Source organism: Mercenaria mercenaria, chromosome 17 (assembly GCF_021730395.1).
Source record: "Mercenaria mercenaria strain notata chromosome 17, MADL_Memer_1, whole genome shotgun sequence".
Taxonomy (NCBI): Eukaryota; Metazoa; Mollusca; class Bivalvia; order Venerida; family Veneridae; genus Mercenaria; species Mercenaria mercenaria.
In genome coordinates this window covers 9742221-9886399 of record NC_069377.1, presented here as the reverse complement: position 1 = coordinate 9886399, position 144179 = coordinate 9742221, and the positions used below count along the sequence as shown (strand labels likewise).

Below are 144179 nucleotides of genomic sequence, written 5' to 3'. Positions count from 1 at the left end.
CTTATCAAATAAAAACTATATTGAATGATATCGGAATGTCCAATTTGTGGTTAAACCAAGATATTTCTAACCTTAATTTCCGGTTAATCAAATTAAGAATATTAGATATTTACAAACAAACATGGTATTCAAATATCAACAATTCAAACAGGTTATCTTCATATAGTATATATAAGCATGATTTTGAGTTAGAGGAATATATGAAACATGTAAATATAAATAAATATAGGATAATTCTAACAAAATTCAGACTTTATCGCACAATCTAGCTGTTGAAAAGGGTAGATATGAAAACATTCCCAGAGAAGATAGAAAATGTATACAGTGTAATATGAATGTAATAGAAAATGAATTCCATTTTTTGCTTGTATGTCCAAAGTATTACAACATACGTAAACAATTCCTCAAACCCTATTTTTGTAGATGGCCAACATTAACAAAATTTGAATTATTGATGTCTTCCAAAAATCAAAGAATTTTAAATAGTGTTGCAAAATATCTATATTTTGCGTTTAAAGAGCGTCATGTTTGAATGTCGTAATACATTGAGATATGACTACAGTGGGTTACATCATATTAATATTGTGTAATAATGTGAAATTCTCTATTGATTTTGATATACTTATATTAACATCATATACGATATACTACCTTTTACTGAGTATTCCTATTATGTTTGTTGTTCATAAAGTCTCGATGACATAATAGTCTGTGTATTAATATGAATTTCTCTGTAAAACGGTTATAGAAATTGTGAAACTTGATTATGTATTTACACATTACATGTATGAATATGAATATTGTGGCTATAAATGTGCAATTGCAGTTTTATGCCAATAAAATATATGTTATGTTATGTTATGTTATGCTATACACATGACTAACCTGATCAATTAAAAACTGCAAGTTAATGCTGATATACTAAAATAAATTTCAAGAAAATTTGAAAAGTACTGCAATGCCATTGGACAAAAAAGAAATAATTTCAAACACTAAATTCCAAAAACAGTGAATGCATCTTTATAAAAAAAAACATTTAACACTTTATGTAAGTATTGAAAAAACTACATATGAGCCATGCCATGAGAAAACCAACATAGTGGGTTTGCGACCAGCATGGATCCAGACCAGCCTGCGCATCCGCGCAGTCTGGTCAGGCTCCATGCTGTTCGCTTTTAAAGCCTATTGCAATTAGAGAAACTGTTAGCGAACAGCATGGATCCTGACCAGACTGCGCGGATGCGCAGGCTGGTCTGGATCCATGCTGGTCGCACACCCACTATGTTGGTTTTCCCATGGCACGGCTCATATATAAAATAATAAATGTAAGATCACTTTTTCTGGATTGTCATGCACCGTTTACATAATTACGATTTATTATTTCTTTTTAATAGTTCACTTAAACAATGAAGTATTGCTTAAACATATTTTGGATATTAAGTGGTACGCTGACAAAACTGCATACGATTACTTTAAAATCGCACCATTATGGTGACTAATAATTTGGCAACTTCGTAATGTTGTTTTTGGCGTCCACGAAAGGAGCAAAAAGATAGCCAGTCGTTATAGCATGGGCGGAAAGGTTCCGAGCGAAAAGACACCAAAAGAGCAAAAAGATACCAAGAGAGCAAAAAGACGCCAAGAGAGCAAAAGATACCAAGACAGCGAAAAGACGCCAAGAGAGCTAAAAGATACCAAGATAGCGAAAAGACGTCAAGAGAGCAAAAAGATACCAAGACAGCTAAAAGACGCCAAGAGAGCAAAAAGATACCACGAGAGCGAAAAGACGCCAAGAAAATTTTTTTTTCTCGCAAGACAGAACGACAAAAATTAAAAGATTTCAAGAAACCTCTCTGTCGCGTTTCTGTCTTTCGCGGGCGCCATATAAACAGAATGAATTTGCAGATATTAGCCATTATATATCATGCATATTATAAGTATGCATGAAAATAGTCAGATATTCAACTAAGTTACGTGAAGCCTGACAGTTAAGCTCATTCTATCATTCACAAGTCGTATATAAAGATGGTTAATAATCTCATATGAGAGTAGGTTTTATGGTCAAGTTGACGGCCGCTCAATCCGAATATCAAAGGTTTGAACCACTGTTTCTAATATATCACTAATTCGTTCTAGATTTTCTATGAAGAGTACTCGAAAGTGAATAAAATAAACGTATAGCATGAATCACAATCGAGATAAAATAATTTGACTGCTTTTTTTAAGCACTTAGTGTTACTTTTTGTGCGTTTAAACGGGTATAAATCACATTTGGACTTCTGGCAAACCCATTAATCTCGCTAGTACAAGAATTAATATTCAGTACTTTTATTTACATTTTACCAAACAAATATAAGCTGATATAAGGTTTCTTTCATAATAGATAAATCATCGACTTTAAATCTTTACAATAAAAAATAGAACAGTCAAAGAGACGAAGCCACGTTAAATTATTAAAAATACAGTATACAGTTACTTATCTTAATAAAAATATTCTTAAATCCAAGGAAAAGTTACAAAGTTGGGTCGATTCAAGTTTTATCTTTAACATGAGAAACTGGGTTTTTGCTGTCATTAAATGTTCTTTTTTGAGTGCCTGTTTTTCGAGATTTTTCTTGAACAACGCCTTTCTTTTACTGCTTTTTTCATGAATGACGTCAATTTCGCGGAAAGTGTCGTCCTTGATTTTATTGCACCAATGTAGTAATGTTACTTATACGAAAACAAACGTTATTTTTCTTTTTATACAAAATACATGAAGAGTGAATATATATATATATATATATATATATATATATTCTTCAAGTATTTTGTATAGAAAGAAAAAGAATATATAGATATACAGGTATTGATTTATTTACAAATTAGGGATTCAGGCGTGCAAAATTGGGACATTTATTCTTAGATATCTATGTGTATTGATGATTTGGGAATACCACATGTATAGAATATGTTGGATAAAAATGTAGATTTTACTTCTAATGATTTTTCTTTATTTCATATGTTGTATCTGTATATGTGTTGAATTTTGCTATAAACTTCTTTTTATGTACGTTACAATACATCATTGAAAATTTTGTTTTAATGCCAATAAAGTAGACGATAGTGATATACAGAAACACATTTATGTTATTATACAGTATGAGATTTACGACATACATGTATGTACAAGTATCGAGTCTAATTTCTCACATAACGCTTGATATATTTAAATATACAGAAGTATGTTTGTTTTTATGCCCCCGAAGGGAGGCATATAGTTTTTGAACCGTCTGTCAGTCTGTCGGTCTGTCAGTCTGTCCGCAATTTTCGTTTCCGGTCCATATCTTTGTCATCCATAAATGGATTTTCAAATAACTTGGCATGAATGTGTACCACAGTAAGACGACGTGTCGCGCGCAAGACCCAGGTCCGTAGCTCAAAGGTCAAGATCACACTTAGACGTTAAAAGTCATTTTTCATGATAGCGCATTCGTGTCCGGTCCATATCTTTGTCATCCATGGATGGATTTTCAAATAACTTGGCATGAATGTGTACCACAGTAAGACGACGTGTCGCGCGCAAGACCTAGGTCCGTAGCTCAAAGGTCAAGGTCACACTTAGACGTTAAATGTCATTTTTCATGATAGTGCATTCGTGTCCGGTCCATATCTTTGTCATCCATGGATGGATTTTCAAATAACTTGGCATGAATGTGTACCACAGTAAGACGACGTGTCGCGCGCAAGACCCAGGTCCGTAGCTCAAAAGTCAAGGTCACACTTAGACGTTAAAGGTCATATTTCATGATAGTGCAATGATGGGCCTGTCCGGTCCATATCTTTATCATTCAGGCATGGATTTTAAAATAACTACGCATGAATGTGTGGCACAGTAAGACGACGTGTCGCGCGCAAGACCCAGGTCCGTAGGTCAAAGGTCCTAAACTCTAACATCGGCCATAACTATTCATTCAAAGTGCCATCGGGGGCATGTGTCATCCTATGGAGACAGCTCTTGTTTAATTTTTCCTACATTTAGGATCTTACCTTATTACAACGTTAGCAATATGTCAATTTTAAATAAAAGCTACATTTTTTATCAAATGCATTTATTTAGTTTATGACCTGCTGTGAAATTTTGTTGTTATTGAAAATTCAGTAACTTCTCTTTCATTTGTGACTTCTATAAAAATATATGGAGGAAGTAAAATGAATACGATTATATCGTTTTGTAATTAGATTATGATGTAAATTATATCATTTTGTAATTAGATTATGATGTAAATTATATCCTTTTGTAATTAGATTATGATGTAAATTATATCCTTTTGTAATTAGATTATGATGAAAATTATATCCTTTTGTAATTAGAGTATGATGTAAATTATATCATTTTGTAATTAGAGTATGATGTAAATTATATCATTTTGTAATTAGATTATGATGTAAATTATATCCTTTTGTAATTAGATTATGATGTAAATTATATCCTTTTGTAATTAGATTATGATGAAAATTATATCGTTTTGTAATTAGATTATGATGTAAATTATATCATTTTGTAATTAGAGTATGATGTAAATTATATCATTTTGTAATTAGAGTATGATGTAAATTATATCATTTTGTAATTAGAGTATGATGGAAGTTATATCGTTTTGTAATTAGAGTATGATGGAAGTTATATCGTATGATGTGAAAGACCGAGCATGCACAAAGCAATCAAATTATTAACATCTGAAAACATAAAAGTCATAAGCAATCTAGCTACCTTCATATATAGCGCCTTTGAAAACAGAAAGTCTCATGTGTAATTATTTAATCTACAGTAACTATGAGTACATAGACAGTATTGATTTTTTATATATTTTTCTTTCTGATGTACTTCTCCTTTTCTGGAACTAAAATAGTCTCCTGTAACAACTTTGCAATTGTTAGGAACACTTTATGAGTACATACACATTATTAATTCCCGTTTACTTACAATGTAATTTTATACGTCAGTTTTTTTCTAATTGACGTTCAAATTTCATATTGGTGTGTGACGTCATTTGTGACGACACTTTCATGTATGTCGACGCGTTCAAAAATTCCCTAATGACGATATTTTCAGTTTCACTTAGCTTAATATCAGAACTGTATCATCTATTTACTAGTTTTAAGCGTAGATGAGTATGTAATAAAAAATTGTTGGATTTGCATTGAGAAATATGCACTTGTTCTTTCGCGGAGTAGTATTGCGCTTCTATAAGATCACGCAGTATGTCCGCTGCATAACTTGTGCATGTTTCTCGTTACAAATCTAATAACCTATGCTTATTTGTCACGAGGTGTATTTTTATGCATGTAGTTAAACACTTTAAGCATATTTCCGCAATTGACAATCCTTTTCAGAATTCGTATTAATTGTCAACTTTTGATTTGATCATGGGTCATGTTTACCTACATTAAATATATCATGTAATGTGTATTATTATGATGATTGATATGAATAAACTTCTTCTACTAGGTACAAGCCACTTTTTGATAAAATGCAAAAGCGGTGAAAATTATCTTTTGTAAACTTCGCAATACAGATATATCGTTTTGTAATTTGAGTATGATGTTAATTATATCGTTTTGTAATTAAATTATAATGTAAATTATATGGATTCTAAAGGTTTGCTTTTTATATATTTATACACGAGCATTTTTGTGTTTTACATGCCATGCCTTTTTGTTTCCATTACGTGTGTTAGAGATTCCCCTGGAGAGGATTACTTTTATTTACACTGTCCCGTGTCTTTGGAACATGGTGGTGGGGGGGGGGGGGGGGGGGTAAGAGTGAGGTTGGGTGCGCACCATAAACCGGTTTAAGCTCCCCAGTGGTGTTTTTGCCACTGGCCGTTCCAAGGCGGTGCCCCACTGTGTTCCTTTGTTTGTTCGTTTTGTCCTAATGTGTTGGCTTTAGTGTGTGCGCGCGCGCGTGTGTGTGTTTGTGATGTGCGCGTCTGCGTGCTGTGGGTTTCGTTTTGGGGAGGCTGCGTTTTTGGTACGTGGCATTCCCGGTTTGATATTTGTCTTTGTTTTTTTTTGTAATTAGAGTATGATGTAAATTATATCGTTTTGTAATTAGTTTCTGACGCAATTATATCATATTATGACGCAATAATTGTAATTAGATTATGATGTAAATTATATCGTTACATGATTAGATTAAGATTATGATGTAAATAATATCGTTACATGATTAGATTATGATGTAAATTATATCGTTACATGATTAGATTATGATGTCAATGAAAGTTATCTACAAAGTATAAATTTAAAGAAAAGTCTGCAAATGTTGAATATTGGCAAAATCATCAAAATGGACTCTATGATATATCAGGAAAAACTGGACGCTGATTATACTCTATATACATAAAATCGTAACATTTGTTTGCACTAATTCCACAAAAAGGCAAGAAAGAAGGGATGTAGCACGCATATATTTGTCATTATGTAAACAGAATTGTTTCCCGTACACTATGTATGATATATTTTCTCAGTTGAAACTGACAAACGTATTAGTATGTGTTTGCTATTTATGAACATATATTGTACTAAATTCGGCTTATATGTAGGACAATTCCTCAATTAGCCATAATTTCATTTAATACGATCTAGCTTATTTTGTATAGGAGACACACTTTAGGGAGGAATATTCCCCTAGTAGTCATGATTTTACTTTATACGATCTAGCTTAGTTTGCATAGGGAACACACTTGACCCAGTAGCCATGATTTAACTTAAAATGATCTAACCTTTTTTCTATAGGGGCCACTCTTAGGTAGGAAAATTTCCCCAGTAACAATAATCTAACTGAACATGAACTAGCTTATGTTATGTATGGGGCACATAAAATTTCCCCATTAGCCATGCTTTCATTTAATACGATCAAACTTATTTTGTGTAGGGGGCACGCTTGATGTAAGAATATTCACCTAGTAGCAATGATTTAAGTTTATACGATCTAGCTTATTTTGTACTTGGGACACGCTTGAGGTAGGAATATCCCTCAGTAGCCATGCTATGATTTTACTTTACATAATCTAGTCTAGTATTTCTAACCTTGAATCACTGGCCAGTTATTACATGTTTTTAGTGAATTAATGAAATAAAAGGTGGATCTGGTAATTTAACAGTGGAAAATCATATGTCACTATTATATAACTGTATACTGGGTAACATTTACTAATATGCATATAGTCTGAATGTTTAATTACTGTCTGAATTTGTATTTATATGTGTAATTTTCATATGTATGGAGGATAATGGGTAAATAATGATAAAGTTTTTAAATAGATATGAAATAAGAACAGTTTGTTTTAAATGTAAGATTAAAATATTTTTCAAACTCGTGAAAAATGGATCGTGCATGCATGTGGTGTTCACTCGGTGAAAGATATATATAATAATTATATCTTATAATGAAACAAGTATTTTCTTTGTATATTAGCAAAGTCATCACAATGGACTCGGATGACATGTCAGAAAAAAAGAATGCTTGAAGACATGTTACGTTGTACTCTATATACGTGAAAACGTTACATTGTTTTGCACTAAACCTGCCATAACATTGAGATAATATAGTTTGAAGTGGGATTTTATTTCCTTGTTAAAGGCAGAAATAATTAGTTACTGTGTGAATCTGACGCGATCTTTCAGCATCTACTTTAGGTCAAGGGTAAAATGCGTTGATTTTCACTTGTACACAAAAATGAAGTATGCTTGGCTTATAAAGTAAATAAGTGGTATTATTATATAATTTCAATTTTGTTCATCATGTTTTCATGTAGCCTACATTAAATTTTGTAATCATGCTAAATAATAGATCTACATGCACGAAAGTTGTCATGTCATAATTTAGTTTGTATTTTTGTGTGAATAGAAGTATGTTACGTAAGAAATATTCTAATATGCCTGTCGCTGTTAAAACACTCTTACGCTAGACTGACGTCACGTTAACGTGCGGTGACGTCAAAGTTTTTGTTGCGACCAAGAAAGAGCGCTTCTATATTTTATCTACTGTTTTAGTTAAGGGCGTATTAGAATCGAAATAATTTATAGCAAAAGAGTGCTTTATCACTATTTATACACTCGGGCGGTAATACGTCGTACAAATAATTTCACTCGGGCTGCGCCCTTGTGCAATTATTACGACCGCCGTATAACCGCCCATCGTGCATTAATAGTGATAAAGCACTCTTTTGCTATAAATTATTTCTTAAATATATCTCATTTAGTGATTTGTCGCTGAATAAATCATTGTTTGGAGTTCAGATACGAAGGAATTATATCACGAGGGCGTAGATAATACGCATCTGAACGACATTCATTAAATATTTGCCCGTTTTTAATTGGTTTCTTTTCCAGCGCGCCGCTATGCCGTTTGACGCTATGACGTAATAATTGTGACGTCAGAAAAATGAATTGTTGTATAATAATTCACTGTTTTCAGCCTTCTTTGTTTAATAGGAAAATGAATCGGAGCGTGTTAGAATTAAGAAATAATATATCTCATTTAGTAATTTGTCGGTGAATAAATCATTCTTTGGAGTTCAAATGCGAATGAATTATATGCGCCCGAGTGATATAAAAATACGCATCTGAACGACAAACAATGATTTTATTCAAGAGCAAATCACTAAATGAGAGATATTTTTTCGATTCTAACACGTTACCAAGAACTTTAAAGTACATCCTTGACGGCATTCATTAAATATTTGCCCGTTTTCAATTGGTTTCTTTTCCAGCGCGCCGCTATGCCGTTTGACGCTATGACATAATAATTGTGACGTCAGAACAGTGAATTGTATAATAATTCACTGTTTTCAGCCTTCTTTGTTTAATAGGAAAATGAATCGGATCGTGTTAGAATTGCAACTGAACTGGCTTTGCAATGCGGTTATACTGTTATTTAACGTTCCAATATGATGTGTCAAGGAAATAAATTTGTTTTGTGCTGATTCTTTTTTCCCCTTTTTGATTCAGGCTGCACGTAATTCAGCTTTTAAACTTGAGATAGGTTTAGGGTAAGTATTAAACTTCGACCTCATTCAACGTGATATTGTATTATACGAATTTTCGAATTTGTCAGAATGTCGTGTGGTCAGTTTGTCATACTCGTCGAAATGTCGTATAGTATGTACGGAATGGTTTTCCAAGAAATGTGTTATCAGTAAAAGAGCAACAGAGCTTGTTTTTCTCCAGTGGAACGGTTATAGACAAGGCAGAATTCTTAAAGTAGGACATTCACAACATTTTTTATAACCCCCGGAAAACATTTACACTAGGTCGATGTCACGGTCATTACGTAACAGGCTTGTCTGTAGGTAATGAGGTTTGTCGGGGCAATGCTATAGCTAATTATCATTAGCTTTGAAGTACATGTCTAGGTGTCGGTGTGACTCTAAATACAGATGTATTTGTTTATTTTGCATATATAACGTGCCGTAAAAAATACACATGAAAGGCAACATTACGCAATAAAGCTGTCCAAAGGCCAAAGTAATTACGATGAAATTATTATAACATTCACATACATATGTGATTACTTTGGACTAAAACTCTGTTAATTGAGATGACACTGTCTTATATAGGCAGATCATTACCAAATTAAACGTCAGCCTACGCTGGATAAAAGTAGTCCAAATATAAATAGTCCTAATCTGTCTTTCCATCCTCAGACCCTTTCTCACTAGCGTCGTGTTTTTTTTACTCTACCGCCTTTCAGTATGTATGTGGCATTCTGTCGAAATCGGCATATTCCTATCACATGCTAGGTATGAATGGCGGCGTAAGCATTTTGTGTCTCGAAAAGAGACACTGAAAGAAGCGAAAAGGAGTAAATTCGGCGGATTGTATTTAATGAACACTAAAAGTTAACATACCTCTTTGTAGCGATATAGTTCTTTATGGGAATTTGTCTGAAAATCTGATATACTAGAAAATGTCGAAAATGGTTATCAAATGAGTGGATTTATATGACATTAAGAACAATCGGATGTAGTGGTGTTCAGCCTTCAGATATCAATTCAAGACTTTAGAGCTTGATGACCAGTCTAAGTAAAACATTGCCCATTGGTTAATTTCAAATCTCAGGCATCGTAAAGCGAGTCAAATGCTGAACGTCTGAGACTGGTTTACAAATCTGCGAAAAGAAGTTTTCCACAAACAATATCTGCAAAAACAAAATATACTTCTTGTCCTAAAAGATGTACGACAGAAAATCCCGAAGAATGAAACAAAGTAAAAGTGTATCGTTTGTTTAATTACTCCTCGATTTCGTTGTTCTTAAATTTTATGTTTAATTTCTGACATATTTGACATAAATCTGTTAATTATTCTACGATATTAAGATTCAAATAAGAAAACCTTGTTTTAATACTTTGCAAACTAAGTACGTATTAGGCATCCTTTTGTTCTTCAATTTATTTAAATCACTAGCTTAAAGCAGGCTTTTTTTCAAATGCTTGACGTACTCGATCATAACATCCGTTTCTTCTGTCAAAAGAAGAAGAAAAAAACCCACATTATTTAATTTATTTCAGAGTTTGCGTGTTGTTATCGCACGTTAATTTGTGAATTTACAAAGTGTCCTATCTCTTCTACAAATTAGACGTTGTTACGATAGTTTTGTATAACCTCAATGACTTTCTTTTTGTCTAATTTCCATTTGCTTATTTTTGCATGTACCGTCAAAGTACTCTAAATTGCCCATAAACTTGTGTCATCCGAGTGACAATAAACCTGAATTACGACTTTAGCCTGTCATTTCCCCGCCGTATTGGAATGTTTAAAGCCCACTGGACCGAGAATCCTTCCCCAAAACACTTCCTATTATCTCCCCTTTTTGTTTCTTGTAGTGTAACTTAAATATGTCAGAGTTACAAATATACTGACTTTAAAAGTAGTAAAGACCTATATTAAATGAAACAGACCATGGTAAAAATATACAAAGAAACAGAATGAAAAATGAAAAAAATAGTTTCTTCAGACATACATGGGTGGTCATCCGCGAGTGTCAAATTTGCATTTGGTTTTAAGAATGACTGTTATTTCAGCTATAAATATATTGATGCAGAAACGGCCGAAAAATAGTTTGAAAACTTGTCGAAACAGTCTGCATGTAATTAATACCTATTATCATTATTATTATTATCATTATTATTATTATTATTATACCAGATTTATATAGCGCCCTTTTCATGATAAACACGTTCAAAGGCGCTTTACATAGCACAAACGCAGCCACACAGGGCGCGGAATTCATCCTCTACCAGTACAGACACAGAGCGATCTGACCAGAGGGACAGAGTGAGACATAGCCCCCGGAACAGAGAGAGATAAATCTTTTTATGTCCTCTTTTTTCCAGCGCAAGACATGAGTTTAAGTCCTAATAAGATATATTTATGTTCCATTTTCATACATCTTTTAAAACATTTTTAAGTTATTCTTTATGTTTGTATGTATTTTGCATATGAATATTTCTCAGAATTGATAAACATATTGTTGTGTTTATCCCATATGCGGATATAAGTTTCTCTTGTGAATGTTGTGCTTCGTGATGAAATAAGAAAAGGTTCGTCATATCTTCCTTGGGAAAACAACCAAACATTTTGTGAAAAAAACTTTAATGTGTAAATCTCGAATTGTCAGTACAGTCAGAATTAAGCTTTTGATTTTCCGTTGCAAAAAGGCGCATACCTAACATGCGGCTTTGTACCAAACGTAAAATTTGAGAAAGCCGTCATCTCGTCTGTTTTACTGCTATACTATAACCTTTCTTTGAACAACTACTAAGTTAAACGTAAAGTTTTTGGAACTTATTTTTTTTTAAATATTTTATCTTGTTTTTTCTAATTCTCGTTGCTAAGCAAATCATGAGGCTAGACGCGCAATTTGGTTGCGTTTGCCTGATAAATACAATGCATTTTCTAGGCCCAAATATGGTCTTATTAGGCGAAGCTACTGAGAATGTTAAGTCATAGAAAAGTTATGTAGGGATAGAATATCGAATGTAAAATATAGAATGGAACATGAATTTTCTAGGTCAAAATATGGTCTTATTAGGCGAAGCTACTGAGAATGTTAGGTCATAGAAAAGTTATGTAGGGATAGAATATCGAACGTAAAATATAGAATGGTGTTGTACAATTAATGTACTAAATATTACGAGGTGTCGAATAAGTTTCAGTGCGTGTCACATGGTACAAGTCACATGCCGTGTAAAATTCGACATCGACGATATAGTAAGCCCACTAAATCAGAAATGATTTAAGAGAAAACAGAATAACTGAAAAAGACACAAAACAAAGGAACTTTCTAATACATTTTCTCAAATTTATTCTTTTTTATTTATCCAACATATCTATTAAAGAAAAAATAAATACAACTTTGATTAATACGAAATAAACCATATTAACCTGACAAATATTTTATAACACTCTCACAAGATGGTATGATGAATATTCATTTCTATGACACAAAAATCACATGCATCTTAAATTTACACCTATTTTACATTAACCGGGCTTGTATAATCCAAGGGAGTTTACTCTATTAATTACTTCCCTTAGTCATTTAAACTCCATGTGCATAATTTGTGAAATTCGACTTTGTATGCGAAGAGAATAATTTCTGGATGCTGTAAGAAGGCATTTAAATTTTCATGCCGCAAATGATATTATTTACTGATGCGGAAACATCCATAAACCAACCATTCCGACACTTTTCATCATAGTCAACCGAAATTGTTTTTGGAAATGCGGAATTTGATTTCAGCGGGTCGCCGTTTAAAACTAACTGAATTAGAAAGTAACGCTTTGGTTAGTCTTCGTAGAATTTACGTTCTGGCTTGTGATTGTATATAACATTATTTTAGAGCAGATTAACCCTTAGCCTGCTGGCGGCAAATAATTTTGCCTTTGCGACCAGTGCAGACCAAGATCAGCCTGCACATCCGTGCAGGCTGATCATGGTCTGCACTGTTCGCTATTCAGTCAGTAAATTTTCAGTGAACGCCCCTTTGAATAATAAATGGTGCTGCCCACATTAAATGATGGACCAGTCCATTTTAGAAATTTAGCAGGGTAAGGGTTAAAATACTACTATGTCATAAATACAAGAAAAAAATGATTCCGTACAATTATGAATTGCAACAAGCATGACATTTGTAAACAACAAACATGACTAAAATCTTTCAGAGCAGATGAATATGAAAATGGTAGGTGAAAAAGAGTGTATATATATTTTTTAACAGCAATAAACAAGTAAAAGAGATGTAAGTTTTCTTAGATAAAAAGCAACATGAATAAAAAACAACATGTACACGTTCTCATACATGAGTATCTATTAACAAACATGAAAAAATCAAGCAAATCAGCAGGATATATAGAAAGTAACACATAATGCGTAACATGTATACTAATAACCGAAAACTGAGCAACGTTATTTTTGAAAAACAAACCGGTAAACATTGTTATAAAGTGGACGCTAGAGATATCTTCTATCAACTTCTATCAAAATGCTAGATGCCAGTTTTGATAATTATCTAATTATATAATAAAATGAATTGATTGAAACGTTTAACATTCTCTTTTATTTAGAGAACATTTTCAAACAATTATGTTACCTTTAGATTTTATTTCATAGATCTGTCACTGTTCTGACATATAACAATGGTTTAAAAAAATAGATGAACTTAAAATCTCCAAAACAAAGCTTATTGTGTTTTTTATGATCTGTCAGAATTTCTTTTAGTATTGAAATCTAAAGTGTACGCTAATTTTCAATAATAATGTGATATTTCAATGTTTTCATCAGTTAACAAAAATATTTCTTAAAGCTTACACATTCAAAATACTACACAGAAAACATTCTTTCATATTCTCATATATATTTATATGCTATATGATATTCAATCACATTTTGTTTGATATTCAATCACAATGATATATGCTATTCATATTCTCAGTCCACACAGCACAGGTACATACATTAAAGTCATATCACAGTTCTTATGTAGAATATCAATCACTGAGTATATAAATACCGTTTTTTTCAAAACTGTGTCAAATTCAGCACACAGCTTGATTTTTGATAGAAGTAGAATATAATGCATAGAGCTGACGCAACTACTTTCATAAGCAAATGGCTTTAAACATGGTAGAACCTTCTTGCATTTAAAATCAGAACTTGTTTAAGATGTAAAATTAATCTAATAAAGTAACAAATGTCCAAAACTTAACGATTTCCAAAAAAAAAAATAGAAACGCTTAAAATACTAAACCTAACATAGTCAGTTATAACAAAGAGCACATAACTTGTGAATATCCAACAAAACAAAGGTATGTTGCTTAGCTCAGTGTATATACCTGATAACTGCATATATACCATTTATAGTCCCTGGTAAAATATATGTTTCCTATGTCTTCAACACAATCCGGTGCCGGTGCAACACACTGCAAGAAGCTCTTTCAACAGTGACTTTGTTATGACACATATTACCCACTGGGTATTTTAGTTTACAAACATGTACTTAATGCCAACAAAGAACACACTGTATGCAAAAAAAACAACCACCAGTGAAATTCCGATTTGCTACGATGTGAACTGTTTCTCATATTAATATGCACTGAATAAATATTATTGCTGACAGTGTTTCACAAAGCATAGCTTTACATCGAAAACATTTTCCCCACAACACAACCGGCAAAGCTCAACTCTCGTTGAAGAAAGCAAAAAGACGAGATTTGGAAAACCGGGAATCTATTTATACACATGTTCAAAGTTTCGTGTCAACACCCTGAAATTAAGTAAAAAATCAATATTTTAGTTGCCAGTGACTATGTTATTGCTAGTGGTTTGAAAAGCACAGTATTAATACAGGCAAAATATCCCATGGGACAACGAAACAGAACAAAAACAAACTGACAGAGAACAAACACAAGTAAACAAATCAATACACAAACACAAACGAAATACAAACAGACAAAACAAACACAAATAGCAAAGGCAAGCACAACTAGAGAGACAAATACAGCTGTAGATGTTGTAAGCGGAGTGCAAGATATGCCCAGTAACAGTAAATATAAAAGCAAGATGAAGAAAGACAACACAAAACAGAATACGAAACACATCACACTGAAAATGACAAACAAACAATAGGTTGAAAATAAGAGTATAGTCTGCTCAGAAGGGAGGTAACTACATTTAGTTCTTGATACAAGAGCATGGTTATCCAACCTTTTAACCTAGCAGACGAGTGAGTATATACAAGAAGAAAAACACTTAAGACACAAATTAAGCTGAAAAGTAAATATCACGCATTTGCATGCATTAAAAACATCTTAGCTAATTTTTGACATCAATGAACATACATGTAATTAACATATCTAACTAAGAATACAGAGTTCAATATCTCTTCTAAAGAAATGTACACCAATATTTGCTTGGTTAAATATATTACATGTTTTTAAAAAGACGTTCTACAAAAAGCCATATCATTTTATTTCGTATTTACCTCAGTGTCGCCATTTGGGTTTTGACTAATTACATCTTCGAATACAGGATTTTCTTCGCCCGTGCTGTAGTTTGAATTTACGCTCTGTTTCGGACTTAGCGGAAGTGTTGATGCGGTGCTGTTCGATACTGTTCGTCCAAGATTGAAGTCGTCTAAACTGACGCTGCTCATCCGGCTGAACGATGGAACATAAACGGAGTCAAGGTCATCGTCTGAATCTGCTGGAGTCGGAGGTTCAGGTTCGTATGTAGCCTTTGTCAAGTCTGTCTGACTGTTTACTGATAACCCAAGTGAAGCCAGACGGTTTAGCACTGGTAACAAGCTGCTACGTCGTCTACGACCAGCTGTAAAAATAACGTGGTATATCTTTTTTTTATATTTCTTATAATTCACATTTCATTTAAACGTGCTGAGATAAATGCAAACAAAGTTATACCAACATTCCCACCACTCACAACACTTACTATAAAAAGTGATATATTTATTAGGGACTATTTCTTAGAAACATATTTTAGACTAAATAAACAACCCGCCACCATTCGCGGCTCCTACTATAAAAATTGATACATTTAGCAGGGACTTTTTCCCCGGAAGCATTATTTTTGACAGTATTTACCTACCGCATTTCACGGCACGTACGATTAAAAGTGATATATTCTTTAGGCGCCTTTTTTTCGCGGAAGAGTATTTTTGAAGAATAAACAACCTACCACCGGCTGCGGCACAACTTTGAATCTCCTTTTCATTGGCTCCTTTTCTTTTGCACAACGACTGTAAGTTCTTTACTTCAACCTGAAAATATATAGGATGTGACGTGCACTTAAGTCCTACATGTAGCACTCACGAAAGTAATTGGCAGGACAGACATCAGACTGACAATCACTCTAGCAGATAGAATAAGTTATTTACAGGTTTTCAGTGAATTATCGAAATTTATTTTATGTTTTTCTGTGGTTTATCGAAATATAACGGTGAATTATATCCTGATAAACTCACTGGCCACTCAGTGAAAATTATCAAATCTGATACCCGGATTAACGTCAAAAAGTTTACCGAGCGTACTGAAAGCCGGAAACAATATGACGATGACGTCGTTAAAATGACGTCATCTTTGCGATGCTTCCTGATAAAATTTCCCGCAAATTTCGACATTTTATTGAAATAAACACAACAAAAGTAGAGTTTTAGACATAAAATAAACAGAAAAATTGTTGGTATCGATGTAATATCACGGTAATTTCACTCGTGAACACCAAAAGTTGTTATTTTCACTCGTGGCTGCGCCACTCGTGAAAATATCACTTTTGGTGCCCACTCGGTGAAATTATAACGTGATATTACACCGAAACCAACAATTATCCTCTATATAAGGGAGATATGTATCTGGTATTTTCAAAGTAAAAAAGAACAAATATATTTTTCACTGGTAAGAAACTATAAAATTGGTAATTTAGTCAAAATATGAAATAAAAAGAAAACTTGTTTGTTTTACACGTAAGAGTAAAATATCTTTCTCTCATGAACACCTATGCCACTCATGTAAATATTGCATCTGGTGTTCACTCGTAAAGTATAATTTAATCCTACACTGTAACAAACAACTATCCTCTATGTATTATTTCAATATATCACTGACTAAATATAATATATTTTCATTAAAAAGCATTAGATTAGAACTACAAAATTATGATGATAAATGATTCTGTTATCATATATAGTATTAATGTTTCTGAAGAGTTTGAAACATCTAGCTCTGAACTCGTTGTATGTCCAAAGTTGTTCGTGTATTATCAGGATAAATAATTTCGGGCGTATAGCCCGTTATTATCAAAATTTCTTTTTCACCTTATAGCACGTAACGTAAACGGGCGGACAGTGAAAGGGGAAAATACGGTCAAAGCCAGGATAAAACATTATGAATTGTATGTATGTGTCGTTTATTTTGTATGTTTTGACACGTGATATCTGCTCTGGCGATCCTTTATAAACTGTTCAGAAGAAAGTCAATTAAAATAGGATATACAGTTTTGCCCATAAGTTGAAAAGGTCTTGATGCACATTCATAACTATATGCTTTGCTTATTAGTACATGTACATATGAAAATCTATAAAGTGTGGCCTTCATTATCACACATGTGAGTATATGATAAAAGGAAATTGGTAATACGAGTTGATATGAGCCGCGCCATGAGAAAACCAACATAGTGGTTTTGCGACCAGCATGGATCCAGACCAGACTGCGCATCCGCGCAGTCTGGTCAGGATCCATACTGTTCGCTAACAGTTTCTCTAATTGCAATAGGCTTTGAAAGCGAACAGCATGGATCCTGACCAGACTGCGCGGATGCGCAGGCTGGTCTGGATCCATGCTGGTCGCAAAGCCACTGTGTTGGTTTTCTCATGGCGCGGCTCATATAATATAGTTGGTACCATCACCATCCCTATAGTGGTTTTGCGACCAGCATGGATCCAGACCAGCCTGCGCATCCGCGCAGTCTGGTCAGGATCCATACTGTTCGCTAACAGTTTCTCTAATTGCAATAGGCTTTGAAAGCGAACAGCATGGATCCTGACCAGACTGCGCGGATGCGCAGGCTGGTCTGGATCCATGCTGGTCGCAAAGCCACTGTGTTGGTTTTCTCATGGCGCGGCTCATATAATATAGTTGGTACCATCACCATCCCTATTTTCATGTATTATTCGAGGGAGCAGAGCCAGTAAATATAAAAAAGAAGAAGGCACATATTACTTTATGGCATTAACCCCTTGAATTATGCTACGTAAGTAAAGTTATCTAATACAGAAAACGCCACGGGGGAAATATGACATGAGATAATAAAACATACACCTATGAGATGACCAGTTATTGATGTATTACAATAAAATAGCCATTAAATAACAAACGGTCATAAAATGATAGTGATCAATCTTTATAAATCTACGAACGTGATAATTGTCAAAGATTTTAGGATTTGGGCAACTCTTCCGAAAATACTTTCATTAACTTCAGATGATAAAGGAAAGCAAACGCATAAATTGGTCGAGCATTACTTCACTGCATCTGTAGCAAAAGTGACATACTAAAGAAAGCAGTACATTTTCATGTCAAATAAAAACAAAAGTGACGACTTCAGTTGCATATGCATAGATTAAAAAAACCCAGAAAACTTTGCATTAGCTTTTTTCAGTCTAAATGATGTACATGTATATGAAATTAAAGTAATTTTCGACACTGCTATATTCTTACTCTTGAAACAATATATTTTCTTGTGTTATTTTTCATTCACGTGTGTACATGTACTTTGATACAGCTGACCATATGAAACTGATATTTCATCCTTTAGGTATCTAGTAGCCTTAAGGATCGAGGCCAAGCAAAAACGTGATTGATAACAATGGCGTCACTATGAGTAATATCGTTAAGAAACGGGGCTAGTACATTCTTGGCTTTTTTATCTTTCTGTCGATGCATATTTTATGGCTTAGTGATACAAATAAATATCAATGACCGATTGTACCTTGCGGATGTAAAATACCGGATATGCGCGCGCATTTCCGTAGATATAGTCTCAATTTTCCAGTTTTGAAGAGGCGAGGTTTCTCCTTTCAGATAAACTAGGAAAATAAAAACAAATTTTGCTAAACGGAAACTTACTGACCTAATGTGAACGGATATTTTAATAATATGGTTTACATTAGGCCGGTACAAATTCCGTACTTATTCACATGAATTTACATGTTAACGTTTCAGATACATTTTATTTTGAGAAATCAAAGTGGTGAACAAAAATATGTACGATAATTATTAAAAGTTCATCCCTAACAAGTATTTTCGCTTTATACAAGAGAACGTAAAATATCGTCTCTATCAGGTAAATTCGCTGGAAAACACCCTTGTCTACCACACATAATGCATTATAGAACCTAATGCAGCCAATCTCTGCCACATATATTTGCATTTTTAGAACCTAACGCAGCCCATCTCTGCCGCATATATTTGCATATACGTAAAAGGTCCTATCCCTACCAGATATAGTCGCATCTTTTTGTGAAGGGAGATAACTTACTCTGTATAATTCAACTTTCATCTTCAGGTCATTGGCTCTTTTCACTGACCCTCTGTATTGTTGCTTCACAATCTTCAGCTGCAGTAAATCTCTTCCCTGTATCACCAACACAAAACCTGAAGAGAACGTACATTGTATATAAAAATACCGACAAGTCGTAAAAAAACCAGCAGTCTTAGAAATATTGACCAAAGGCCCGTTTCAAAGAAGTCCATAAGTTGTTGTAAGCTATAAATAATTTAACCATCTGAAAGAGTAAATAAGTATTTCATAAACACAAAAAAGTATATATCATATTTGAAGATGAGATTAATCTTCTCTGTTCTGCTATTTAATATTGATTTCAACATATATTTTATTTTGACGCAATTCCGTATAATAATATGTCGGCATCATAGACGCTTGTTATGGAAGATAAAAGATAGTTTACACGATTTCTTTTCTGGCATGGTTTCTGCATCGTATAATTAAAATATCAAAAACCTTGCTTTACAACTGTACAAAAGTTGAATGATGTGTAGGCATACATCTTGCCTTATATGCCATTGTTACGATTTGTTTTTTATTAATAAAGTTCAGAAGGGTTACGGTCCACGACAAAAAATATAGCCTAAAGTCCATTTGGACTTCGTGGCTTGTTTCTAAATATGTATATGTAATAAATTACAACTGTTAGGTTATTTTCAATGTTTTTATGTTGTTGTTTTTTTTGTGTTTTATATAGAATGTTATATGTAGTTATGTACGGTAAAAATAAAACCTTTTTATAACTTTTGGTCATTTAACAGACCTGATTTATAACAACTGTCACCATGTTTCTTTCTTAATGAGTACAATATAATGTGGTTACTCTTTATTTTTAGAAACAGTAATGCGATCTGGCAGCTAACAACATTTCCTGTGGTGAACAGAAAAAAAGTTTGCTAATGAAAATGCACACCTTTTTAGATGTGTACTGTCACATATCTTATTCAGGCGATTATGCAGCCTACATAGGTAATTACACAGTCTATGAGACGTATAAAACATCAAAACCGTTGAAGATTATCTTAGGAATGTATAAACTAGACTGAAACAATGTGAACGATTTCTACTGCAGGTTAGGATAAAACAAGTTTTTTTTTTCCAATGCAGACTTGTGATGTTTAAAATACCGACACGAGCTAAATACACATTCGAAACGTCATTTATGCACTTATGCTGGTCACAGTACCCACACGAGCAAAATGCATATTCGAAATGTAATCTAATTTTAGTATTATAGAACCATACTTGCCAAAATCGAATGAGCTAATAAACTTATTTTAGATATGTTTACATATTTTTCTGCGAGCTGTAGGGATTAATACATTGTTCGCTTCGTGCTCGTCTCCGTCCTATAAAAATGTCGGGCAAAAGTCATTGTCCGCCACATGTTCGGTTTTATATTAAGCCATAAATCTATTTTTGTCACGTATCGGATTCTGTTAACAACAAATATACGCTACGTATTTAATTCTATAAATAAACTGGCAACGATTGGGCAAGCATATTTCATGTTTTTTTAAAAATATAATTCTGCTTTGATTTATTTCTTTCTAGTACATTAACTGGTAGGAATGATGTGGTCTCATAACTGTGCGGTTCTCACGCCATCTAATTACTCATTGCAGTAAATATTTACATTTGACAGACTAATTACAGTAACTACCCGCATCATAAAACACGTCAAAAGGTTGAACTATAACACACATCGTGTTTTAAGCTACATCCCACTGTCATTTCCGGATACCTGTGTAATTAATTGTGAGAATACACTGTCAGACAGCGGCGCGATACGGGCCCTAATTACTTTGATACTTGCTATACCAGCATGCGAATCCTTTTAACTGTTTATATTTTATCCGTAGATAAAGGATTTTTAGAAAATGATGCTAAAACTTCATTAACTAATTAGAAACTTTGTCAAGTGGGAAAGGAAATAGCTGCATTTAGAAAGAGGTATTCGCTCCTCAGAGGAGGGCTCTTTGGCCGAGTGGTTTAGGTCGCTGACGCCGAGATACTGGTCTAACCACTGTGGATTCGAAACCTCGCTTATAGTGTAGGTTCATGTCAGGAAGCCATCCAGTTGGTTTAGGGGAGGATCGGTTGTTCTACCAAGGAGCCTAACCTGGGCTTCTCAAGAAAAGCTGAAAAGCCGCCATATGACCAACAATAGGTGTGGCGTAAATGCAACAAAAACAAAAAAAAATCGTTCCTTAGTTTTGGTTTTTAACAGAGGTTAAACTGCATAAGGATATAGTTGAGAAAAAATGGCCACAAAGAGGCCCTGCAGAAAGTTTGATTTTATGTACATACTATTCACTATCCTTATAACTCTCCAGGGCAAAATGAAGATCATAATATTGGCAGCCTCGTCTTCAGGGTGAGCCCACAAACCTTCCCAAAACACCAGATCAAGAGCCCATGAAACGGTGATGACAAATGCATCGAAAACCTGTAAAAACAATACGCATTTATAAACAACATACCAGTTAAACACTAATTTATTTACTCATTTACATTTCTGTAACAGAATTTAACTTTCAACGAAATCTTTCCTTCAGGATATTTGTCATTTTGACAGTTAAGGTAGATTGTTGTGTATTTAAATATCATTTATGTATTTACATGAAGCTGCACACTATTATCATCGTGTATTTAACGCCAGCTTTAAATATCATGCTCATATTCAAAAAAGATAAACTGTAAAAGGTAGTATATATCATTTCGGTACTCACCTCTATTTTGTGATGAAGGAACTTCTTTCCCATTATGAATATTTTGAAATATGTGACCAATACCAGGAATGTAAGTATAACCATGGAGCCTAAATGGAACGCGTGTGTCAGCTCATGCAACATATAATGTCTATACTTGGCTGAGTCTGTTTGGAACATGTCGTGCTTATGGTTGGCTCCTGCCCCGCGTTTCTTCCTAGAATGCACATGGAAATCACTATGATCATGTGCATGATCATGTAAGTGGTGATTGTGACCTAACAATGATTCAAGGTCAAGGCCACTTCCAGTGTCATTGGACATATCTGGCCATGGGATTTTTCCCAGTTTGGCAAGTCTGTCGATTGCACTGTGCTCTATTCCGTCATGGTGGGTGTGGCCGAAGTCCTTCTGTATCTCCATCAACATGTTCGGCAGAGACCAGTTCCCATGGATTGTTTGATTAAGAGTATTTGGGAACGTCTTAAAAATGATTTCTTTAGACTTAGCCTCTAGGATTTCTTTTTCATGTAATTCATCTGCAAGGAAAATGAAAATAAACTTGAGAAAGAATTTTCACAAAAACAAGAAACGTAGAACAGAATGACTTGCCGGTCAATAGCCAGTGAGTCATTGTAATACATTCACTTGATATTGCCTGAATACTTCGCATAAATTAAATTTAATACTATATAAAAAACCTACATTTTACCGTAAAACCCAATTTGTAATTAATAATATGTGATCTATTACATATACTTTTATTAAGGCCCTAAAAGTCAGTATCTTTTATTCTAAACTTGCTAGCTGTGATTGAAATATGTAGTTAAAGATAGAAGACCCCTTAAAACCCGTAAAGACAATCGCCATTTTCCGTGTGATTACGTGTTTCAAAACATCCGAAGAATACCGAAAACACTCAAGTAGAATACAGTGGAACGGAAAATGCCGAGTGCTATTACGGGTCCATTACCTTAAATAACACGATCGTACACCTTAAGTCGTGAAAATACTTGAAATGCATTAGAAAACTTACAAATTAACAAAAGGTAAGTTAGGCTATAATTGCTGATCTGTGTATAGTAAGTTATCCTGTTTGACGATGATGACAACGATGTCAGCGTTAAATCAGCCGTTAATAACACGTATACTGGGTAAATGATACTTTCTGATTGTATAACATTTAGTATCATTTTATCCTGTGCATTTCATTGGGTATTTCAACATATCATTTCACATGTTATTATCAGAAATGTTCATTGTATTATTGTTTTATGTGATTATTGTTTTATGTGACTGATGCCTCTAAGAGGCCCAGCTTATTCAATAAACTTGAAACTTGAACTTGGAAAACTATCTTCTCTCGAATACATAAGGGCGAGATTTTTGCAATGTGTCACAGTATAGACAATTAAAAAAGGAACTTGACTGTTGTATTTGGCAAAAAGCGCAGGCCATTTAATATGTTTTGAGATCAGATGCGTAAGAAAACATGAAGTTGGACAGGTGTAATATTTAACTTGACATATGTAACACAGTTTTTTTCTGCTGAATTTCACTGCACCAATGTTATATAAAACAAGTGATGCAAGGCGGATATGTTGTGTAGACTGAAACTTAATATAAATCTTTCCTCTGAATCATATTTATGGCCATTTCTGAATCATATTTATGGCCGTTGTTGTTATGAATAAAGAGTCCGGTAGATATGTTTTAGATATTTAAGTCATGTTTATATCTAAGTTGACGTATTTTGTTTTTGCCTGTTACGTCATTTCAACATTTTTGACACGCCATTTTTGAATTTAGCAACGTAAAAAAGTCCAATAAGTAGTTCACCAATAGTTTGCCTTTCCAGTATGTTTAATATTACTAAATCATGCTAAATCTATTAACTGCAAACAAAATGATAAAACAGTCATTTTACAGCATAATTTAAATACATGTGTGCTACTAAAGCAAAATAGGAGAGGCATTTCTTTAAAAGTACATTCTATATAAAGTATATAAAACTACATTTTAAGTTCATTTCTCGCATTAGGTCAGTCTGGCATTCACATTTGTGTACATGTATATTAATCAAAACAAAATGAGAACGTTTTAATGTCACTGCAGTTTGTTCAGCTGTCACACACGTTACCTGACCTTTGACTTCTGACCTCTATTTTAAAAAAACACATTAGCCTGTATTCACAGGCGATTTATGTTGTGTCTGACCGCGAACCACAGGACAAAATATTGGTCAACTTCTAGCTTGGACTTACTCATATCCCGAAACAAACAACAAAAAACGAGGGTGCATTTTCATGTATTCGTTAGCCTAAAGTACAAGAATACGCAAATCAAACCAAACCATTGCTTTATATTGCACTTTCAGCGTTTATTATTCTGTTCAAAGTTGTAAACATGACACAATGAAAAAATGATTTTCATTTTCTTGATTGAACTAGTTACAAGAAATACGTTAAACAGGTCCTTAGTAAACAACCATTAGCTTGAGCCAAAACAGTATCAGAAGTTTGTGTACTAGTATTTAACATGTTGCCCGTGTTTTAATATAAAAACTCAGTACAGATTGAAAAATATCAGCTGAGCTATGTGACACAGGGAATGTCTCGCGGCATTTGCCGCTTCGAACAGCTGACTTACCTTTCATAATTAAAATATCAGATATAATTTGACCAATAACACAACATGCATCAAGTGTTGCACAAGCAGTTAGGATGATAAGCGCCACATGCGTGTGTAATAATGTTGACATACGTTTCTTCATCCTGAAAGTAGAAAAAATCAATATTTCACGATAATTTCGTGCCTAATTGCATAACAGTGTACCGGAATATAATGCTATATATCTGCAGCGTGCGACAGGTGGCTAGCCTATTTGTTGACATGTATACATGTAAAAATGTCAGCTGAAAATTTATTTCCTTTGGAAGGACTTCTAATAAAACAGAACAGAACATAACACAGAAATTTTCGTAAAATTCTCATGATGTCGTAGTTTTAGCGAGTGCGGCAACACAATTATACACGTTGCGTAGTACTAATTCAACACACCTATATCAGAATTTTAGGAAAATCGTAAACATCTTATGATCACCCAAGCTGTTGGCAGCAAAAAATGGATCAGATGCGGGCTGCTATTTTTTATTTAGATAAAATTTAAACTGTTGTTTGCGTTATTCTACACGTCGCATGTTTTACATGTAGCATATTTATTTTTATATTTTTATTTCCACGGTATGCATTACATATAAATAGATCTAGGGCTCTACGATATAGCGCACATTCACCTTTGCACGTCAACGTCAAAAATGGTAGCATGTTTCAAACTCTATCTTTACAAATGAATACCTCTTACACTATTACAGTACACATACTGGAGGCAAGATTGCTTATGTTTATACGTTTTAACAACATTTCAGGGGTCGTGACCTATAATTACGTTCATGCATTTACAATGTAGCCCGTCAAAATGCTTTTTATACATTAATTGTCCATATGTATGCACATTTCATATACAGTTATAATTAATTTACTGTCAGTTTTGCTGTAGACATCATATGTCCATAGGCTTCAACCTAATTTTTGCCTGTCCTAATGGTAGATTATAAGGTGTAACAAGAGTGCACATTTATGTCATTATGTCTTTTTTTTTTAACTTAAGACTTTATAGCATTGTTTATATCAGTCAAATACTTATTCAAGCTTTCTTAAGTTTTCCTAAAATTTTGAAATTCACGAAATACGCATTTCTAAATAATGCTCAACGAGCAGGTGATAATAATACAGACTGTAGGGTAACGTTCAACATTTCAATATCCCTTGATCAAGTCCCTTTAGGAACCAAAGAGTGTCCGACTCCATAAACAAAGAAAATATTATTATTTGTACTATATACAATCACCGTTCAAAAATCAAAAACTTTTCTGTCTCGTGCATTTTGCAAGGACGGATCACACTCGGTGCGCCTCGTGAGATCCGATCTGGCAAATCCACTCGGGCCGAATACAGAATCCCAGATTGAGCTACTGAAATAATAACCCTATTATGTCATACAGAAGCCCTTTTTCTCATACTTTTCCTGTTGCTTTTTGATTGTTAAAAATAAGCGTTTTATGATACAGCTGAGTGCTCTAAGGCTATCAAATTTCAATTAATGTTTTTCACTAATTAGCTCAAGCAAAGTGCAGCGGAAACGATATCACTTTTTGCTATAAAAATTACAACCTCCTTTGTGCTTTAAAATTCACAGGTGCCTTTTTGCATATAACCTGACAACCATTTAAGTCTTCATAATGAAGAATTGCGTTAAGGTTAAGTAATTCATAATCAACGATTTAATTAAAGAAGGTGCAAGTGTTTTTGGCTGACAGATATTTTTTTTCATATTTTGCCATTCATTACTGTAAACCATCTGTGTCAGACAAAATTCTTTCGAAAAAAAAAATGTATTGCACACCACATGATATACATCATATTATGTCTGTAAGTTTGACAAACAACAATTTGTTTTGAAAATATATACATATGAAACAAAAAGAAAAGAGCAAATAATTACTATTGATGCAACAGAAAGCAGTATGGTATTATCAAAATACAATCCACCAACAAAAAAAGAATAAATTATCATACTATTTATGTTATTATTTCTCCTCATAAAGAATTATGTTGACAAATGAGAAAAGAAGCGGTAACTTTTTACAGAGAACTGGTTCACGGACGCAGTCATAAGTGAAATTTTTACAAGGTCATACATGTAGATTTTTGAATTACAATTTTTTTTATATATTATATGCCAAAATACAACACGGCCCTTATAAATGACGAGAGTTTTCAGAATACATATGCAAGTATATTACAGCAAGTGTTTGATCACATTTCTGATCAACAAAAGTTTATTTTGTGAAAACCACGAATGACAAAATGTCATAGAATCGAAGAAAAAAAAAACACAACATAATTGTAATAGGTAGAATTAAACGGAAAACGTTTATTACACTATCAGCGTACTCATTTTTAAGGAAGCGGATCGTCAGTTATCGTGTGATTACGTATTTTTGCCGGGTAATGCCGAAATCCAACACGGCGCATGCGTAGTCTAATGGAATTATGGGTTTCATAATTATATACATGCCAAATTAGACAATTACTAACAAGCAACAAGTTGTTTTCATGTAAAAGTATTGTAGAATTCTATAATTGTATCATTATAATTCTACGTTAGCAGTTGTTGTTCAAAAGAAAAAATTACATTACATTACGACTCGTATTATTCCGGTGAAAACTACTGTGCACAATGAAAATAATACGTGTTGTATTTTTTTTTGGCAAGTATTAACTAACATTACCAGTTTGCGGATGCTTTGATGCAGACGTAAAGCAAGATTTACCGCTTGCCCAATGGGACGGGTGAAGGTGAGTCATCAAGAAAAGATGAGTAATTTCGCGGTGGTATCTATTTCCGGAATAAGACCAATAAAATTCTTCGTTTTAAAAGAAAAAAAATATTGAAAAAAAAAAAAAAAGAAAAATGACCACACTCCTTTTAAAGTTATGACATAAGAAACGTACTTGTGTCATACAGCAAACATGCAATCTAATGAAAAGCGTTTACAAAAAATATATAACAGTTCGTCAGCAAAATTTAAGTTTAAACAACCATTGCAAACACGACATTCATGACCGAAATAAAGACTGTAACACTGTAGTCTAGGTTCCGTTCAGTATAAATCTTTATCATATAAACACAAATTGTCTCAAAAGTTTTGAGAATATTTTCACTTTTCAAATTTTGTGCACATGAAATAGGATTAAAAAATCGCACAGTAACACAGAAACAATGAGCAAATGAGCAAAAATAAATCTGTTAATCTTATATTTACCAACCTGTTTCGTTTGTGTCTAGGATGAACTATACTAGAATTAAAAGAAGGTTGCTGGCTATGGCTATCATTATTGTTACTTTCCACTGAATCTTTTCGCTCTTTCATGTTACACATCTAATTGTTCTGTTTCTCCTTAATCGTACACAATCTCTCGCCACAGTGAAAACGAAATTCAATTGAGCAGTTAGCAATTATACTTTCTTTCCGGATATTTTTAAATGTCCAACACAAGTAAAAAAAAAACGAAATCCTTTAACATTCAAATATATCACTATTGTCTAGATTAATTTAAATGTTTTGACTTTAAAGTCGTAATGGAATACAACACTATTGCACTTTGTGTTTAATTTTTCCCTTCACAAAAGAAATGTTTGGCTTTTTGTTTTTTGTCCTCTAAATATTGTAAAATCTTAGACACCATTCTTACAACATTCTTTTATATCATAACTATTCCTTCATACACTTTTCCACTTCTTTCCTAATGGTATATAGAAAAAGTCAAACGCGCATGTACAAGTTCGAAAAACGAATCTTGCTTTCTTTTTCTGACAAACTGGAAACATTTTGCGTTGACAACTGGCTTTATAGTTGTATAAAAACTGCGGTTGTCAAAGGTATACAAAGATTGACGAATAAATGGAATAACCTGTCAAAACAGTGACAGTTATATCATAACTCACATTTTGTCACCGCTCTATTTTTGGTGGCTCATACGTTGCTTTTATGTAGCTGGTCATAGTAAAGGGGGGGGGGGGGGAAACGACACTTGTTCGAGGGGTGTCACCAATGTGCGTATGAGAATACACAATGATTTGACAAGTTTGCTAAAGCATGTTTGAGAAGAAAACAAAACAATGTTTTTATTGTGACTTACTAATTGCTTGTGGTTTTCTGAATAATTTACTTAAACACATAAACGAGAATCCAAATACCGGAAGTAACATGAATTTAAACTGGGACTACTTCGTCCATACCACTGTCATATATGTTTCTAAGTTCTATTCGAACTATTGTCAGATATGGAAAAGAAAATCGATGCTGCTCACTGCAGGGTTGAAGCGGTCTTCTGCGCATGTCTGGAGGTGATTATCAATTGCAGAGCACGGCAAAAAATACGCAGATTATTGCATGTCCGCAAGCATTTAGTGTAGAGTATGTATAATATACAGTTTAAAGGTTATGGTTAGTATTACCATGGTAACAAAATAAAAACATTTAAGATTCTTTTCTTTCAAATTGCTTGAATCCGGTAGATACTGGTATCTGTAATTTATACAGGCGCTCCAGATCTACAGAAGGTGAGTCACAGTCAAAGAAAATACTGATAGCGTAGCATCTTACAAATATCTTCAACATATTTTTGATTTCAGTAGTTTTAATGTAAAAAAAAATATTCAGTTATTAACTCTGATAAATTTTAACTAATGAAAAAAAAGGATACAGTTTTTAGTGTGATTCAAGGAAATTATACACAAAAACGTGCGCATATCATTAAATTACCTTGAAAATGATGGATTCTTTCAATTAAAAGCATCGACGCTCCTTTTCAGTAACGGAGAAAGACTAAACGCACGGATAGATCTTTATTGATAAAATAATTAAAAACGCGTTTTCATCTTTTTCCGAACAGTTGTTGTTTTAGATTTGATAAACTTCTTAAACCGTTCTATGTTCTGTACATTGCTACGCGTAAATTTTTTACCGCCCCATCGTTAAAACGGTACAAGTATTTTTTTACATGTTCGACATTCATTTTGGCTATAAATTCCCTGTTTGCTTTGTAGCTAAGGCGATTGTATGGTAGAAATGCTGCCGGGAGAACGATAAAACATAATCATAAACGCTACGATTAGCAAAAACGGCTGCTCAGAAAAGGTCAGAAGATCAAAAAACTGGTGGTTCGAAAATGGTACACTTTTCCTCCCAAGACGTATCTTAAGGTACTGAACCCGTTATGACAATTTTCAGGCAATAAAGTATCCTCGTTCAGGCAATTTGGCATTTTTCAGACGTAAATTTTTATTGTTCAACGTGCGCATGATTTTCCGTAAAAAAACTCCCGGAGAATGCCGAACTCGTATACGGAAAATACGGAATTTGCCGATTGTTATAATGGTACATAAATTGAGCCGCACCATGAGAAAACCAACATAGTGCGTTTGCGACCAGCATCCGCGCAGTCTGGTCAGGATCCATGCTGTTCGCTAACGGTTTCTCTAATTGCAACAGGTTTTGAAAGCGAACAGCATGGATCCTGACCAGACTGCGCGGATGCTGGTCTTAAACGCAATATGTTGGTTTTCTCATGGTGCGGCTCAATTATTGATCCTTTGAAATATATAGAAAGACGACTAATACGATAGTGTAAAAGAAGAAAGTTAATAATTCAGTGGCACAAATGTTGCCAAGTACGAAACAGACGTGTGCCACATAAAACGTAATGACACTGATGACAAAAAGTATTAAAAATTATAATGAACTAACGTAAACATTCATTCATGAATCTGTTATGAGCTATATTTAACTCTTTAAAGCGAGAATGTTTTGTTTCATAAATTATTAATTAGTACACATAAGAAACTATAAGTAATAATTTTACAATTCATGTTACGATATCCCTTCATAAAACTGACAGAGGCTCATCACGGACCAGAGATTGTTTTATTCTAACGACGGTATAAACATTTTTTTTAAGAAATGATTTCCGTGCCGTACACTTGAAACGTCGACATTCTATCATACCATGTGTTATAAATAAAACTTTATATACATTTTAATAGTGCTAACACATTCAAAAACGATAAATCCGTCATCTAATGCGGCGCCAATGTTATCCGCCCAAATTTAAGAATATGAAATATAATTGGAACCAAATGACCTGAGATTTGGCCGGATGAGAACCTTCCAAAAATGTGTCTTTGTAATTTCTGTAAAAATTAATCCGAGCCTCAAAATTACTCCTATTTACTGATTTTCACCATGATGTTTTAGCTAAACAACATTATCGCACTGGGCCATGTCAATAAATATTCCTACCTTTCGATATTAATCCAATTTTCGATATTTCAAGGTACAAAGAAAATCTAGAGCAGTAAATTAAATTTTTCACAAAAATATGGGCTACAACCCATGTTTCGTTTATTATGTCCTTTGAACACGCTACGTGGTGTAATGATATCATTACATGTAAAGTAAAAAGAGCGAAGTATGTAAAAAGTTATATATATGATAATGCTGGAAGCCTTGGATAATTTTCAAATCGTTGTAAGCCTAGAAGCTATGGACCAGCCTCAGCCGATCCTGGCTTTATTTATATAACTTGACACAATTTCCTGAATTCGAAAGTCAAATGCGATGTAGGTTTAGTAAATTTTGAAGCAGTGGTTACTAAACAGTTATTATAAACGATAATAATCTCTAAACAATGATCAGATTTTTGTTCTTTGAAATGATTTCTACTCGTTAATACAGAATTTTGTCGGCAGTTAATTCGCAAATGTTTTAGTTAGATCATGGCACTCAAGACTTAATGCTGGATCAAACAAAAACTAAGTATAAAAGAGATAATCGGCTCATTTTAGAACAACCCATAAACCAAGATATTCTGTGTCTACTTCCATGATAATAAATTACCATATTGAGCGAACAACAACTTTATTCACCTATAAAACTGAACCCGCACCCCCTCTCCCCCACCCCCAACCCCAATCAATGAACACTTTTTCAAAATGACACTTTATTTGGAGCTTAAACTAATCAACCAAATACCCTATATTAAAAAACTGCGTAGTAATACATATAACCATTTAATATTTCATTTTATTTTGAATATGAAGGAACTAATATTCCGACGGATATGGTAGTACCTTATGAAGTTAGGCAAATTAAATGAGCCGCGCCATGAGAAAACCAACACAGTGCATTTGCGAACAGCATGGATCCAGACCAGCCAGCGCATTCGCGCAGTCTGGTCAGGATCCATGCTGTTCGCTTTCAAAGCCTATTACAATTAGAGAAACCGTTAGCGAATACCATGGATCCTGACCAGAATGCGCGGATGCGCAGACTGGTCTGGATCCATGCTGGTCGCAAATGCACTGTGTTGGTTTTCTCATGGCGCAGCTCAAATTATTGATGGTGTGAAATATTACAAGAAGAAATAACAGTATTTCATCGATAGAAAAGCATAATTGCTCTACACACCCACGTAATCAGCTCTGAGTCAGCAACAACGTTGTACATATTGATTAGCTCTTTAAATAGTATTTAAAAAAAACAACACTTCTCATAAAAGACTGAAAACACAACAGCATTTCATTGACCTTTTGTTCATGCGATATCATCCAATCAAAAGATGCCTTACAAAGTTAGTTTCAAAGTCTAAACATTGTTAATACATATCTTATTCATAAAGACATGCAAGATTTTATTAAAAATGGACTGATGAGCTTATGACTCATCATCTAATGAAAAGGATGCAAACTGAATGAACGTCCATTAAAAAGATTTATTTAAACTAGACTGTCAACTTCGCCACCTAGGTATATGTCTAGCAAAGATAAACGATGTCTTATTAACAGTGGACTGATAAATTAATTTACTCTCTGTTGTCTGTTCGATGTAGGTAATAAAATATTTCAAAAATGTAAATGAAATGTAACCAGAGGTCAGTGCTCGCATATAATACATTTACCTGAAGCTGGGTATAATAATTCTTAACATAGGTCAAAGAAATAAGAGGTCACTCAACTATGCTTGATATCAGCTTTTTTAAAGTCACCCACCTTGTACATTTTGGCATTGAATGGGTGATGATCTTTAAATGTTATGTGTGTTTAGACCCTACCTTCCAGCAAATATAATGTCTTACAGGAGTTAATTGTATCCTAATTCTAAACATAACTATAACGTCTTGTAAGGTTACTTCCGCTTTGTGATATAACGTCTTGTAAGGTGTTAATTATAACCGAATGCTTAGCGTAACTTCCGCCATGTGATGTGACGTTTTCACGGAGTTGATTTATTCTGCTTCTGAACGTAACCTCCGCAATTTGATATGACGTCTTGGAAGGAGTTAATTGTATCATAATTTGAAACTTAGCTTCCGCTATATGATTTGATGTCTTTAAAGGAGTTGTTGTATCAATATTCTAAACGGAACTTCCGATATGTGGAATGATGTCTTACAAGACGTTAGTTAGTTGTAGCTTAATTCTTAACTTAACTTCCGCTTGTGATGTGGTGTATTGAAAGGAGTAAATTTTATCCTTATTCTAAACTTAACTTCTGCTTGATCGATACGGATTTAAAATAGGATTTTACAATGAAAGTAAGCTAAAATTCCGAATATTTCCAAAATCAATGAAACAGAAGGAAAACTCAAACGACGCGAGATTGAAACTTGGAAGTTGATTTAAAGCTATGGCCAGTTGCTAAAGCACTGGCTAAAAACTATTTTTGAACACCGATTAAGCATCTTTTCTTCAGAAAAACTATACTCAGCTGCGGCAAAGAACATTTTCTCCGGTCACTGACCACTTAACTATACTCAGCTGCAGCAAAGAGTATTTTCTCAGGCCACTGAACACTGTGTTTGTATTTCATGTGAGATGATAACTTTCTAAAATGTTTTATTAGCTAAATTGGACAGATAATTACCGTAGCAAGAGCGGATGAGTCGTTAATGCATCAGTCCACTTTTAATAAAAACTCGAAAGTTTTGACCGGCTGCTGAGGACAAGACATGTCTGTGGGTGGCAAAATTGACAACCTTGTTGAAAAACAAGGATAGCTTAATCAAAAACAGTGTGTTGCTCTTCATTTTTCTCTTGTTTGTGAGACGAAGAAACATTGCTCTTTTTCGCCTTATTAAAAAAAAATTCTCTGTTTGTTTCTTTCCGCGCTATTGAACAATCTATGTTCATTTATGGCGGCAGTGGCTCTTGGAGGAAACTATCTGCTTTGGAAGACCCGTTTCTATTGGTTATATTTCATAAATCAGTCGCTATATATGTTTCTATGTGGCCGCATCACACAAATATTCTGGCCGTGTACAAAATAGTCCCATATTTATTTTTATAATCTTGGTATTGTGTGAGTGTGTGAGCAACTGAGGACTACTGTTTTAAACAACAAAAACAAGCAGCAACGGATTCTAGAATAATTATGAACTTTATATTCACATTCGAAATATTCGGAATCACTCCGCTCTAAGGTGAGGGTTAGGATTAGGTTAGGGTTTCGGGTTATGGTTACGGTTGAAATTGGCCCCACCCTGGGGACAAACTTAGTTTTACATAGAGTTGTATAGGGAAAACCTTTAAACATCTTCTTGTCTTGAAACACAATGCACAGAGCTTAGACATTTGGCATGTAGCATTGTCTAGTGGACCTCTACCAACATTGTTCAAATCAAGACCGGTCTATGCACAATGAAATGTTGATTCTTCAGGTGTATCGGTTGAAATATCACTCAATAAGCACTGTCAGGGCTTTGATTTTATAACGTTACACATTACAGACAAAATGCTAATGTAGAGGGATACAACTAAAAACGTATGTGCATTTCTACGGAAATTTAATATATAACAGGAGTTGTTTGTAAAACACGTACGTCCCCCATGATGGCCTGTCCCCTTTCTAGTGTCGCGTACACTATGCCCTTGCCCTTTGACCTACAGGTCCCCAACATAGCAAATGCCATCTACTTGATATAGGTAATCATCCTATGACGTCTGTGGCTTGTAGGCCAAATTTATTCTTTAGCTTAAACTGTTGTCCTGATCCTGTCGATCTTGATCCTTATGGAATCGACCTCAAAATAAAAGATCAACATGCTTACCAAGTTTGAAGTTCCTTTACCTAAGCGTTCTCCAGTTATTGATTGGACAGATGGAAGGTCCGATTACTGTATGCCGCCCCGTGGGGGAAGTGGGCTAGAGTGATAATGTAAGTCTTAGGTTGCCTTTAAAACGTATGAAATGCTCTGTAGTCTGTAAAAGACGCGGAAAAGCTCTCAGAAGCGCCAAGTACGTTATCAAAATGAAACACTTTAAACAGTACTTTTATGTGTTAGTCAACAAACAATAAATCAGGGTAAATAACTTTGCTGCAACCATATTCTACAGTTTTATACGCCATAATGATATACAAACTCCCCAACATGACGAACGAGATATATTTATACAAGGGTCGTTGTGAAACCGTTGTATTACAAAATAGTATTTGTATCAAAAACATCATAGTTTTGTATATGTCGTCTAAAGCCGTTTTGATGTGTCATATGTGATCAGCTGTTTTCGCGTACGTGACATTCTGACGTTGACTTTGGCATAAACAAGTGTATCCAATATTAAACCACATGTTCTGTTCTGAATTGCAAGTCAGAAACAAACAAAATATTTGCCCAAAAATAAAACGGCTGACAGAAACTTGTGAAAGAATCATTAAGTATAAATACCTACTGCGAAAAAAGAAATGTTTTGTTTTCAAATAATAACAGAATAAATACAAGCGAAGTATACTGTTTGGTTCACCAGATCATCAACACTATTTGTCTTTTAAATAGTTTCACTATATATATCAAATATATAAAAACAATTAAAACTCCATTTATTTTGATACATAATAAACTTTAAAAATAAAAACAACGTGAGAGGTCCCAATTAGTGACAGATGGTTGAAACAATAGAAATTCTGACTTGAATGAAGAGACTGACAGCTTCTTCCTCTTTGGTTAGATACGACTTTTATTGTTAGAAAGACATTTTGGGAAAAAAACCCAGATGTTTAAGAAATAATAGCTAAAATAATATTGGTAGCAGACCACCTTGAACTTTCAAACTTTGTCACTAGTTTTCACGATCTGTCAGAAATATCTTTTTCTCTTTTTCATCTACATTCATAACTTTTGTAAATGATAAGGTTGTGTATTATTTTGTATATCATCAAGATAAACGTGACGAAAATTGTTGTCCTTGTGTCGTCCAACAAGCAAGAATTTCTTGCGTTCAAGTTAGTTCGTGTCACTTACTGGCAATGGGGACAAGTCCAAAACAATGGTCTCTCATATATTACTACTATCACCTTACGGGGAAACATAACAAGGAAAAGAAAACAAAACAAAAATAAAAAAAGACAAGTGTGGACAGCTTTACAACGAATGCATTGATGGCGTTGTTTATAGCGATGAAGAATGGTGACATTGAAAATCAAGGAGACTGAAGACGTTAAGTTTATGTTTGATATACACCTTGTCGTAGATATAGTTTGGTCCACATGTTCTTAAACCGTTTTTTTTTAAATTAATTTCTGCAAGGGATGAAAATAAGTCTTTTTTTAATTTATCATTAGGTTGTTTCAGCAGTTTAAGGGCAAAGTCGTCCCATTTTGTTGTTAGATTACTCTGTCAATGCGTTTTAGGTAGCATAACAGCAACATTTACATGCAAAATGAAAATCAAATCCACATATTATTGTACCCCCCGACAACAAAGTTGTAAGGGGGGGGGGGGGGGGTATACTGGTTTCAGGTTGTCTGTCTGTCTGTCTGTCCGTCTGTCCGTAGACGCAATCTTGTGCGCACCATATCTCCTTATCCCCTTGACAGAATTTAATGAAACTTCACACAAGTGATCAGTACCAACAGTAGTTGTGCATGGGGCATGTTAGGTTCTTTCAGAAAAAAAATTTGCAGAGTTATGGGACTTTGTTTTTTGTTACTATACTATATACATAGACACAATCTTGTGCGCACCATCTCTCCTCATCCCCTTGACACAATTTAATGAAACTTCACACAAGTGATCAGTACCAACAGTAGTTGTGCATGGGGCATGTTAGGTTCTTTTAGAAAACAAATTTGCAGAGTTATGGGACTTTGTTCTTTTGTTACTATACTATATACATAGACACAATCTTGTGCGCACCATCTCTCCTCATCCCCTTGACACAATTTAATGAAACTTCACACAAGTGATCAGTAACAACAGTAGTTGTGCATGGGGCATGTTAGGTTCTTTCAGCGACAAAAATTGCAGAGTTATGGGACTTTGTTTCTTGTTAACATACTATGTACATACAGTCTGCATATGCAATCTTGTGCATGCCTAATCTACCAAACCCTTACACACAATTTAATGAAACTTCACACAAGTGATCAGTACCAACCCTAGTTGTGCATGGAGCATGTTACATTCTTTTAGATAAATATTCTGCATAGTTATGGGACTTTGTTTTTTGTTACTATACTGTATACATACAGTCTATATACATACAGTCCACATAATTATGCAATCTTGTGTGCGTCAAATTGCAATGTACTGTGTCAGTGCATGCGGGGGGTACATTCATCACCTTTAGTGATAGCTCTAGTTACACAAGGATTTTTATGAAAATACACTTCAGTGATATAATCAGAAGGTATCTTCAAAAAACATTCATACTTCAGGTGACATGTAGGATGTAAGAAATCAGGCAGTAACTGCGCATCTAAAGCATATATGAGCCGCGCCATGAGAAAACCAACATAGTGGCTTTGCGACCAGCATGGATCCAGACCAGCCTGCGCATCCGCGCAGTCTGGCCAGGATCCATGCTGTTCGCTAACAGTTTCTCCAGTTCCAATAGATTATAAAACCGAACAGCATGGAGCCTGACCAGACTGCGCGGATGCGCAGGCTGGTCTGGATCCATGCTGGTCGCAAACCCACTATGTTGGTTTTCTCATGGCGCGGCTCATATCATTTATATTTTTTTCTACATAATGTGCCCGTTTACATCATTCAAATACTGTATATTTACGCACTGTAAGAAAAATGTGCACGTTGGCGAAATTTCCTATTATCGAAGGATAAAAACTTTCATATCTTTAATGACCAATTAAATGATTATCCATTAACCATTACGTTGGTTGGCCTTCTGCAAGAATGTGGTCAGAATCATTTTCTGTTTTGGTAAACCAAGGTATAATTCTGCCATTTACACCTTACAATATCGTACATTTCTCATAATCTGTTTTACCAAATTCATATTATCACTACAAATCTTTTATGCTTTGCAACATCTGACTGCTCGAAATGTCATCTATTTTTAACAGAATGTTTACATATGAAATGTTGGAATGACCTTCGGCAAACCATTTTCAGTTGTTTTTTGTTCAGCTTTCGCACAACATTGACCTGTCACCACCAGCCACATGTTACCATATAAAGATTTCGCAGCTAGTTTGTGAATACAAATGAACTATAAAAAGGAGATATTAATATAACTGCGTATAAAAAAATTGCTTTTTGTTTTGATATATGCCCTAAGTGTTAGTAAATGTGAATAGAACAGAGCTGTTGTTTTGAAGATGACGTTTATGTGTCCGACATTCATCACATTTGAAATGGCAAAAGCGTAATGGAATTCCTTGCTGTAGATCACTGTTTAGTGTAAATCATCCCCTATTTATTGAAATGATTACGAAAGTGGTTTAGCTTTCACGAAAACAATATTTTTTAGAATGAAAAACTTGATTTTGTTTTTATCAACATTGCTATATCAGAGGTATCACTTACGTTATCTTCTACGTTACTAAAAGTGTCAGTTAACATATCATGTAGGTTGTTACATTTATTTCGAGTTGCAAAATATTTGTTTACAATATTTACTGAGCAAGCCATATGATATATGAAACATTCTTAAAATGAAATTAGGAAAATGACAAATTAGGCATTTTGACGGTTCTTGTTTTTTAAGGAAAATTGATAGATCTGCTTCTTTAATTATCTCATGAAGACTTGAAATTCGATTGCTTCTTCTTTCTTAAGATACCACTGCTAAAAGTAACAAGTTACTAATAATATATCACTCAGGACAACAATTTTACTGATTAATATCTTCGTTACAATAAAAAAAGTAACAACATTTAGTTGAAAACATCATGTTTTGGGTACTTAGAAAAAAAAAACAACAACAACAAAAACACGACAAAACAAATTGTAAGTTTAAAGGAGAGTTCTTATATACTGAAGATTTTTTTTCTCACAGTATGTCCCCATTTTATTAGTACTCGATGTAATTCTATTGACCTTCCAGGAAACTATAACTGGGGAACAAAGAAATGCGTGACTGAAATCTCAACAGCTTAATATTTAAATTTTAACCTTTTAAATGTTACATCTCTTTCACGATTTGATTAAAACTGTAATAGAAGTCAAAATAAAAGTAAAAAAGCAATATAATGGGATACATAAAAGTGTCAACTCAAAATAAGATATTGTTAACAGTTTGCAAAAAATGCGGTTTTTATTATACTTTTAGCAAATTTTTTTGGGAATAAGATATTAAAGTCGACGCTGTCGCCCAAATATTATATATAAGAATTACATACGAAATTATAATGGTTACTACAAGGATCAATTTTATGGCAGATTCAATACATGTAACCTTTACCCTGCTTAATTTCTGAAATGGACTGGTCCACCAATTATTTGGGGCAGCACCACTTATTATTCAAAGGAACGTTCACTGAAAATTTACTGACTGAATGACTGAATAGCGAACAGTGCAGAGGATGTGCAGGCTGATCTTGGTCTGCACTGGACGCAAAGGTAAAGGACTTGCCGCCAGCAGGCTTAAGGTTAAACAGGAGTCCTATAATGAATTTCTGAGAAACATTGAATTCATAATATCTTTAAACTATGAGAACTAGAACTACTTATAACGCCATTAATTTTTAGTTCAGTCAAGAATGCAACAGGATATTAAATTAAACAAACAACGTTTCTTGAACTGGACAATGGTTCAAAACTTTTGATAAAAGAGAGTTATTTTGCATAGATTTAAACTGTATATTTGAAAATAAATCATTTTGTGACGACAAAACTATAGAACAAACATAAAAATCAAGTTCTTCACCAGTAACATGAATTGCGTACGCACGAGTTTACATGACAATCCAGCTAAGAAATTTTGACAATATTGAAGGAAACTTATCAACCAAAAATATATTTACATAATCATGATAATAATTATAAGATTTAAAGCATATAACATGACTTTAACCATAGTTTTGCACATGAAAACTTTTCGTTCTGAAAGAACAATAAGTGCAATTCCAGGAAATGAATTCATACTTATTAATACATAATTATTGCTAATATAGAAATCGTGCCTAATGTATTTTGATTCAAATATTATAATAAAATCATTTCGACATACAAGGAATGATCTTTCTATATATACTGACGGATCAAAAGATGATTTAAAGGTAGGCTGTGTACACATCGATCAAAATTGTATTTGCCAAATGGTGCAACAGTACTTGCGGCAGAGACAAAAGCATCGCACTAAATTTTATCGAAATTTACTGAAAACTAGTTTATTATCTTGTGCGACTCATTTCCTGTTTTGCAATCAGTTCAGAATATGCTACCAGGGTTTATGTACTATCTATGAAAATGCCATATTATATTTTGCTGGATTCCTGGTCGTGTTAATACTAACGAAAATGAGGATTTGATATCAAAACAAACAAATCAGTTTCATTACAAAACTACCATACACTGATAACTTCATATATTCTATGTAAATGACAATCGTCTAAGAACCTAAATCCAGTTTGTGTTAATAAGTAAGGTAACAGATGTGTTCGTAGTGGGTGGGGGGGGGGGGGAAGTTGTAAGTATCATCTGGAGAAATAAGATCAACCTGACAAGCAACTCGTACTTAATTTTAACTGCCTGCAATCACTGAAAAGATTGCTTAAAAATTTGAAAATATTTTATCCTTTTTAAAACAAACGGGAATCGATTATAAAATTTTAACAGTAAAGACCCTCAATCACAGTTACAGCCATGTTGTTATATTTAAAACTAAGACTAACTGAGAGAACTAACACTACTGGCAGTATAGATCCAAATGTTTTGTATATAAATGATATTTGGCGATGTTTTTCAATATATGTTTTCAATACATTTTTGTCAACGATATGTGACATTTTTTGTGGCATCAAACTCAACATTCATTGATCAAATATTTGATAATTTCACGTAAAAATACTACGCGTCCCTAAATATTTCAAAAACGAAATTTAGCATTTAAAGTTCAATATGTATACTTTTTTCTGTTTCCGCTGATAATTTACTTATTACAATTACCATTTTTTAAATAAAATAAATTGATAATATTCACGTTAAAACTGATATCATAGAATAAAAGTTATGGAATTTAGTTCTAAAATATGATATCTTAGATAAGATTTTAGCCTATAGTAAGCTGCAGTTGATTTATGTATTGCATGGTAAGATACAGACATATTTTACAACTACTCAAAAACGATAATTATTCTGCTTGTTAGGCGAATTAACAAATCAAATCAGAGATAGGCTGTTGGGAGGCTTGCCTCAATAACAGACGGATAGTTAATCTCTAGATATCAAGAAATTTTCAAAAAAAAAAAAAAAAAAAAAAAAAAATACTCATATATATAATTGTAGTTCAGGAAATCCATACTCTTTTGTTTCAACTTGTCCTATTCTTTGTTAACGTATATATCAGTTTGCCAGCTTAAAAATCGTGTATGTCATTAAAAATAACGTATAGTATAATATCATTAATATCAGTCAGAGATGAATATCATATACCAGAACGGTTAAACATGAACTGCCTAATTGTTACACTTTCACATAGGTATAACAAAAAGCCGCATTTGTAATTGGCGTTGAGAATGAATTATATTTTACCAATTAAGAATTTTATACATTTTATCTGATTCATGTTTACGTGTTAAGTGAGATCGATCAGAATTCAGTCACCTTGAGATAATCAAAGTTTTTAGAAAATATAATATTCCTACAACCCTTTGATTCGTAAATTTTAATAATGAAGACAAGAAACAAAAACAATCTACTGACCCTTTTTTCTTTTTTCTAATATGTCCCTTTTCCGCTTCTTCATGAGCTTCGAAAATCACTTGCATATTATTATTCTTGCCCATATTTCTCTATTTCTCAAACGTCCAAACAACAAAAACACAAGAAAGACAAGGACTGAAAATAAAACGTAGAAATTAACCACTTTCGGTGACAAACAGCCAACGTCTTAAATTGTCAACTTCTTGAAACGAAATGAAATTATGCAACGAAAATGATGGACAAAATATATTATTAATGTCAAAATCAGTTACGGTTCGTCTGCTTCCCTTTTAGGCAATCAATTATGTGGACGTCACAACTGAAGCCAATTTCAGTCTTAACTTTTTAATTTTAATAACTTCGTGATTGATCTGACAAACTGGGTGTTGCTTAAATAATGAACTTATTAATAGACAAAATATTATAAGGGACGTTCAATGATTGATTAATTACAACAGTGAGTTTTGTCGCAATACGTTTTTTGACATAATTACATCTCGTGGGAGTACCTTAAGGGTTGCAAAGGTCATGTTGGTTTTGACCCTGTTAATACGTAGGTTAAGGCAATAAGTAAATGTTAAGCATGCTTTGTATTAAACTTTTTATGGACATTTTTTTCCAGATGTTTTTGAATTTGTTGTCACATAATTAGCAATTGTCACTTTGTCTTTTCATGTAAATATAATATAAACCATGTACTTTGAAACCTATGTTGAAATGCCTCATACAGAGACTGTATGTGTAGTTTCTATCACATATTTCTTTTCATGAAGTAAATAGATAAGCCGTCCATTGAAGTTGTACTTATAAATGACAAAGGAAAAACCCACCCGATTAGTTCAATATGGGATGCGTAGATATACGGAGTTCGATCCCCGGGTGAGGCGTGTGTTCTCCATAACGACTTGACAATATACATTGTGTCAAGAGTGATGTTGTCCTCCACCGCTTAATCATGTGGAGAAGTTGGTAGTTACTAACGGAGAGCAGGTTAGTTCTGGTACTGAAACCAAGAACACAGGTTCAGTTAATTGTCTGCTATGACAAGACTGAAATACTTTTGAAAAATCAAACAAACAAATAAAAAATTAATCAAAAGGAAAGCAACTCTATGTATTGTCTTATTTTAGAAATATATGAATCACAATCGTAGGCGATTACGGACCTTGGTACTATTTTAGACGCACTGTCAAAATTTCACTGGTCGGGAAAGTGCACGAGAGACATGCTAGAATGCCGAGTTACTGATAAGTATTACAGATAGCAGACTTAGGAGTTTGATACAGATGTTAGAAACAGTAAAAGTACATGGGGTTTAAACTACACAACTATTTCGAAAAAAATGCTGAACTTGGAATTTTTCTTCTGTCGGTGGCTAGCGTCATAGACCTAAAGTTTCGATAACCAATATGCCCTGGTCTGTTATAAGATGCTCTATTTTTAATATTTTGTAACCACCCTTTGACATATTTTTCTTAAAATCATTACTTTGTGGTTAAGGTTCATTAATCAGACAAGGTCAATCTCTAGATTTGTTTCAGTATGGTCAATTTATTATGTCAGTAAGGTTCTTTACCTTTTGTTTTTACCTACATAATAGGTATAACAACTTAAACTATGAGAACATTGTACTCTAAAACATGCGCTCTAAATTTAAGTGTATAGCGTTTTCATATACCATTTTATACGCCAGTTTTCGAGAAAATAAAGCACTGATATTCATTAAGTTAGACACCGCAATTTCTTTATCACATGGACCCCACTCCCCCTCCCCCCCCACGACATATCTGCCTAAATAAACTGACTGCATGCATGTATAAAATAGTTTCAGTTTGTTATTACTAATTCATTTCATTTCAATTTTTGGAACAAGTTCTTCAACAAGTATAATCAACTCTCGAGAAATCCTTCTATGTTTTTGTTGCGACCAAGAAAGAGCGCTACTATATTTTATCTACAGTTTAGATTAAGAGCATATTAAAATCGAAATAATTTATAGCAAAACCGTGTTTTAACACTATTTATGCATTCGGGCGGTAATACGTCGTACAAATAATTTCACTCGGGCTGCGTCCTCGTAAAATTATTACGCCCGACGTATAACCGCCCATCGTGCATAAATAGTGTTAAAACACTCTTTTGCTATAAATTATTTTTTTAAATGAAAATAACTCTTGGAAACACTAAAGGAAGCCAACACTAACTGACGTCTTCACCATCAACCCAAACATACCCAATAAGGTAATTACAGTTTTTACTTTCAAAAAGGTAGACTCTGTACTTGAAAAGTCAGCAACATGCTACACTTACAACGAATTAAGAGGCGCAGCAAACCTTTGCTCGTTATCAAAGGAACAAATTTGTACAAATGCACACGCCAAATGTTCAAAGGAAAGAGTTAATGCAAATACCATGGAAAGTTCATTCTTGGACTGAGTTCTACTCTGGTCACTCGGTCCCTCTACTTGTAAGGGATCAAAAAGTGTAAGTGTGCTCGCACTATAGATTCTCTTAATATACGTTTTCATCACATAAAAAGTACGTAGTAATTTCCCATAAATACTGTTTACAGCAATTTCTCCAATTTTTCAAAATTTGAAATATTATCTAAAATTTTAAATAAAATATGAAAGCAGCATTTGGCGTAAACTTACTAGAGTAGGAATTGTAAAGTGTCCAAGTGTATTTATTAACTTACAATTGTCCATTTCATTACCTGTTTCTATTTGCAAGACGATACATGAATCATAACATACATTGATAACAAATCAAAGAAACCATACATGAAAAATTCAATGTTACATTATTTCTCAGCAACATCGTAACATTGCGACTTCTTTTGTCATGATATTACATAATTTACTCCACAACCATAACGACTTTGTTATGTTGCAATGAACATAGTTTTTCTCGGCGACATGACAATTTTTTATCATTCCCAGCGGCATCGCAACGCGGCGACTTATTTATTTCATAGGCAGTTTAATTCCGGTTGACACATCGGGAGGTGTTCCGACATCTTCCGTATTTTACGACGTGCCTCCCTTTTTAAATTAGAATTTTTTAGTAATGTCAATTATGTTATTATGTTAATATTATGAATATTACTCACTCTACAGCCTATGTACGAGTTCTTTTTTGTTGGTGAATATTTTTTAAAATAGCCACATCCGGTTAAATGTTGTATTAATAAGATTATATTGGAATGAGTGTTGTATGTACTCACACGTATATCCATCTTAAACTATTTTATTGTACAGATGAGGGTCCTTCCTATCATAACAATTTGCCGCAGAGTAGATAAGATTTTTTTTCACAATGCTGTAACGTTCTGTTTACAGATAAAAAAGAATATTGTGTTGTTATTACATACGTAATGTTTACATTTATACAGAATTTCTGACAAGTATCCTGATACCTTTAAATTTTTGCTGATTTTGTTAACTACTCTATTAGATTTCTAGAATTTTGATCCCCAAAACGTCTGCCATTTTTTGAATGGAGACACAAATTACAATAATTCGGAACTATCTATATGTATAACGATACTTCTTTTCTGTAGTTAGTTGTAAAAATATTAGATGTTAATCTGAAGACCTGGCATTGCAGGTTTTGATCTTTAGCCTGCTGGCGGCAAATGATTCTGCCTTTGCGACCAGTGCAGACCAAGATCAACCTGCACGTCCGTGCAGGCTGATCATGGTCTGTTCGCTATTCAGTCAGTACATTTTCAATGAACACCCCTTCGAATGATAAATGGTACTGTCCAAATTGAACGATGGACCAGTCCATATTAGAAATATAGCAGGCTAAAGGTTAATGACGAGCTTATTCGTTTTCTGTTATATATTTTATGGTATGTGAAACCTGTTTGATATTGTTTTATTAAAATCGCAGATCCAGGAAATTGGCAAAATTTCTAGTGGTCATGACCATCTCGGACAATATTTAACAAATGTACCTCAATGGTGCAAACTGGCGTTTATTTGACATAGTTTGGTAATGAATATTTGACACAATGTTGTTAAAATAAATTTGTAAATTTACAAAAAAAAAGCAATTTGACGAAGTTATTTGCTTTTTGATATGATTGTCGTCCGGTCTCAAGAATAATTAATACTAATGAAGTCAAGTATTGCGAAAGAATCGAGCCAAAACATTTTCACTTAAATCATGTAAAATGACTGAACTTCCAAAAAAGTATGCTCGCCTGATTTTAGAGACCTCTTTGGACCGCCAGTGCACATAAAACATTAATATTACCGTGTGACGTACATGTAATCAAGTAAATATTTAATGTTTGTTACGACGTCAATCGATCACATTTAGCCTTAATGCTACACTCTCAGACAATCAAAGTTCTCTCTACTTCCTTTTTCTAGTTTTGACACGTTTGCTTCATTACATAATCAAGTAACAGGAGCGGATATCATTATTCAACATTAAAGCAATGATTATATTCCATATTAAACATCTAAATTTGCACTTTTAATATCGTTAGATATAATTAACGTAATGCTTTAGAATCGATATGGTATTTTAATTTCGTCGAAGAAATTAATGTCAGGCGAATGTGTTTAAAATCGTTTCCGTCTTGTGACGCAGTTTTGTATGCAAATGAATCATATATTATATTGTACGATTATGCAAATTATACCTTTTAGGTCCAAAATGAGTTCAATAGGTGACATTTATGTCAGAATTATGATCGTTTTTTATCGAACTGAATGAGCCGAATAAAATCTATAACTGTATATTGGTCTTGGTGAGGGACAAACCGCATGTCATTTCAAAAGATTTGGTGAACAATTACTTCTTGTTAATGAAGAATAATAAATTGATTGGTCTTTATAGTAGTCTGTGTATCAGCTTTTAAGTATAACAAAGGTCCGCTTTACAATAAATAACCCGGATAATAGACACCTGCGTTATAAAACAGCCTTTTTGTTAATCTTTAGTTGGCTTGTATACTAATCACATATATCATCATATATTCTTGGCATACACTTTAACATGACAAAGACTAATGCATTTGTATCAACGACCAGTACTTCCAGAAACTTGAATTTAAATTGTCATTTTAGTGAGACCTTGAGCCCTAATCATTATCATTTTAAGGTATCCGATCCGCAAAAAGCAAGTTCTAACTTCTATATAACAGTGCAATTAAAATATATCAAATATTGATGCCCGGTAAGCTCAATATAATCTTGGCATCATTTGAAAGTGTATTGTCTTTCGAAAAAGAAAATGTAACTTACATGACAAAAATAATTATGTTATTGAATTTTATTTTTTACTTAAATGTTTACAGTTTTCAATGATACTTTGAAACAGAAATCCAGTTATTACAATTGCAAATGTATCATTTCGCTTTCAAAATATGACTAGTGATTAATGAGCCGTGCCATGGGAAAACCAACATAGTGGGTATGCGACCAGCATGGATCCAGACCAGCCTGCGCATCCGCGCAGTCTGGTCAGGCTCCATGCTGTTCGCAAACAGTTTCTCCAATTCCAATAGGCTTTAAAAGCGAACAGCATGGATCCTGACCAGACTGCGCGGATGCGCAGGCTGGTCTGGATCCATGCTGGTCGCAACCCCACTATGTTGGTTTTCCCATGGCACGGCTCATTTGTTCTTATTATATATGGTCATGTTATTCACTAAATCTTGTTCAGCAGACACAACTCTTCATTGTCAAATTAGAACCTTTGCATGAAAATTTATCCTTATTTATCCTATATATATATACAGACAGACTTGCAAAATGTCAATAGTCTAGATACGGTATAAACAAAATTGTTACAAAATGTTGACGAATACGAACTTTTGTATATTTCTTATTCTTTAATATTAAATGGTAGGCTAATGAAAGGTAGTTGTAAACTAGGTGCGGTTGGCCTTGTCAAAGCATATCATTAAACACGTTTATTTTAATAAAAGTTTTCAAATTACACGTCCGTTTCAGAATTACAATATAAATAATGCTTATCTTTGTGAAAGAATAAATCACAATGAAAAACGACGCCCTGCTTTGGAAACAACATATTGTTTACGTTAAAGACAGTTTCTCATGCGCAGAGTGAAGAAAAGTGTTTGGTTTCTTATGTCATAATTTTGTATACTTTTATTTTTTACCGAGAAAAATAAACTTAATTTAAATAATTTCAAGTAAGTGTGAACGCAATAACCTATCCAAGATATGGATGTAATTTAAACGTCTGGAGACAGAAAATTCAGAGACCGATAAAAGTTTAGTAGTTTTGTTTTTTTGAGACAATTTATTTGAAACATGCAGAACGAGCATTGGGCGTTTTTATCCAATGCCTACGATTGAAACCAGTTTATTGTATCATTGAGAGAATGACCGATTTACTTTTTTGGGCGATTTCTTTATCCTATTTACATGAGAATTCAAGACCTGGCTCGAATCTCGGGTTTAGAACTTTATTTTGGATATATGTTGCACCTCAAAATGTAACAGATATATGTGATATATATGAAAATATTAAGGTGGTGCAGAAATAAATTTCAAAACCATACATATTTTTTTCGGAGCAGTTAATTTTTACCGAAAGAAAAACTAATAAATTAGCGTCTATAAACTGTATCATTTAGAATTTGTAAAGATGGTAATTTTATCTAAAAATTGAAAATCGAATACAACTGTTACAGATACAGTTTCGCTTTAAAAGTCTCCAATATAAACAATAAACTGTGCATTTGTCTGATTGCATTTTTCTTCCGGTTGTGTATCCTGTAAATCTCAATTAGTTCTTGATTTATATGACATACTGTAATTTTAGGTCACCTCAGTCTGATGGATGCAATTTAGATAATTCATATTTAACAGTAAGTGTATCTTGTTTTTTTGTAAAAGTTATATGAACACTTTTTGACAGTGACACTCTGTTTCTTAGGTTTTTACTTCATTTTGACATGTGACCTGATAATTTAAGGTGACACAGTGTTTAACGAGTGTTTTTTTTTTTATGTCTCTATAGAAACAAATGTTCAGTTTGGCACGTTTGCTCGATCTACTATCTTTGTTATTTTTACTGGTTCCTTAGTTATAAATTATATCTATAAAATACTTTGTCTAAGATGTTGCAAGTTTTTTTTCAAGAAAAAATGCGGTATGGCAAGCAAGTTAATCTGAAGTGTTAGAACACATCTTCACGAAAAATAGAATGATTCTTCATTTTCCTCTAAAACCCCCTTGGAATTATCAAGCTAACTTGTACAAATGTATCGATATTGTTTAGATATCGATACTTCGAACACGACCTAATTGTTTTTCTGTTAGAGAAAGAAGACTGATCCTGTATGTTATTATGCAATAAATTTTAAAGCACTCTTTGTACGTCACACTTATACGTCATAGCGCCAAACATCATAGCACTGCGCCGGAAAAGAAAATCATATACAGCAGGATGGGGTCAAAGATGTAGTTAATAGTCCTTGATATTGTGTTAGAATCGAAATAACTTTTCTCACTTATCGGACAGAAAAATCTCTATTTTCAGAAATGCTGGAAAATCTTATCTCACATGGGTTATCCCACACTCCTGTGACGGACTACTTCATGCACTGAATATATATATTATTTATGTAAAATGTTTAAAAATCAGGTACCTTTATCTTTTCTCTCCGTTCCTTATAGTGTATTTCTCGATTCAAAATTCGTTACTTTATGATAAGAACGTACCGTTACGCTACAAACGATAAAACTAAAGCGTAACTTTGTTATTGTGCGTCACTGAAATGTCACGACGTCATTTCTGCTTACGGACGTCAATTTCCCGCGTTTTAAATAGTTTCGTATTTTCATGCTTGTTATTGTTGTTTCTTTTGTGGTAAGCGAGAAATAGAATCCATCATTGGTGTTCGGTGAAGATCGGAAATCCCAAACCTCGGGCACACCGCTCAAGTCTTAAACTCGGCACAGCCTCGTTTAAGACTTGAGCGGTGCGCCCTCGGGTTGGGATTTTCTGATCTTAACCGAAGACCAATGACAGATTCTCTATATCTCAAACAGTGAGTTATTTTGGATCAAATCACTGTTTGTCGTTCAAATACACATTATTATATCGCTACGGCTGTGCCCTCGCGATAAACAGTTGAAAAACAATACCTCGAACTCGCTTATCTCAAAATTCCGTCTAGAAGACATTTTCAAGTCCCGTCCCGAAAATATGCGCACAAAATATCAATAAAAGTAGCATTGGTTATCTCCAAGTAAAATGGTCGATCCTTTGGAAATCGAGATACCGAGTTTGAACTGTAATTACTTCGCATCTGAACTCCTTAACCATTTAATCGTATTGCCCAAATTGAATGATGGACCAGTCCATTTTAGAAATTTGGCAGGGTAAACCTTAATTCAACGACAAAATCACTATTTGGGACTTTTTTATTCTTAAAACAAATTGCTATAATAAATGTTACACTGAAGTATTGCTTTTTCATGTAGGGAAATGGTAAAATATTATAAAAACATATATATGACTGATTCACTTATTCATCAATGTTAATTGTAATATGTCATAAAAAGCAAATAGTGGTTATGGTCGAATTCATTTGTGACATAAAGAAAGAAGCACAATGGCCTTTTAATTCAATGGGCACTTTTGTTACTGACTTGTTGGCCGATGAGTTTGTTAACATCTATGAGTCAACAATGCCAGCATTGTGTAAGAAAAATATGAAAGTATACGAAACGAAATCCCACTAATGACTACCCATTATTTCAGTAAAGCATTTTGTATTTCTCAACAATATCACCACAGTTACAGCAATTTTGTTGGTATTCAGGCTACGAAGCAGACCAAAATGATGCCAATGCTTGTAAAAAAAACCCAACAAAACTTGCGGAATATTCAGATGTATTGCAAAATTACTGGCTTTTGATAGGATTACATGTATATTATAACAATAATAGACATGAACAGTCTTAAAAGTTTTCGTTTGATTCAACCAAGAAAGAGAGACCGGCATGTCTTGGTCTGGTCGAGGAAGTGTAAAAAAATTTTAGAACATTCTTAACCAATTTGCTATGCAAAATTTCATAGAAACAGTGTAGACTGATATCTCGACTTCGCTTCGCTTATCTCTTGAAAGATACTTCGCTTAACATCAAATCATTCGGTCTTAATAAGTACTGTACAAAAATAATTGCACAAAAAATCATTTTAAAGGCACTCGCTACAGTTTTTCCGGACGGGTCGATATATACCCCAACACTCTGAGCATATTTCAAATAGATATATTGTTTTCCTTACAAAAATGCTTAGATAATCAAATTTATGCTGATTATTGTACTTTACTGAAATATATTTTAGGATTACAGAAATTTCGAAAAATGTTTAAAATAGCACCATATCTAGGGGCAAATTAAATTGAAACAAAGCTGGTGACCTAGTATTTTTATTTCATTTTTCAATACATCATAACATGATCTTTTAATACAAAACATTTCATCAAAATCTATTATTGAGAAAAAAATTACGAAACTGTAGCGAGCGTCTTTAAGTCGAATGTCAGTTGGTTTTGAAGTAAATCTCTCGATACTTTTGCATTCGAGATACCAAGTATCAACTGTGTTTACATTGATCTTACGATCATGGTGTAAAAATCTCATTAAAGGTATACAAGACCCAAATTTTATATTTGAAAATATGAACTCTTACTACTCACATAACAGTACAACGCATTAGGTTACTATATGTAATGCAAACTCAAAACATGTATAACTAAGGACAGTAAAAATGTGTACTATGACGAAGAACTGGAAATTTCAATTTAGCAGTCAACTATTACCACTTGACATTTGATTATGAATGTAGTACTACATGTACAATTAGTTTATATATTTAGTAAAGTAAAATACATTTGTTAAGAATTTTCTACATTTAAAGTAAATATCTACAGATAAAAAATAACAGATAGGCATTGGATATATTTAAAGATGTTCTGAAACCATAAGGATTCAAATTTTTCACTCCTATATTTCAAAACCGTATTATAAAGCGATTGTACATTTCCATACTTATATTCGAGGAAGTTCCCTCTATAATATTAAAGATGTTACTCTTTCATTGTTGTCAAATGACATTTGTGTCTCTAATTAACATATTTCACTTTTATTTATTAAAGGGAATTGACAGTTTGACAAGCGGCGATACATATGTTTAACAATGATGTTATCTTTCTGTCTTTATGTCATACGAACAACAAGGAAGGCTACAAATTTAGCACAGTTACATGTTATTTCATATTAATGAACACCGTCAAAAATATAATATTTTAAATGCACTATTTCATGGTCACTGAAACACGCAGATCGAACTGCTAGTACACTTAGAATGCGTCCATCGGAGGTTTGATTACACCAATAAGAAAACCTCCATGCCTTATACAAAAGATGCAAGTCATTAGTTGATTATACATAATTTTAGAGCAATCAATATAAGGAGTTATTACTTAAATCAAATAATATTTTAGATAAATAGACAAATATAAGTGTTATTATAACCGACTGTACAAAAATCGTTCATATATAAGCAGACAAGATGACTTTCAAAAACTCACTTTTATTAACGTTTGCCATGATATACATGTGTCTTTACAGGCGTGAATCTGTCATGTCTTGAGCAATAAAAAGCGATAAAAAGTTATCGTGGGCGTTTTTTCATGTTTGTAGCTGTGAATAATCGGAAACATTACATGTTGGCAATGGAAGTGAAAGACGTGTCTCTGAGCTAGCAAAAATTAAAAAAAAAACATCAGAAAACAACAACAACATATAACCATATACAACAGACTGCTTTGAATTTGTGGTTTATGCCATTTAATAAAAAGCGATTTTGCTCATTGCAGACCTGGAGCTGTCGTCTGTGCATGCACGGCAAAAGTACGCAAATTATTGCATGTCCGCACACTTTAGTGTATAATAGGTATAATATACTGACTAAAAGTTAGGGTTAGGATTACCATTGTTACAAAATATATACATTAAAGATACTTATCATTCATATCGCTTGAATCCGGTATATACCGGAGTCTGTAATTTATCACAGGCGCTCCAGGTCTGCATTGAGTTACATTCAATAAAAAGGCTTAGGTGAATAAATTAGATATCATATCAAGGAAAACATTATAAAACAAATGTTTTATATCATTGCAATTCTTAATCTTATATAAATATTATAACATCAATGAAAGATATGTACTGGTACTGATGATAAACCCGAACAGAAAATGAGGTTTTTTACCTGTAACATTTTTATTTCTGCAATTTGTAATCGATGGTCGGTATCAAAATAAAGCTTAACATTTGCTGAAAACTTTACATAATTCAAATTTATATTTAGTTAGCATACTCACACGAAGTGGGGCCCTGAAAGGAGTTTGTAAAATGGGGACTGTACGAAGGTTGACTGATGATAAATTCGACCACTTTGTCATTTACAAAATTTTCTTCGTAGTATTATATTGAAACTTTCCCCAAAAAGCTGCAACAGTCATTCCTGATCAAGTAATGAAAAGTGACCCAATGTCAGGCGACAGTGAGCATGCGCAAAAAACACCCTTTTTCCCAGTAATTTTGGATAAATATTTTTAATACCGATAAATTTAAGTAATTTATTTATACAGAATATTTACCAATTTTGTTTTTATTTACAACAGTTGGTGTTGTAAGTGGAAACTATTAGATGGTGTGTTCAATTTAATAAATAACCGATTGCAATCGAATATTTCCAAGGTGGTCGACTTTATCATATGTCCGGGTTTATCATTAGTACCAGTACAATTTTACAAACAGTTTGATTTTGAATGTCTTTAAAAAGTTTAGGATCCCCGAGCGAGACGTATGTACTCCGTGACGATTTCATAGAAGGTATGTCTAGAATCATTCATCCTCTACCTGTGATCCATGTGGAGAAGATGACAGTTTCTTGCGGAGAACAGATTAGTACCACTACAAAATCAAGGAACACTGTAAAGGTTAACTGCCTGCCGATATGTTGCTGAAATATTGTTGAAAAACAGCGTTAAACACGAAACAATCAAACAAATCAACATGTTTAGATGATCTGAGTACAAATACCAGTACACAAGACAACGATTCAAACTAACCCTTGGTGAGTTTTGCAAGCAAGTAAGAATCTTAAAAGATGTGTTAAAGCAACCATATTTACTCAAATATACATGTATTCAATAATTATGAAGCAGCAGTATTAAGGTTACTCTATCACCCCTATTGCTTCACAATGTAGCACCTGTCATAACCTTACAAGCAATAAAACAATGTAACTTTTATTTGCCATCGACATTATTGATATCCCCGATCAATCACATATTTGTATACTTTATCGCACATTAACTATTATTTTAATATATAAGGTAGTATTGCTTGTAATAAAGTCAATCATTGTAAGTTCAAAGTAAGCACTAATTGTGTTAAAGGTTGGGCCATTGTGTTTCCTGTTAATTACATTTTTTTACCTTGACCAAGGACTTGTCTTTTGACACACTGTAGAACACTTGTTAAAAATATTTCTTGAAAATCCTTTTCAAACGGTGCGATGTGACTTTCAGACAATTTAGTACAAAACACTGTATCTATTATCGCGATAATATGCTTAATACGTTGTATTATTATGTGTGAGAAAGACTTTTATTTCTTCTGAATTTTTTTCTTCCTGTAATGTTTTGTCATACGTTTACTTTAAATATGTTTGTGTACAATTATATACATATTATATGACATTCTGTGTTTTATTTTGTTATGTAAAGTATAATCATGTTTTACGTCAATAGATATGCTTGTGTATGCACATGTATGACATTCTGTGTTCTGTTTTGTTCTGTAAGGTATAGTTATAATTATTATGTTGTCATTAAAGCTTCTTGTAGTTTTACATATTTGGCATGTTTTGTCTTTAAATACACTTGTATAAAGCTATATAGGAATTTATGACACTATTTCTTTGTTTAGATTATGTATTACCTTAATACGATGTTTGCGGTGCAATTATCTATAACATTTTCATTTAGATCAATGTAAATAGGAATTAAATTTCATAATTGTTAAGGTTATATACCAATAAAAGTAACTGCTTTTTGTTTCAAATGAAATTCAGTTACTTCAGATCAATTTTGATACAGTTTCTAGATTTTCACTCCGTCATAGATATATTTTCCAAAAGACATCCATACATTTCTTTAAAAAAAGGAAAAGAAAAAGGGGTGTTGAATAGTATGAAGTGAAATGCAAGTCGACTGAATTCCGGTACCCTCATACTACCGCATTTTAGAAAGCGGTCAGCAATATAAAGACCATACTTTCGTTTGAGTAAACAACTCGAAAACATGCGAAAATAAGCATGAAAAGTGTCCCATTTTATGTAAAATACATTCCACAAGTGAAATAACGCAATATAGTCCCCGGTTTACGCGCAAATGCGCTAAAAATGAAAAAAAAAATAGGATCTATTTATATTAGGGACTATTTTCGACTACACCAAGGAAGCATAGTTTTACCGAATTGCTGCTATATAATAAAAAAAAAAACAGAAAAAAAAGTTAAGTGGCATAACAATTTCATATTATAAATGTGTTTTTTTAAAATATCTGATTGCCAGTGTAATCGCCCCTTGTCTTAATCAAGATGCAAAAAAGTTTAATTGACTTTGATTTCAGGGCTATATTTCAATTAAAAATGATATTATTAAGTAGTAACTGTGTAATCTTAAGCCTCTGCTAGCTTCGTGAGACATTTAGCGCATTAGAGGTGTTGAACATTCCGCTACCTCTCATGAACAGACTCCACCAAACCCAGTGTACAATTACATTTTGTTCTATGCTTGCAAAGGACCACCTTACACTTTTTATCACTCGTTTATGCCCTTATCAAAGTTATATGATGCTATTTGAATATTCTTTCATATAATTAACTTCACATCTTAGCGAAATGCACATTAACGTTAATTGAAAACTATAGGTTATTGAATTTGCTTCACATGTGGAAAGTTTTGTTTGAACATTTAGTCCCGAAACCAATGAATTTGAGCATAACAACATCATGTTAATTTACTAACTTCGTAATGGTTTTGGGTCCCAGAAATTTTCCATGTGCATTTGGTAAGAATGTAAAAAGAGTTTGTTAGAGGAGGTTAAAACCTTACAATTTTGGTGTCTGGTGCTCAGCATTTTATAGTTGGACGGTACGTTTTCTTTTTTGGTTGTACCTGGTGATACAGGTGTAAGACTCCATGTTACGCAGTTCATAAAGCCAACTGGGATTTAGTTGCTTAAATATTTGTTGTCTGGCCCTATTTCACAGCATCCTTAACCTTTAACCTGCTGGCGGCAAGTGATATGCCTTTGCAAGCTGATCATGGTCTGCACTGTTCGCTATACAGTAATTTTCAGCGAACACCAATTTGAATAATAAGTTGTACTGCCCAAACTAAATTATGGACCAGTCCATTTTAGAAATATAGAAGGGTAAAAGTTTGTATTTTTGTTACCAATACATGAGCAAGAGTGCATTTAGCGGGTATAACGTTACTAACACTCTCGTGTAGATTTGGAACATTGTGGGGTATAAAGGATGAGAATTTTTTTAATGAATTAAAAGCTACTTTACAAAAATGTGAATCTGGTTTAAACTTTCGCATATGCCATCCACTAAAGGCCAACACGTTTGATATGCACAATTTGTTTGCTGATGCCATAATGTCAAAATAACAATAAATCAATGATTGTTATTAACAAAGATGATAATAATAGTTAGTACGAAACCTTAAATACACGACAGATTCAAATTAAACATCGATATATTTTACTGATAATTTGAATATTAATAGTAATTTGATCGTTTCATCATAGCTCTTGTTTTTATGAGTGCATATTTGTCAATATTGACAGTTCATACGTTACAATTTCATTCAGTCAAACAATTAAAATGTGCACGCACATAAAAAACGAACTTTATTTGTTTCTTCATTGTTTATCATTTTGGTAGGCAAAAATGATAACTAGCAATTCAACACGAGTCGAATAATTTGAACCTGCTACGAACAGTTTTAAAGATAAAGTAACAGATGTACTTACATGTTTCGAATTTGAATTTTAACTAAGCAAAAATCAAACATAAGATATAATTATAAAGGTAAAGGTGAATAATTGCAGGAACTCATTGAATTTGAATAGTAAATTTGATCTTCAACAGTAAGGATTTCCTATGAAGTTTCGAGACCAAATTTAAAATACAAAAGAGGAATTAGTTCTTGTTACAATAATTTGAATTATTTAGAATAATGTATTACTTAATTATTATTATTATTATTATTATGAAATACTTAAAAGGAAATTGACAAAACCTCGCTGATAATTATAATTTCCTAGAGTGAAAGTTAATTTATATATTGGAATAACCTCCACATTACTAAACTTGTCGCTATGTAATTGAACTTGGCGTTAATTTTATTTCTTAATATTTTGTATACATCTATACTTCCTCGTGACTGTTCTCTTTCACGTTGTTCTTTTATTTCAGATATTCAAACATGTATTGTATCTTAGAAACAGTTGTTGTACATTGCATGAGGCATAATAAATGTTATATCTTAATAAACAGTGTTGAGTGAGATTTCGGCAAACAGCGTATTATGTAACATACGAATTCAATAACGAGCTAGAATAGGATTTATTAAAAACATTGTTTTCAATATTTTACTTTAACAGGAGCTATCCGCCAAGACAATCTGCGCCAATGCCATAAAAAGTTATTTATGCCACAGAGAACTTTGTATAACCTAATTGCATTCGATTAACACACATTGGTCAATTTAATCACTTACTGTCAATCAGATCATGTCAATAAAGTGTCTTTTCTTATTCATATACTCTATATTTGACCGCAAGGCGCACCTTTCCTGACCCCATCTTCTCTGTATTTGGCTTTAGCAAGAAACGGCAGCTGTTCTAGTAATAAGAAAGAGTATAAAATAACATTTTCCTACACAAATATTTGAATATCTTACATATTTTATATTATTATTGTGTTTTAAGACGTAAAGTAATACACATAAGTACCTTTTTCTTGCAATTATACTTATATGTTCTGTCTTAAAACTGATCAGAATAATCGAGGTAAATGAAAAAATTTCAATTGTTAATAGTTTAGATAATATACTGATAAAATAAAACTCGGAGAAGCCCGTTTTCTTTTGACACTCTAACGTTCGTATAGCAGCATCTGGGAGTTATATTTTATAGCTTAAGCAGCTAATTTTGCAAACGGTAAAATGTAGCAATTCGCGAGAAAAAATAATACATGAAAAATTAGTCACCTTATTTCGGACCTTATTTTGACAATAAAAGTATGGTATGTCATTTCTTAATCACTGATTGACATTCCGGACTCTTTATTTTTCCCCCATAATTTCATACCTTCATAATTTTATTACAGTCATGAATTAGCAAGCACTCATGTCAAAGGCGTTCCAAATGGTGTTGCACAATAATTATGTCAATTATGTTTGATGTCACAACTTAAAGTTTTCTTAATGACCATGTTGCAGACGCGGGTGACAGTACCCCGACGTTTTCTTAGGTCATGACAAGGTCACGACAAGGTCAGTACATATCGTAACATGTACACAATTTCAATATTTGACGTAATTAGCATAGCGCTAATTCAATGTGTTGTGGTAATTTGTTTGTCGTAAATAATGTACCAGTAAGATTGTTTATTCAGATAATGAAGACAATAGTAAAACATAACGGTTTGACACAGATTATTGCCAAAGGGGACAGGGAAACATGTAAAAAGCTAATTAGGGGTCATCGTAAGACATCTGAAGGAAATTCACCGGGGAAAAGGAAGCGGTTAAGACATAGAGGATATTTGTTTGTTTGCAGTGAGATATCGAAATATATCATCACCGATAAGGGAGACAATTGAATATTTTCACGAAGGCGGAGCCTGAGTGAAAATATCAGAATTGTCTCCCTTATCGGTGATGATATATTTCGATATCTCACTGCAAACAAACAAATTTTCTTTTTATTTTATGCTAGCTTGTGAAGATCAACGAATTTTCTGTTTATTACGTGCATAAATCTTCATATAAATCCAATATTTTATGACGAAATTCTGATTTATTTAAGCTACCGTGTTACATATGATACATCCGCTAAATTACCATGGACACTTAGGCACATTAATATCGAATATTGGTGATTAGGATCATTAAATCAACACGACGCCATTTTGTTTTTAAAAACAAAAGGCGACAAACAAAAACTGCATTTAAATATTTTGTGTAAAAATACACAGTCCGCGGCTAACAGAGACATTGACAAATGCCGGTAGTTATTAATAAGTAGAAGCATAATTAAATCTTTTCGGGTCAATCCGTCAGTTCGCTGAATAACCGGAAGCGTGTTTTGTTTACCAAAACACACGCTGAAGGTCAGATTAAAAAAAACAACACGAAAAATCTAAACAACTGTGGAATATGCGTATGTCCTTGGAAAATCAAGCTGCAGAATTAAATATCATCATGGATTCAATAGAAATAGCTAGGAAATATTGATCTAGGAGCTGCATAGCGTAACAAAATGGATGGAAATTGGAACACAACTGGCTGGGCTTGGAGTGGGAAAGTAAATGCTGGCATATTACGTAAGGTTGAGTTGATGTCTTGTGATAATTAACTAAGACAACAACCAACTAAATGTGCTGTCGCCAGTAAAATCTACCACACGATAGTGAACCAATGGAAAAAAGTAGAGGAAACACACATATATCTGTAGCTACATGAAATTATGGCAAGGCCTAGCAACCAAGCTGAAAAAGGTAACATCATTTCTTTTGCAAATTTAATTATATAGCTAGCCTGTTCTATATAGGATTGTCTAGCAGTTCATGACCCATGTATGGCTAGAGTATTAGTAAAATCCAGTAATTTTAAAGGCAGCAAAGGGAGGTAATTAACGAATATATATTTCAAGGGAGATAATTTATCTGGAAAAAAAGAAGTTCGGCACTGTGAGTGATATCGATTTATATCTCACTGCTATTTTCCAGTATTTTACCAATAAGCATAAAATAAAATGATTTTTTACTTATAATTATGCAAAAGATCTAGTCATATACAAGTAAAAAAAGTTGTATGATGTCAATATATTTTGTACTAAATGACTTAGAGTCCGTTCAAGTTTTAATGCTAAGGTATGGTCTCTGTACTCAAATTAAAAGGCATATTCGCTTGATCAGAAGTTAAAAGCTTTAAAATTTGATCCTACACTAAAGCGACTCTAGCACGGTAGGTTGGCGCGGAGACTTTTGTCATGATGCAGGTTCGATACACGAGGGATCAGTTCTATTTTGTTTATGTTTTACAAGGAAAATATTATACCATCATAATAAAATTTATCACATTGTGTATAAGTCATACAGCATAATTCAATACTATACACAAGAACGAAATATTAGTAAAAGTACAAAGAAATGAGTAAATCTTGAAACATGACAAATATTAAAGCTTACACAGAATGGCGATGTCGAGATTCGAACCTGTAAAAATGTGTGTCAGACATTCATTCTGCGGCGGAAATCTCCAAATACTTACACCGGGTATTTTATATTTTGTGGCGAATTTACATTTAATTATTTATTCCTTACATACAGGATGAATACTAATGCTATTATTTACCTACTTAATAATTTAGAGAAAATGTTTGTATATGATTAAAGTAGCATGCAAATGTAATGTTATATCTATTGATATGTTCATAGCTTTAGATAAGGGGAGTGGTGAAGGTATCAGTCGCTCAACTTAAACATGGGGGGTTCGGGTCTTCTTGGTGCTACTACAAATGCCTTCTCATAAAAAATCTGTACTGTTTTATTTTCGGGAAGCGTGTAAGAGAGTAATTCAAATAACCTCAAAGCTTTCATAACAATCAAGCTAAAATGAAAGTTAAACTAAATTGGCCGTTTTTTTATTATACAGTATTTATTTTGAAAACAATGCGTGCAAACATTCGAAGTCAGAACTATAAAGCGCAAGAAATGAACAAAGAAAAAAGAAGGGAAATGAAATTTGCTGCAATCAACAGTCATCTTAAGGTACCCGATGTGTCCGCGATTTCACAATTTAAATATTAAAAAAATTATATTAGCGATCATATTATGAAACGTTGTGTGGCAACTATGCATGACTGGACGTGCAAAAACATAGTATTGTTTTCAGGTTGGCTTTCGGAGCCATTGAGCCATTAATGAGATTTGAAAGGATGTGGGACACGTTAAATTTTAAAAGAACGTTCTTTTTTATTATTTGTTAGAAGCATGTATCCGAACAGATTTTTACCTGTTTCACATGATCATGTGTGTATGCACGGGAGAGGTTCGGGGCTTATTGCATCCGTTGTTAGTGTTATATAATGGAGATCATATAATATATTGCGGCTCCGATTGTGTAACACCTCGTAAGAAAGTTGATAGTTTAGAGAAAATGTTTGTATATGATTAAAGTACTAGTAGCGTGCAAATGCAAGTCTATGTTATATCTATTGATGGGGAGGGGGGGGGGGGGGGGGGGGGGTCGGGTCTTCTTGGTGCTACTACAAATGCCTTTTCATAAACATCTGTACTGTTTTATTTTCGGGAAGCGTGTAAGAGAGTGATTCAAATAACCTCAAAGCTTTCATAACAATCAAGCTAAAAATGAAAGATAAACTAAATTGGTCGTTTTTTATTATACAGTATTTATTTTGAAAACAATGCGTGCAAACATTCGAAGCCAGAACTGTAAAAGACAAGAAATTAACAAAGAAAAAAAAAAAAGGAAATGAAATTTGCTGCAGTCAACAGTCATCTTAAGGTACCCGATGTGTCCGCGATTCAACAATTTAAATATCAAAAAAAATATATTAGCGATCATATTGTGAAATGTTGCGTGGCAACTATGCATGACTGGACGTGCAAAAACATAGCATCCGAACAGATTTTTACCTGTTTCACATGAACATGTGTGTATGCACGGGAGAGGTTCGGGGCTTATTGCATCCGTTGTTAGTGTTTTATAATGGAGATCATATATATATTGCAGCTCCGATTGTGTAACGCCTCTATGGGGCTACTTATTGTTAATAAAATATGATTATGAATTCTAAACTATGCTGCCTTGTCGTTATATGCCGTTGTATATGTTACCATTTCAATTTGAGGTCCATGTTACTCACGGGGTTATTGAAATATGTATTGTTATAATCAGAATACTTCACCCATATCAAATATACATTTGTACAAACATACGAACCTGAAATAACTCTAATCGAAATTCTTGCAACTAGTATACAATAATAATATTGCCGCTTTTAGCTATTTTTTGTATTTAAAACAAGAAAACACATGTTTTGTTTAAATAACGTCAGTACACCAATTTTTCTAAACAATTTACGTAATACATATCGCTTCTCAAAATTACTCACACGTTCATATTTAATATTAATTAAATCATCATTAAAATGAATGAGATAAAGGGCATTGTGTTTCTTCTAACTACGAGTTGTCTCCTCTTGAACCTCATATATTATACTTTCACTCGTGACTATGCCTCACATGAAAAATTTTGTATGGTGTCAATTTTGTTCCTCAACCTAGAAAAAATGAGTGTATTTTATTTAATTTTGATAAAATTTTCTTAGATGTTCTGAAAATAATTTGACCGATGCCATATCAGGGTAACAGACTCATTTCAATTACAAAAATGCCTTAGACGTATTTCAAGCTTAGAGAAGATTTTCATGTATAACTTATTCAGCAACAACACTTAGTTCATATTGAACAAAGACATTCAGATTAAATTTCCTAATTTTGTTTCAGGTAAATATGAGAGATCCAACTAGAACACCACAACTTCAGAGTAAAACGCATTTAACTCCATAATTATGACTAAAACAGATCTAGAGACAATATAAAAGATATTTCTCCTAGGAGTGAGACAATTTAATTTGATACATATTCATGTTCTTCCGGTGAAGTGTAAGTAACTGACGGCATCTTTCTTAAAAGAAATAGTTTTCAATGACATACGAACTTGCCTTTTCAGATATATACCAATATTTAAAAAAAAATCCTATGAACTTTGGCAAGGTTTGAAGACTATAGCTAATGTTGTTGAAACTTGTTGAAGACCGACAAATTTGCTATACCGTTTAAAACGTTATAATAATATTATTTTTTAGGCAAAGTAATAAGTCATTTTTGAGAAGTACTATGATGGTTCACAGTCAAAGTGTATGGTATATAAAGTCCAAACAAAGCCTCCCTATATGTCTTGAATATTTGATATATTTAATTTGAATGGAATATAAAGGTATAGAGTTACAAAAAGAACATCACTGGAAAAGAGATAAAACACCGACTTGCATAATTTGAAAGACACTGCTGTTCAATATACTTCTATATTCTTTTGTGGAAACGTAAAAGGTATGTTGAGATCATGTAATCTCGTGGAATAATCACATTTACTTTTTCGTACCGTTATGCAATGAAAAGAATAAACTTTAAGGCGGAAAGAGTATCTTAACCTTTAGCCTGCTAGCGGCAAGTGATTCTACTTTTGCGACCAGTGCAGACCAAGATCAGCCTGCACATCCGTGCAGTCTGATCATGGTCTGCACTGTTCGCTATCCAGTCAGAAATTTTCTTTGTGAACACCCATTCTAATAAAGAATAAATGGTATTGCCCGAATGGAATGATGGAGCAGTTCATTTTAGAAATTTAGCAGGCTAAAGATTAAAAGGACGCATACGACTGCCAGACTAACTGTTGTATAAAATATTTATTTTAGCTGCTCACTTAGACAAATTACCTGTAGACCATTTCCACATTCATCCGGTACATTTTTCATAGTCGTAATTTGCATATCAGTTATAACATGTAATGTGAAATGCACAGTTTTCTTATTTAAGGTCTCATATTTCATTCTAATGGACATCTTGACATAATCATGCAGTTTCTTAACTATGATTATACCGTGTCGCATGATAACATCCTTGCTCATAGCTATAGGTGACACGTTAGATAATCTACCGTCTTTTGCTTAAAACTTGACATATATTTTAAAGCTAGTCTTTACCTTTCAACATAAATTTGTCTTTTTTTTTGCATATAAGTTTCGTTGAATATCATACATTAAATGTGTAAACTCATTGCAAGTGTAAACTATGACGCGCTTAAAAATTTAGCACTTCATCATTCGGTATGACCAATATAAACGGTTGCTAAATACTTGTTTGTGCACATGGACCTGATTTACACAAAGCCCTTTCGTATCAGATAATAGTATTGCTGTGAGTAGTCTTCTGTCTTCAGGGTGAGGATCAGAAGGGGGACCGCATGGTCTTAAACACTGCGAAAAAAGAGTTAATACACGGGAGTGTACGGGATCCCGTATACTACCCGTATACGGGAAGAAATACGGGAAAACTAAAATACGGGCGTGTACGGGGCTTGTATATTTAAAAGTCCGTATACTAATAAAATACGGATTTCCGTATACTATGAAATACGGAATTCTTAGTATACGATACCCCGTAAATTATTGAAATACGGGAAATTCTAAAAAGGATTATTCTGATCGTATACAACACCGTATATTCCCGTATATGTCTGGTGTACGGGAATATATAAATCCGTATATTTCGAAAATACGAGACGTATATTTTCCGTATATATTTCATATACAACCCCGTATATTTCCCGTATATTCTGGATATACGGGATATGTATAGTTTGTATATTTCGAAAATACAGGGATTAAATTTCCCGTATATTCTTCGTATACAACTCCGTATATTTCCCGTATATGCCGGAAATACGGGATTTAAATAATTTGTATATTTCGAAAATACGGGACGTATATGTCCCGTATATGCTTGGTATACAACTCCGTATTATTCCCGTATATGCCAGAAATACGGGATTTAAATAATTTGTATATTTTGAAAATACGGGACTTATATTTCCCGTATATTCTTTGTATACAACTCCGTATATTACGAAAATACGGGACGTATATTTCCCGTATATGTTTCATATACAACCCCGTATATTTCCCGTATATTCTGGATATACGGGATATGTATAGTTTGTATATTTCGAAAATACAGGGATTAAATTTCCCGTATATGCTTGGTATATAACTCCGTATATGTCCCGTATATGCCGGAAATACGGGATTTAAATAATTTATATATTTAAAAAATACGGGATGCAATCAATATGTGTAGTGAAAATTATATTCTCCGGCCATTTCAAAGGTCAAACGTTTTGCATGTTTTCGAACTTGTACTTTGCCGTATGAAAATCAACGACATTGATTAATTCATCCTTCCTTCCATGTCTGAACTTTCTACAATGTACAATATATATTCCTTCGTGTTTTCATAATTTCTACATTCAGTGTATACAGACAAAGAATCCAGTCCCGATATTCACTAAATTTTTCATTCATAATCTTTATTAGACTGAAAACGTTTGTCACGGGGTACCGAAGGTAAACTGCGTTAATTATAAAGCTTTATTTAAACGGGTCGTACAAATTCCTCCGTGGTGTGCTGGTGAAGATGTTTAGGGGCTTTATATTGCCTAGGCAATCCGGGTTCGATTCCCAACTCATAAATATATTTTGCTTTGTTTAACATTCTTTTAATAAAAAAAATGTGCAAAGAAAAGCTTGTTCTAATGTTCATAATATGACCAATTTTCATTTTTAAAGAAAGATCATATTAGCTAAAATCTGGTGTCAATGCCCTTTAATATTGATAGAAGAAGATGGATTTCTTGTAGTAAACTCATTCAAATGGAAAATCAAGGCATGGAATAATTCATTTTTGTTCTTGTGCGTCCAAAATTGAAAAATAAACATTCGCGGCCCATCGCAAATATAAAATCAAAGACCTCAAATAATTCATCCTTTCTTCTTGTATCTTGCATGTATTTCTTCTTCTTTTTCAATACAAGCAATTAGGATTGATTAAGCTATAAATTTTTTTCCTCGTCGATACTAATGAAAAATCATTATGAATGATAAGCCATGCAATCAATATATGTAGTGATTATATTATCCGGCAATTTCAAAGGCCAAACGTTTTGCATGTTTTTGAATGAATGAATGAATGAATAGATGTATAGCACTAATATCTCACGAACTGATTAAAACACTCGCGGGCTAAAAACAGGTATAAAATCTAGGACATGAATAAATCCATCATTTCTTCTTGCGCGTTTCCGAATTACATTCAATCTAAATATCCGATTGAGAAAAAAATTCATTCATCCTTATTTATTTGTAGTGATAAACACATTCGTGTATCATCGCCGTTGTAAAAATTAAATGCATGCATCAATTACTCTTTCTGATGCACATTTCCAACGCTCATGTATACAATGCAAATAATTACTAGTATAGAAAAAAATAATCAACTAATCCATCCCTGTTTTATTCAGAAATAATATAAGACCTTACGTAGAATATAACACCAAAGACGTGTGTTGATACTTTACTTATGAAATTGATTCCTCCGTGCAATATTTTATCACGAGCTGGCACCTTGGTAGCCCCACCGACCTTCCGTAAGCCAATTTGATGGCTGCCTCACATGGAGAATTCAACACCCCGAATGAGGCTCAGACCCATATCGGTGAGGGGCAAGTTGTTTGAAGTCAGCGATCTAAACCACTCGGCCACTGAGGCCCCATTCAGCTAGGTCGGACCCTTAAACCAACGTGTAGATAACATGGCATTTTGATTGTTAAGAAAGCACGTAATTAACCGTAATAGTGAGCTTCTTTGGACAATAAGAAGGGCCTCCCTGACCGAGTTGGTTTTGTCGCTGACTTTGAAACGCTTGCCACTCGTCGATATAAGCCTAGCGTGGATGTATAGTTTTCCGTGTGAGGAAGTCATTCAGCTCCATTGTGGAAGATAAGTGGTTCTATCCATACCTGAAAGAAAGCCTGTTAGGGAGGAGTGATCTGGTGTCTTCGTCAACTATCAAAATTAGAAAGTGGAAAACCACAGATCGCTCAACACGACATAAACGAAAATGTTGCCGGTGTAATGAAGTATTTCGACCCCCATAGAATAACGACCCCTCGGTCATTATTCTATAAAAAATGTGACTCCGTTCCTTTAAAATATTGACTCCCCTTATAAAAAACTGACTCCCTTTGAAAACTTTATAGAATGACGACCCCCGGTCATTATTCTATAGAAAAACTGACCCCTCCAAGTAAAATACTGACTCCCTAAAGATGATTCCCTTCGAATCTCATAGAATAACGACCCCGGTTATTATTCTATAGAAAAAGTGACTCCTTCCATGTAAAATACTCACTGCCGAAATTATTACATTCGAACTCTCATACAATATCGATTCCCGGACATTATTCTATTTAAAAAAGTTACTCTTTCCGTGTAAAACACCGGCTTCTAAAAAGACTTTCGACGATAATATATATTAAAAAGTAATCCCCACCAAACCTAACGGACAATTTTACTAGATCTACAACTCTAATACCCTCTATTGCCAATAGTTAACATTTTGATTGTACTACTACTACTGGTGCCGTTACTTCTATTGCTATTACTACATGTACTTCTTCTACTACTACTACTACTACAACTGCTACTACTGATACTATACCTGCTTCCACTAATACGTCTTGTACATCTACCTCTTCTTCTCCTGCTGCTGTTGTTGCTGTCACTTATTCCTCTGCTGCAGCTGCTGCTGCTGCTGCAACTGCCGCTACCACTGCCACTACTACTACTACTACTACAACTACTACTACTTTCTATTGTTGCCGCTACCGTACTTTACTGCCACTGCTAAGTATTGCAACTTCTATTAATACTAAGTTCTATGCTAGCAGTTTCTTGTGCAGTTTTCTTCTGAAGAATTACTTCATACCGAAGTTTGCAGGGATTATTGACACTGGTGTGTTTTGTGAACGTATTGTGAATTGTTATTTTCCTGAAAAAAATGTATACACCAAGATACAGCGTCTGTAGAATCCCTTTTCCCGTTGCGGAATGCTCTGATTTCTGTGTCAAGTGATGGTATCTGGGGCTAATGGTCAAACGGAAGGACGGACGGACAAGGGCAAATCTATATGCCCCCCCCCCTCCCCCGAGTGGGGGCATAAAATGCAGCAATAAGGCCTTAGATATATGAGTTATCACTAAATTTGACCAAATGACCGTGGGTCGTTTTTTTATGGGAGTCAATATTCTTCGTGAGGTTCAGTTTACTTCACGTGGGGGAGTCATAGTACTATGATCTGGAGGTCATAATACTATGACCGGGGGCACTTTTTCTATAGAATAATGACCGGGGGGGGTGGGGTTCATTATTCTATGGGGGTCGAAATACTTCATTACACCGGCTCGGTTTGATTGAGCCTGTTCATTGACGGTCGTGGAATGCCAGATACCGTCCACGCCCTCTAGCCCCGGGTTGAGCAGAACGTTTACACATGTTATAAGTACCAGACTACAAGTTAGAGACATCCGCAGATGTATTCATACGGCGGTGCACATGGAACCTTCAATGATGCACAGAGTGCAATTCCATGAAAGCGTCGTACGGTCCCTAATAAAAAATGGCTTTGCCCTAAATGAGAAAACAATGGACAGAACTAAAGAAACAGGAATTCAGAGAGGCGATCTGTGGTTATAGAAACTGCATATCACAGAGAATGCCAAAAGACAAAAATTAAAAAGCAGATACCATATCCAAGGGGCGATTTAACATTACCCAAAGCTTTATCAGCGGGAGTATTGGAACCACTCAAACCGAAATGTTCAAGCTGAAAAATTAAACAGTACACTAACACTACATAAATGTCGTGCTGAACGATCTGAAGGGATCGAAATATAACAGCCCTGATTGAAAATACGGGAAGAATTTTAACGGCCGCCACACGGCACACACAACGCTGCTGTGATAATAAAATAACAAAGTGGAAAACCACGGACCGCTCAACACAACATAAACGAAAATGTTGCAGGCTCGGTTTGATTGAGCCCGTTCAAGGCTGGTAATATCGCCTTATGACCTAAAGTCTATAAATGTGAATCATAACCCAACAAAATGTTATTATCCGTACACATTATATAAAAAAACCCTTAAAAAGTATGTTTGACAACATGGAAGTGTGCGGTAGACAGTATCAATCTTTAAATTTTCAAGGTCAGGATAACTCTGCTGAAATTCCTTACCAGGGACATAACTTTAGTACTCGGTTTACTTAAAATTGAAATAACTATTTATGATAACACCTTTGAGTACAACAGATACTGTGTCCAAATGAAGATTAAAACTGCATTTGTATTGATGGCAATAGCTTTCTTACCCAGACCACAATTTATTCCTTGCTTTCAATCCATTTAGAGCTGGCAAAACTATGACAATATTGTTGTGTGCATCAGGTTGATTAAGGTAGGACCCACCTAATGGTGAATACAAAATGTATTTTAAAAGTTCCAAACAGTGTTCCAGCAATATACTGTATCCAGTAAGAAACTTGTATGCAAAATTAAAACAACTTTTGCCGTGCCGTTTTTTTATTATAAATTTTGTATAATTCATGATATTTCCTCAATCTCAAGTACAGACAAATTTCAATGTGAAGGCCACTGTCCAAAACGTTTGCAGATAATTCATTATACCATTAATTTTGATAAAAGAAAAATCAAACTATTGGTAAAGAATTAAAAAAAATACGCAAAATAAAACTGTGAATATCATTTTTTCCTAGTGTGCCTCAAGTAAAAGGATTTAACGGGACAGAAGTAAAAAAGGATTTAAGGGGACAGAATTCTAACTCCAACATGGAAAAATTAAGGTTGAGTCTTGTGGGACTGTTCTAAATTTTGCTCATTTTATTAAAAGATAACCTTGGGGCAGAAGTAAGACCTACCTACATTTCTTCCACAATATGTAATCTAAAGAGTAAAGGCAACATAGAGAACTTTTACCGTATGTAACTCAGTAGTTTTAAAGATGTCTAACTCTACCCCTTCTGTTTCAATGGTAAATTCACTTTAAACAGTAAGAAATCACTTAGCAAATGAAAAAAAATCACTTTTGTACAATAAATGAATAATAAGTCTTGAAAAAAGTAAATACTTACTAGAAAAAGAGGAATATAAGGAAAAATAAATTTGGTCCCAGTGGGGCTTGAACCTATGCCCCCTGAAAAATTTAAGTCAAAAAAGGTTTATTGTAGGAATTCTAAGTCAACAATTTTGGCTGAAAGGTATTAAGCGTTTGTATCTGGGTCATAGCCATTTTAACCGAAACTCTAAATATATACTATACATGGATGCCACACAACACAATATATTATGTTTCCTTAGTCATTATTGAGCATTACGCCTTTTTGTATGGTATCTGTTTTCCAGACCATATCATTAACTTAACAATGTATTTAAAGACTTTACTTTATCATGGAGATTTTTTATTTACACACTTGGTAAATATGTTTTAACTATGAAACAGTTTATTCAAAGAGATAAGGACACAACTTTTGTAAGACGTACAGAATGTATGAACGCTACGCTTTCTTTTCTACGTTGGACGGTAGATTGAATACTCTGAGTTTTTAAATCCCATTAGGACTGAGGTGTTCAATATTTGTCTTCTGGCCTGTTTTGTCTGGCCCTTCATGACGTTGCTCTGTTTTCTGCAAAGGTATTGAAAACATGCGTTTATGGTTTGTTATTTTATTTTATAACCACTTACCAAAGCATATTTATACATTTTTGTTGTCTACATATATTTCCTTTGTTACCATTGCGTGTGTAAGAGAATCACCTTGGGATACTTTATATCTACATTGTCCTGTAACTTTGGAACACCGTCGAGTTAAGACTTAGGTATGGTACGCACCACTAACTGGTTTTAACTCCCCAGTGTTATTTTGTGCCACTGACCGCTCAAGCCGGTACCCAGTTGTGTTTCGGTATATTTTTGGTCTGTCATTCTTGTATAATTATTTTACATTGTCTATGTAATATTGTGAAAATATCATTCACACGCAGCCTATGCATTTCCTGTGTTAATTTTTTTTTGTAATATATCATAACTATTCTAACGGGATCTTTTGGGAACACTTTCGCTGTCGACAGTCATTTCTAGTATGTTAAATATAGTATTACATTCTCAACTGGTTGTTCTACTACAAGGCAACACGCTTTAATATTCATAACTAAGAAATAATTAATAGAATAGTCGTATAGTAGCATACATCCATTAATCAACCAGATCCTCATGTATATTAGAATTCAAACATTTTGCATAGTTCTTTTTCTAATAATCAGTTTTTATATTTTTTAAACAAATATACACATTTTATTCTGTATATTGCTTAAAATACCTTGTTTGAAAATCTACAGTAACCTTCTTAATACCAAATGCAAAAAAGAAGTTTTCTTTTGATTTGAGACATTGATATTTATTTTCTCCATATTTGACATAGATCTTCATGTTTCCATATTTTATGTTCTACATTTGTCTACTTAAGTGGTTATTTGTGTATGTCATACACTACTATATTGGTGGCCAAATCTTGTGTCAAAAGTTACTAAAGAGTCATTTTGCGGACTGTGATTCTATACATTGTGATACCTCAGGTTACATGTAACCCAGCGAAGCGCTTGACAGTTAATATCCAGTATATTTGTTTTCTACATTTCATAACTGACGGGTCGTGAAAATAGACATAAACATCCTCTACTTATTTTAATTAGGTCAATGTAATGTTGTAAAAGGTCACGCACACCAGTAAAATGCAACAGTGTATCGGACTTTCAAGAAATGCTGCTGTATCAAAGCTGTTATCCTGTTTTATGTAATGCTTAATTTACATTAAGCGCTTGCGTTGGCTAATCAGGTAGTACACAAATCTATGAACCGAAAGGTATATTCTATAAAAACTACACAATAGAACAATAATGATTCTGTATCATATATTAGAAAGGTCCAGATACTCTTTGTGTGACTGACTTTTTATTTGCATTGAATTCGAAGTGTCGGATAAATGTGTATTCGTATAAACAATGACACACTACACATTTTGGAAAATAACGTCTTTGAGTGAGTAAATTGATATATAATAAAATCTTTATAAAGATCCTTTTGAAGCATGGAATGCAACCAAGCAAAATGGTAGTAGAGTCGGTTTGACTGAGTCTTTTCATGAAAGGTAATCAAATGTGCAACACCCCTTCGCCCCTAGAACCGGCAAGAATTGATGCCCGTAGAAAAAAGTATGATTCAAGATTTTTTAAAATTTTTAGTTGGTTCTTACCATCAGTAATGAAACCTGAGTAATGATGCATAGTCTATATTCTGATATTGCAAAACAATGCGAAAATTCACAAGAAAACCTTGTTACGTATAAAACGATATTTGCTTTAAGGACGGCATGTGTTTATACGAGTCTAGTGACGTTTTCGTATATTACGCGACCTCCTCAACAGTATAAAGACAAGGCTGTGGTAGATTTCATCAAAATGATATCAACAAGACTTTTACATTTCTGCCTCTACGTAATAAAATAGAAAAAGTGGAAACTTCACAGGTCGCTCAACGTGACAAAAACGAAAATGTTGCGGGCTTGGTTTGATTGATGGACGGTAGTGGAAATGTATGGTCCCGTCCACGCCTTCTAGCCCCAGGTTGAGCAGAACTCAACACTTACTCATGCCTCAAGTACAAAAATAATTTAGAGACATCCGCAGATGTGTTCATACGGCGGTGCACACTTTCGGAACTTTCAATGATACAAAGCAGCGTATGGTCCCCAGTTAAAATAATGGGTTTGCCCTTAACGAGAAAACAATGAGCAGAACTAAACAAACTGGAATTTAGAAAGGGGATCTGAGGTTATTGAGCCTGTATATCACAGAAACTGCCAAAAGACAAAATTAGAAAGAACCATATCCAAGAGGTGATTATACAATACCCAAATAATAAATCTATTTAAAGGTGTGCCCGACCATAATACCTTTATAATTTTTGTGATCCCATTACACATTTAATGCAGGTCTTATATTATTTTTAGTGTTCGAAAGAAGAGTGAGTTTTGAATTGTCTGCATAATAAAATAGCTTTGCCAAAGAGTGTGAAACTGATGTCGGTTCAGTTTGATTTTAAATTATACCGACACAGTGTTAGTCAGATGGCAACGTTCCAATTATTTTGTAGAGAAAATCTCATATGCTCATTCTGTCTTTATACCAGACACGAGCGGGAACCTTGGTAAAATTACCAACCTGTCACTTACATTTCTTTTCATCCTCTCGGATGATAAATGATATTGGCTTGTGGTGGGTGTACTCCCAATGGTCAATTGTAATAGAAGTACTACTCCATAATTGACAAATTTATTCCTGTTCGCTTACAGATAGAAACGTCTATAACATATAAAAACATGATTTTGTATAAGGTGCTAGCAAAGCAAGCAAGATTCTTTCATATCTAATATAAAGCCAATATTTTCTGACGGATACAGCAAAATTTTCCTCTTATATTTCAGACTGCGCGATAATTTAAAAGAAACTACTATTCCTTTTTCTAACAACTATTGTTTTTCTTTTACATGGAAACAAATACTCTTGAATATCTATGAAAAATATTGATACGAATTTTTTTTCCTAAATGTGAGTATTTCAGAAATTTTTGAATCATCTGGTAGATTTCTATCAAATAACTTTCATCTTAAGTTTCTAAAACATTTCAAATATTTTAGTATAATTGGGCAGTTTTTACAGACACTGTTCATACAACGTGTCATTGTTTTCGATATATTTGCCTAAAATTTTAAGTATTGCACTAAATATCAACGTTGTAGTAATAAATTGTGCGAAAAAGATGAATGGCTGTTTTGTGTTGAGCAGTAAAATTTTATGACACTTGAATAACTGTCTAAAGTAATTTCCTGTAGAAGCATTTAAGATGAACACATAAAGGACAACTTTATCTATATTTAGTATAACTTTGTAGAGAACTGTTGTTCTATTGTAAAAATAAAGTATATAGGTCGCTAATGAATTGCAACATGACCGGAAAATCACTTTTATGTGCATATTTTGCATGTGACACAGTTTCAAATAAGTCCTAAAACGGGAACATGAACATTTTTAAATGCATTAAATGGCCTTAAAAATTCAAATATTCGCTATAAAAATTTGATTGTTAAATAGTTCTTTAACAAAGCACAATTTAACTTTTGATATTGAATACTTAAAACAAGCATAAATTAGAGTATTATGACAAGTATTAAAATTAATTATTGTTTTTTATACATAACTTGTTACTAAGACAATGTTGCAAACATTTTAATGACAGCTCTGAGGCGAATATTTGGTGTTTATGACTCAGTCAAAACAGCACTGCATTTTAGAACGATAACATCTGCTGCAAACCGAATTATGCTTGTTACAGCTTCAAAACACGCAGTATATGCAATAGTATTAGTGCTTGCAAATCAATGTTGTTTTTGTCAAACATTAGTAACCACATGCTTTGAATTTTTGTATTACACCGCCTAAGGAGTTGGTAATATTAATGGTAGGAACAATGTTCAGCAGGACAACCTATGGATTTGAAATACATCTAGACATCAACATACAACGTTATTTTAGCTTAAATGTTTATCGTGCTTTAGTCTTTAGTCCGGGAAGTCCTTGCAAACGATCGTAGTCGGTTGGTTATATCCACGATTGTTGAAAGATAGGTGTCATTGTATATGTGTAAAAAAATAATCAAATAGATTTCCGCTCTCTTAGGCATAAAAAAGTCTACAACTTTACAATTTGAAATACTTAGTAGTCTCATGTAAGTTTCCTTACCAAATAAAAAACTATTTTCCTTATTTAAACACACTACACTCTGCGAGATATAGCAAAGTAATTTCCTTCATTTCGTCAGGTCAGTTTTGTTTAAAGGGCTCTTTACTGCGTGATCATTTTCATATACTTCCTCTTGTGTTACAAGTACAGGAAATATTTGGCAAAACTAAATATCAATTTATCATCAGAATATATAAGCTTCTTGGTATATCAGCGAAATCGTTGCGCTTTACTTTTCTTTAATTAGACATACGTATATTTGACTTATCATTTGAAACGGATTACAAGTTATTTAAATATATGTGAAATTCATAAAATCCCTTGTCCCTGTTTAGGAGTTCTTCGTATGAAAAAATTACCGCATTGTCTTCTTGCTTCGAAACAGTGGTGCCTTCAGTTTTTTTTCGTATAGTTAACACTAGTTATACATGTCATAGACTAACATTGACAGAGAAAGGAACAGTGTAGCTTGGCTTTGAAAAGTACCTCCTTTCCACATGTTTTAGAGCAAACAACAGTAGGTTTATATTTAGTTTCAAAATGACTAACGGCATTCGCTCTCGAATTCAAATCACTCGCTATTTATCACCGCTCTCTTGAGATCCACAAATATTTTATGTGACTAAGTTATCACTGTGGTTTGCGAATGGTCAGTAGACCTATTCAGACAGAGCAACTTGTCTTGAATTATACCCGGACGGCCTGCAACCTTCTCCACTAATATACCCTTGCCGGTCGATTGTGATCAAAGTCTTATTAAATTATGATATTGTTTTGGATATCCAGCAACAGATATTTTATATTATTTTTCTCTTTCCCTTCTTTGAAATACAAAGTTAATAATACTTATAAGTTAAAGTTCATAACACTTTGCAACGATAAATATTTCATACGATTTACTTTCTCTTAGTAAATACTGTTTTTCAGAAATTATTCAGGTTGTGTTGGAGATGTTGATGACATGTATCAGTTCCATTTTTTCCTCCTGGGTCCATAGAGTTATCAACGTTTAAAGTCTGACACTTTGTCTAATACTTAAAAATTCTTAATATTCTTATGGCTCTGCCATTGAAAAATTAGCACATATAGTGCACACATTATGGATGGGAATTCTGTAGCTGCATAAATGGCATATTGAGTATTTGGCGTTTTCAGTTTGAATGTGTTTCTTTTGTTTGTTTGTTTTGGGTTAAGCCCCGTTTTCCAACAGTATTTTAATTATGTAACGGCGGGCAGTTCACCTAACCAGTTTTATTGGATTTTGTACCAGTACTTACCTGATTTCCTCAAGCAACTGGCAATTTGCTCACTTGAATTAAATGTGGAGGACGAACGGTTTCAGACATAACGTCTTTTATCAGTCGATATGGAGAACATACGCCTCGTCCGGGGGATCGGAATCATGACCCCGCGATCCGTTGATCTGCATTGCCCCTGTTTAGCTAAGTCTTGAGATGTTAATGAATACGAGCACTGCTGACTTTTAAAATATTACAAGGCTGTGAACAAACACTTAAATTCATTTAGATCTAATGTATAATACATTAATTATCATGGTTACATTCAATCATGTATACATTAGTATTCCTAATTAATTTAACTTTGACTTAATTGTGTATATTTTGACAGCTAAACTATATTGAAAGAGATTAATCACCGTAACAAACATAACTTTTAATAATAAATTTTGTACTATGAATAGTAATTTCACATTGATTGACATACACTCTTTATAATTAAATGACAGGGTTTTAATTTTGTTCACCTCTGAACCCATGATTAGTTCCTTGTGTGATTGTTTCCGTCTTAGGTTATTACCCTTAACCATAATGTTTAGAATAAATTAAAATGAAATTTACTTAAAGGTTTATATAACGTAACGTTCATATCTAAACATCTCCACTCGAATAAAAGATTCAATTCAAATTTTGAAAACTTGTTTAAGATTTAGGTCCATGTTTCGGAAAAAAAGTTTGAACATCGCCAAATCATAGAAAAAAAGCATTGTTTTACATGAAAATTAAACAGCATATAAAACATGTATATTATTCTAAAAAACCATTGTCAATTTACTCATATATGTATTGAATTCCGGAAAGGGACTGCATGGAGGGGCAACACTTCTGGACAGTTCAGCACCTTTAAAAACTCACCATTTTTTGAAAAGCTGTTACATGTCTTCGTTTTGATGCATTTGCAACAATGTACCAGTGCTTAAACTTAGATAACTAGGTAAAACATCGTTTTTTGACAATTGTTTACATCTATTTCTTTACAAATGGTATTCTTTTTAAAGGGGGACAACTCTATGGGACAGAACAGTAAAACATGTATTGAACAGATAAGTTGTTTGTCAAGATGTTGTTCGTTTACTAATAATTTCTGTTATGTTATGATATACTACTAAACCTTAATTACCTTTCACATAATTTTTATTCAGAAAAGAACAGATTCTTTTTGCAAAGTTCATGTGACTGAGATTAGGAAAAATAAAACATGAAATTACAAGTAGCACAAAATGAAGTCATAGTCCATGGCCATTCGTAATCCCGCTCGAAAGTAGTTGAGAAATATAGCCAGATACACCAAATTATTCCTTGGTCCAAGACAAAAATAATATGTATGTATCTCTTCTGGGGACCGCGACTGGATCCGGAAATGACGTCATCAATATGGCGACCGTTTACGAAAATAATACTGCTGAATAATGATTGAAAATATATGTAAAATTGCTTATATTATCGAATATGATGTTATTAAACAAGGCAGTTGGACATATCAAATATATTATTTTTGCACTTTCTCAGTAGAAAGTATATTTAAGTTATTTTAGTTGTTTATTTTGTACCCCACCCACCTAATTTACAATGCATTTTTACATATCGCTTCTACCTCTTGAAATAAAATATTTTCGACTAATCTTATGGCGTTGAATCTTAAATAAGATTATTTCCAAACGTTACAAGAAATATAACATACAATAAGAGAAAATACGTTATTAATATCTGGTTTTAATCAGTACCTACATGTAGAAGGAAAGGATTTTGTCGAAAATGCAATACAAATCAATGTCGGCACAAGTAATTGTCTATGCTGTTATTATTAGAACATGTGCATATTACATGCATTGTTTGCAATTTATTTAAACAAGATTTAAGTACGAACAAGACGACTATGCCGGTGGAAATTTAACAGATATTTTCTTGAAGTTAGATTCATAATAGTCGACTAAATTACTCAGAATTACTGGTTAATCATATGCATTCAAACTTGACATCAACACTGAAAGCGTTTTACTTAATTCGTCTTCAGCTCCGCGATAACAAAAGTATCTATAAACAATATTATTTATCAAACCAGCATTTAAACGTTTATTATGGGCTTTCCGTAATTATGTTTAGCTAATTGTAGGAGGAGGGGGGCATGGGATATTCATTTCATTTTCTTTCTTTCATCATTCTTTCTCTGAAACTGAAAATATTTTTCAACAGATCCGATTTGTGATAAACTCTGATTCATGTTAATGCAACGCATCTTTGAACCGTAAAACTCTGCAGCAATGCATGTATAGGTAAGAACATGATAAATACATGAACTAAGTAAAGCCAATAGACAGAAAGCTTAAAACGTAAAATAAAGGAACGTAGTGCGGCAAAGCCTTGGAACGGTCAGTTGCAAAACAATGCTGGTGTGCTTAAACAGTAGTTTGGCAATAATGCTCACACTCTATATCTCCACCATATTCCAATGTTATAGAACATTATACGTAAACTTAATCCCCGAACTGCTGTGTGTCTTATTCAGACTGAGGGCACACTATTAATTGAAACACAAAAAAATGATCGAGTAAATATTTACATTAAATACGTAAATAGCCTCTGGTCCTTTAGCATTATGAAGTTCGTTAAATATCATTATAATATAATTCGGCTTAAGCTGGTGCTAAAGGGCATGAGATTATTTTTCACCTTTCTAAACCTCTCAGGAACAAACTTAGTCAAACCAAGTCTTCTATTATCTTGATTATTTGCGTTCTATACATTCAAGGAATCTTTTTAAAGCTTTTAACAAATCATTTGCGCATGTTCTCCATGCCGTTACAGAAAGCAGAATACCAGCAGAACATTATTAAGGATCCGACAAATCAGGAAAGTAGAAAAATATCAAAGCAACTCAGTCCCAATGGCCTTTAAGAACTACCAGTCATGGCGTGGTCCACCTCTTTCGTTGGTCACGATCAAAGAGGAAAGTGTAGCATCAAGCTGACAAAAGAATGAACACCGAATATGCAACATATCTCCAAATAAGAGGGTCAGAACCGCATATGATAAAACATTTCATCATTTGTGAAAATTTTCATTAAAATTGATAAATAACTACTGTTTTGATGCACTTAGTAATCGAAGCGTTTTTAAATTGCTATTAAACTTAAAAAAAAAATAACCCACATAAGTCTGAATTACAATCGTGAAATTTAGTAGAATATTCTTGCACTTGATAATAGGAGTATATCTGCAAAAGGACATATTGATAACGTTCATTGAATTCTTGAAAGTCGCTCTTGCAATTATGAAGATTAATAAAGTTAGGAAAGTGTATTTATATAAAACTTGTTTCGACACAGGACAACCAGCTGATTGCTCAGTCTGTAACAGTCGCATTAATCATACTGAACGAAACAGATGCATGGGACACTACTTGAACAGTTTCATGTATTTAAGTCGATAACCAAACACAGTATAGCTATTGTACAAATACTATCTGATAAGTATTATCTAAGCTGATATACTTGCAGAAGATTGTATGGGAACATCCCCATCTGAATAGAGAAAAACTCCAGTAAATAAACTTGAAAGTGTAAATCAGTTTAAGATATGGAGATATATCAATCCCAAGCGATGCAGTATTGTAGTCTTTGAACTGTTAGTTTCATTAAATAACTACACCTCCCTGACATAAAAAAATGTCAGTTATTCGAGCAACAACTGACTGTTTGTATTTGAAAACTTCATCAAGAATGCGTGAATTATTTTTCATATAGTAGCCACATATAACTATGTTTAACGTTTTCTAAATCATACGACAAGCTAGGTGGAAGTAGTTCTCATGGATTACTTATTATCTCTCGAAAAACTGCATTCCCTTACCGGACACCGTTTAATACGGAGATGCTTTGACAATCTGCCTCACACGTTCACATGGAACTTATTTTTAGCAATGTTACAAGCAGAAAAAGGCTTAACTGAAATTAAATACACACGAAAAGGCGTTTAATGAAAGCAGTTATTTTGTAATTCATTGGATTATTTGGTAAATAGGTATAAAGAGTAAAGGAATCATATGAAACGACGGAAAGCACACCCTGTAATTGCTGGATTTTAATTTTTCTGGGAAGGTTTTTTTTTTCAGAATCTGCATATACTTTGTCGCAATATTTTTTTTACATGAGGTAAATATCAGTTCGACATGAAGTTATACGATTTAATAAATTAGAAGTGGTACATGTACATGTATTAGAGGTTAGATTATCTATGAAACGAGCATAATCTAATTGTATATGCAATTAAGGAATCGAAAATAATATTGCTGATCATATATGCGAACTTTGCTTGAAAATACAAATGAAGGGATGTGATAAGTGACCAAATCCTGTTCACTGAAAGGACTCAAGGTGTAGTTTTTGGTATTATAAATTTTCTTCTGCAAAACATAAATATACTGTAGCGCTAAACGACGATGACATCATAGACCACTAGTATGCTGGACAAAAACATTCTTAGAGAAATCTTCTGATGATTCCTTTCGTAGATGTCTTTAACTTAGTTTTACTGGGAAGTATGTATTAATTGATTGGATTTATCAATTTCAATAGGAGAATTTGCACTACAAAATAGTTTACAACAAGCTGTAAATGCATTAGAAAAAGCATTCTTAAAATTGTAACAGGTATTTTTTCTATTGATTTTGAGTTCTGACCATAGTGTCGGGGCATTAAGCTGAACTGACACACTGATACAGATAACAAGGATATATAGATACATATAATTATGCTAATCGACTATTGTAGTGATAGATTATCAGACTATTTCTATTTTAAATCGAACATACTGCGCCATTAAACAGACATTTGCTCACTTAATATCGTTATTCAGTCGTTTTCGTCATTTTTTTTATATTTATGGATATTTGTTTTTCATTTTAAACATATTAATTCCATCCTTTTCCATAAAAGTGTTTTATCTGCTAGAATAAACATTACCTTCACTAAATATATCAATTTTGCAATCATAACATAGTTTTCAAAGACGTTGTCACCTGTAATTATTCAGCAGCCTACGTTTTTTCATTTTTTCTTAAGCCGCCATATTTATGACGTCACAATTTTTTCCAGTCGCGTGTCTGGAAAGAGATACATGGGAAATTACAATAACTCACTTCAATCTACAATGTGGGATAGGTCTCTATATTTCTCAATAATTTTCTCACGGCGGCCCATATTCCCACAAATTGACATGCACTAAATATGATATATCTTTTCTGAAAATTCTACACAGCAAGTAAAATAAACAGCAAAATATATGAATCAAACATATTTCAACAGGATATGTGTGTCCCGTTTAGAAAAGGTCCTTCATAATTGGTCTAAATACAAAGGGTCATAACTCGTGCAATCACTGCTTCTTTTGAGTGATGAACTTAAAATTCCTATCAATAAGGTGTTTGACACACAGCATTTGCCGAAGCTACCAACGCCCCGTAGTTTGGACTTTGGCAAATTTGTATTCTCCCTCCTGTATGGTATGTTATCAATTACAAAAGTCTATGGATGATTTGTATACGATTGTTCGACACTTGTCAATGCAGCCTAACTCAAAGTGGCTTAACTTCTGTTCCTGTTAGTATTGCCAAACAAAAGTACTTTCTCCAGCGTTGATACATTGTGCAGGATTATTACAACTTTGTTATCAAACCCTGAAATTCGAAAAAAAAGAACGGATTTTTGACAGTTTCTAAACCTATAATTTCTATTTTCAGAATAATCATTTCTTGTCCTTTAAGAATGTGTTATAATGTTATGAAATGGCAGTAAACAAATAAAAATTGAAGCAGTCTCATACTTTTTTAAAGCCGAGTACGAATGCTCTTTCTCATAGTGTCAACGTTGACAGTATGTTTTCATTTTGATACATGCATCTTGTTCATATGCAGAACCTATATGTAAGCAGTTTCCATATTTATATCAACGGCACTAGAGCACTTCCTTCTGTATTAATAATGACATTTACCAGCAAGACACAGCTCAAATTAACTGTTAAAACAAACATGAATTGATGAACGTGAATCAGCATTTACTGTAAACGTATATATAAATACCTCAGGTTTTTTGTTTCCTTCTTCGCTCTTGTTATACTTTTGTATCTCTTTTTCATCAAACGTAAATGCTTCATTTTGCTCTCCCTGAACTTTTATTTCAAATTCGACATCTTCAGGCTCCGGAGATAGAACGAATTTTACACTCATGTCACTCCCTGTAGAATCTGTACGTGGGATTTCCTTTAATTCTTTGTCCAACTCGTCTTCCGATTCACTAGATGACACGTTATCTGGTTCCAATTTTGGAGAAGATCCCATAGCACTAACAAGAGCAACTGATGCTAAGCTTGTTAAGCTCTGAAATAAACTGCTTCTTCTCCGCCTACCTATTTTGGAAATAAAATTGATATAACTATTTCACTATTTTGTTTAGTTGTGATTAACAAACACTAATAACGAGCTATTTTATAGCTTGAGAATTATTATCAATTTGAGAAAAAATGTCCGAACTACTTACGTAAACCCTTCACTGGGGACACAATTTCGCAGATGGAACATGTGTCTCCTTAAAACAAATTACTTATGGAGTTTTCAGTCGTCATTGTTAAATGCTGTGGTCCAAAGTAACGGACTGGCAGTAAGGTAACAGGATCATAATCATAAACTGATTTGAATAGTGATATTGCAGAAGTAAGGTGTGGCAAAGGCCTAACGTTTTAGTTAACTGTCTTCATATAACAATATATAAGCCGTGCCATGGGAAAACCAACATAGTGGCTTTGCGACCAGCATGGATCCAGACCAGCCTGCGCATCCGCGCAGTCTGGTCAGGATCCATGCTGTTCGCTAACAGTTTCTCCAATTCCAATAGGCTTTAAAAGCGAACAGCATGGAGCCTGACCAGACTGCGCGGATGCGCAGGCTGGTCTGGATCCATGCTGGTCGCACACCCACTATGTTGGTTTTGTCATGGCACGGCTCATATATAAAACCCGCAATAATGGGATGCCTCTGAAAAACTCGTCTTGCCTCCTGGATACAGTCTACATATTATGATCCTGTAACCTTACACATGTGAGATTGGACATTTTTTCTCAAATTGATAATAATTCTCAGTCTATAAAATAGCTCGTTTAGTTGTATTTTATCATATACTAAAACAATTATATAGTTTGCAAGTAATTTTCATTACCTGTGATCTTTAGATACATTTTCACTTGAATTGATATTATACTGCTCATTATTTTGCAAACCCTTTTTGGTAAACCGTGTGGCAGATTACATATATTTTTTTAAATTATATTACAATATTGTATAATAACCCAGTAAATTGTTAATTTTGCAGGGAAATAATTGAGCTGTAGTGTCAGTAGTTGTATACATCTAAAACTATCGCGACGTCATACTATCTCTTAACACATTGTCACATTTCAATTGATTTAGCTGAAACATATTATATGGCTTAATTGTTATTCTATAAACATGATAAACAATAAATAACAAATATTTCGGAAACGGAGGACGGTTCTAGGAAGCAGATTGCTATTAGAATATGGTTCACCTTTGAGTTGGAGTGATATTTCAAAGTATTTAGTTGCGGTTAAAATCGGCCGAATTTCTATCTTTCTTTCTGTTTGCTTCTAAAAATAAAACTGTGTTTCCTTTTTGCTGTGGTTAACTTCTAATATGTTCATAATCGCTGTCATTATTTATCACCAACTTGAATGGATTATAAACAAAAGTATCACATAGGAAATAGTTGTGGAGAGTAATTGATCACATTTCTATGATACATATGTGTATCTGATGATACTGTTAATGAGGTCTTTATGTATTATTTGTTTACAAATATTTTTGGTTTATTGTCTATGTGTTGAATGTCAACATGATCATTTACCTGTAGGGCAGCAAGCTTGTATTGCATTTTCATCCGCTCCGTGTTTTCGGCAAAGACCTTGTAGTTGTCGAACTTCCAACTGCAATAATAAGGATATAGAACTAGTTAGACCATTAAAAGTGCTAAATTATCAATCAGTTCAGCTTTTACTTTTAAAACAAATAAACTTCGCCTTTAAATTTGGTTTTTGACAATTTCTGTGATACACAGTCTTCATTACCATTTCATAACCATGGACCCCACTCTTTAAGTCTAATTTTGTTCAGTTCCGTACATTGTCTTCTCGTTTAGGTCTAATCCATTATTTTCAATGGGGACCATACGCCGCTTTGCTTGGAATTGCACTGTGGCGTATTATTGAAGGCCGTCATATTCCAAAGCTTATTTTTAAATTAAAACTGAAATGGTCGGGAAGCATAAAAATAGGGTAAGGGAGGGGATGGAAGTTTAGCAAATAATTGATTTTCGATGTTTATTTAGTACTGATCTGGTATTCATAAATCCAAAATTTTCGACATTTTCATGATTTCTCCTGAAAATATTCACTAACGTAAAATAACCTAATCAGTCAACCGATGACATGGCATTCAAACACCTAAGGCACATACACCGTTCAATAATTCCCATTGACGATACTGAAATACAGAGTTTTCGAAATATAAGAATGTTAAAGGTATATTTGATCCAAATTTCATACATAAAACACGAACAATTACTTCATACAGCGTATTTACACATAAACTAAACACGTTTATGTGTATTTTCAGTACTATGCATTATGTTCAAAATACAAAAAATGTAGTACACACTGTATACATGTACAGTTAAACACAGTACAAGTGTGTACAACCACTAAAACTGTTTTTAACAATCAACTGTTACTGCATAACATTAATATGTGTTTGTGTGTGTGTGTGTGTGTGTGTGTGTGTTGTGTTCGGGTTTAACGTCTTTTTCTACAATTTTTCAGTCATATAAACGATGGTGTCTTCTTGTAGCAGTGAGCACAATGCCCAACTTTATAGTGCTGCCTCACTGGAATATCACGCCGTAGACACGTGACATGGTACCCCACCCAGTCACATTATACTGACACCGGGCTGACCAGTCCTGGTACTACCCTCTTAATGCTGAGGCATGACATTAAATCATGAATGTAGCTCTATATGCAAACTTAATTTATATATTCAGTAATTAACAAAGTTAAATACATTTGATGAGGATTTTATACATTTGATGAAAAAGATGGCCATTGGATATCTTTAACTCAGATCAACACAGTTACAACGTTCAGCAACACATTCGGCAAGATTATGATTTGCGTTACTAACACAACCCCCAAACTGTTGCGCAGTGCGATGACAAAAATATTGTCATTGTGGACTGTATAAAGCCGCAACAATACACAAATAATCGCTGAACACACCTATATTACATTTGACCATTTTATCAAACTGAATGGCATAATTGAATTAGCTTGAAACAATAATTAATCAAAATGAAGACATTAATTACACCATTTAACCTACCTGATTGTCCTATATGGAAATTGATATAAAAAGGCATATCAAATTAGTTTTTGTTGTGTTTCTTACTTTTAAATATCCCCTTAATGTCAGTGTGTCTCGTTTGAGTGACATGTTTGAACAATGCATGATGGTGATAAACTTATTTTGCATCTTAATGAACATTATTGAATATTCAACAGCAGTTAAACAATCTTCTTATTCTTAAGGAAACATAAAGTCAATCAAATTGCAGTATTACATGTCTTCTTTTAATGATGAATTCCGATAAAACTATGTGGAAATGACCTACTTTTGGTGTGATTTTGGCATGCAGTGGACTATTAAACAGTTGCAACGGTGTAAGTTGGATTTTATGTCAGATCGGCACATAAAGAACAGTTGCAATGAGAGAAGCAGTAATTAAGTTAAATTAAGCTACGTCAGCAATCGAACCTTGCCTTACTCCATTGCGCGAGTGGAAATATTGGAGAATGTAAAACATCCACTGTTTTGCTTTTATAACCATTAAATATTTACAGCTAACTGAAATGCATGTTTTCAGTAAAAAGAGATAAAGAGTTACCTAAAAAATTCCTGTGAACAAAGCATAAGCACATGTATTGTAGCGGATAATTAATATCCGGACTACTTTCAGGTTTAAGTAATGTTAGACATATAAATACTTACCCTGTATTTATCAAGTTTGGCAGTAGATTCTTTGTCTTTTCTTAACTGAAACCGGAGTCTCTGTTTGACAACCTTCAGAAGCACTAAATCTTTTTCTTGTATTACAAGCACAAAACCTGAAATTTAAAAAAAATGTTGATGTTGCTGTCCGTATCATGAACGATTCGAATAGAAGTTATACATCATATTAAATGTATTCATTAGTTGTATCAAGAACTTTTGAATTTTAGAGATATCAATTTTGATGTTAAGGCCATTTTTGATTTCGTGTAAAATTCTTTTTATCAGACACCAGTACTGGCTTTTCCAGGAAGCGGACTCGAGAGTGGTTCCAATAAGCTTGAAGCTTTCGTCACAATCGACCTAAAACAAATTAGTATAAACTAAACTAATGACTTTTTTTCAAACTTTTACAAGCATATCAGATCGAAATGTGTTTTTATGCTATTTTCTTTCAAAGTACAGAGCAATGTTTCTTATATGATAAATAAGACATCCTGAAAATTGTGCAACAATCCATCAACATAAAAAGATAAAACCGAAATTAAACAAAATGTCGATGCTAGTTTGTCGGTTGCTTTTATACTCAAATGATTGCAATTTCTTACTTTATGTGGATTTTATCACTTTGTTACATGGTGTTAAAAGCAATTTTATTATATGATATTTTGAAAATGATTAGATGATACTGCAATTACAAATTTAATCAGCTTTGAAAATGTGAGACTGGTTTTACCAGGAAATATCACTTCAGATAAATGGGATTTTCCAAAATTACTAGAGGCTTTTAACCAATCAACTTATATGAAAGTTATAATATGACAAAGTTTGTTTCTTGAAGATCATGCAAGATGTCCACTTGACTACAGGAATAAGAAGAAAAACAACTGAACTCATACCAGTTTGTTATCAATTAAATTCTGAAATGTCTTTTACATTTCTAAACTTCTTGTCTGAATATCAAAGGTTTGTTTGTGTTCGGTTTAACATCACACCGATACAATTTAGGTCATATGGCGACTTTTCAGTTTGATAATGGATAAAGACCCCGGATGCCCCTCCATGCATTATTTCATCACGGGCACTTGGGTAGAACCGCCGGATGGCTTCCTCCCATGAAAAATTCAACGTTCCGAGTAAAACACAAACCTCGATGTGAACACACATCGGTGAGGGGCAAGTTACTCGAAGTCAAGTCAAAACGTATTTTAAATTTTAAAATTATTATATTAAAAAAGGCTATGAATTAAAACATAACATAGTCCATATTTATCTGCATAATATGAAACTGATAGAATTTTATTAAACAAGTATGTAGCTATGAAATCCTTAGTAAGGCCTGGCAATGAAATGTATAAATATGCAATGAAAGGATGTAACATACGCCATGGAAAAATTATTCATTACAGCAATGAGTATGGACTTGATATAAATACTTTGCGAATTGTGCGAATTGTTAAAATATCGGCCTACGCTATCATAGGTACTGTTGTCTGTGTTGACAGTATTTAAGACATGCTCATACTTTTATTATCCGTTTCCTGTACAAAACAAACAAGAATATGTTCTGTCAGTGCTGCACTCAGACCTTCTATTTTGCAAAGGTATAAAAAGGAACAACTGCTAATAATTTTTAGACCAGTTCCTGACATAAAGCGAAACAACTACTATTTTTTCCACAAAACTGTATAAATCAGTCAACGGCCACCATAATAACAAGTTGATATTTGACCGTAAATATTTTTTCCGTATATACAGGTTTTAAGACCTGTATGTCGTGTTATTTTTTTCAGTGATAAATTACAACAAAAGCTCATTTACTGTATTTTTATATTTAACTGACTTGTCGGCCAGAATTAATGATTCCCATCAAACATAAAAAACGTTTTTGATACGTTTCGCATTTTTGACAACATTTTCCATCTCTTTTTCTCTGTTGCATATTTGTTGAATTTAAAAAGAGAAAATTATATGAGCCATGCCATGAGAAAACCAACATAGTGGGTTTGCGGCCAGCATGGATCCAGACCAGCCTGCGCATCCGCGCAGTCTGGTCAGGCTCCATGCTGTTCGCTAACAGTTTCTCCAATTCCAATAGGCTTTAAAAGGCTGGTCTGGATCCATGCTGGTCGCAAACCCACTATGTTGGTTTTCTCATGGCACGGCTCATATTTTTATTTTTTTATATTAGTTGAAGATCTAAGACTTGTTTCCTCTTAATTTCAATGGCGGCATTTTTTTTTGCAAAAGGAGAAATAAGCTATGGAAATCTTCATATGTAAAATATTTCAAGCATTTTTGCTATATACAGTGACACTTCCTGACAGTTTCTGACAGATGCAGTCAAGATAGTCAGGTTTTGATTTGTTTCCTAGTTTGCATTCCTTTTTGAAAAAGCTACAAACATCCCTCAAGTTTTGAAGGTTTTTGTCACAGAAGATGCTTTTTTCTAGAAATTTGCTTTGCAAAACTCTGGTCAAGGTCACTATGGCTCAATTTTGAATTGCAAAGGATGTGTGTTAGTCTTGTTCTAAAATCAACATTTTTATACAGTTGAAATGGCAGGTGTACGAAGATTTTATAGAAATGACACAAATGTTCTTAGATGTCAGTTTTTGCAAGTTGGTCGTATTGAAATATCTTTCAAAAGATACGAACCAGTAGTCAAATGTTGCAAGCCACAGCTTCAGCGTTGTTTTAGAACAACAACCAAATAACTTTTCATTTGAAATTATTTACGACAGTAGTGAACTGAACCGAAACAAGAGAAATAAATCGTGCAAAGATGGCAGCTCATACTGAAACCGTGTAGAAATGTATGTATGAATTTGTACGTCATAAACAGCTACACACAAATACTTGCACAAATTAAAACATAAGACAAAAAAAGATACAATTAAAGGATTACAGTAGAGCACCACCTTGTTTATTTGTTTGTTTGATTTGTGTTTCGGAGTGCCGTTTTGCAACAGTATTTCAGTTATGTAACGGCCTACAGTAAACCTAACCAGTGTTCTTGGATTCTGTACCAGTACAAACCTGTTCTCCGCAAGTAACTGCCAACTTCCCCACGTGAATCAGAGGTGGAGGCCGAATGATTTCAGACACAACGTCTTTTATCAAATCGTCACGGAGAACATACGACCCGCAACGGTCTACTGGATAGTTTTAACCGGATAAAGGTGCACAAAACCTCACTCTTTAGGTTCAGCAAGTCCTAAAGTTACAAGTCAATGTTAATAAACATACAACACAGAGTAATTTTAATACGCTTTGCAGATAAATAAAGAACATTTCTACTGTCTTATTAAACATCTTTACGTTTAAAATGTAAACGGCTAGTATAAGAGCATATCTGTTTTTCGTAATAAATATATTTCCTTATCTTTTTTTAAACACATATCTTTATACTAAATGAATATGTTACCCAAAATGTCTGAAAAATGATACATTAGTTATGAGAAAACATTCACAACTGTGCGTTTTGCGTGCAGTGCAGATGACAGTCCGTAACAAATGGCGATATAAAGGAAGTTTCTGTGACATGAAAAATGTCTTCTGTCACTGCAAAACATATATAGATATGTTAACTGTTTTCATAAAATATATTTCTTAACAAACGGATGGAATTTAGACACTCTTATGTTCCTCTTTCAAATAACATATAGCCTTTATTTAAACCCATTATTTTCTCGTTTAGGTTAAGTCCATTATTATCACTGGGAACCATACGCCGTTTTTCACTCTGTCATGGACAGTTTCATGTATACCACCGTCTTAAAACATCTGCAGATGTCTCTTAATTATATTTTAGTACTTGCAGCATGTTGTTAATGCTGAGTTCTGCTCAACCCAGGGCTTTAGAGAGATTTGACGGTAGCATACCTTTCCACTTCCGTGACAAATACAGTCAGTCAAACCGAACCTTCACCTATTTTTCTTGCTTTATTTGTCGTGTCAGGCGACCTTTAGAGTTTCATCCTTTTTATTTTAAAATTTTGTTCTCCAAGTAATGTACTATATCCGTATTAGACATTTTGACATCATAATAATATGTAGGCAAGTAACCATAATGCTTCTCAGGTTAATAGTTACTTTTTATTGCACTATGCTTATGTGTCAGTTAATGAAAACCACGCGGCTACCACTTTAAATACGTGGCCACAAACATAACCACAATAATAAAATTATTATGTTCGTTACAGTTCCTTGTGAAGCTGCAAGCGGAATTTTATCATAGGGTATTGGAATGGTAGGCTTAAAAAAGCTTTAGATAAAGATGTCGAACCGGAAGTTATTTTTAACAAGCCAGTTGACAAGTTATCCTATGTAAAATACTAATTCTACTGATTCGAATCCACAGAGACGAGCGATACATGATTCGCAGTGTCACAGATTCCTTATATAATCAGATTATCAAAAAGAAAGTATTTGAAACATTTATGATCACTATTACCGTGTACGTGAACGTCATCCTGCACTTAAAAAAAGACAAAGCAAAAATATCCAATAGGAACATCCAGGTATAAAGAACGCAGCCTGCCAAGACCTTCTAACAGTGGATGTATTGAAGAGTAAACAAATTGTACTTACACAAAAATACATTAACAAAATTAAACCATTAGACAACATGTACAAAAAAGCAAATAAAGTACACGTGGTGGACTGCCTTGCAAAACACCGCTGAAGAGTTTAAACAGGTAAACATCGCACAAATCATCAGTTACAGAACTGTAACAGTAGTCAGTATCTGTTACACCGGCAACAATCCAACAGCAGCACCAAGCAAGTGTATGTATGGGTTAACATTTATTCCATTAAGACAATTATATGTTACCAAGGTAAATGTTTGTGAACGAAATATTTTTTTTGTACTAATTTGCTTCACTTAGTTGATTTCTTATTCAATTAATACTAATTAGTAATCTGATCACTTTTCCCATTGTTTGTTTTTGGTGTTTATTTTCATTTTTGGTGTACTCAAAGGTGAAATTTTATACTGATACGCGTCCAAATTTGGATATAGCATTTTACAAAATATTTCTATAATTGGCAAAAATATGGACGGTTCATGCTAAAGCCAAACTCATTATACCTTATAAAATTGATGCAAGAAGTAAATGTTAGAAAAGAAAACATTGTGTAATAAATCATGTTATAACAATGAAAGGTTAATATTATGAAACACTATCATTTGCAAGTATGCAATGCTTTTTCAAATATAATTTTGTACTCGAAGTTATAATGATAATAAAACAATTCAATATTTAATAACCTACAAAAAAGACAACTTTTATACTATATATGTATATAAAAAAAAAATATCTATAGAAGATCCTCAGAAGCATAGAACAAAAGCTAATGAAATTATAGCAGACTCGGTTTCATTTACCTGCTCCTAGCGCCGGATTAAGCTGAATTATGTTGCACATAGTCAGTAGATAGGACTCTGTGATGCGTAAAGACCCGGAAATTTAACAATAAAAATTTTAAGAAGACCTTTTTCAAGCATAAAACGCAACCAAGCAAAATAATAGGTTTAACTGAGTTTGTTCACAACAAGTATTCATATGTGCAACACCCCTCACGCTCCCTAGCACCGGTTAAGTGGAATTTTATTATAGTAAAATTGAATGAAATCCATGATTCCAAAGGACCAAAATGAATGCGTTTAAAAAACTTCGAATTAATGTAGGGGAGACGTTTTACAGTCGCCACACGGCACTTAAAGTCTGCTGTTTAATGGTTAATACAATCTGTAAGAAGATCGTTTGAAAACTTTGAACGCAAACAAGTAAAATAATAGCAGACTCAGCTTTAGTCAAGTACACAAACTTAAAGACTGATTTCATATTTAACAAAATGTTAAAAGGCAAGGGAGGCATAAAACTAAACATAGGATGAATCTGGTAAGGATTAATGTAAGAAAACAAATCCAGCTGGGGCTTGCCAAATGCATATCCTATGTTGGAAATCCGCAAATCTGTCATTATGACATGATATATTAAGTTATTTGTTAGAAAAGATTTTACTGTTTTTAATGCAACACCAAAAAGAAGAATGGGTCATTGCTTAAGGTAAATTTGCAAGACATCAACGTGGGCGACAGAAAGTGGGTGACATTATCAGCTATCAAATAAACCAAACATAATTTGTATCAGGATATTTTGTCTGTTTGTTTACATACTTACTGTTTACTATCCTTATAACTCTCCAAGGCAAAATGAAAATAAGCAGAGTTGCCCCTTCCTGACCAGGTCTTGCCCAGATACCTTCCCAGAATGCTACATCTAAGCACCAAGACACCATTATAACAAAAGCATCAAATATCTGAAAGTGTTTTGATTGTATACAAGTAATTTTATAGATTATAACATATAACAAAATCAGTTCTGCAGCACATCTCTTGATCCTCTACAAGGTTTAAACGACAGAGAAATACATCGCTTTAGGATTAATATTTTGGGAAATCAAATGTATATGCCACTTAATGAACTTATATAATATGAATTTACATTAATTGTTGTATAAAATATATATATTCCAAAAATTCTTGTAACTGTTGCCTAATCAGATTTTAATGTACTTTAATTTCAGTGCATTTTTATAGAGTAAAAGTACTTCTTTTGCAGTGCCTGAACACTTACTTCTAATTTATGATTGAGAAAATGTTTCCCCATCGCAAATATCTTCAAGAAAGTCTGAAATAGAGAAAGAATGGAGTCAAAAGTTAATCCTGCGTAATATGTCTAAAATAAATTAGATTTAAATTTCAAAATTATCAGAAAATATGCATCTTTTGAGTAAACATTTTACACAAATTAAGACATTACCTCTAACAGCAGTGCCGATAACAGAGCCATAGAACCGATGTGGAATGAGTGGGTGAATTCATAGGCTAGACTGTGCTCTCCATGGCCGTGATCTCCTCCACCCGCTGCCATTTGTGAGGGATCCCCAGAGCTCGGAGAGCTTGCTGATCGCACAGATCTTGACAGAATAGACTGAGAAACAAATGGTGTTATTGTTGAATAAGATGCGTGAATAAACGGATTAAATATTACATACTGAAGCTGTCGGTGTTTTGCGAAAGAAAATGCACGTTGGCTGATTTATGTATAGTTGAAAGTCGGTGACTCGAATTCCAAGGGATCGAGCATTTTAAGTTAGCCGAAATACGACTTAAAATGATATGTTATGCATGTGTTTTCAGTCTGGTCAAGATCCATGCTGTTCGCTGACGGTTTCTCTAACTGTAATAGGCTTTGAAAGCGAACAGCATTGATCCTGATCAGATTGCGCAAACGCACTATGTTGGTTTGCTCATGGCGCGGCTCATATATGTGTTGCAATGTACTATATAGCTTATCAAATGAATAGAGTAAATACTGTGCTCTTCTTTAGCTTCAATGTTCACTGTGGGATTTCAAGTACATGTATATCTAATTTCGATTAATATCGTATGAAATTTAATTTAGTGAACTATACTTAGTATAGAATTGTTGGTGGTTTGATTTGAAGACGAAACATCTCGCAGTATTTTTTTTCAGAAATAAAACTGACGTGCAAAGCATGTTCATGGCAGTCTATCATTTTATAATGAAATGCAACATTCTGTTTACTTTAAATTAAAGTAAACATTCTTGTGGTCTTAAATATTTGAAATAATAAATATATATAAATATTGCTTCCTGTTTAGTTAAGTTCTATAAACATAACTTTTCAAAGAACTTATCATATCTTAATGCGTAAACACATACTGAGAAGGTGTGTAGTTTAAAATTCTTACAAATGCTAATTATACAAAAAGCTGACCAAAGCATCTAATATGTATAACTGTAAATAGACATGGTTATTTTAGAACTATAGAATTATTTATAAATATTTACCTGTAAAAGTGCATTTGTAATTAATGAAACTGTATTATCGTCACTTGAGTTCTCTCGCACATCACGTGGACTAATATGTCTACTGGAAGTTCCCCCAAGGAAACTTTTCTCTATGTGATCTATCATTTCTTCAAAGCTCCAGCCGGAGTGATTTGTGTGGTTGAAGTAGTCTGGCAGAACGTCGACAAGAATGTCACTGGCTCGTTCGTGTAATTTATCGAAGTCAGACAATTTCTCTAGAAGAAATATCAGTTATTCCAATAGAAATACATTTTCACAGTTAAATATTTCATCGTGTTGTGTTTGGCAAAAGTGTGTGTGTGCATGTGTGCGTGTGTGTTTGGGTTTAACGTCTTTTTCAACAATTTTTCAGTCAAATAAACGACGGTGTCTACTACTATCATGTGTGTATCTCAAACTTTTCACAGCCGGGTTCTATTAGGATGTCAAACAGAAAAAACTTCACAACATGAATGGGGAGTCTTGTACATGCTCGATCACGACCCTTCTAACATTAAATTGCAAACTATTAATAACGACATTACAGCATTTTGCTCTGATAAAGGCATAGATAATTATATATATATGCCATGACACATTCAAAGATGTACATATCAAACATAAAACATTTGCTCCAATAAAGATATAGATATACATAAACCATAGAACCAATAAAGACACAGATGTACATATATACAATAACATTTGCTCCATTTAAGATATAAATGTACATAAACAATGAAACATTTGCTCCAATAACGGCATAAATGAATATATATACCATAGAATATTTGATCTAGTAAAGATATAAATGTACATATATACAATGAAACATTTGCTTCAATGAATACATAGCTGTACATATATCATTGAAACATTTCTCCAATTAAGACATAATTGTACATATATAAATGAAACATTTGCTCCAATGAAGACATAGATGAACATATAAAAATGAACCATTTGCTCCAATGAAGACATAGTTAAACATATATAAATGAACCATTTGCTCTAATGAAGACACAGATGTACCTATATAAATGAACCATTTGCTCCAATGAAAACATAGATATACATATATAAATGAACCATTTGCTCCAGTAAAAGCAAAGATGTGCATATATATATACATGTATATGAAACAGATGCTACAATAATGACATAGATGTACAGATGTAGAAAAATGTAAAAGAATCGTATAATTCTCAATGAATTATACAAGATTTCCAACATTAACATTGTGACGTCAAGATATTGTGCGTTACTTCGCACATGAGCGTATTTGTTTGTTTTACGTGTAAAATAACACTATATTTAACCCGTTAACACTAGATTCTAGATATTCAACAGATACATTTCATACACTTACCATTCAGTGAGACACATTTTGATCTCACTCTAAAACAATAAAAAAATTATCTATACGAAATGAATTTGTGAACACATTTAGCCCATTTACTGTACTATACAATACATGATAATCTATTAGCGGACATATGAAATGATGTTTTCTGACATTTTGTCTTTGAGGTACAGCTTAAGATTGACCAAATTATTTGAAAGAAGTAAGTTTCGTGATATATGAGTGAATTGATAACAAATTGTGGTTTTTTTTAAATTGTATCAATGGGACTACTGAAATGATTATACTTTAGAGATAATGATGCTGTGATAAAATATAATATGTGACTGTTTTAAAAAATATAATGTTCAAATACACACCTGACATGATAAGTATATCACAGATGACCTGTCCTATGACACATATGGCATCCAAACTGCTGAGGACACAGACTGTGATTAAGGCAATATGTGTATGCAGTAGAATGTTCAATCTCTTCCGTACTCTGCAAGTAAAACGAAACCACATTACATCTTCTCATCTGTCAATATTTGTACCGAATAGCGTTCCTTTATATTTATGACTTTAACTTAAATGGTAGTGGCCTCTTAAGGTTACAGACCTCATATCACTTGCTCCTCACCGATGTTGGTTCAAGCCTCACTTAGGGCGTAGAATTCTTCATGTGAGGAAGCCATCCAGCTGGCGTACAGAAGGTCGGTGTTTCTACCCAGGTGCGACCGTGACAAAACAAATTCCCTGATGGGATCCTGGGTTTTACTCTACCTGAAAAGCTGGAAAGTCGCCAAGATACTACCTATAATTTCGTCCGTGCGACGACAGTAAAGCACAAAATTAACTTAAATGTCATGAAAATAAAATGAAATGTTTTTAATCAACAGTGTATTATTTGTCTCTTCAAGTACTTTTGCCGACACTTCAATACAGACTGTGTGTATTTCTATTACTTTATACTGTACATGCTTATAATCTAAGGGAAAAAACCCTAACCTTACTCAATTTTGATGCCCGTTGCAATTGTTTGCACTTTACATAATATAAACGGTAAAAGGTAAACTCACAGGTAACATTCAGTAGGCTCTGTATATAGACCTTGGACAGCCAGATAAGCACCATAAATATGGCTTAAACCTGCTATGTTATCATTGGTTGATTCTATGGTTAAAAGTTTAAAATGATTTAAGTAATTAAGATATAATATTTCTGTTCCTCTGCCGCGAAGAAAGATGACTAAAGAAATTTGATTTCTAGAGCAACAAAGAATAACGAATTACGAAAATATAGTAATGCAAACAATAAAAACGTAGGCAGTAAAATAGTTTTGCAGTTTACTTAAAGGCACTGACCTCCAGATTTGGCTAAAAATGAGCTTTCTTTCAAATTGAAGTTTGGTCATATTATGAACATTATATATTTCAAAAGTTCCGAATCAAAAAAAAAAAAAAAAAAAAAAAAAAAAAAGACCGCGTCGGGAATCGAACCCCGGACCGCCGCGGCAATAAATACATTTTACCTTCGTCGTAACCAATAACGCTATAGCGGAATTAGTGAATAATGACTTCAAAATACTGTGAAATCATTTAAATTCGCTGGCATGAAATTTTGCGCAAACGTGAAGAAGGACTGTTTCGCGCGGACTTTAATTCGCGCATTTTCAATTTTAAAAAGGAAACAATATAATCAAAAAATAATAACAGCGCGGTCTTAAATTCGCGCATCGGTCCTAGCGCGAAATACGCGAAAATTCGTCCTACGCGAATAAAAATGATTTCACAGTATAGATATTTATAATCGAGACAGTTTACCTGGAGTAAAGTAAAGCATTACAAACGCTTTTCGATTTTTATCGTTAAAAGTAGTATAAACAGTAAATTGTCATGTGTTTCCGTAACATATAGTTTGTCAGTAATCAAGTTTTAAAGCCTTCTTCAGAAATATAGCATTAATTTCCATATAGATCTATTAAAAGAAAAAAAAATCTTTTGTTGTCGAACGATCTGGATGACAGTTCCTTTAAGACAAGAGAATATTTAAAACTCTATCAAACCTATTGAATACTTGAAACAAATACTAGTCAGAAAGGTGTTTTTCTTAAAAGCAATATACGTAACACTTTGTAGTTTGATGATCTGGAATGTGTTTCTTATCGCTCTGTTGTATATTTTCAAAGTATTTGCCATTTTACTACACCCCAGTTGCTCATTCCACCAGGAACTAGACATTCGGCCTCGTAATAAAACGTGAACAGCAGAAATTCAAAGCGAATTAAACATAATTAACGCAGACAAACATCAACGCTTAATATATAACATTTCGAACATTTAGGACACTAAGCAACATGGTACATTTTAACCTTTACCCTCATATACTTCTAAAATGGACTGGTCCATCATTCACTTTGGGGAGTACCACTTATTATTCAAAGGGGTGTTCACTGAAAATATACTGACTGAATAGCAAACAGTGCAGATCATGATCATGCACTGGTCTTGTCGCAAAGGCAAAACCACTTGCCGCCAGCAGGCTAAAGGTTAAAGGCGTTATAAAAAGTCAATGTATAAGAAACACGCCGAGAATACAAAATAAGACATTAAATGGATAAACTGAGGCAGCCAGTATGTGGCCACCTAATACTAACCTAAAATTTACCTTTCACATAAAATGATGAAAACTAACTAACTTCCATCGGTGGATTAGGCTTTGGCTTTGGCACTATTAACAGAACAATCGTTTGGAGTAAACGTAAGGAACAAATACAGTCATTTACTTTAAGGTAGTGGGCATGTATTAACGCTCGGCAATTTTCGTGTGATTATGTAATCTCATTCGGCATTTCGGCATTCTTCGGACCTAAGTATAACTAAACGTGCACATGACTTTCCGTAAAAACCGAGGAATGCCGAAATCGCATACGGATAATATGTAATTTGCCGATTTTCAGTACGGGTCCACTACCTTAATTTAACTACAGACAGGACGCCAAGAACGTGCAAAAGCACAACTAAGCAATACACAGGGCAGGAATGAGCTTCGTCGATTTAGGGAATAAACATCGGTCTATATTGCATTAGGTCAATATAAAGAGCAAGTTTATGGAAATTTGGAGTAATTGTTATATTTCGGTAAAGTTTAAGATAATCCGTGCCATTGTAATCGTATCGTTCTTAATTAACCTCTACTATAATATGTAATATTTGAAAATGGATGATAATGCAAATGAAATTTTTTTCCACATTTGAATTGATATATAGCTCATTGTGTCAATAAAAAATATATATCAAAGCAAAATTAATACACGTTTCTTTTTTCAAGCTACATATCACGAGTGCATTTTAGATGTATTGCATTGTTTATGAAAGCATGATAAATGCCAATTTCTCAAAAATGCATTAAAATGTATAAATATCCAGTAGACTTGATTTTTGTTTGAAATCTAAAATTGTTAAGCATTTGTCAGCGACCTGATCAGCAAATATTCTATAACTCACGACCATTCTTATGCACTTAAATCGGTTGTAAACTGCACAAACAATGACTTATATAAAATTTGTATATTCCGGTTGTAAATAATGATATATTTAACAATTTGTTAGACACACATGCAGATAATGTTGATCGTCAATGAGATTTAAAATATATATCTGCAATTTTTATATGGTAGTCCAATTGTCATCTTTAAAATAGAATTTATTTCTGGACAGAAGTATATAACAAAAATGTTGAACGAAACGTTTAGATGAATTAAGATAAGTTCTATTGTTCAGAGATGGTGTAAGTATTTTATTTATGAATATAATGGAAATGTGTAGTTTTACTTGACGTTATTGTAGATGTATAAGTCAAAGGGCACTTAAGTGTTCTGAATATGCGAACAAGGATAAAGTAATCGTTCAAAATTTTTCTTTTCATTTTGTAATAGATATCCTAATTAATAAATTTATTTGTTGGAAAAGAAGTTTAATAAATATGCAAATACGGTTATAATAAAACAATTTATCTAAAAAAACCTGCAAGAAAATAATTGAGCCGTGCCATGAGAAAACCAACATAGTGGGTGTGCGACCAGCATGGATCCAGACCAGACTGCGCATCCGCGCAGTCTGGTCAGGATCCATGCTGTTCGCTTTGAAAGCTTATTGGAATTGGAGAAACTGTTAGCGAACAGCATGGATCCTGACCAGACTGCGCGGTAGCGCAGGCTGGTCTGGATCCATGCTGGTCGCAAACCCACTATGTTGGTTTTCTCATGGCACGGCTCATATTTTTGATATTTTGCATACGGCGTTTACGTCATAGTAATAATTCACTGACAAATTTATGATATTTGACAAATCCTCCGGATATTTTTTAAACAATTACTCATTAAGCGTCTTGCAAATTCAGCTATGAAAAAGCAATGCGAAATTTTTAACCAATCAATCTTTAGTACTGTTAATGTTCGTTGCATGTGCACAGTTTCCTTGTAAACATGTTTATTATGATATGAACATGAACTGGAAAACGTAAAACTATGTACAAATTCGATCGAAATATACTTTATAACTAAAACTTCCGTATGGAAAGTTCATACATGCACTGTAAACTTCTTCATCGGAGTGAATGGTCAGCACTTAATCCTTGATTTTACTGAGAGTGTAAGCGACGTCTTTATTTATGTAAAACGAATTGTTCCAGACGTGAGAGAATTTCTAGTTTCATTACACTGTCCGTGGTAAAATGTTAAGAAATTTGATTTTGTAAACATTAAAGGTACAACCCTGTTGAATATTCTTACAAATAAACGTGAACGTTGTTTATTATCCTGAAAAATGACTGCAATATACCTATGTATAATCTTTTCATCTTTCTGATTTTTTTCTAAAAATAGCTGCAATAAACCAAAGAAGTATAAAATACAATTTTTTATAGCTCTTTGAATAAACCTATTTATTGTGCTACTTTTCTTTGTGTGTTTGAAAAAGAAGCTGCAATATACCACTGAATTGTGATTTCCCTTTCCGTTTCTTCTTTAAAATGCCATGCAACATACCAGCATGTTTTGTTTTCCCTTCCTGATTGTTTTGAAAAACCTGTACAATACCTGTTTATTGCGTTTTTCTCTTTCTTTTAGTTGCTAAAAATAACTGAAATATACCTATATATTGTTTTTTCCCTATCTGTGTGTTAAAGTCGCTGAACTATACCTATATATTATGTTTTTCTCTTTCTGTTGTTGCTAAAACTAGCTGAAATCTACCTACATACTGTTTTTTTCTCTCTTTTATATCTATAAATGAAACAGCTGAAGTATACCTATAGAGTGTGCTTTTCTCTTTTTGTTTGTTGCTGAAACTCGCTGAACTTTACCTATATATTGTGTTTTTCTCTTTCTGTTTGTTGCTAGAAATAAGTGAAATCTACCTACATACTGTGTTTTTTCTTCTTAAATATTTATAACTGAAATGTACCTATATATTGCGGTTTTTTCTGTCTAATTCTTGCTAAAAATAGCTAAAAATACCTATAAGTTGTGTTTTTCTCTTTCTGTTTCTTTCTAAAAATCGCAGCAATATCAGTTGGGTCGATGACACTGTCCCGCCCTAGGTCCAGATTTGAACTGTCATTTTTTACAAACTCGTCTACTCCGAGAAAATCCAGTGAACTACGCCGTCTAATGTTATTATTGTATTTTAAATTTACAACTGAATTTTGACTGTATAATCCCATTTTGAACACTAAAACAAACTGAACAATTATTTTTCAAAAATGCTTAATCATATGGATGTTTCTTTAAATTCATATATTGATATACTATTGCACAACCATACGGCGGTTTATTTGCATATATTCTAATTGACAATGTATTTATATCCAACTGAAAAATATAATAATAAATTCCTCAAGTAGACATGAGTGAGAACCAGTGAATTTGCAACTAATTGCATGTTCAGGTAAGATTGAGGACAGATCAGGCATTTAATAATACATGTGAAATTTTACGATTTAAATGGGATTATAAATTTTAACCAAATTTATAGCAGGGCTTATTTGTCAGTATGCAAGCAGATAGGGCAACCACAAATCATTTATAACATCTTAAACATTGATGGTACGACTAACGAAAAACAATCGAACAGTTTGCATACTAAAACACAAAGAAAAGACGTAAAGTGATCAATTTAATTAATTGAAAAAATTGAATAAGGTCAGCAGGTAAAATAACGAACGTATTCAAAAAACAGTTTAGTCATATGCTACACTCTAATCATGTAACGTGCACGTAGTTGTTTACGTGATATGCGATTGAGGATTGAGGCATGTAGTTTGTGTCCTTTACGTTTAAGAGTTTCCAAATTTATAAATAAAGTCCCCTTTTCGCCGTTCGCCCGGCTGAATTTTTGTCTTGGAAAAACGGTCCATCTTTCCTGATGCCACAGGAGTCAGTGGTTGATCAGGTTAGGAATGTATAATTAGCACGAGCTAATACAATGTTTCTCGTGAATTCATTGTATAACAAAGGACAAAGTTCACTTATGCCGTATATGGCCTATGCAATTTTGAAAATTTTCAAATTGGCTAAAATTTGAAAAACTATGTATTGTTTGTTACCAGAATGTATTAAATGTTTTATAAAAAAATTTATTATTGTGTTCAATACGTATCCTTAAATATTGCTGAAACTGCAGATTTTTAAGAAAATGGTCATTTTTTGCCATATTTTAGGTTACATAGGAATATTTTTAGCACTCAAGGACCATAAAAATATTTTGACCGTAGGTCCAGCTTCTTTCACACAATTTATGGTTGTCGACAGCTGTGCTCTTAGTGGAAATTTCAGATTTGTTTAAAATTTCTGTTAAAAACTGAAGGTTTCCCACACCCATAATGGTAAACGTATTTTCAGTTATGTCAAATATTTTCTTCTATAATGATTATTTTCTAAATTATTTCGTGCAATTTGATAAAAGAATACTTCTTGATGAAAGAAAACGTGTTTTTTTTTACTCCATTTAGAAACTTTCAGTTTTTAGGCCATTTTGAGGCAAAAGTGAACCTTCTCCTTTGAAGGAATTGAAAAATATACGATATTAACGAGAGGGAATAGAAAAGAGATATTGCGCATATAATCAATCCCTTACACACATTTATCCACATTCATTTGAGCCGCGCCATGAGAAAACCAACATAGTGGGTTTGCGACCAGCATGGATCCAGACCAGCCTGCGCATCCGCGCATTCTGGTCAGGATCCATGCTGTTCGCTAAGAGTTTCTCCAATTCCAATAGGCTTTGAAAGCGAACAGCATGGATCCTGGCCAGACTGCGCGGATGCGCAGGCTGGTCTGGATCCATGCTGGTCGCAAACCCGCTATGTTGGTTTTCCCATGACACGGCTCATTTGCTTCTCTGATTTGTTTTATTTTACTTTCAATATTGAAATTATAAAGTTTTTAAAAGAATGGATCATTTTACATATATTCACCATTTTAAGACTTTGAACAGAACAAGTTTTATTGTATGCACTTAAACTAGTTTTATCAAAACTTAATCCTTATCATGCTGGATACGATTGATTCTGCCTTTGTAACCAGTGTAGATCATGATCAGCCTGCACATCCGTTCGAAAGTTGGACAAGTTCATTATAGAAATTTAGCAAGGTAAGGATTAAAGTATGTTCAATCTAGTTTTATAGTGTCAAAAAGTATACTAACTTTAAGATATCTACAAGTTCTTAAGATCATCCAAACAATAACCCTGAAAAAAGTTCCAGGCTTTCACAAAAAAAAAAGAAGAAACAATTACAATGTATTTTAAACATTTAGTTTTCCGTGGAAAATTTGTGCGATTTCAGTGTCGTTGATAAACAGATACCCATTTCATTCTCGAGTTATTAGCAAATTGATTATGCTAGAGAAATACCTGTAATTATATATCTAATGCCAAACAATTGTTGCTAAATGTAAAATGAATACATAATCAATTACTTCAACAATATTTAATCGATAAAAAATATTTAACATGAAATAATTTAGAAAAAAATATTTGTGCTGACTAGCGGTTAGACTTTCCGCAGCAAATGTTCTCAAAATAAAAACAAATGTTATGCATATTCAAATGTCTTGACACTTTAAGCCCCCATCACACCAAGCTATTCTCAAAACGTCCCAACCCGTCCTAAAATATTGTAAAACGGGCTGCGATCTGTCTAGAACGTTTATACTTTGGCTGGAAAATATCCATAATGCGATGTAGTTAGTTCTTAAAAAGTTCTCGATACGTCCATCGCGTCTTTATCCCGTCTGAAGTCCGTTAATAGTAAGTTCTGTTCGGAAAAAACCTCATGTGGACACCGATTGTAGGCAGTCTAAGTCCGTCTGTAGTCAGATTAAAGAAGTTCGCAACTAGTCCTACTTCGTTCCGAGTACGTCGAAATACGTTCTAACTAGTTGTTAACTCGACCAACTCGTTCACAGACAGTTTAACTCGTTCTGATTACGTCCTCCTCTCTCCCTAGTACGTTCAGAACGTAAATTGCAATCACGATTTGGTCCGATGGCTTGTAAAAGCCATTACGTTTTGCCCAGTTCTTATTCTCGTTTGTCTCTTCAACCTCTCAAGACACAAAAAAAAAATCCACAGCAATTGGCAAGTATTAATATGACTACAAAGAAAAGTGAAGCCAAACAGAGACGGGGTGTAAAGTGTTAAAACAGTAAAAGATCAATGCCTCACAGAAGCCGATGCCCCTGAATGTGAAAGGCGAGAGGATGAGTCGTAATTTATTCCCTGCACCTTTTGACGTTTCTGTCTCCAAATCATAGGATGAAGGAGGACAGAGTCAGAAACCAAAGAAGAAAAAAAGCAAAGGCATAAACTTGGCTAAACCTTGTGCCTAATTCTTGAAACTGTACGGCAACGGCATGTATTTATACCCTAACTTGTGTAATTGTACTGCAGACGGGATCGACGTTGTAGAAACTGTGAATAAATGTACTAAACGTATTTAAAACGGGTGGAGCGTGCTGAGAACGTGTTGCAAATTCTTAGAACTATTTAGAAACGTATTGCAAACTTAGTATTTTATTTTGATCGCATTCAGACGGAATAACGATGCACTAAGGATATAATGCGGTCGAGTTAAGTCTTTCTATGAACGGGTTAAACGAGCTACAAACGGATCCGGTCGGTGTGCACACGTACTTGAATTGATGCCCGATCGCATTACGTCATAACATGTCTCTAGTACGATCGAAGTACGGCGGTTCAGTTCTTAGTACGTCCATCTCGTTTTAAGTACGTTGTCAGTCCGTCTAACTGTAGGACGGAATGATCGGCAGAAATTTTTGAGTAGGCTCAAAGTTCTGGAGCACCCTTCCCGTTCAACCCCGTCCGAGCCAGTCCATAAAAGTCTTAGACAGACTGTAGAACGTCGCTACTACGTCTGTTCCGTTGCCATACAGTTTGAGCCCGTTCGGCTACATATTTTAGAACGTACTGGAAACGAGCTTGGTGTGATGGGGGTATAAGCCTCTTTAATTTTACTGAAGTGCTTTTTAATTTTAACCGTTCCTGAACTATTTTCTCAAAATATGAAAATTCAATTTCTTTCAGCCTAAATTTTAGGACTTACAATTCTCACCACTATTACCTTTGTACCAAGTTTATATTTAAACAATCAAACTGTTTTTAGATGTTTTGCTCTTTCTCTTCAGCTTAATTAATTTTTAAAATTAAAACGGGTTTGTCTTTCACCAGTTAGCCATATTTCGACTTTTTCTCGGTCAGACAAAAGCTGTTCAGATCTTTCTCGAAGCCTGCTTCCATATATATAACGTATTTTAGGGTGTAACAGATGGGATGGGCTTTTTTTTTTTATCTCCTTTTGTTTAATTGTGTATCTTACTGACATTTATTGACTAAAGGGGCGTCCTTGGGCGCTTCGTTCTTCTTGTTCTTCTGTATCCGACCCGAGATAGAATCGCCCTAATGACACGAACAAGGCCCAAGAACATTGTTCTCGGGTCAAAATTTCACACCACCTCCTAATCGGGAGGATCTGGAACAATGCGAGAACAATATGGCGGAATGAGAAGGTACAACTTCAATGTCAACGAAACATCGTAGCGAAATAAAATTATGATAAATTTATGACCAAATAAAATATTATTTGAATGAAGAAATTACACTACGTTTGTAGAAATGTTGGTTTACGCCCGTCGTTAATGTAAACAAGCGCCGTAAACAAGGCTGTAAAACTCCACTACCGGTTCCCGGTGTTAGAGCGTTTCACTCGAGCTACGTGATCCGACTCCACTCAATTCCATCCGAGGAATAAACGCTCAAAGACGCCCCAGGAATGACATTATGAGGTACATTTAAGGTGCATATTTGTAGTATTTTCTTTTACAATAATATTATGAAAACCAAAGTTACCTGGTGAAGGCTAAATCATTGCGTATAAAATCAACAGCAGGCAGTGTTCAAAAGCATCTGAAGCATATAAAAAGGCTCAGTGAATGATTTGGAAAAACTATATTTATAGTTAAAAACACCGGGTTTGTTGCAGTTTTCGTAACAAAACATCAAATGCAGACTAAAACTATGCATTAAAGACTAAATCAGTGTGTATGTATGAGCATTGTTATCCATGAGTACAAACGCATGAGTTCATGTTTGATTTACTGGCGAACTTAAAATCTATTGCTTAAGCGAAGTAAATTGTTCTTATTTATGGCGAATATATTTGATATGCATATATGTAAACATGATGTAGAAGCTGATCAGTTAAAATTTCCCCCTCCGAAGATGCGTATTCAAATATACTTTTTCTTCCTTGTCAAACACTTATAAATTGTGGTCGCTTAGAATGGACATAAAAAGTAAATTTTATGTTACTTGACGAATGGGAAAATACTAATAGGTTACTAGATTTGCATCCCTAGTTATGCGCTTGTTTTTTTCGCGGAAATATAACGCGTCTTGGGGAGCGCGCTATTATTCCGCGAAAGAACGAGCGCAAAGTGCAAAATAATGTAAAATGTAATAATTTGTCTATCACATACGTATCTGCTCTTGTAATTACTACAAAATATATGTGTACTGTTTTCTCTAATCTGAATGAAATTGAAAATTTAGTAACAAATAAAACTTTATACGCGGTGATCCCAATGAAATTGACACTAAAATGAATTTGAAATAAAAAGTATTATTATTTATTTACTTCTCGAGTGTAAGTATGGTCAGTGCACATTAATACATGGTCATCAAACTATACACACTGAACAGAATCTACGACCCTCTTGTGAATTTCATTTGGGCGTTGTTGTATTTGAAAACGAATTATAGAACGATTACATTTTGTTATTTTTGTTTCGAGGAATTACCATTCGAAAATGACATTTTTAAACGATTTACAATTCATTGGTAGTAGACATTTTTTGTTTAACATCTCCATCACAGTAATTACTGTTGTGTGGGAGATCGCTCAGGTAAATGTTGATTTAATTAAGACAATGTAACATCACGTAAGAAAAGCAAAAACAACAAAAACGTGCGCAATAAATATTTCAGAGATCAAAGCAATGTAAACAAATGAAAGCTATCAGTATAATTGATGAAAATACAAAAGTAAATGCTATTAGTATTATTTTCAAAAATATTTTACATCTATTTTTGATCTCATCGGTTTCAGCAATCATGTTTTTCCCAACTTGTACGGAATATTGGCAATATGAAGTAATTGTTTATGTTTTTAAATATGAATGGATCTAATATACCTTTAAAATTACGTTAGCGTCATTATATATTACACTAATATAGTACCACGGCCTTATTTCATTTATACAGCGTCAAACATGTGATTAACATATTCGTCGAAAAGAAGCACATGATGTTTTACATTAAACGGCTTAAAAATTTGAAAGAATATATTTTTGGAGCATAGAACATAAACCAGGCGAAATGATGGTAGACTCGGTTTAATCTAGTTTGTTTGTTCATGAGAGCACTGCTTTTGTGATAGTTGATACTGGGAGGATAACACTCTCAGGTAGCGGCGCCCAGTTTACTTAACTTTCTGTATTCATCAAAGTCCGATATTGGGACGAAGAATTTTTAGAATGGCTAAATGTCCTTCTTACGCTGTCATTTCATGAAAGAAGTCCAGCGTAATTTGTATCCTAATATTTTAAAACATATTAGAATAAAATGTACGATCCCTTGTGGTTTATCGTCTATCACGTTCATTTTATCGTCTATCACGTATCACGTTCAGTTTATCGTCTATAATGTTCTGTTTATCGTCTACCACGTTCAGTTTATCGTCTATCACGTATCACGTTCAGTTTATCGTCTATAACGTTCAGTTTATCGTCTATAATGTTCAGTTTATCGTCTAACACGTTCAGATACTTCGATAATTCACCACCTGCGCATCTGAGCTCTGAACCGCTATACATCAGACAATAAGCAACAAGAAATCATTGAATATTTAATAAACAGACAAGTGTGGCATTATTACTTGTAGGATGAAAGGAATAGAAAAAGTAGAAAACCACAGGGGAAGGTCTGTCTGTTTTCTTGTTTCCGCATCTTATCTGGAAACCTAAATGTGGTTTAGTAAATGATCTCCTAATGTAACCAGCATATGTTGTATGGCTCATCAATATGACTGTGGTTCGTACCTGTATATTGATTCACAATCGTGTCGCGTAGGTTTAAGGCATGATGAATTGTTTGTTTATTATCTGCGCAATGAAATGTATGTGCATGTTCTTTCATCTTAGTTCCCGTTTTCATACCTAATTGTTTATGTTTATCACAATTTTGAGCACATACAGTCTTAGCCATTGATCAGGAACGTTGTGACGTAAATTAAACGTGATACAACTATAAATTAAATCACCATATATAATCAAACTAAATATATCACAGAATCTTGTCTCTTAAAGCATTTATGTTAAGCTTCAGAAGTTATCAAATAGATATTGACATGTGTGAAACCACAAACACGTTTAAAGCCAAAGTTCTCTTTATCAAGGAATATTTTATCTTACCCTTTTATACTTCATGACTGCTTTTCATATTTTTCTTAAACCACTCGCTTTTAAAATTGATTTTATGATGATAATGCATATATTTGTTGTCAGGGGAAGGTTGTGGGGTGGCGGGGCGGGGGAGGTTGTTTACAAAGAGCACTTGGTATGTGACATCTTTCACTGGAAGTGCCTATATATAATTGCCTCGTTTTGTTATTTGCGGCTCTGATTGTGATTAGTGCGTTCCTATGCTTCCAGACATTTTACTTTGAAATATTTTATTTTCAAATATTTACACCCAATATGAATTTTACAAGCTTTTGTTTTCTTTTTTGTATGAACTACATCTGTGCAAGCATATCAAATGTTATCTTTTCCACGACTTTTGCGTGCGATCTGACATTCGCAAAAACATAAACAAAATGGCGACGTTAGAAATATTTTGTATCCAAATTTCACAGAAAATATAAAAAAACTGAAACTATTTTTGCTGATGATAAAGACAAAATCTGAATCGACACGATAATCAATTTTTTTTTATTGAATTTAATATTTCAAGTTTTAAGTCTTGACATGTATTTTTATCGGAAGGCAAATTACATATTAACCAGGGTAGATCTTTTCTGATATTCAAAAACAGCCATCTATCTTTGTTTGCAATATGCTACTGTAAAAGTGTAAATCTGTTTGTTTGTCTGGTGGCTATAAACCAAAGTGGGACTTTTGACAAACCATCAAAGAATTAATGTGGAGTCCTAATATGGTTTATACCCTTAATACACAACGGATATCACTCAGTTCTTAATATTTGAATACACTATTTTCTTATGGAAAGAAGAAAGCATTTGTTTCCGTATAAACAATATAGGTGTAATGATATCAAGGATGGCTCCTTCCTACAGATTGCATGCTTAGTCTGACGCCATTTCCAAAAGAAAAAAAAAAAAAAAAAAAAATAAAAGACAAAAAAATTTACAAAATGGCCGCGTTCGAAAAATTCCTTCAATATTGTAAATGGTAAAAAGAACATTGAATAATAGCTTATAATAAACTTTTATTTTTCTAGTAGCGGTAAAGACCAAAACTGAATCGACACGACTATATAATTTTCACTGGATTTAACAATGTTTAAAGTAAACTACAGGAACTGTACTTTTATTTTTCAATGTTGGAGGGACTTTTTGGCTGCAAAATTTAGATGTTAAAAAGATCGATATCCTGACATTTAGTAGAATGTCTGATATTCACTGAAAGCAAACATCTTATTTTTGCAGCAAACTACTGCGAACATGTAAATATAATACTTGAATGCTATTTTGTGTGAGTCTATACGGGTGTAAACCACGTATGGGCTTCTAGCAGATCTATTACAAAGTCCCAATATGGGTTATACCCTGTATAAACGCACAAAAATATCATCTAATTCTTAAATGATATGACATTTGACATAACAATTTCTAAGATATTGAAATGAAATCTGAAAAGGACCCTAAGGGAAATCCCTTTTGAAAATGAGTTTCAACATATATAGAGAAGAATAGGCACACCTGTATTCCTTTTACGTCAATGTAGTTGCAGCTATAGTTTTTGAAGTGGTGAAAAACTAACAGCTGAAAGTACAGTTTCATTTTATTTACCTATAGTTTATTACTGTACTTGACTCCATAACCAATTAATCAATAAACATTGATAATAGTATTTGCACAGGCATTCGCGTTGAGTATTTACTACCTAGACCATCCTATTTCGTTCCCAATGTAGTTAAGTGCACTCAAGTGCTATACAGTTTTTAAGAACCAATATTTCTAGATTGAAGTGGTTATTATTTATTATCATTTTTGCTCCAAGGTTTGATCATCTGGTGAGGACAATGGAAAAAAACGTGCCTATTTAGAAAGAAACAGAAGTTACACAATTTTGGTTAAAACAGTTTATTGCATTTTATGTGCCACTTTATGAGGATACAGAATTTTATTTTCATCATATTGCTTATAAATGCTTTACGGTGCTTCATAAATGTCTATTGACAAAGATACTGAAGTTACATCATTTTGGTTACGAATTCTTTACGGCACTTTTTAAATGCCTATTAAACAAAAAATGCAGAAGGTACATAATTTTGGTTACAAATGCTTTACGGTATTTTAAGTGCCTTTTTACAAAAAGAAAGGAAAAAAAAAAGCAAGAAAGTTGCATGATTGTGGTTGTTACGGTACTTTTTAATTGTCTATTTACAAAGATACAGAAGTTACATAATTTTTGTTACAAATACTTTACGTTACTTTTTAAATGCGTATTTGCGAAGATACAAAAGTGACATAATTTTAGTAACAAATGCTTTGCGGTACTTTTTAAATGCCTATTTACAAAGATACAGAAGTTCAATTATTTTGTTTTTAAATTATTTATGGTATTTTCAAGTCCCTTTTTACAAAATTACAGAAGTTACATGATTGTGGTTTTAAGTGCCTATTGTTACATGATTGTGGTTGTGAAAGCTTTATGGTACTTTTTAATTGTATATTTACAAAGGTACAGACTTTACACAGTTTTGGTAACAAATACTTTACATTACATTTTAAGTGCCTATTAGTAACATACTTTTTGTTACAAATGTTTTGTGGTACTTTTTAAATGCCCTTTTTTACAACGATACTGAAGTTAAATAATTTTGGTGGTTATGTGATTGTGGTTTTAAGTGCCTATTTTAACGATACAGGTGTTACATGATATTGTGGTTATGAATGTTTTGCGGTACTTTTTAAGTGCCTATTCGCAAAGATACAGAAGTTGCATGATTTTTATTACAAATGCTTTAATGTACGTTTTAAGTACCAATTCAGAATGATAAAAATGTTATATGATTTTAGTTATAAATGCTTTAAGGTACTTTCTAGGTTCCTTAGAATTTAATGAAAAGAAAAGAAGATTATAAAAATGGTTAACGCTTTGTTTTTATATTGATCTTGCAGTGAGCACTTTTATTTAGTTGTATACATCTTACTATGTTTTTTTTTTCATTTTTCAGAGACTAAAAGTGAGACTTTGTGCACAATTAACCGTTTAGGTCTGTCACATTTTTGTTCTTAGTATATTCTGTTAGGGATTAATTTAATGTACAGAAATACCCATTATATAGCGTTAAATTCCTGCTAGAACTTTATGTTTTATCATTTTTATGAACGTTTGTAAATACTCCCCTTATATAGATAAAAAATATTCAAAATGTAGAATACTTAATAGATTTCAACAAAATTTCTAGCTTCATATTTGCATTTGGTAGATATTTGTAAATTTCAATAATTTGAAGTAAAATGCAAGATGGGTAAAAGGGGTAATATCAACATTACATTACTTGCATTTCTAAGGAATTTCGAGTAAATATATATATGTCAATATAAAACCTTGAAGAAAATAATACAGTAGTTCTAATATTCATATCAATCCTTAAGCAAAGTTTGTTTAATAATTTTATATAAAACTGCGGCGCGCCATGAGAATGAGAAAATCAACACAGTGCATTTGCGACCAGCATGGATCCAGACCAGCCTGGGCACCCGCGCAGTCTGGTCAGGATCAATGCTGCTCGCTAACGGGTTCCCTAATTGCAATAGGCTTTGAAAGCCACTGAACTTGGTGCGCAAGTGGAAGTGGATTTTCCTATTTATACTTGTTTTCTAAGTAGCTCAGATAACAAGTGAATGAGGTATTACCATGCAATACAAAGTCCCCTACTGGACGGCAGCTAATTTTCTCTACTGCATTATAACATAATGATCTGATATCTGATACACAATAGTGTACTATATATACAATATGTTATAACACAATTTTTGAATTAAAATGTGCATAATATATAAAATATACAGTTATTGATAATTTATAACATAATATAAAACAAGTATCAAATTTCAATTTTGATAATATTTCATTTTCAAATAAGGGTGGGGGATAATTCTGAAGAAATTACACAAACAGAATTTTTATGATACATGAGCTTATATTAAAATATTTTACCTACTTGACAGGAATAAATCAATGTTGATTTGAGAAGAAAGATAAATGTTGACTTTTGACTTTCAAATGTGCCCTTGATCTTTGAGCTAGGGGTCTGGGTATAGCGCATAACGCATTGTCTCATTATTGGGAACATTTGTGTCAAGTAAGTTTTATAATCTCTTAATGGATGACAGAGTTATGAACCAGACAGGGAAAAAACCCTATTGACTTCGACCTCCGACTTAGAGCTTGGTAGTTCTGCGAGACATGTTGTCTCTTTATGGGGAACAGCTGTGTCAAAAGATATTAAAATCCCGTAATAGATGACACAGTTATGGCCCGGACAGAAAAAAAAAACGCTATTGACATTTAACCTCTAATAGTGACCTTAACCATTAAGATAGGGGTCTTGGTGTTGCATATAGCACATCAACTTATTCTAGGAAACATTTGGGCTAAGTAAAACCAAATCTCTTATGGATTGTTGGATTACAGATTGGACAGGAAAAAGCTCTGTTGACATTTGAGCTCAAAGTGTGACCTTGACCTTTAAGCTAAGGATCTGGGTTTTGTACATGACACGTTGTCTCATCATGGGAAAAATTTATGCCAAGTAATATTAAAATCCCTTGATGAATGTCTGAGTTATGGACCGGACACGAAATTATAGACGGACGGACAGAATGACGGACGCACGGAAAAGCTTAATCCTTTAGTCCCCAAAACTGGTTTTCAACCAGTAGGTGACTTATGAAAAAAAAAACTGCCTTTACGTTTTTGTAAATTGTCTCCTTTACACACCGCTTATACACTGAATCCTAGTTCTAATTCATAAATAAAATCATGTATTCAATTTTAGTTTGTTCCCTTACTATAACTGAAGTGAAGAATAAATCGAATTTATTTGTAAAAATAAACGAAATAATTTCTATAGTACTGAAGGCTCGTTTTCAAAGAAAACTTTAACGAAAATTTTGAACAACCTTTGATAGGCAGCACGACTACTTTGAAGTTATATTTTCTATTAATAAAAAAGTTAAAGTTCAGTTAAGATAAAGCTTTCCTGTCCACATCGTCCCCTTGAATTTACGCACCCTCTCTTTTTACTGTCAGTTAAGTTATGTGCCCACCATATATCCCTCTGCCGGCCGTCCAAGGGCGGTGTCCAACTGTGTTGTGTTTTTTTTCTGATTATTAATTTGCTTGTTGTGTGTATAAATGTGTGTGCGTATACATGTATGTGTGCGTGCGCTGTTGTAGTTTGCAGCGTATGGAGACTGCTACTGAGACCTGTTGAATATTCCGCTTGTCTTTTCTACTTTCCACAACATCCTTTTTACAATCTCACATCAATTTTTGTATTCTGTGTTTAATTAAAATGTACTTGTAGTTAGATTTTTGAAGAACCGATCTGTTATATTTTTACGTTACAGTTTCTTTTTGCTGCGGGCCGTTTTGGCAATGCATGGCTCTATCGCCGATTTGTGGGTGCTCTATGCTTCCGAGAAATCTTATTTTCAAACTGGAACATATCGATCGTTGTTGTTTCATGACGACCAGGGATATGTTTCGGTAACCAATCACAGGATATGATACATTGAATGAAACACTTGTTTGATATAGCGGATGAGTGGAAGATAATTGCCCTTGAAACAATGCATGTAAATAGGTTTAGACAGTCTTATGACTGTGTATTTGTTCTTGGTGAAAGTATTTGTTGTTTATTTTTTATATGGTTTCCAAATATATTGTTTAGGCATACCTCTGCAGAACGAACCATATGTAATCTTAACACTACGGAGTAGTCTAGTTGTTAGTATAATTATGTAATTCAAAAATAATGTCAATACCGTATAAGCTATAAAATCGTTGTATCTATTGGTCTAATCTACTTTTTTTTGAATGGTGGTTCGGCCACTTGGTTTTCATATGCAGATTATTATGTTTTATTAATCAAGGGCTCCTTGTACATAATGAACATTTGATTTGGTGACTTATTAGTATGTTTTGGCCAGGTTGTCATGCTGCATATAAAAGTATGTATTATGGTGTAATTGATTATGCACACATCATAATAATAAACAATTTACTAGCTTTCTTTCTTACTTACTTCCTTATATATATTTTTGTGTGCAAAACTCCATTATGCATTTGAACACTTTGTAAAGATAAAAAGTGTTGTTTTTTTCGTTTTACTTGAAGAATGTATAAAACATTTCATCAAACATACTTTTCACATGTGAAAATACATAACATTTTTACATTTCCAATCCTTCGTCAAATGTAATGTACATTGTTTCACTCAATACCAAATAATGGCTTTGCATTATGAAATACCTTAAATTTGTGATAAAATAGAATTAAACTTTCATTATATTTTCTTTAGTGCCTATATTTATACCTAAACGTATATCATATACATTTGTACAGTTACAACAAACAACTCAACATAAAATAATTTTTTATGTTTATGCAAACGCGATAGATCAAAGTATATACCCATTTTTTAGCTCGACTATTCGGAGAATAGGTAAAGCTATCGGACTCACCCCTGCGTCGGCGTCGGTGTCTGCGACTGCGTCCCGATTTGGTTTGTATGTAAGCTCGTATCTCAGTAGCCACTTATGGGAATAGCTTGAAACTTCACACACTTATTCACTGTGATGAACTGGGTTTCACTGCACAGGTTCCATAACTTTACTTAGTTTCTTTTACAAAGTAATCCCTTTTTTTCGACCTGTATTTTTTCAATTGCCAAGGCTGCTGAATAGTCGAGCGTTGCTGTCCTCCGACAGCTCATGTTATTATGTTATACAACGGCCGATTTAAAGCAATGATAAACATATTTTAATAAAAAAGGAAAAATAAATAATGAAACTTTACCAGTCTGTACTACATTGCTTACAAGCTCCATTGCAATTGGTAACGATAACTGTGATATGTCATTCATGTGATGACACAGTTTCATAATTTGGATTTGCTATTAGTTCAAGAATTTTCATTCTCAAAATAGGAGAAATTACTTGAGTGTCTATCCATAAATGCCGAGCATTTTATCAATTTTATTCCATGGATTTAATAAATTCATTGTAGAAAAATACAAATGTTATATTCGTTTTATTAATGTAAGCTCTTCCTATTAAAACATAAAAAAATCTTCTTTCCTTACCTATTATAGACCAAGTCAATTCGACCTAAACGAAGACAATTTCAAAGTTTTATTACACTAGTACGTATAATACCAATTTATGTAATGGTTTTATCTAACACCCACCTTCAAACGTGATAAAGACAGTTTAGTTACTGTTTTTGTCCTACCAAATGACGAAATCTTAAAAAAGGACGGTGCTAAAATTCAAGAACGAAAGCTCAAAAAAAAAAGCCACATTCAAAGAACACAGCTGCTCAGACAACACTCCGCCTAGAAAAAGTGGTAATCGTAAACATCGGCTGAGCTACTGCACACATTAACGTAAACAAATGCTAAAGTAAAAGACACAAAAATACATGAAGAAGGAATACAGCAGTGTGAAATCTTGAAGAATTCTTTGGCATAAACACCACTAGGATCTAAGTTTCATTTAGTTAAAATGATCAGGACTTACATTTATTCGCAAATTCATGAATGAATTACAACCATATACCATTGATGAAAGCCTTAGTTAACACTTGTCTGAAGGGAAAACTCCAAGATTCCCACACGAGAGTGAAGAAAGCGAGATTCCAAAATATGTCCCAAACATGGTATATGACTAAGTTTTTTTCCGAATTCTCGTATACACCCGATGCTTTTAGGTATTTGGTAAATGTCAAGTTACTTGAAAACACCAACATAAAGTTCTAACTACAGTTACTACATACAAACAAAAAGAAAACTGTAACCTTTGAAATTTCGTCCTTTTCTTTGGTACTCCTGGAAATAATTGCTTTTCATCTGGTGATATCGGTGTCATAGGAGATAGATCAACCGAGTCTCGTCTGGCACCATTTGGAAATGGTGAAATATTTCCGTTCCCGTGCACTGATCCATTAGTGATGAGGGATAAACCGCTTGGCTTTTTATCCATTGTTCTTTAGGGACTTTTTGTTATATATTTTTGATACAACTTTAAATCAAAATATTTTCAAGAATACATCTAGTTAAAATCTTTTTGAAAATTTCGTGCATCCAAACATCAAAGGTAAAACAAACCCTTAGCTAATCTGGACGCGTTATTTCTTAACGTCTGTTTGACTTCCAAATTCTCAGTGCCACAGCCCATCTTTTATCTAAAGTTATAATTATTTGATTTTCTAAAAGTAACTGCCTGTGCTTAGTTTGTCCATTCAATGCTTGTTTAGAGACATAAAAAAGACATTAAAATAATTTGACACTTAAGATTTATAACTTGTAAGAAATAATTTGATTTATCAGTATTTTAGGACTGTGTTATATCTACAAAAAAGGATAAGGCCAAATAAATAAGTAATGACAATGAACAATACTAAAAACTCAGAACTGCTAAAAAAGGAACCTATCGAAAAATTGCCTTTCAAGAATGAGGTACTGTGATTTAGAGGACATTTTACTGAAGCTCTTAATTGATATGGATTTATAATTTAGAAACTGCTTGTGCATGTTATCTGATAATCGACAAAGCGCAGAAGATAATACAAATGAAAACAGAAGAAAAATTGTTTAAACTTTCATTTTTTTTAAATAGTAGTCAGCCTCAAGTAAATGTTAAGTATTTTTTATTTGTCTACGTCACTATATTCGACTTATTTTATTTGTTTATCTATGATTTTATGACTTGGTATTCGGTCAATAGTTCTATTTAATGGTTACAACACCATGAAAATGCACTTGGGGTCTTTCCTCTCCTTGACTAGGTAAACTACACGCAAAACGCGCTTCTTGTTGGCATTATCATAAGAAAAAAGAAAATATTAAACATTTTATGTCCTTGTCTTTCACAAGGATTAAAAAAAGCTAGAGTTATATAGAAAGCTTATTTGATGAACATGTAAAAAGACAACACATTTTACTTAAAGTGCATAGATGTTAACAAATAATGTTAATCTTCAGATCTTTACCTATATTTTTATATTTACAAATATTCACAAATAGAGTTAATTTTCAGATCTTTACTGCTTTATGTGGATGAATGTTTATACGTAGAATTAAGTTTGGAATATTTACATTTTTCTTTATATGCGTAAATGTTTACAAGAACATTTCCATTTCAGATCTTTTCTTCTTCAGCTGCAAAAATGAGTACATGTAGAGTAAACGGTAAGAACTTTTTTTCTTCATTATCTGCATTACTGACCAGGAATGATAAGGCTAGTTGATTCTGAAACTGGTCATTTCAATTGGGAAGAAATTACATCATTTTAAAAAACGTATTTTTATTCTGTAGTGCTTTTACAAAAAATAATGTAATATTTACTCATATTTGAAGGAGGGATCGTATTATTTATACTCAATATTTTGCAACATATTTCTCTTTTTTTTCTATTTGCAGAAACAAATTTGTAAAATATATCAGTTAAAAGATGTCTCTTCAGAAATATCACGAAAAGCCAATAAAATTTACAAAACGACCTTTACGTGTTTTGTTTTCATGAAGGACACATTTTATGTATTGAAATAGATAGCTTGTTTAAAAAATGACCAGACAATTGGTAAAAATAACCTGTTTGTGCAACACTTACAGACAATAAATACATGTTTTATATACCATAAGTACCAGACTTGGCATATTTATATCTATTATAAATGCCATTTTTGGCTGATTGTCTTCTTAAACTAGGCAGATTTATCATTCGGTCATATATTTATATAAATCCTGGTAGATATAATTTATATATTTCGTTGCATGGACCAACATTTTGAAAATTTCCAAAATATTTATAGGTGTATATATACATAAGTACTTGTTGATAGATTAGATAGTCCGGATTCTAGTGTGATATGTTTGATAACATGGTTTACTAAATTAATTTAGTGCGTCAAAAAGTCAACACGTACTTAGTTAACCTGCTACCAAATGACAAACCCTAATTCAGACAACCCGTGCTCAAGTATTTGTTAAAAGATATTCCATGTACATGAAGAACAGCGATGTAAAAGCTTGCTTTACCGTCTGGGGAAAATGTCTGGGGAAATTCTTTTCAAAAAAGAAAACAACAGTAGATAGGATTATTGAAAAACACGAAAAGTTGTTATAAAATACATTGCGTCCCTATTAAACTCGTTTTTACTTCGAATATACATTTTGTAACGAAAGGCACAACAAAATTTAATGGAAAAAGTCTTTTAATTCCGACAGTTAAAGCATCTAAAGTTTTATGCAAAGTGTGTTTTAATTCTGAGAGATAAAACATCAAAGTTTTATGCAAAATGTGTTTAAATTCTGACAGATAAAGCATCAAAGTTTTATGCAAAATGTGCTTTAGTTCCGGCAGTTAAAATCTCAGATAATAAAGATGAGAAAAATATTGCTAAAACCAATGGAGCGTATCAAGTTTGTAGTCAGATGTGGCTTTCTATCTTGAAATGAGTTAAAAACTATAAGTAATTGGATTTTGTATGCATAATAAACCTGTTTACTTTTCACTGACTCCTTTAAAACCTGTTCCATTTTGGGAATCGTGACAAAAGTAATAGTTTAGTATAGATTTGTGTTACATCTTAGTTGTTACTAGTGACTTGAAATGAAAAGGCGCGCATTTCTTATTTTTTTTTTGTTTGGTTCAACACATTTACTCTGCTACTTCATTCTTGGTCAGCAATAGATCAATATAGACTCATCGAAACATAGCCATATTTATTTATTGACAGTATGCATAAAGTTTATCATGAATTGGCTATCTTTCCTGATTGTGTTCATCTATTTTTCAGGCACTTGCACGATAGATCTGTTCCTGAACCAAGCATGCTCCAAGTGGGAAGCATGTTGTACATAAAAGGCTATATAATAGCTGTTATATTACTTTGTTGTGTATTAAATCTAGAAAGATTTTTTCAAGCATATAATTTATGTAGAAGGCAGCCAATCAAATCTGTTAAGTAGACTAAAACTCATACTGGTAGAAAATGTCAAGTTGACATAAATTTGTATCGCGATTTTATAACATTTTCGAATAATGATTTAAATTAGAAATTGCAATGTCAGGGTAGTATGCACTCAAGTAATAGTATTACTCAAAATAGATATTGTAATTCGGTATAGCATCAAGTAAAATGAATAGTCATGTATGCAAAATACGCCATGATGCGGAGTAAGTATTTTAGCCCTTATTGGTAGTTTGTCCATTTTCTAATTGTTAACCATCGGGCATGGTTTATATTTGTTTTAGGGACCTCATGGGCCCTTAATTGTGGTAAATGGAGCACTGACATTGTATGTCGGCGGAGCAGTCTCAGTTATTGGTCTACATTATGCCTCAAAGATGTATGTAATCTCCCGGCAGCCAAGAAATAATCATGATGAAAGTAAGGGGATTTATGTTTCAAATTTTAAATAAAAAATGGTCCCGTGGTGATCCCCCATACTTTTGTTTAAAATTCATAAGATTTTCATGTCGATCTAGGAATATATATGAGCCGCGCCATGAGAAAAACAACATAGTGGCTTTGCGACCAGCATGGATCCAGACCAGCCTGCGCATCCGCGCAGTCTGGTCAGGATCCATGTTGTTCGCTAATGATTTCTCTAATTGCAATAGGCTTTGAAAGCGAACAGCATAGATCCTGATCAGACTGCGCGGATGCGCAGGCTGGTCTGGATCCAAGCTGGTCGCATACCCACTATGTTGGTTTTCTCATGGCGCGGCTCATATGTGGTCGATAAAACAAATCAAATAAAGGGTATGTTAGTGACCCTCCTTGGAAAAATGCGTGGTCAGCATGATTAGGGACTCGGCTAACGCAATGTCAATGCATAATAAACTTCTTTATTTTTCAGGGACTCTGGTAAACCCTGTTTAATGTAGGAAGGTTATGAGGAACACAACATCTTAGAAATTACATTTTTTTTTCTTTTTAGATTTGGTATGCTTGCTCTGTTATTTTAATCCTGGCCAGCAATGGAACATCGGCATTTTTTTTTTGCAAATATGGATTTCTTAATAATGGCTAATGATTTTGTGTCTTGCTTATGACTGCTGCTATATCCTAGTATGTACGGTCAATGGATAGAATTAACACATATTAAGTTTTGCAAATTCAATGATTTACATTAGAAATATTTATCTTCTTGTGACTTCGTTTATGATAAAGATCCAGGATGTCCGGAAAAGTTATTAAAAATGTATGTATTGATAAATACCAAAAGTGTCGTATATACGTACTTATTACATACACGTTTCTATTCCCCGTTAAGTTACACTGGTACCGGAAACGTCAATATTTTTCCATACACTGACGCCTGAATTTCATATCGGGTGCGTGGCGTAATTCAGTGTTTGTTCTTGCATTATTTTTTTCTATTTAGTCCAGTATTGTCAATGCTGTTCAGGCTATTGAACAAATTTATAATATTTACGTTATATTTATACGTGTAGATGTGTATGTAATAAAAAGGTTATTATCTTTGTATCGGGAAATATGCACTCGTTCTTCAGCGGAAGAATATTGCGCTCCTAAAGTCGCGCAATATTTCCGCTGAGAACTCGTGCATATTTCCCGATACAAAGCTAATAACCTATAAATATGGCTTCTCACACATTACACTGATATGTCACTATCTTACAAGAGTATAGCACACATAGACCAAACAACAAAAACAAACGCACTGACAAAGACAAGGCAAATACTAAAGGTCAAAACGAACAAATAAAGGAACACGATGGGACACCGCCTTTGAACTGTATTTTTCAAGCCTTGTTCTGTCTACATGTCATTACGGTCTACATATTATTATAAATATTAGTTCAATTTAATCCATAATCAATCTTGATTGGTATCATTCTGTGTTTAATTGATTAGAGATATAGTGAACTATGTTGTCATTACTGATAAATCAAAGACACATAAATCTATACCTTCTACTCAGAATAAGTTAATCATTTCAGCTATGTGTGTTCTGTGGAAATATGATAAATTTGCTGAAAAATAAGATGATACTACATTGCGGACATAGAAGAATAGAAAAAGTGGAAGCTCCACAGGTCGCTCAATACGACAAACCGCCTCGGTAGCTTAGTGGTAGAGCGTCCGCTTCGAGTGCGGGAGGTCGTGGGTTCGATCCCCGGCCGCGTCATACCAAAGACGTTAAAAATGGTACTAGTAGCTTCCTCACATGGCGTTCAGCATTAAGAGGGTAGTGCTAGGACTGGTCAGCCCAATGTCAGTATAATGCGACTGGATGGGGTATCATGTCACGTGTCTACGGCGTAATATTCCAGTGAGGCAGCACTATAAAGTAGGACATTGTGCTCACTGCTACAAGTAGACATCGTCGTTTATATGACTGAAAAATTGTTGAAAAAGAAGTTAAACCCGAACACACACACACACACACACACACACACACACACACACACACACGAAAATGTTGCAGGCTCGGTTTGATTGAGCCTGTTCATGAACGTTAGTGGAAATGCATGCTACCGTCCACGCCCTCTAGCCCCGGGTTGAGCAGAACTCAACGTTTACACATGCTTCAAGTACAAAAATAATTTAAGGACATCCGCAGATGTGTTCATACGGCGGTGCATACGGATCCTTCAATGAAACACTTTCGTCTAATTTCCAAAGAAGCGGCGAAAGGCACACACTCATAACTAATCACTACACTTTGCAATGAAATGGTATGATTATTACTCAAGTGGACTCAATGATGCAGTAGTAAACATTTTTTACAAAACGAGCAGAGGTTACAATTTACTGAGTATTTCACTTGTATGTCATACTACATGTATATGTTAACTAATATGGAATCGAGTAATTAATATGTAATTAGACTGTCGTTTTGTTATATAAAAGTCACAGCACCAGCTTCTTGACTTCCCAAAATATGACAAAGGAATCTGTTATTTGCAACACTGTTTCGAAATACATAAGAATATATAAAGGCTTTTAAATTAGTTTCATATTATATTTAAAAAATCTATATCAATTTCTGAATTGCTTAGACCGTATTTTACTTAGTGAAGTTACTTAAAAGTTTGTGATAAAATGATTAAAGACACCAGCCTGTGTATTTCACAACAAAATTATTGCTTTTGAGCTGTGCCAGTTGAAAACCAAAATAGTGCGTTTGCGACTGGCATGGATCCAGACCAGCCTGCGCATCTGCGCATTTTGGTCAGGATCCATGCTGTTCGCTGACAGTTTCTCTAATTGCAATAGGCTTTGAAAACGAACAGCAGGTTTCCTGACCAGACTGTGCGGATGCGCAGGCTGGTCTGGATCCAAGATGGTCGCAAACGCACTATGTTGGTTCTCTCGTGACGCGGCTCATTTATTGTGAGACTGACAACTGTATCAGATTAACTGTCTCTGTTTAATTTATTATACTTTTTAAATCATTGGAAATTTAACGATATAACAAAGGCGTATCTTGATAAGTTTAGCTGTACGCCAGGGGCAGAACTGTGAATAAAGTAGTGATGACAGGGTATGGGACAGGTGAGAAATGAATTTTCTTTATTTCCCGACGGTAAAGGACTTTGGGAACTCCCTTGAAAATGTTAAAAATTAGTCGTCAAGAGATGCCTTCCCTTGCTTTATTTTAGGGCAGTATATTTTGTGTCTGATCTGTACTATGTATATCCATTATAATCTTTTAAAACTGACAGGTTATATCTCCGCTCATGCTAACTGGCAAGAATCGTGACATTGTCTAAAAGCATATATGTGTACTTCCAATCCATGATATACTTTACTTGACAACTACCTACGTCAGCGCAAGAAAATTGTGTATCGCCAAAAGGGACCTAACTCTGTTCAGTTAGACTCTGCATCTAAACCGTTAATCGCATCTGCTACACGTGTTAATAAATAAAATCTGAAAAGTAGATCCCTCGGAAGCACCGAGAACAAGGCAAACAGTGAAAATTGCAGACTCGGTTTGATTGAGTCTGTTCATGAGCAGTAATGGAAAATGCAACACTGCCCACGCCCCCTAGCACCGGCTTAAGCAGTATTCAATCTTCAAATCTAAATGAGTTGAAATCAATGCTCCCGAAGGACCAGAAAATATAACAACACTGAGATAACGTGTGATTGCAAATCTACAACGTACAAAAAACAATCAAAAGAGAAGCGTCTACCCGCACATTAAAAGTGTATTAGTTTTTGTTGTCATTTTTTATATAATTATAATGCATGGCTTTTGCACATTGCGTATGTTTCAGGCTTTTAGAAATTATCATCCATATCATATATTTCTCATGCATAATTTAACATTTTTATAGTAAACAAATCTAATTTTGGAAACGCAAATTTTAACTGGCGCGTAAATTATTTTAGCATATCAGGATATGGATAAAGATTGATAGATAAAATTGCAAAGACTTATAAAAGTCCTTGAAAATAATGTTAAAACTTGAATTTTGCGCAGCCATTGGGTGACTAGTGCATTTTTGTTCTTCTCATGCGTGCTTTTACTACACGCCATTTGAACCTAAAAATAGCAAACCTAGGGGCGGTTATCTTTTTTACGTGCAAATATATATCTAACATGCTCAGCATAAATCAAGGTTCGGCGGACATAATCTTATGAAGGTATGTTTTAACTAGAAGTTATGTAAAAAAAAAAAAAACGAAATAAATACTTGCTTACACACACCTTCATTTTTGTCGGCAGTCGGAACAAAATACTCCGCCTAAAGTGGTGCTCTAAATCAATCTGAAATTATCATTTTTTACACATGGATCAGTAAAATGAGACTTGGTACCAGTTCAATACTAGTGTAACGGATAAATAATTGCCCGGGATACATGATGCAATCAAATATAATATCCGTTTGTTTACTTAAGTACAATTGCTTTAGTTCTATCCGCTTCGTCGTTTACCTTAAATTGATCTTTTTGTACTAACTTCTTAAATGTTTCAAGGTGAAGCACTAAAGTTAACGTATATTATCAAGATCATATGACACGGCTGTATAACTTCTGAATGAAAACTTTTAGTTTAAACTTACATAATACTAAAACGTGTTTTTTTTAATGATTTTAGAGTGATTTTATTAGGAGATAAGTGTTTGAAAACAGTTTTACTTGAGGGAAAAGGAGAAACAGCAATAGAGAGGTGTGGGGGGGGGGGGGTGGTAATTTTATGCATGGTCTTTTATGAGGATGCGTAGTTGTTCATAAGAATACTACTTTTAACAGCCTGTGTCCTTTAATGTTGGTTTTGCCATTTAGTGTATTTCTTGGTTTCAACAAATTCACTGCATGTGAAATAAGTATAATATACAACATAACTAACCATGCGACACGCTGTACGAGGAGTTGAATCTTTTATCGCATTTTTCATATTTACAGCCATTTTTTACTTTCACGGCACCGACTCTGAAATATACGCACATGCATAGGTATGCCCCTGCAAAAGCAGTCATTTACGGTAGACTGTCTTGAAAACTGGACATTTGGAACGCTTAGACTGCCTTGATTACGGTATGTTTTCCTTACTATTTCATAATTGATCGAGCAAGAGTAAATATCTTTTACGATTTTCAAAATTCCTTGCATTTCACGGTAAAAATCCTGAATCTTGTTTGTGCATTTGTGCAATACTGTGGGGTCCAGTTAGGGCCATCGCGGAACATTTAGAGCCCGAAACAACAAAAGAATTATACTACCGTATTGGAAAGTCAACATAACGATAATATGATGGTTAAAAATCGAAACCATGTTGATGGAATCACAAAACGTCGATGTTAAAGAATCGAAACAACGAAACTACTATAGTAAAAACATGAAAGTATTCACCACCGTACTTTCACATCGTTCAAATAATATTTTATTATATTTTCCTATGATTCAGTGAGTCATATAGAGTTTTCTAAGACAGAAGTCTCACCAATAGATTATGATATAACATGCATTTTACATAAATGAATTTTTATAAATGTATTGCGGATGACAGTGTCAAACCTGTCTGTAAAGACCGCCATTGGGAGAGCCAAAATGTGGTATTTATTGGGAGATGGTACTTATTCAAAGGTTAAAATTCACTGTAAATGTTAGAATGGGAAACAAAACACATGGTCTTTCGAGCCAGTTGGTCTCTGTTCAGAGGTGGTCTTTGAGGTGCTGTGTGGCGGCCGTAAAATGTCACCCCGACTTCATCTCAGTGTTGTTATATTTTCTGGTCCTTCGGGATCATTGATTTCAACTCATTTAGATTTGAAAACTGAATACTGTTTAAGCCGGTGCTAGGGGGCGTGGGCAGTGTTGCATTTTCAATAACTGCTCATGTACAGACTCAATCAATCCGAGTCTGCAATTTTCACTGTTTGCATTTTTTTTCTGTGCTTCCGAGGGATCCACTTTCTACATTATATTTACTTCACAACAGCGGATGTTAAGTGCTGTGTGGCGGCCGTAAAAAGTCGCCCCAACTTCATCTCAGTGTTGTTATATTTTCTAGTTCTTCGGGATCATTGATTTCAGCTCATTTAGATTTGAAAATTGAATACTGCTTAAGCCGGTGCTAGGGGGCGTGGGCAGTGTTGCATTTTCCATTACTGCTCATGCACAGACTCAATCAAACCGAGTCTGCAATTTTAACTGTTTGCATTGTTTTCGGTGCTTCCGAGGGATCTACTTTCCAGATTATATTTAACACAGGTTTGACTGTACAATGCAACATCTTCATACTTAGCATTAATAAAGAATTTATAACACAAATAACAATATTATTATTAAGAAAAGAGAAACAATCTTAAAAGAAAGATATTAATATGGCTGCCAGAGTTTCAACTCCTTTCATATTATCAATGAAAATATGCAGTCTGTAGTCAATTACCCGTAAAAAGTTCTAGTGCAACCACTGTAACATTGTGTCATCTTAGGATAAACCATTTTACAAGTTTCACAAACAATAAATAGATCAATAAATATTATGACACCGTTATTCTGTAACCACACTGTATTTTTTTCTATTTTGATGAGTTTAACGTCGCACCGACACAATTATAGGTAATATGGCGACTTTCCAGCTTTTATGGTAGAGGAAGACTTATGTGCCCCTCCGTGCATTATGATTATAATCAGCGGGAAAATGGGTAGAACCACCGACCGTCCGTAAGCCAGCTGGACGGCTTCCTCTCATGATAGATTAAATACAACAATGTAAATCAAGGGGTCGCAAATGTAATCTGCATGTGCGGCAGATATTACAGTTTGATAACACAAGATAATAGGTAATGGTAGATTTCTCGGAAGCACGGAGCATCAAAAACACAGCCTCTTGCAAAGTAGGCCTATAACAAAAAGAAGCCGTAATGGAAAAATATGACGGACGGGCTGATTAAAAAATCTAACAAGTACATATAAATTTATGCAAAAAATAGATAGACGTGGGGTGGGGGGGGGGGGGGGGGGTGTGAGGGAGTTGAAAGGGAAAGTAGAACAAAAATGAATATACAAAGGGAATGCTACGTTCCTTAATCACTGTTACAACTGTTACAATACAATGTAAACCACACAAGCGCAAGCATTCATGTACCAAAGATAAACACACAACAACACACAACTAACTTAGAAAAACAGACAAATAATATACAAGAATACAGTAGGACAACGCTTTAGACTCACAAGCACACAAACGCACCCCTATAAGCAGGAAAAAAAAACAGTCGTGTGCCGCCTTAGGATTCCGGCAGCCAAAATAAATGGGAGCCACGAAAACTTACCCAAAATAAAGGGGGAGGGGATGCAAAACGGAGCGCAAATGCAAGGGGAAAGGGCGGGGGCATAGGGGGAGTTAGGAGGAAGAGAAAACGCTTACAACAAACAAGACAATATACGCAACAAACAATACAAGACAGACAGAAAACCAGTTGAAAATAGGGGCACCGCCTTGGAACGGTCAGTAACCTATATAAAGGAAACTAGGGGTTTAAACGCGTTGAGGGCATGTCAACCTCTCGCTTACCCTATTTTCAACAAGTTAGACCAGATGCCAACAATATACAATACTACATACGCAACACAAAAAACAAGTAGACAGTTAATAGCCAGCATCAAACAAGACAACATATGCAACATAAAATACGAGACGGAGAGAAAACAAGTTGTAAATAGGGGCACCGCCTTGGCACGGTCAGTAAACTATATAAAGATAACTGGGGGTTTAAACGCGTTTAGGGCATGCCAACCTCGCACTTACCCTACTTTCAATAAGATAGATAACACAATGTAAATTAAAGCCCCGCTGACAAAGGCTCGAACATTAGCGCAAAAATACCAGATTAATTAAGTAAAACAAAATATTAAGGTAAATCTAAGGTATAATTACTCCAATGTACTCAAAAAATTGTCTTAAGTCAGAGCACCAAGAGCCTAACTTTTAAGGACACGACTAAGAAAGCTGCAAGACAAAATTCAACTCCCTCCGTCCGTTGTATGTAGGATTTAGGAGAAAAGCATCATGGAGTCATTAGTCATCGCACCATCAAATAGGAAAGCGCAGCGATTAACTGTAGAGGGGTCAATCACTAGACATGCACGGCGATTCACGTTTTTTGCATCGTATCCTGTTTTGATAATCTTTTTAACCCATTTTACAAATATTTGATTAAAATAAGGACTATGTTTAATTTTCCGAATTTTATAAACTACATCTCCATAGTATTCCGGGTGTGTAAAACAACAAGGAAGAATATCCAACAGGGAAAGTCACGTTCTAAAACCGCAGCCTCCCCAAACGCGAATAGGATCAACACACGCACACCACACACACAAAGTAAACACACAAGGCCAAAGGAACACAGTGGGGCACCGCCTTGGAACGGTCATTGTCAAAACCACCACTGGGGCGCTTAAACCGCTTTATGGTGCACCTAACCTCACTCTTACCCTCCCCCCATCATATTCCAAAGTCACAGGACAGTGTAAATAAAAATTATCCAGGTGAAACCCTAACATACGCAAAGGCAACAGAGGCATGTAATGTAAAACACAAAAATGCTATTGTATATATATATATATATATAAATACAATCCTTAAGGACCTAAAACGCATGTACTCAATGCCTTTGCAGAAGACAGAACAACAAGGGAAACATCCTTAAGGGCCCGACGAAACAGGCCAGATGACGAAAATCAAAATAGCTCAGCAATGGTGGGATTTAAAGTCCAAGTTTTAAAAGTGTTTTTAGGTTAGTATTGTATTTTTCTAACAGTTCCGACGATCTGTAGTAAAATTTGCTGTAAGTTTTTCCGTAGCTTATGATAACGGTAACACTGTTGTATAAATTTCTTGGTGATATGAAGATTTCTATTATTAAAATCCTCTATCTTTGTGCAAGCTCTTGCAAAACGAATAAGTTGTGAAAAATAGACACCGTATGATATTGCTCGAGGGACATCTCCATCAAGATGGGGGAAGTTGACAATTTCAAACTTAAAATCGTCCTTTTTATCATATATATGTGTTTCCAAGTTATTATTCGCAATTGTTAAATTTAAACCCCAAAATGACGCTTCTTAATCCGAAGTATTAGCTTTGTTGAGCAGTAACTCTTTTGGGTAAATATGTTTCACAAATTCTGAAAAATATTCAGAAATGGTTGTCCGTATTTAAAATATTATCAAGGTACCTTGAGGTCCCTATAAAAGCTTCAATAATTTAAATTGTGACTCGGTGGATAAACTAAGCATGGAATCTCGTTCATAACACTTACAGTATAAGAATTAATCAGCAATGAGTGGGGCGCAGTTGGTTACCATCGGGATACCAATTACTTGTCTGTAAGTTTTATTGCCGAACTTGATAAATATGTTATCTAGTAGAAACCTTAGAGCTTCACAATCCTGATCACAACTCCATAGGTTGTTTCTCCTTAATGCACTGTTAGAAAATAATGCTGTAGTTTCATTGCAAGCCAGATAATTAACGTTTTCTCTTGCAATTGTATTCTCATTTAAAGCTACCAGTTTTTCTTTAATAAGATTATGTGGTAAATTAGTATAGAGAGTAGAAAAGTCATAAGTACTAATACTCGAACATTTGACGTGTTTGTTTTTTAGCTTTTTGATAACATCTCCAGAGTGCTTGATGGACCAAAAGATTAACACCCGTGTTCTCATATACCTTAGAGCAATACTTCTGTACGTGGTCTTTAATTGCAGTAAAACAAGAAGTCAAAAGTACAGAAAAACTCGTAAATAAACTGTGGATTCTTAAATCAGTTAAATCAAATGAAACCAGAATTATATAGCACACTCTGCGTGATAAATATCTTCAATGTTGCTTTATATACAACGTCAGTAATTCAGGGCATCCTTTCTCACCACAGTTCAGACACAGGGCGATCAAACCAGAAGGACAGAACGTGACAGAAAGCCTATAGAACAGTTTGAGAGAAATATTTAGGTACATGCATGTCGGGTTATCTTAGCCTAGATCTTATTGAATAGACAGCCTGGTTTTTAAACATGAACGGTGTATGGAACTGATGCACACAAAGCGTAGAAAATTTGTTTGCTTTGCATGTAAGGTGAAAATATCTTTCACTCATGAACACCATATCTTTCACTTCGATATTGCATCCGGTATTTACTTGTAAAATTATTTCGCTTAAATAAATACCTTCTATGTAAGTTTTGTAATTACTCCATAAAAATAAATATTATCAAAAACACCTATGGGGTGGGGTATTCATGTGGACTAGCTCATGTATACCTGTGGACATATCTTCCCACCGGAAGCTACCAACAAAAACGTAGACACACTTGTATTTTTATACAAAATGATTTCAGTTTCAAAAATATATTTTTTCGGCGCTTAAGAAAAACAAATGTCAGAAAAACAATATAAAAGAAATCAATACACTCAAATGATGCGTTCAATACACAAAGTATCACATTTTCTTCTAGTATTTTATGTAACCATTTTATTTGTTTGAAAAGTAAAAGATAAGCAAAGAAGGTCCTTTATAAACACGAACTCAGAGTTTGGATCAGCTTCTGTTACGCCTTAAGCTTTCATATTTCTTCCAAAATGAAAAATGATAAACCGATATTGAACATTTATGTCTTCTGTAACCATAAGTTGAGACAAAGGATTGTAAATATCATTCTTTATTTAAATCTACAATCTATTATTATTCTCCCTCAAAGATTTATAGGTTCTGGGCAGGTCATCAATAATCTTTGCAGAATTCCAGGAATGAATTCCAGGAATATAATTTTGCAGATTCAGTTAAAAGACATTGTGTCGGAAATCATTCGTCTTCCACCTCTGATTTACGTCGGACAGTCGAGGAAAGGTTAGTACTAGTACAGAATTCAGGCATACTGTGTAGGTTTTTTTTGCCCACTGTTACATATCTGAAATACCTATATTTATAAAGTTGTAGTGTGTCGTTTCAATTTTCCTTTTCATAACTGTGTGAAGAATTCAACAACAGCAAAACACACAACTACAATATCAATTAAACGAGGTAAGTTTTTTGTAATGTTTGCAGTCCGTTTGTGCTCAACATAATTGAGACTGAAATATCTGTGAAATACATAAACTGGTATCCCATCGAGCAGTTACACAAAATAGAAACACATATCATTTAGAAAAAATCCTCTGGTTTCTATATAGCATTAGCTGGTTCACAGCGTGCCAGTGCATTTGCAATTTAATCGATTTTATTGCTTTATAAAACTTTTTTTCTGCCTTTAAAATCCAGAAGAACTCCTTTGAATGAAGAAGTTGTGAAATGTGCGACACCTTTCACGCCCCTAGCACTGGCTGAAGCGGAACTCTATTACACACATGTCGAATGGACTCAGTTGTTCCCAAAGGACCAGAAAATATAACAACACTGAATGCAAGAACGGGAGACCTTTTACAGCCGCCATACACACGGCTCTTGCTGTTGTGGCAGTTATTAAGTGTTATTAAATGCTTGTTACACCAAATAGGAAGTTACTTCTCAGTGTTACGTATGAAGAAGTCTAAAACTGCAGTTCCATGTATTTGATAAGATATTGTATTATGAGACATATAAAGATGCCTCAGTTTTAGTTTGGGCTTAGTTTTATTGCTTGTTGTATTTAGAAAAGATCTAGAACACTTTTACTGTGAATTCACTTGTCAGGATACGATTTATATGACCCAGGGAAGTGCCTACGCCTTTAGTATCTTGAACAATGGTTTGGGTCCAATCGCTACGGTGACTATGTCTTAGACTACCTGACAAACGATGTAGAATGTCCTTTGTTAAAACGTAGAGCTGGTGAGACCAAATATCTCATATATAGAATTTTCCTCTGGCTACCTTGCCTAAATGATTCGTGTACCAATGATTCGTAAATGATTTCTATTATGAGCTAGACAATATCAGGGATCAGGCAAATCACTAAATGTTTCAAAGTAACAATCTTCAATTAAAAATGATTAGGTCAAACTCCTATAGGCTGGAGACTCTATACTTGACTGGTCTTTTTGTTGAAGTTCCCGTCAGACAATGTCTTTGAATCAACAACATACGAGTCCTATCGCATAGATGCTCGGCCTCTGTCCTCTCAAACTCTATATGATTGCCCTGACTCCTGGATGCTCATCGCCTATATGCTATCATATGTAGCATTCAACTACCATATAGGTATATCCCCGATGCCTTGGCTGTACTTCGCCAGTAATGCTGAACCGTCTATAAGCTGGAAACTCTCTTAATTACTATCTCAATAGATTACCAAACTCTGGGTCTCTGTCTCAGCTTTCCGATGCTCAGCCTATATTTGCTATAGTCTATAGCATTCAACTATCATAAAGGTAAAACTCCTATGCGCTGGCCCTGTAGCTCGAAACCTTGTCGAAATTCTGTAACTCTTCTTTTGTCTATGAACTTCAAACGTCTTCTTTTTTAATAATTTATCCGCCCTGACAGGGTAACTGCAATAGTCTCCTTATTAAGGTACTGGGATAAATTATAAGTTGAATCCTCGGTGTGTCTTCTTCGACCGCTGGATACCGAATGAGCTCTCTGTCATCCATCTACCTATTTATCCCCCAGCAGACGTGCTATTTTTAGAACTTGTTTCTGATTGGTCCAAATTAAAACATAACGTTTTACAACGAGTACTTGCTCTATCAAATATCTGGTTCCCTTTAACTTTTGTATATGACATAATGTGCGAAGCTGGGACCCAGCCATCCACATAATGAACCCAAATCAGCCACAAATGACCCAAATTCTATTATTATAGAACATTGATTTGCTGAAACCACTACCGATAGTAATTACGAGTGTGCATTGTCACCAAGTAAACAAAAGAAATAAATCAGTGGCTCGTCACGGAATTTTGACGAACCTCTGATGGATGAGAATGGTCCGAGAATATTTGTTGGGTACTGAGGACAATTGGTAACGATAAATCCTTTTCATTCCGTACTGCTTATTGGGTAATTTCTGCCGCTTGTTGGGTACTTTTTAACAAAAGAAATAGTCTATAAAAGTCCGTTCGTAAGAACGTTCGTCCGTCTGTCCGTCCGCAAATCTGGATCCTGCAATTACTTAAAACGTTTTCAAGCTAGGTTCATAAATTTGGTATGTGTACACATACAATATGTAAATAATGCAAATACACGACCTATGCTCGTAAAAGGTCAAGGTTGGAGGTCAAGTAAAGATTGTTTCCGCCCCATTACTTTTATGTGCATTATATTAGGCGTATACACAAGCATTTCCCATCATGAGACAAAGTATCAACACATTATCTTTGCTTGTCGATTAAAAGCCAAGTTCATTGTTAAAAGTCATACGAAAATTTGTTTCTGCCCCAGAAGTTTTAATTGCCTTGAAGGCTTTCTTTACTGCTACAAAGAAATATTACCCATGATTAGGCTATTTGTCGCGGACATGACCCATGGATGTTAGTCAAAGGATAAGGTCACTATTGAATGTCAAGTAAAAATTCATTTCTGCTCCATAACTTTTATATGCATTGATGGATTATCTTAATACTATGATAAGACAATGTGTCGTGTACATGATCTATGTTTGAAAATGAAGGTCACTATTGAAATTTAAGTAAGAATAGTTTTTTTGTTTCTTAGCTCCTAAATGCCTTGAAGCGTTTTAGTCGTAACATCTATGTTTGAAAATGAAGGTCACTATTGAAATTTAGGTAAGAATAGTTTTTTTTTTGTTTCTTAGCTCCTAAATGCCTTGAAGCATTTTAGTCTTAACACTGTTGCCAACAACCACAAGAGACAAACACTAACAAAGTTTATACCGGTAGAGGACTTCTGTATTGCCACTGCAATACATGGTCACATGTTTTTGGTAAGAAGACATGTTTTAGTTATACTAACCGGCTATATATGATTTTTACATATTTGAATTGCCCTAAAGAACTGAAAAATAAGGTCTACAGATTTGATTTGTTTATACGAAACAAAGGAGCTGAATTAGTATAATGTAACCAAAGTATAGAATTTTTTCGGATAAATTACATTCTATATTTATAAATTACTGAAATCATGTAGAAAGAGGAGGGAATGTTTGGAATCATATTGGACGTTTTCAGTTTCGTATTTTAAAATTTTGTATTATGGTTTTAAAAATGAACATAATTTATGATGTCTTCTTCAAGAAATAGAATACTCAAGAATACATACTGTAAAACATAATGATAAACACGTCAAAGCGACACAGGTCCTCGGCTTCCCAAAGAAATCGCAATTAAAATATAATTGTTCGTTCAGAGAGCTGGGTAAAAACTGTCTGAATGGGATTAAATGGCTTCCGACCTTTCGTTTGTTTTTAAACAATAGAGAGTTTGAGATTTCAACCTTCGCCTTCCCCTTCAACGTCTCTTGCGAAGTTAACGTATGAAGTTGAAGTTCGATTAAAATTCCTTGAGATTTCAAACTTTAGAATGAACCTTACTTCATTTAATCCGCCCTTTCAATTTATCCATAATTATGATCGTTTTTTTCGTGTATTTTGATATACTTTTCAATTGTCCAACAGGGCAGGGCTTTTACAAGAGGTTTTAAAAATGAAAATTAAATAAAAAACATTTCAATTAATATAATTATCGCATGGATATTAGTGCGATTACGATAAAAAACCGAAACACTGTGAAAAATGTAAAAACTCGTTGGTGTTGCTCCAAACATTTAGATTTTATATAAAATGATGTCAGTATACAATGTACAATTGTAAATCATACATGGGAGGAAATAAAAATGATAATCATATCAACGTATTTTATTGTTGATGGTGTTCTTGAACGATGATGCAGTTAATATTTTTCAAACAAAAACATGAAACTCCAACTATTACAAATGCATTTGTCGAAATACTTTGAAATTAAGTATATTAAATATATGCGATAAAGCAAACACAAAAGGCATGACCATAAAATATAAAGGACATATTCATCCGTCATGCTGTTGACTAGTATTTCATAGTTTTTCTTAAAGTTTTTTTATACGCCCGAAGGGACGTATTATGTTATGACGCTGGTGTCCGTCTGTCTGTGCCCGCGAAATGATGGTTAAGTGACTGCATAACGGTACTTTCTCTTTGATGTCATTCATTCCGTTCTCTTTATGTGACCTTTTTCTTTTTATGTGACTGTTAGAACAATAGAGAGAACAATGGGGGTGTCAAATAAATACCGTTTCGTTAGAACGTCCGTCCGTCTGTCCGTTAGCAATTTCGTGTCCGCTCTGTAACTCTTGAACCTCTTGAAGGATTTCAAGGAAACTTTACACAAATGTTCACCACACCGAGACAATGTGCCGAGCGCATTTTTGGATGTCTTGCTTCAAGGTCAAGGTCACACTTAGGAGTCAAAGGTCATATCAGTTTGTTTCGTGTCCGCTTTGTAACTCTTGAACCCCTTGAAGGATTTCAAAGAAACTTGACACAAATGTTCACCACACCAAGACGATGTGCAGAGCGCATGTTCTGGATGACTTGCTTCAAGGAAAAGGTCACTGATAAGATGCGCGAATCTTCCGCCGAAACTACCAACCTGTTTCGAAAAATGTGCAAGGACAAATTAAAGATTGAGGTCCCGGAGGCAGAAATTGATATTGCGCATCGAGTCGGTAAATACAAACCCAACCAAAATCGGCCAATCATTGTGAAACTAGTAAGAAGGGAGGTAAAACAAGATTTAATGAAAAAGGCAAAATCTTTGAAAGGAACAGGCATTTTCCTTAACCAAGACCTAACGCACAAAAACCAACAAGTGCTAATGTCATTACGCTTAAAGGTACCAAACAGAGTAGAAAGTGCATGGACAGTTGAAGGGAAAATATATGCAACATTCAAATCGACGAATCCGCAAAACCCCAGAAACACCATCACACGGCAGATCAAATACCCAGAATTTGATCACTGGTTGTCGATCCCCTGGCCGGAAAAGGAGGGGACAACTCAGCGAAGTCCATAGGTGAACAAAACCTCAGACCAGAAAGTTATTACTGCCACCTGTAACAACTTAAAAATGTGACAGTCCTTTACCTTGATAGCTAAATAAGAAATAGACTTAGATCTGAAGTGATTTGACATTTTTGGCGCCAAATGCTTTCGTTGTAGTTCATACGTACTTCATCAATGAACATAGACTATGTAATTGTGAAAATATAGTGATTACTCCCCTTTATCATGATAAAATACTATATATCAAGTATTTTCAGGATATAATATGTAAAATCAATTTCAATCAATCTACATCCTGATAAACAATATATGTGCTACTGTTTTCAAAATATTACTGGTGTTAAGATTATTTTTATTTTACTTGTCGGTATCAGATATGACAATTGTATATAAACGTCATTTCAGTTTGCACGACAATTTAACTACATAAAAATCACGCTTCAACACCGATATGAAAGCGTAGTTTCGTTTCTACATTTTGTGGAAGGTTCTTTGTATGTGTTAACAAAACATAGTGTAGCGACCAATTACGCCCCTTTATTTGACAAAATAACAGTTTCGTTTCTTTTTTTCTTTTTTTTTAATCAGATTTATTCTACTAGATATTAACATAGATTCTATTTTGTTCATTTATACAAAATTAAATACGAATTAGAATTATTAAAACATGATATTGGTACTGTAAAGGAATGTTATTGCTCTAGAGGTCGATTTTTGGAAACAAAGTTATATATTAATTAACTCTTGATGTGTACTACTCGAGCTTAGTTGTTTCCGGCCGCATTAATAAACAGTGTGCTAAAAGCAGTAGTGATTCATTTTCTAAACACGTTAATATTGTTTTCTTGCAGCTTGTGTACATATTTGCAGAGAAATGAATTAAGAAAATGTTATCAATAATGAATTACCACACATGTTTGTAAATCGCTGACCAACTGATAGAAGCTACATACCATTTGTTTTTTGTTTCAGACTTTTCTTTTGGAAAATCGATTATTGAGTTTACTTTATAAAGAGGTTCAATGCTTGTATTTTTTGTACTTGTTGTATAAAATATATAGTTTTATATAAATGTCATAAAAATGTAACATAGCACAGGTTATATTCAATACTTCGTGTGTAAGCAATATTCAGATATATTTATATTACTGAAAAAAGTACAAAAGATTTTTTTTTTCAAACGAGATACGAAAGTAAATGATTAAATTAAATAGAAATCTATATAAATGCTCAATTTCCTCCTTCTTTTATTTAGTTTTCGATAGAAGGTAGAAATGACGGGCGGTTGTTAAAGTGTCAGCGCATGTATCATGTTGTCTTAACCTGTTATTCTTTTGTATTGAGATTTTTGCTCTTCCACACCAATATTAGGGAATATTTTGTCAACCTATTGAATAAGACAATATGTTATTTGTATGAAAAAGCTTAGAAAGCATCTACATATTTAACTATGATTATATGAAATTATTAACCAGTATATTTTCTACCTTTTCGTATTCAGGAAGCATTTTCTTTGTTATGTTACCATTGTGTTTTTCATGTTTAGAATTTTATGACTACCGTGGTTTTTTCTATATCTTATTTCAAGACATAAAGTATGGTTAGTACTACAATTTATACATATAACGTGAACGGAATCTCAAACAAGAATAAACGAAATAAGGTTTTTCAATGGATTAAGTCGAAGAAAGCAGATATTTGTTTACTGCAAGAAGTACATTATCATGAATCCTTTAAAGATATATGGAAAACAGATTGGGGAAAGGGTGATATTATATGTAGTGGAAATAGCTCCAGTCAAACAGGGGTGGCAATATTATTTAAAGAGGGTTTAAATGTAGATGTCATAAAAACTTTTGAAATAGAAATTGGCCGATTACTGGCTGTTCAAGTAAAAATTCAAAACAGAGATGTTATTATTATAAATATCTATGGTCCAAATTAAGACGATATATCGTTGTTTCAAAAACTCGAAACCTTTATAAAAGACAAGTCAGACCAAAGTTTAATAATTGGTGGAGACATTAATTTACCCATAAACCCAGACATTGACAAAACTGGTGGGAATAGTAATACACATTTGAAGTGCCGTAAACTTTTTCAATCTATTATAGAAATATTTGATCTCGTAGATTCGTACAGAATTCTAAATCCAGACAAAAGAGAGTTTACTTGGCGTTCAGCTGTAAAACCGGATATTGCCTGTAGATTAGACTATATATTTATTTCAAATGATATATTGAACTTAATGAAAAAGTCAGACATCAAAACAAGTTTTAGATCGGACCACTTCCTCGTATTTATTGAAATAGATTTCGATCCAGTAGAGAGGGGACCGGGTGTTTTTAAATTAAATAACAGCATCCTGTTAGATGCTGAGTATAAAGAAAAGATTTCGAAATCAATAAAAGAAATACGAGACATAAATAAAGACTCAAATCCGCAAACTCGCTGGGAAATTATAAAAAGTACAATTAGAAATGAAACAATTAAATACTCAATATATAAAACGAAAAAGGAGAAGGAATTAGAAAATAATCTTTTAAAAGAGATCAAAAGATTAGAAAGTAAATTAAATGAAAACTTTAATGATGAAACATCCAGAAAACTGAATCTAAAGAAAACAGAGCTGGAAGAGTATTATGATGACAAAATTAACGGCATCATTACAAGAATTAAAAGTTATAAAATAGATAACTCGGAACGAAATATCAAGTATCTTAAAAATTTAGAAACAAGAAGCGCAGAAAGTAAAATTATAAAACACCTTAATATAAATGGCACGATAATAACAAACCAAAATGAAATTTTGAAAGAACAAAAAAGGTATTACGAAAGTCTCTATAATGAAAAGGAACAAACAGAATCAATGTATAACTTTTACAATGAAACTAAAATACCAAAATTAGAAGAAAATGAAAGCCAGTTATGTGAAGGGGAAATTACTGAGGAAGAATGTAAGATAGCAATAAAAGATATGAAAAATGGTAAAAGCCCAGGGTCTGATGGAATAAATATAGAATTTTATAAGATATTTTGGAACGAAATAAAAATGGATGTGATAAATTCCTTTAATTATTCTTTTGAAATAGGTTTCATTAGCCAGCTTCAGGCACAGAGTTTAATAACTTTGTTACCAAAACCAAATAAAGATTTATCTTTCCTTCCAAATTGGAGACCAATAAGTTTATTAAATGTAGACTACAAAATCATAACCAAAGTAATTGCAAATAGAATAAAAAATTTTTTAGATAAATTAATTGACAACAGCCAGACTGGCTTTATAAAAGGTAGATATATAGGAGAAAATATAAGACTCTTATATGATGTTATTGAATACTCTGAACAGAACGATTCTCCTGGACTTCTTTTCTTTGCAGACTTCGAAAAAGCTTTTGACAGCCTTAACTACAACTTTATACAGAAAACATTAGACCTATTTAATTTTGACCCAACTCTAAAAAACTGGGTTAAATTGTTTTATAATAAGCCATCAAGCTGTGTTTTATATAACGGATTTTTATCAGATATGTTTTACATTAGACGAGGAGTTCGCCAAGGATGCCCTTTATCCCCTTATATCTTTATTTTAGCGATAGAATTACTATCAATAGCAATTCGAGAAAATCAGAATATCAAAGGTATTAAAATGCTTGATATAGAAGTTAAGAATAGTATGTTTGCAGATGACGCTACTATACTACTCGATGGTTCCTGTGAAAGTTTCAACGAAATGATAAATATGTTTGAGGAATTTTCCCATATCTCAGGCCTTAAACTCAACCACGACAAATGTACAGTACTCAGAATAGGCTCAATGAGAAACCAACATGATTTGATTTACTGTAAAAAAAAATTTGAGAATATAACTTGGACTTCAGAAGAAGCAAAAACTTTAGGTATAATTTTCCATTCAAATACAAAAAAAAATAATAGAACTGAATTATGAATCAAGGATAAATCAATTCCACACCGATATACGGAAATGGAAATCAAAGCGTTTAACAACAATAGGAAATGTTTCAATACTAAAATCATTAATCCTTCCCAAATTAACATACCTATTTTCAGTACTTCCAAACCCTTCTGAAAAAATAATCAAAATACTGACACAGAATAGTTATGAATTTATTTGGAATTCCAAAAGAGATAAAATCAAAAGAGATATCTTAATACAGGATTATGACTGTGGAGGTATAAACATGGTAGACATTCCAATATATTTGAATTCTTCAAAGCTAGCTGGATAAAAAGGATAAAAAAACAATTCCAATAATGGAAAGTGGAAAGAAATAACAAACAAGAGATTGGAAAAAGTATCTGAGATGAATCTATTTAAATGTAACTTAAATGAAAAAGTATTTTAAAATTAAAATTGGAAAATACATTCTTAAAAGATATACTCATTTCATGGAGTAAAATAAATTTCAACAAAAATCCACAAAACATAACAATGCAAATAATTTGGAATAATTCGCTTATTAAAAATAATAAATCAATAATAAATTTCCCTTTATGGATAAAGGAAAACATAATTTATATTAAAGATATCTACGACGCGGAAACTAAACAGTTCAAAACATTTGATATACTAAAAAACGAATATCATATACCTAACTCAGAATTTTTAAACTATCATAGATTAATTGCATCAATTCCAAAAGAATGGAAAATGAATTAGGAACAATTGATATAAACGATACAACAGATGAAAAACTTATATAGATTATTAGAAACAACAAAATCCTGTTACTTGAATAAAAACCTAACTAAAATTCAAAAAAAAAAAAAAACTGTCAGAGGAAAAAACAAAATCTCAAATTAAATGGGAATTATTCTTTCCGGAAAATCAGTTACTGTTGGAAAGATATATTCAAAAATTCTATTACTTGTTGCAAAGATAACAGTTTACAAAACTTCCATTTTAATTTTCTCCACAGAAATATTGCAACAAACAAATTTTAATTTAAATGCAGCTTAACAGAATCGAGTCTGTGTGACTTTTGTAATATGGAAGTTGAAAGTATGGAACACTTGTTCTGGAACTGTACAAAGATTCAGAAATTTTGGAACCAAATTTTCAAATGGTTGAACGATTGTGATATTCAGGTACAACAGAATAAGTTCCTGACATTCTTTCACTCAAAAAACAAGGTCATCTCATATATCCTCATGCTCTCAAAATACTTTATATACAAATGTAAAATAAAGAAAATAGTACCAGAAACAACTAATTTTAAACAAAAGCTGATAAATAGATTAAAACTAGAAAAATATACAACGTTCCGTAACGATCGTCTTGATGATTTCAATACCGATTGGAAATGTTTCCTCCCTTTACTTTAAACAACAAAATCTACATACCACGGTAGTCTTCTTACTTTTCTCTTTTTTTCTCCCTTATTGTTGTTATTTTTAACCATTACGTTCCTTAAAATGGCCAACAACTACTATTACATGTAAATAGTACAAGATTTGTTTATTGAAATGTAATGTACATATTGTGACAATAAAGCTTAAGTGGTCAAAAAAAAAAAAAAAAAAAAAAAAAAAAAAAAAAAAAAAAAAAAAAAAGTCAACTTAGGTCAAAGTCTTCTTGTTTCGTGTCCGCTCTGTAACTCTTGAACTGCTGGAAGGATTTCAAAGAAACTTGGCAGAAATGTTCACCACATTGTAACGATGTGCAGAGCGCATGTTCCGGATGACTCGCTTCAAGGTCAAGGTCACACTTAAGGGTCAAAGGTCATATATGACTTTGCTTTGTGTATATTGCTCTGCATTGCAGTGCTCTTGTTTTTTTTGGCAGATCTCTTTGTTGTACTTACAATAATTTTTTTTAATTACTTCCCTTTTATGTAACTATAAATAGCTTATTTTGAAACTTTTTTATAATTGGCCGTAGGGAAAAACCGAGACCACTTTTCTGTGGTACAACAGGGATGGTACCTCCAATTTTAAGGTGTATTTTTACATACCTGTACCTGATAAGGATTTTTTGTAGACTTTGAATATTTTTTTTGTGGACTTAGATTTGTTTTTTGAAGTTTTCCTTTTGTTGCTCCAGTCCTTTGGGGTGAACAGTCAAGTTCTTAAAATTTTGCTCCCATCCTATGATGTAAGCCTTCGGGCGTATATTGCCCCGCTTGGCGGCGCTCTTGTTTCACTTTGAATTGGTACTTTGTACATCGAATTTCTTAAAGGACGCGTTTTACTTGTAGACACCCATAAACTATGTACCTTATGAAAATTTAACCTTTTAAAAGATATGTTGATAACATGAGCCAATAAATACAAGTTATGAATACATTTAACAAGCGAATTGAAACAAATGTAAGATACTCTCGTGATATCATACGTTTTGGCATCATGACACTCTGCCTGACTCTGTATAATGACAAACTCTCAGACAGCACAATATAATCGTGCCAAGTCACCATGTGTGTAGCGAAACAGTCAAGGAATGTTAGTTAGAGACGGAAATTGTCGCACAAAATAACATGTGGGCATATACATGTATTTGTTTGAATATACTATTTTATAAGTAAAGCATGTGCAGATCCAGGAATTTCGGTTAGGGGGACACCAACTTTAAAGAGGGGGTCACCCATTTCATAGGGGTGGCGGTAGAGGGGGGGGGGGGGGGGGGGGGGGTCATACCGAGTTTCAAGACCGATTTTCTTTGTAAAATGTAAGAATCAAAGGGGGGTAGACCTACAATGCCCCTCTGCCAGGCTCTGGGTCCGTGCATGTAAAGAATGGAGTTATCCCATACGGCTAACAGGAAACTTCTCGCATCATGATAGATCTGAAATTGTCTGATACTTCAGAAGAATTTTCCGTCTTACTAGTACCATTTTATGTTTATAATTAAAACGCAACTGTCGTATAAAGTGTCAGACAGAAACGGATTGTTTTTATCTGGAAGTGAAAATAAAATGTTCCACCAAATGATAATCGCGCGTAATTATTTATTTTTCAAGTAGAATGTCTGTCAACTGCCATGTGCCTCCATCCAGATTTCAGTCTTTGATGCCGAGTATGTGGACAGAGTAGATGAAAAAAGACTGAAGTTTTGACTTTCGTGATATCACATCTTCGGACGTTCAAAACTTCACTTCGTACGACAAAAAGGCCCATCTAGTATAATCGATACCGCCTGGGGACACAATTATGCCGTAGAAGTTAAAGTTTGAACAAAATCTCAATGCTTCTCAAAATCAGTTGATAACTTCATACTTCCAGGTTCAATTCAATGTATTTAGTTAAAATTATTAGCCATACAAAACTTCAATTTTCTAATACTTATTGATAGTGTTTTGCATCAAATTTAGTCTAATTATACATATGGATAATCGAATAACTTAATAGGCAGAAATCGTGAAACAAACTTTTTTTTCACATAGTAATAATGAGAAGTCTTAGACTTACTTGATATTACATGGAAAACTTTAGTAGCAACGTCTGATACAAAATAATTACACGCATATCGGTGACGTGTTACCCCAATTATATATGAGAGACGTTGAAGGGAAGGCGAAGGTCTCAAACTCTCTATTAACCCTACAGAGACGGGCTGGTAGTAGGGAAAATACATGAAGTATGGTTTTTAAGTCTATTAACTTTGAAAAATGTCTCTCTGAAATAACGCAGTCTATTGATGACTATATTAGAAAATGGTGTCGGAAGGAAAATGCAGATCAGAACGCTCTAACTGAATGGAAAACGAATCTTTAAAATCATCAAAACTCGAGTTAAATTTTATGAATCAAATCCTTCTTTATTACCTTCTAAACCCAAGTTTTCAGTTCGAAGTTTAAAGAAAGCTTTATCCAAGGTACACACGATTCACTCCTGCAGACAAAGCTTCT

General features: G+C 33.6%; 2 protein-coding genes and 1 non-coding gene across 5 annotated transcripts; 1 reads left to right on the top strand and 2 right to left on the bottom strand.

Moving 5' to 3' along the window:
- Positions 1-12335: 12335 nt before the first annotated feature.
- On the bottom strand, positions 12336-42336 carry LOC123536084 (uncharacterized). 2 transcript variants are annotated; one of them, XM_045318898.2, is made up of 8 exons: positions 42124-42336; positions 24985-25109; positions 22357-22874; positions 21935-22073; positions 19598-19713; positions 16241-16322; positions 15531-15874; positions 12336-14813 (listed from the first exon to the last, which is right to left on the bottom strand). In XM_045318898.2, the coding sequence occupies exons 1-8, from the start codon at positions 42204-42206 to the stop codon at positions 14793-14795; spliced, it is 1428 nt and encodes a 475-aa protein (XP_045174833.1). In that variant the 5' UTR covers positions 42207-42336; the 3' UTR covers positions 12336-14792. The 2 variants fall into 2 exon arrangements, with proteins under 2 accessions (XP_045174833.1, XP_045174831.1); XM_045318896.2 differs by lacking the exon at positions 42124-42336 and adding an exon at positions 28228-28784.
- A 38775-nt stretch (positions 42337-81111) lies between these two features.
- LOC123537489 (uncharacterized) lies at positions 81112-117065 on the bottom strand. Of its 2 annotated transcripts, none has more exons than XM_045321224.2 (10): positions 116635-117065; positions 96097-96221; positions 94375-94610; positions 93319-93489; positions 93133-93186; positions 92677-92815; positions 86486-86601; positions 84291-84369; positions 82454-82779; positions 81112-82051 (listed from the first exon to the last, which is right to left on the bottom strand). In XM_045321224.2, exons 1-10 carry the CDS (start codon positions 116817-116819, stop codon positions 82031-82033), a joined length of 1452 nt encoding a protein of 483 aa, XP_045177159.2. In that variant the 5' UTR covers positions 116820-117065; the 3' UTR covers positions 81112-82030. The 2 variants fall into 2 exon arrangements, with proteins under 2 accessions (XP_045177159.2, XP_045177158.2); XM_045321223.2 differs by lacking the exon at positions 116635-117065 and adding an exon at positions 101238-101684.
- Positions 117066-121920: 4855 nt separating this feature from the next.
- On the top strand, positions 121921-122000 carry Trnas-cga (transfer RNA serine (anticodon CGA)). Its single transcript has one exon. It is a non-coding gene; the product is annotated as a tRNA-Ser (tRNA).
- The last annotated feature ends 22179 nt before the right edge of the window (positions 122001-144179 follow it).

What these genes read in the sequence shown, in the direction of transcription:
- LOC123537489 (XM_045321223.2), bottom strand. Translation starts at nt 101,443, where the DNA reads ATGGGATTATACAGTCAAAATTCAGTTGTAAATTTAAAATACAATAAT. An exon ending in TTCTCAATCATAAATTAGAA is followed by an intron (nt 92,816 to 93,132) that starts GTAAGTGTTCAG and finishes AAACACTTTCAG; the next exon opens with ATATTTGATGCTTTTGTTAT. An exon ending in ACAAGCTTGCTGCCCTACAG is followed by an intron (nt 82,780 to 84,290) that starts GTAAATGATCAT and finishes TTTCCAAAATAG; the next exon opens with GTAGGCGGAGAAGAAGCAGT.
- LOC123536084 (XM_045318896.2), bottom strand. Translation starts at nt 28,340, where the DNA reads ATGTGTAACATGAAAGAGCGAAAAGATTCAGTGGAAAGTAACAATAAT. An exon ending in TGAAAGTTGAATTATACAGA is followed by an intron (nt 16,323 to 19,597) that starts GTAAGTTATCTC and finishes ATATATTTTCAG; the next exon opens with GTTGAAGTAAAGAACTTACA. An exon ending in ACCCAAATGGCGACACTGAG is followed by an intron (nt 14,814 to 15,530) that starts GTAAATACGAAA and finishes ACTTAATTTCAG; the next exon opens with GGTGTTGACACGAAACTTTG.